This window comes from Bos mutus, chromosome 2 (assembly GCF_027580195.1).
Source record: "Bos mutus isolate GX-2022 chromosome 2, NWIPB_WYAK_1.1, whole genome shotgun sequence".
Classification (NCBI taxonomy): Eukaryota; Metazoa; Chordata; class Mammalia; order Artiodactyla; family Bovidae; genus Bos; species Bos mutus.
Window position 1 is genome coordinate 40724712 of NC_091618.1, and position 114933 is coordinate 40839644.

Here is a 114933-nt window from a genome sequence, read left to right on the forward strand (position 1 = left end):
TACTCAAATTTTACCTCTCCCCTGAGGCTCTTCCTATTATTTCTAGAATGGTCTCTCTTTCTCTGGCTTTTTCTATAATTGTGTCATTTTATTATAGCACTCACCACGGCCTCATACTGTATTGTCCCCTCACTGAGGGACATCATAATTATGCATATTTTAACATTTCTGAAATTGAGATGCCTACTATAATTTATACATATATTTCATGTGCTGCTATTTTTCCTTCTCTCCCTCCTGCTCCCTCCACTCAGCTCTCATTAAATCAGTGGAAGGATTTACAATTGATCAAGCCTGGGAACAGCCTTACAGTCCACTTACCTGGAAGACAAGGAACACATCTGTTGATTCTAGTATTCTGTAAGAACATAACTACAGTGCTTACAGGATAGTTGTTGTTCAGTTGCTCAGTCATATCTGACTCTTTGTGACCCCCTGGACTGCAGCATACCAGACTTCCCTGTCCTTCACCATCTCCAGGAGCTTGTTCAAACTCATGTCCAACAGAAATTAATAACCTCAGGCTCTCCAAGATTAAGAAAAAAGGAAAATTTCAAAGAGGTGGCCACCATCAGTTCAGTTCAGTTCAGTTCAGTTCAGTTGCTCAGTCATGTCCAACTCTGCAACACCATGAACCACAGCACACCAGGCCTCCCTGTCCATCACCAACTCCCAGTGTCCACCCAAACCCACGGCCATTGAGTCGGTGATACCAACCAACCATCTTATCCCCTGTCGTCCCCTTCTCCTCCTGCCCTCAATCTTTCCCAGCATCAGGGTCTTTTCAAATGAACCATGATCTTAGTTTTCTGAATGTTGAGCTTTAAGCCAGAGTTTTCACTCTCCTCTTTCACTTTCATCAAGAACCTCTTTAGTTCTTCTTCACTTTCTGCCATAAGGGTGGTATCATATGCATATCTAGGTTATTATTATTGATCAGGTTATTTCTCCTGGCAGTCATGATTCCAGCTTGTGCTTGTTCCAGGCCAGCATTTCTCATGATGTACTCTGATTATAAGTCAAATAAGCAGGGTGACAATATACAGCCTTGACGTACTCCTTTTCCTATTTGGAACCGCCTGTTGTTCCATGTCCAGTTCTAACTGTTGCTTCCTGACCTGCATACAGGTTTCTCAAGAGGCAGGTCAGATGGTCTGGTATTCCCATTTCTTTCAGAATTTTCCACAGTTTATTGTGATCCACACAGTCAAAGGCTTTGGCATAGTCAATAAAGCAGAAATAGATGTTTTTCTGGAACTCTCTTGCTTTTTCGATGATACAGCAGATGTTAGCAATTTGCTTTCTGGTTCCTCTGACTTTTCTAAAACCAGCTTGAACATCTGGAAAGCAATTATCCTCCAATTAAAAATAAGCAATTTTTTTAAAAGAGTCTATCCAGAGATTACCATTACCCAAGAAACCTGATCAGTGACAGTTGATGTGTTAGGAGTGGTCCAAAAAAGTGAGCCAAAGATTATATTTTGGAGCTGGACAAACCACAAACCAGTTAATAATAATCCTTATTAGTGATAGGAGGTGAAGCATGAATGAAACCTAGCATGTGGCAAAACTTTCACTGTTGGTGAACTGGGATGGCATACTAGCAAAATGGAATGTTAAGCCTGTCTAATAAATGAGGCACTTGCAAAATACAGAGAAGAGAGGAATAATAAGGGTTCATCACCAATTAAAGACTAAGTGCGAAGTCAAAGCCTGCTTTGCAAAATGACTCTCATCTCTTGCCACTGGAAGAGAGACAAGGCTGAGAATTAAGCCCACAACCTGTAAGAACAAGAGTAGCATCAGTTCAGTTCAGTTCAGTCGCTCAGTCATATCCGACTCTTTGCAACCCCATGAATTGCAGCACGCCAGGCCTCCCTGTCCATCACCAACTCCCAGAGTTTACTCAAACTCATGTCCATCGAGTCGGTGATACCATCCAGCCATCTCATCCTCTGTCATCCCCTTCTCCTCCTGCCCCCAATCCCTCCCAGCATCAGGGTCTTTTCCAATGAATCAACACTTAGCATGAGGTGGCCAAAGTATTGGAGTTTCAGCCTCAGCATCAGTCCTTCCAAAGAACATCCAGGACTAATCTCCTTTAGGATGGACTGGTTGGACCTCCTTGCAGTCCAAGGGACTCTCAAGAGTCTTCTCCAACACCACGGTTCAAAACCATCAATTCTTCGGCACTCAGCTTTCTTCACAGTCCAACTCTTACATCCATACATGACCACTGGAAAAACCATAGCCTTGACTAGATGGACCTTTGTTGGCAAAGTAATATCTCTGCTTTTGAATATGCTATCTAGGTTGGTCATAACTTTCCTTCCAAGGAGTAAGCGTCTTTTAATTTCATGGCTGCAATCACCATCTGCAGTGATTTTGGAGCCCCCTAAAATAAAGTCTGACGCTGTTTCCACTGTTTCCCTGTCTATTTGCCATGAAGTGATGGGACCAGATGCCATGATCTTCGTTTTCTGAATGTTGAGCTTTAAGCCAACTGTTTCACTCTCCTCTTTCACTTTCATCTAGAGGCTTTTTAATTCCTCTTCACTTTCTGCCATAAGGGTGGTGTCATCTGCATATCTGAAGTTATTGATATTTCTCCCGGCAACCTCGATTCCAGCTTGTGCTTCTTCCAGCCCAGCATTTCTCATGATGTATTCTGCATATAAATTAAATAAGCAGGGTGACAACACACAGCCTTGAGGTACTCCTTTTCCTATTTGGAACCAGTCTGTTGTTCCATGTCCAGTTCTAACTGTTGCTTCCTGACCTGCATAGAGACTTCTCAAGAGGCAGGTGGTCTGGTATTCCCATTTTTCATAATTTTCCACATTTTATTGTGATCCACACAGTCAAAGGCTTTGGCATACTCAATAAAGCAGAAATAGATGTTTTTCTGGAACTCTCTTGTTTTTTCCATGATTCAGCAGATGTTGGCAATTTGATCTCTGGTTCCTCTGCCTTTTCTAAAACCAGCTTGAACATCTGGAAGTTCATGGTTCACATATTGCTGAAGCCTGGCTTGGAGAATTTTGAGCATTACTTTACTAGTGTGTGAGATGAGTGTAATTGTGTGGTAGTTTGAGCATTCTTTGGCATTGCCTTTCTTTGGGATTGGAATGAAAACTGACCTTTTCCAGTCCTGTGGCCACTGCTGAGTTTTCCAAATTTGCTGGCATACTGAGTGCAGCACTTTCACAGCGTCATCTTTCAGGATTTGAAATAGCTCAACTGGAATTCCATCACCTCCATTAGCTTTGTTTGTAGTGATGCTTTCTAAGGCCCACTTGACTTCACATTCCAGGATGTCTGGCTCTAGGTGAGTGATCACACCATCGTGATCATCTAGGTAGTGAAGCTTTTTTGTACAGTTCTTCTGTGTATTCTTGTCACCTCTTCTTAATATCTTCTGCTTCTGTTAGGTCCATACCATTTCTGTCCTTTATCGAGCCCATCTTTGCATGAAGTGTTCCCTTGGTATCTCTAATTTTCTTGAAGAGATCTCTAGTCTTTCCCATTCTGTTGTTTTCCTCTATTTCTTTGCATTGATTGCTGAGAAAGGCTTTCTTGCCACTCTCTCCTTGCCACTCTTTCCCAATAATTCAACATCCCTGGCAGGTCTGATATGCCAAGGTCAAGACTCTAAGTAGGAAGAAATGGGACCTTGAGATCTGAGATAGGAATATCTGGGTTGGTACAGTCAACAGTCCTGAGACCCCAGATTCCCCTGAACCCTCTGTGGAAGTGACCTGCTTTTCCCTGTTAAAGGCTCATGATGGAAGACAAAGCAGAGGGAATCTACTTTTACAAGATAACATGGACTCTATTCAGCATCTTCCCTGACCTCCATTCTGGGCACTCAAATAACTAGAATTAAATCACAACAAAATTTGGCCTGGGAAGAGTTTGGCATGCTAAGGGAGGAAAGAGGTCATAGGCTGAAGAAGCTATGGGTCCTGGAGAAGTATGTACTAACAGAGACCCGGAGAGTATGTGTGAGACTGATTGCTAGGGATGCAAGAAGGAGAGCAAAAAGCAGATAAGGGAGAATTTATAGGTATGAGAGTAGTATGGAATTTAACACTTGAACAGGACTCAGTTGGACAGATAATATATGTTACTAGGAGGTTTTTCAGGAAGCAAAGTCCTGCACTATGTGATGTAGAAATACTGTGCTGTAAAGTTAAAGGATTAAGAGCATCAGAAAAGTGGGCAATAATGGGTATACCAGATAAAACTAGAAAATCCTCCAGATGACTCTGATCCACAAGAAGGCCTAGAAGGCATACTACTTAACAAGAATGAATTCACGGTGCAAAGGGCAGTAAAATTGTTAAGAAGCTCCATGGTGACCAACCTCTATAGATCTCACCTGACAACAGGAGTATCATTACAAAATTGACCTCCTCAATAGTTATGGGGATCATTGGATACCCAAAAATAAAGAAGAGGGAGCAAGTGGCACTTAGTCATCTGAAGCAAAGTGGGTGCTATTACTGCAATGAGTAACAAGGTCAGAGAGGCAGCCAAGGGGTGGAGGTGGCCCTTCGAAAAGGACAAGGATGCTTAAAAGAACAAGGCCTCCCTAGAAATAATAGATAGAAGTAGGGGCTACAGTTTACTCCAATTAAACTTCTATTTGTAAGCGTCTCCTGCAGGAAGAGGGACATGGAATCTCAAATGAGTGTTCCCAGGACATCCATTAATCAGGTAGACCTGAATGTCCTGAGAGGAAGGTTCTAGCAGACACTGTGTGCTGACCCCAGGTCCTCCTTCCAGGACTGAAGAACTCAGTCCCCCAGATGCTAAGAGAGTTTGCAACTGCCAGCTCATAAGTGAGTCCCTCCCTGGAGACTGTCCTCTACCAAGAGTACCACCACACCCGATATAACACCCCACCCTGACCCCGGGCGTAGCCACATTCCTTTACTCATCAGCAAGGAAATAGGCAAGCCCATCTTCTTTACCCTAATTTGGACAGCTATGCGGGGCTATTCTAGATCCAGAGGTCTCCTTGGAATCATCCGAGATCTTGGTGACTATCTCATAGCTCAAATTTTCTATCTGCTGTATCCTTCCTCCTTCACCTACCTACCACAAATGCTGGTCACAAGAGCATCTCCCAGTATTCTGTAGGCAAACCTTTGCCCCAAGTCTGCTTCATAGAGAGCCTGACATGCCACATCCCCTCCACCCCCCACCACAACTGACATCAGCAGCTTCTAACTATATGTCTTTGGACTTGCTGGAGCAGAAACTCCTTGGAAAAAAAAAGATATATGCATATTTCTCATTTTCCACCCCATACCGATAAAATCACAGTCTTCATGAATGGGCCCCAAGAGTGTGTATTTTTTAAAGCACTCTGGATGAATTCTGTTTTGTAGCTTAATTTAGGAACAACTTCTACATCAAGAAGTCAGCCTCAAATCAGCCTATAACGTAGATCTTATTCCATCTTCCTGTTTCGGCATATTACATAATAGAGAAGCAAAAACGGTCAAAAGTAGGGTACCATCTAAATAAAACATGCAAAACTAGTGTCAGTTCTCAAGAGAAGCTTCTATATTTTTGACTATTGGACACTATGACTATTGCAACTCATCCCATTTCCTCCTTGACTCAAAAAGTCAAAACAGGGTTTGTAGCCAACCTCAGGCTTTCAAGAGAACATTTTCATTTGTGTTTCCAAATGTTAACTTCACCCCTAGCTGTCTCTCCTTTTTGCAATCCAACTTTCCTTCCACCCCAATTTCCTCCTCTATTTCTTGTTATGTTTTATATTTCACAAATTATTGTAGGCAACCTAAAATCCGTTTTTGATTCTTGTGAGGAACAAATGGAAAGTCGATTAAATGGAGAAGGAGAAAGAGAAAAAGGCTCAAGTTTGTGCTACCAGTAGAGGTAAGAGTGGGATATACAGGACTTCAATTATTCAGAGTATAGATGATCACATGCTGCTTTTATCAGACTTTTTTTAGAATGAGAACTTCACTGAGCATTTTCTTAACATTGGACAGTTAAATTTGCAATGTGTATACCAAGGTGAAAGGGTGAGAGGGAACAGGAAGATGTGCTTGGCCTTGGTTGGTGTGTACCCCATGGCTCTAACTGAAGCCATGTTTCAGTTTGTCTTTAGGCAAGACCACTCCCCCCAAACCCCATCTGTCCTTCAGACCCAGAATACCTAACAACATCTGTACCCAGGAAGCTGGTGGGGTGGAGAAGGTGTAGGGGGCAGGGCTGAGGGATATATTTAGAAATCATCCTTACTTTGTCCACTGAGTCATATTCATTGTAATTGTAGATCCCTAAATTCCTGTCTGATTCCATTCTTTTTCTACCCAGTAGCCCTTGTGTGTTTTATATTAAGATTCCGTGTCATGGGAGGGAAAGTAAAAAGCTTTCTCTGGAACAAATTTGAAATAGAATCCTAAAAATGTTTTTTGTCTTTTTTTTTTTTTCAGGCTGAATACATGTCCTAAATGAAAGTGCCAAAAAGTCTGACATTACATTTGTGATTATAAGTTTTTTCTCTCTTTCTGTAGTTGGTAATTACTTGGGAGAATAAAGCTATGTTTTCCCACCGTATCAGAATTTTAGAAAAAATGGCTTGCACACATTAACTTTATTTTTTCCTCTCTGGAAGGTAAATGATCATGATTAATAGCAATTCCACTGGTGGGACTCCTGAGCCACCTGACCCCCTAAGGAAAAATGAGAAAATAAAATCAAGCTAAAATGCATTTGTCTTCATCTCAAGTATGTGTTATTCGCTTCTATTTATTTAATGGTGTGTTCTATCAGTCTTTGGCTGGGGTTACCTATAATATTCTTGCACCTCCTAGAAGATTTGCAATGGCCCAGCTTCATTTCAGAGCTTGCTCTGGGCCAAGCTTATCGTCCAGCCTGGCCTCCCACCCTCAGGCACCCTCTGGTCCCTTCTCAGTCACTCAGTCATACCTGACTCTTTGCAAGCCCATGAACTTTAGCCTGCCAAGCTCTCCTGTCCATGAGATTTTCCAGGCAAGAATACTAGAGTGGATTGCCATTTCTTCCTCCAGGGGAATCTTCCTGACTCAGGGATTGAACCCAGGTCTCCTGTGTCTCCTGCACTGGAGACAGATTCCCACTGCACCGCCTGGGAAGCCCCAAAACCGTCCGGTCCCTGATAGACAGCCTATACAGGGAAGCAAGCACCAGTCCCTTGGTCCATACCAAACTGTGGGGTGAACTTCAAGGGTTCTTGCTAAAGTTCACTCAAGGGCTTGGCGATATGTAAATGCTACACTAGTCAGCTTACAAGAGCTAAGAAATCAGAACCCAGAGGGGTATTAAGGCATAAGATAAACTTCTTCCTGAAGCAGAAGTGATTTTTGAGAAAACTGACCAATATTTACCTGGCTTATCTGGAGAAAAAAATATAACCTTACCTTTGTATGGCATGCTATTATTCATAATGAACTTTCACAAAATCATTCATGGGGTTGAATGCTAAAACTGTGAGAAAGGCAGAACTGTTGCTATCAATTTCTTTACACAACCACCTTCTCTGCCTCAACCCCTGAACACTAAGGTCTCCCTTGCTCTGACATTTATAGATTTATTCAATATATTTAAGATATACAAAATAATTCACTAGTTTTATTGATCACCCTAGTAGATGATGCTGAAACATCATCTTCGCATCTCTTTGGACAGAATGACCACTTCAAGGTCTCAGCTTTCTCATCTTAAAATTGAGGGGTTGGTATATGATATCACTTCTATGTGGAATCTAAAATACGACACAAAAGAACATATCTACGAAACAGATTCATAGACATAGAGAACAGACTTGTGCTTGCCAGGTGCGGGGAGCAGCAGTGGAGGAAAGATGGACTGGGAGTCTGGGATCAGCAGACACAAGCTATTTCATATATGGAATGTATAAACAAGTTCCGACTGTGTAGCTCAGGGGACGATATTCAATATTCTGTGATAAACCATGAGGGAAAGGAATATATAAAAGAATATATATGTATGTATAACTGAATCACTTTGCAGTAAAGCAGAAATTAATACAACATTGTAAATCAACTATACTTGAACAAAATAAATTCTTTAAAAAATAAAGTATATACCCTTAGGAAACTCTCAAACATGGGCACAAAGGAAGGTGAACAAAGATGCCTATGAAAGCATTACCAGTAGTGATGGAAAAGTCAAACAACATGACTGTCCATTAATGGGGTAATTGATAAATAAGTTGTGATTTTTTTTTTAACAGGGGTTGGTATTATAGGATTGCTTAGCATCCATCTAGCTCTAACACTCTATTGACCTATAAAAACTTCTAACCAGAGTACAGACATGAGCAGTCAACAGTGGAAAGCACATGACCATAATGGACATAAGACATAGGAAATTCTCCCATAAACAAAGAACTGTATTAACTTGACAGGTTATAGCCTGTAAAAGAAAATAAAAAATAAGCACCATGAAGCAGAGAGACAGCATGTGGTCAAGGCTGTTAGCGATGACACACAGCCCATCTGGTTTGGGTGATCTCCCCATAAAATTTGTAATAGTGATGGGTTAAATCGGGTATATCAGGATATGTAGGGAAAGCATCAGTGAATCCACTGGGGGGTGACTAAAGCAGATTATGCATTTCAAGAATGAACAGACATCCATACAGGAGAAGATCTGTTACTGATAATGAGATCTGGCTCCTGTGACAATGGTGGAAAATTCCATTTTTCCATTTACCTTGCTGGTCTCCCTTCTCAGACTCCTTTGCTGACTCTTCCTTCTCTATTACAAGCTCTAAGCACAGTTGTGCCCCAAGGCTCAGTCCTAGAGCCTTAATTATGTCATGTATCCATAAATTATCAGATCTAGACCCTTGCCTTTAAATAGCATCTATATGGTAAAGACTCCCATATTTTTTCTCTAGATCTGACTGCTCTATTGAGCTTCAGTTTCATATCCAATGGCTGATTAAGTGTCTCAAACGTATCATGACCAAAATAGACTCACAATCTCCTAACTCCAGACGCTACCAACCCAAATCTCCTTCCTCCCCCAATCTTCAAGTCTCAGCAAATGACATTATCTTCCATTAGCTGCTTAAACCTAAAAATCTGTGTATCATCTATGATTCTTATTCCCTCTACCTTGACAACCAGTTCACGAAACATCAGCCTCTGCATATCAACATATCCTGAATCCATCCATTTTTCTCCCTTTCCACTGCTATCATAATCCAAATTACCATCATCTCCCATCTAGAATACCATAACAACGGTCGTAGTACCTCTAGTTGCCAGACATAGTATCCAATCTCTAGGTGTAGATACTTGACCATAGCCAGGTCAATCAGATTCCTCTCCCAGGAATTTGAATCTTAATTGAGGGAACACACAGAAATCACCCTCTGTCATATTCCTATTTTAAGAAGTTAGCTAAAACAATGCTGACACCACAAGAAACACCACAAGGGTTCCTGACCCTGAGATTCTAGAGCTTTCTTGGCATTGTTCCTCTGAAGCATCATCATTTAGCTTTTGTTTTGGTTTGATAAGTCACCCAGTAGTATCCTTCTCTAGGGAATGATGCAGTGGAATGTTTCCTTTGGAGGCTCCCTGAGGAATTCACAGAGGAACTCTAGTTGTATGCCTGCTGTGACAGATGACCAAAAAATCTGATTAGAACAGCACCAGTCCTGATATCAGTGAGCAAGGAGTTCTCTGTTTTAATTACTATCATATCCTTAAGGCCTAGTACAAAGCCTTACTAATACTATAGAAGCATTAAGAAAATGTGTGTGAAGTGAGTGAGTAAATGTTATCCAAGAAGGAGAACAGGGAGTTCCAGAGGGAAAAAGCATCTCATTGAGATAAGAGAAAGCATATGCTAAAGAAACTAAAAAGAGGTCAGTCTGGATGTGTCCTAGAAACCCAGAGAGGGGGTGGTCAGAGATAAAGCTAGGGAGATAAACAGTCAGGAGTCATATATGGCTATAAGCCTTGTGAAAGTGTGAACTTCATAGAGGAAAGGGCATATATTTTTAAAATTTTAGGCAGGGGAGAAAATGATAAAACTTTGCATTCAGAAAGGACACTCTGGCTGCAGTTTGGAGGCTTGGGTTAGAGAGTTGATCGACTGCAAATACAGAAACCAATTTAGGTACTTCCAGGCAGTTCAGTGGTTAAGACTCTGGGCTTCCACTGCAGGTGGCATGGGTTCGATCCCTGGTTGGGGAACTAAGATCCTGTATGCCATGTGGCATGGCCAAAAAATAAATGTTAATTTTTTGTAAGTATAAAAGAAGTAATATAGGCAAGGGGACTTGGTGGTGAGCCTATGGTAGTAGTAGTATATAGCTGCATTTTGAGAGAGATTTTGAAGAAGTACAATGATGGTGATGGAGAACTAACAGGTAAGGATAATGTCCTGATATTTGACTTATCTGCCAAATGGGTGGAGATGCCACTGACTAAACTAGAGAACATAGGGGGAGGAGCAGGTATCAAGGGGATGGCAATGAGTTGAGTTGTGGATGTTTAGGTTTCTATAGAATGTGAACTATAGAGTCCAGGAAGTATCTGGGGGTACATGGATCTAGAGCTAATGGAAAATACGGGAGCTGAAGATGTGAGTTAGGCAGTCATTAGCATTAAGATATAATGCAGACATAGGAGCAAGTAAGATTAAGCAGCAAGATAGTGTAAGGAATAGAAGCCCCGGGACAAGACCCTGGGGAGAGGTACATCAACATTTAGAAACAGGTAGAAGAAGAGTAACCCCAGGTGGTAAAAGTGGTAAAGAACCTGCTTCCCAATGCAGGAGACATAAGAGAAGCAGTTTCCGTCCCTGGGTTGAGAAGATCCCCTGAAGAAGGAAATAGCAATCCACTCCTGTATTCTTGCTTGAGAATCCCACGGACAGAGGAGCCTGGTGGGCTACTGTCCATGGGGTTATAAGAGTTGGACACAACTGAAGAGACTTAGCAATATTGAAAAGGAGTGGCTAAAAAAAAAATTAGGAGACAAAAAACATTTTAAAATCGATAAAAGGGACTATTTCAAGAAGGAAGGAGCAGTTAAAAGCTACTCTGTAAATAAATGAATAAGGACCTCAAGTCTGCATCACATTTAGCAACAAGGGTATCACTAGGATTCTTCGAGAATGATTCCAAGGAAGGAAATGGAAAGGAGTCATTGGGGGTGGGATAAAAGGGAGGTGCTAGAGAATTGAGGGGAGCACCTCTCCTAGGAGTTCATCCTTGAAGAGGAGGAAGGGAAAGGCAATTGTTAGAGAGGGATTTGAGGCTGTAGGAGGGTTTTATATGCTAAAGGTGCACGCCTGTGAGCGTGTTTAGACAGTGACGGGGAAGAGACAATAGGGGGGAAAGAGGGTCATAAATAGATGGGACTGAAGTGAAAGAGATTCTAAATGCTGACAGGCAACCCCCTCTACTTTCCCATCAGCCGTCTCTCATGTTTTCCAAGTAACCATTTCTCAGTCTCCTAAAACTCTTGACCTCCCTGCCCCCAGCCACTCTCAGCTGAAGACAGATAGCTTCCCACAACTCATAGAGAAGACAGAGCCTTCAGACAGGAACTCCCAGACTTTTTATCCAGGCCAATCTACTCCTCCCTTTACCTGATGTGCTGAGAGAGGTTACAACTCCTGCTTAGGGCTACAGCCCCACTTCTTTCTCCCTCATCCTCACTCTGCCTTTTTAACAGCCCATATTTCTGCTTTATTGCCTATGCCAAAGCCTTTGACTGTGTGGATCACAATAAACTGTGGAAAATTCTGAAAGAGATGGGAATACCAGACCACCTGATCTGCCTCTTGAGAAATTTGTATGCAGGTCAGGAAGCAACAGTTAGAACTGGACATGGAACAACAGACTGGTTCCAAATAGGAAAAGGAGTTCGTCAAGGCTGTATATTGTCACCCTGTTTATTTAACTTATATGCAGAGTACATCATGAGAAACGCTGGACTGGAAGAAACACAAGCTGGAATCAAGATTGCCGGGAGAAATATCAATAACCTCAGATATGCAGATGATACCACCCTTATGGCAGAAAGTAAAGAGGAACTCTAAAAGCTTCTTGATGAAAGTGAAAGAGGAGAGTGAAAAAGTTGGCTTAAAGTTCAACATTCAGAAAACAAAGATCATGGCATCCGGTCCCACCACTTCATGGCAAATAGATGGGGAAACACTGGAAACAGTGTCCGACTTTATTTTTCTGGGCTCCAAAATCACTACAGATGGTGACTGCAGCCATGAAATTAAAAGACACTTACTCCTTGGAAGGAAAGTTATGACCAACCTAGATAGCATATTGAAAAGCAGAGACATTACTTTGCCAACAAAGGTTCATCTAGTCAAGGCTATGGTTTTTCCTGTGGTCATGTATGGATGTGAGAGTTGGACTGTGAAGAAGGCTGAGCGCCGAAGAATTGATGGTTTTGAACTGTGGTGTTGGAGAAGACTCTTGAGAGTCCCTTGAACTGCAAGGAGATCCAACCAGTCCATTCTAAAGGAGATCAGCCCTGGGATTTCTTTGGAAGGAATGATGCTAAAGCTGAAACGCCAGCACTTTGGCCACCTCATGCGAAGAGTTGACTCATTGGAAAAGACTCTGATGCTGGGAGGGATTGGGGGCAGGAGGAGAAGGGGACGACAGAGGATGAGATGGCTGGATGGCATCACTGACTCGATGGACGTGAGTCTGAGTGAACTCTGGGAGTTGGTGATGGACAGGGAGGCCTGGCATGCTGCGATTCATGGGGTCGCAAAGAGTCAGACACGACTGAGTGACTGATCTGATCTGATACACTAAGCTCAGGAGTCACAAAGTTGGAGATGATAAAGTTCTTCCACAAGGAGTTCAGAGTCTATCGGAGGGAAAGATAAGTGATATTACTTATTCCTTAGAGGAAAAGCTATGACAAAACTAGACAGTTTATTAAAAAGCAGAAACTAGGAATAAAACCACCATATAACCCAGCAATCCCACTCCTAGGCACATACCCTGAGGAAACCAAAATTGAAGGAGACACATGTACTCCATTTTTCATTGCAGCACTATTTACAATGGCTGGAAGTAACCTAGATGTCCATTGACAGATAAATGGATAAAGAAGTTCGGGTACATATATACAATGGAATGTTACTCAGCCATAAAAAGGAACACATTTGAGTCAGTTTTAATGAGGTGGATGAAGCTAGAACCTATTACACAGAGTTAAGTAAGTCAGACAGAGAAAGATAAATATCGTATTCGTATTCTAACACATATATACAGAATCTAGAAAAATGGTACTAAAGAATTTATTTACAGGGCAACAGTGGAGAAACAGACATAGAGAACAGACTTATGGACATGGGGAGAGGGGAGGAGAGGGTGAGATGTATGGAAAGAGTAACATGGAAACTTATATTACCATATGTAAAATAGATAGCCAACGGGAATTTGCTGTATGGCTCAGCAAACTCAAACAGGGGCTCTGTATCAACCTAGAGATGTGGGATGGGGAGGGAAACGGGAGGGAGGTTCAAAAGGGAGGAGATATATGTATACCTTATGGCAGAAAGTAAAGAGGAACTAAAGAGCCTCTTGATGAAAGTGAAAGAGGAGAGTGAAAAAGTTGGCTTAAAGCTCAACATTCAGAAAACGAATATCATGGCATCCGGTCCCATCACTTCATGGCAAATAGATGGGGAAACACTGGAAACAGTGTCAGACTATTTTTTTGGGCTCCAAAATCACTGCAGATGGTGATTGCAGCCATGAGGTTAAAAGACACTTACTCCTTGGAAGGAAAGTTATGACCAACCTAGATAGCATATTCAAAAGAAGAGACATTACTTTGCCAACAAAGGTCCATCTAGTCAAGGCTATGGTTTTTCCAGTGATCATGTATGGATGTGAGAGTTGGACTATGAAGAAAGCTGAGCGCTGAAGAATTGATGCTTTTGAACTGTGGAGTTGGAGAAGACTCTTGAGAGTCCCTTGGACTGCAAGGAGATCCAACCAGTCCATTCTAAAGGATATCAGTCATGGGTGTTCATTGGAAGGACTGATGCTGAGGCTGAAACTCCAATACTTTGGCCACCTCATGTGAAGAGTTGACTCATTGGAAAAGACCCTGATGCTGGGAGGGATTGGGGGCAGGAGGAGAAGGGGACGACAGAGGATGAGATGGCTGGATGGCATTACCAACTCGATGGACATGAGTTTGAGTGAACTCTGGGAGTTGGTGATGGACAGGGAGGCCTGGCGTGCTGGGATTCATGGGGTCGCAAAGAGTCAGACATGACTGAGTGACTGAACTGAACTGAACTGATAGCTGATTCATGTTGAGGTTTGACAGAAAACAGCAAACTTCTGTAAAGCAATTATCCTTCAATAAAAAACAAATAAGTTTAAAAAAAATATTCAAAGAAAGAAAAGAAAAAAAAGCAGAGACATCACTTTACTGACAAAGGTCCATATAGTCAAAGCTATGGTTTTTGCACTAGTCACACAAGGATGTGAGATTTGGACCATAAAAGAGGCTGAGCACTGAAGAATTGATGTTTACAAATGGTAGTGCTAGAGAAGACTTGAGAGTCCCTTGGACAGCAAGGAGATCAAACCAGTCCATCTTAAAGGAAATCAATCCTGAATATTCATTGAAGGACTGATGCCCAAACCGAAGTTCCAGTACTTTGACCACCTGATAAAAAGATTCAACTCATTGGAAAAGACCCTGATTCTGGTAATGATTGAGGGCAGGAGGAGAATGGGGTGAGAGAGGATGAGGTGGTTGGATGGCATCATCGACTCAATGAACAAAAGTTTGAGAAAACTCTGGGAGATAGTGAAGGATAGGGAAGCCTGGCATGCTGCAGTCCACGGGATCTCAAAGAGTTGGACATGACTGAGTGACTAACCGACAACTATAAAGCGGATAATAGTGCTATGAGAAAAGTTTGAATGACCCCAAATGGTTATTTTTGGACTCTCAGGTAATCCTCCTAAACTTCCAAAGACTAGGCCCTCTCAATTTACCAGCCCCAACTCATCAAGGATCGTCACAATAGCCCTACAGAAAAATGCCATTTTAACATTGTAGAAGAAAACAAAATTCCAGATTCTCTCAGGTGTATTTCACAGCACAGAAACAGAACTTTCTGTTTTGAGATACAAATGTATTCCTAGTATATTTTCTTTAGGATGTAAATAAACAATGCACAACATTCAGTTTCAAATGTTGTCATTTATTTTTTGGTAGCAAATCTTAATTGCCACATTCCAGCGACAGGTTTATGGAACAAGACAGGAAAATCCTTAACAAATATTCAGGTTTCCCTTGGATTTAGTTTAAGAAAGCATGGTAAATATGATAGACAATGTAATTATCACCATGTTGAGCTTGCTACATTAAGACTGAAGTGTATTCATGTATGAATAACTGAAATGTATGAAATATTCAAATTGTATCAGTTTGAACATGACATTTGAAATATGTAGTTTCCAATGGCTTCTCTCTCAGCAATGAACAGTCACCATATGGGCATCATCAATAAGATGTAAGGGCCCCTGCCCAAACACCCCATAAAATGAAACTGATTCCAGAGAAAGAGCAATCACTAAAGCAGATCCAAAAGACTGTGTGGCAGAGACTACCATATGCCCTCCCCAACATCGCCATTTTCCCCATCTTCCTGTTAGTACTACAAAATCTGAGTTTTAGCTGAGCACTTGACTGCCCAAATAGAGGCTTTATTTTCCAGATTCCCTTGAAGGTAGGTGTGATCACATGATGCTATTCTGACCAATGGGATGAGCAACTTCTGTGTTATACCTTTTCAAAGGGAGCTCAATCCCTCCTTCCCTCTTCCATGGGCTGGAAAGAGGATATGATGCTTATGGCCTGGCTTAGATCAGCCAACTGAAGACATTAGTCCAAGGGAAGGCAAAGCAACAAGTTAGAAGAAAAATTAGACCCTACAGAACTGGTGGAGCAGAATCATCTACCTACCCCAGCCTTATCTTTACCTCTGAACTGTTACGTAAAAGAGAAGTAAACTTCTAGCTTACGTGAGGCATTATATATTGGGGTCTCTCCGAGTGATAATGGAACTTGGTTCTAGATAACCATCTTCAAAATGAGGAAGCCCTGCAGGTGCCTGCTCATAGCCAGTGGAGGATAACCACAAAACCCACTGTAGCCCAGGGACCACCAAGACCCTCTAGAGTCTAGAGGATCACCGGCGCCCAACCTGAAGATCGAAAAAGAACCTGAGACAAGGACAAGTGAGTATGACATCTTCATCTATAGCATACTGGTCTTGTGGGTTTCTGTTACATCCAATACCAGAATATCAGTGAATTTTTTTTTCATCAAGGTGTTTGAGGCAAAAAAAAAGAACCAGGTAGACAAGGTGAAGGTATACTTTTCCCCTTGCTGCCACATTCCAGCAGCCCAGCAATAAAGACAGCAATCTGACAGTGAAGGATTTTATAACCAATAATTTCACAGAACAATTAGAAAAAAATAGTCCTTTGTGTACACTGAATGGTCAGCAATATGGTATTATTTGTTCTAAGAGCTATTAACACTGCATTCCCACACATGGTCACAGTTTGCTATTGTTCTCTCCACATTTTTTTTTCTATTATCCATTGGATGTTATACTAAATACATATTAAAATGTAATTTTTTTCTGGAACAGAAACTTCTATTGCTGAATTGGTACATGAAAACATTTTCATTTTTCATAAGAGTTAGGGTTCACTGTTGATTATAAACCCCATAAACAAACATCCTTTTATTGCCTCATTGACAATTACACAATATCTCTACCCTCTTACCTACTGAGTTTTATGGAAACTATTTCAACAACGCAGACATTTATCATTACAGGAGAAACTCCCATTTAGACATTAACTACCCTAGCTTTATTAGAAACTCATTTTCCACAGATGTCCAGGCATGATTTGCTCCTTTTTATCAGGAAATAAATAATATCAGGTAATAGCTTCCTGTGGCAAGAGGTTACATCTTTATTATACCCAGGGATATAGATATCAACCAGTCAGAGAACAGCCAGATGGCTTACCCTTCTTATCAATAAAATTTAATTTTCACTAAGCCAATTGCAACCAAGCTCATTTTTAAATAGGAAGCAGACATTTAGGATTCTTACAAGAAGCAGCAAATATGCCATCCATGAGATTTGCAGATTTGCTCTAACACAGATCCCAAACCAGAAACCCAGGCACCCTCCTTGGCACTAGGCCAATCATTCATCAGGTCCTGTTGGTTCTAACTCATGTGGTTCCCTGAATCTATCTACTCTCCATATTTCTAATCCCACCCCTCAGTGTAACTATCATCTCTCACTTGGTTCACTGAAACAACCGACTCAAGCCTGCCCCATCCTTTCTTCTCCTTGCCGTCACAACTGTCTTTCAAAAATGGAAGCTCATTCCTTTTAGGATAGAGCAAAATGCCTAAATGTGATTTTAAATGTCCACCTGGTCAGCTCCCTGACCTAGTTTCTGGCCCTGTCTGCTACCTCCCTCCACTCCCTATCCCTTATCTCTGACTCTAGGTTTCATTTATACACTACTTGCAGTTCCCTCAATGACCAAGTTCACTTCTGCCCACTTGCAAATGCTGTTCCTTTTTCCCAGGATGCCTTTCCTTCTGACGTCACCCTCCCTTCCATTTCAACCTCAGTAGCTAGCTGCTGCTTTCCTTGAGTTTTCAGCACACACACCATCTCCTTAATGAAGGCATTCCTGGTTCTTTAAGACTAAACAGGGTGCCCTCCCTATATGCTTTCCCTGCATCTAAGTGAACATGCGATAAGTCTTACTGACAAACAGTAGTATTGTCAACATCAACTGGTTAGTCTTGTGAAATCTTGCATAGACAATCAGCTTAGTGGGGTTGGCGGTGGGTAGGGGGGTGTTACTCAAACATGATTATTACTGTGGTTTCTGATTCTGACATCACCACCCTCAGCCCAATGAACTTCACAATTCCATCAATATTGCTAGGTGTCTCAGTCAGTATCTACAATAAACTGCTCATATCAGAGAACAGACATAACAGAGGCTTAAACGAGGTATGTTACTACACTCAAACAAAAAGGAAAGCCTAAAGCTGGATGGTCCGGGGTTGGTACTGCAACCCCATAGTCATCAGGCACTGCAACTCCTTCTTCAGCTGCTCCACTATCTTTAGCATAATGACTTCCATTATCAAAGCCACAAAATGTCTCTGGGTTTCTAGATACTCAATCTTTATCCCAAACAAGAAAAAGGGAAGAGTAAGTACTAAAGAGGGACTTTTTTTTTTTTTTGCCACACCACATATGGAAATTCCCCAACCGGGGATTGAACCCATGCCCCCTGCATTAGAAGAGTAGAGTCTTAACTACTGGACCACCAGGGAAGTCCAAGATGGACCCTTCTTGATGCCTTACCTATTGCCTTCAGCTTGTATCACATTGGCCACTTGTATCACAATGAAGCTTCTCAGTGATGCACACTGACATCTCAGCATCTTATTAAGAAAGAAGGAAAAAGTGAATAATGGGTAGGCAACTAGCAGTTTAGTTCACATTCAGCCTAGTTCTAGAATCCATTCCCGAAGAAAATAATTACCTGCTTTATAAATTCAAATTTCACGTAATCTAAGAAACAATTGTTTAGTAAGAAGAATCACAGCAGGGACTTGTAAAATTTGTAAAGTAGCACACTTCAAATATGAAGGAGTCTTAAAAATTCAAATCACTTACAGTCTTTTAGGAACACATCTCATGTGTATGGGGAGGGACACCCTCATGCAGAAATCTCACTTATTCACTCCTGTATTATCCACAATGAACTATTCATAACTAACATTGAATGTATTACCTTCTTTGCTCCTTATCTTATGAAGCAGAATTATTATTCCCACTTTGTAGATGAGAACATCGAGACAAAGAGAAGTGACTTGCATAGAATTACGTTGCTGACAATAGCACCAGTATTTGAACCCACTTTGGTCTGGTTCTCTCTACTCTTTTATGAAAGCTCTCCACTAATTCCCCCTGCCCTACCTTCATTTTGACCAACGATTCTGTCACTCCAAGGATGAATTTCCACCATGCTGCTTGCCCCATAAAGACTGAAGTATATTCAAGTATGAATAACTGAAATGTATGAAATCTTCAAATTGTATCAGTTTAAATATGACAAAAATAACTGAGCCCAGGCTGGCCAGTCTTTAATGGAAAATATTGGCCACTTTATTGTGTTTAAATATACAGTGAGTAATTTACTCAGGTTATGGCGGGGGAGGGTTTCTTAAAGCTAAAAATGTCTATACAGATAATCTAGAACACTTTACTCATTTTTGAGATGAGAAAATAGAAACTGGCTAAGTTCATTGGTGAGAGTCACACAACCAATGAATTGAACTGTGAAGGAGAGGATTCAGGCCTCTAGACTCTAATTTTTTCGAGGCTGCCTTCTTCCTGAGCTTTATCTTTCCCAAAATCTTACAGCCACTGATCGAAGCCCTCTGCCACAACTCGATATTCTTTATTTTATAGAAGTATCAAAAAATTTCAAAGTCCAGCTTAAATTCCATGGTATCCTTAAGGCACTCCATGATTTTCCTAATGAGAATTAATTATTACTCATTCTTCACTTAGGCTATACTTTGAACTTCAGTTTGAGCACTTAATTCCTTCTGATTTGTATTAATTTTGTGTACTGGTATCCTGTTTTAGATATTATAGTAAACTCTTTAAAAACCTACTTCTTTATAACCTCCAACCATTTTGCCTACTATTTTGTCTATACTGGGTGTTCAACATGTGTTTATTGAATGAATGAATGAATAATCTAATAGTATTTTAGTATTTACAGTGTCTTCCATTAAAGCAAGAAGTTTGCACTCATAGGCTTATTTATATTTCTCCTTTAAATTCCCCAGTGCCTATCACTATGTCTGATAGAGTCAGCACCCAAATAGCTGATAAATGACAAAGAAGTGAATGAATCTCTTCCTCTGTTTCACAGACATGCACAAAATTTTTAGAATTTCAATCCAAGTCTTTCAGAAGCATGAACTCATTGGAAGCAAATACCTCAAAACAGCTATTGCATTCTTGCAAAAAAATTATTGTGGAATCTGTGAGAACATCCAATTGGCAGATACACGACCAACCGCAACACATCAATGGCATACAACAATAAGTGATTCTTACTCACTCCTCTGAGATGGTTGATTTGGCAACTCTGCTAATCTTGACTGAGCTTGACTGAGTGGTTCTTTTGGTTTCACTTGGATAATTTCACATGTATAGGGAGATCTATTGTTGTGTGGGGTTCTGTTCAGTTTCAGCCAATATAGTATGCTCTTGGCTGGAATGACTGGGCCAATTCATCTTTGTCTCAAATGTCTCTAATCATCCAATGAACTAGTACAGACTTTATTAAAGTGACAAAGAGGGTAAGAATGAAGACAAGCCTGATTGCACAACTGCTTTCAACCTTTGCTTATGTTATGCTTATCAACAACTCATTGGCCAAAGCAAGTCTCATGGCTGGGATCAGAGTCAACATGAAAAGGAACTTTAAAGTAATATAGCTAAGAGGGATGAGTGGGGGAATTGGAACCATTTTTGCAAACCTACCACAAAAGTAAAGCCTAAATATGGCTTACTTAAGTCTTTTGACCCTAGTACATAATAGTAGGCTCAACAAAGACTTGTTGAACAGAAGCACGGATCAATGGATACATAGATGAATAGATGAATTAATGAAGCTAGTTTATGAAGCTCTTAACAAAGATTAGTCATCAATAATTCATATTAACTTGATGGCAGCAAGAAAACATTTGTCCAGAGGTTTCTACAAGATCCAATATAATATCTTACAAAAATAGAAACAAGGACACACTTATTGGATCCATCAAGCAACTCTGGGGATGGGCTCTCAGAATCCTTCTCTAATGAACTTGAAATACTTTCCAAGGCATCTACCCTTCTTTGTTATCTTCCCATGCAATTAAGTTGGGTTTTTTTTTTTTTTTATCAAAGTTGTATTAAAAACATTTTGATATTGCCAATTCTTGTTTTCTTACTAAACAAAGCTAAAGCATCAGAGGTGTATTTTTGATCTTAAATATAAGCATTTTTATTGTAAGAATAGAAACATTAAAAGACTCCTGAACCCATAGCTAGCTACTGACAAGGCCATGCAAAATTTCCTGGAGTTTCTAGGCAGATCTCTACTTGGGAAACTGTAATAGAGGAGAAATTTTTCCACTGGTGATTAAATTACAATAGAACATTCTAAACTGCAACTCATAATTGCTATGCCTTCCTCTATATTCTTTGTATCTAACCCAAGAAGAGTAAGTAGCATTCTAGTGAAATGGGTTTAATAAAAATAAATTAATTCATCCAAGTCAAGGGGTTAGGATGGTGAGACTTCTATATCGTACTTAAAGGAAACAGGGAAAAAAGCACCCTTGTTCCAAGAAATAATAGATCTCTTAGTGAGTTCCATATGATAAGTGAGAAATAGTAATTATTGATAGTATTAAACATTCCACATTTCCTGAGAAACATGAAAAGTTGTATACGTATAGTTAGTTCAGTAACTAACATTTACTGACTTTTAGCATCTAGGTCCTGTGCTAAGCACTCTTTATTCATTGCCTCATTGAATCCTTACAACGTCTTATGTGATGGATGTTTTTCAAATTCTTACATTTTTCCTACACATTTTACAGAGGAAAGAGCTTATACAGCTAACAATAAGATGACCATGAATCCAGGTTTGGCCAAGACTATCCTGATTTACCCTTGTTGCCCTGGCATAATGATTGATGATACTCCCCTTCAACTCTTCAAAGTACACTGGTTTGGATAATTGTTATGATCATCTTGTTTAAGAAATTTTCCCACAAAGTGAATAAATGGCAGAGCTAAGACTAGAAGGTAGGTCAGTCCAACACCAAAGTCAGCAATTTCACACTAAACTCCTCATTGTCTTGCAAGTTCAACCAGAATGATTGCAGTCACAAATCCATTCCTCTACTATCTGCCATCTTAAGTCCAGAAACTGGGAGCATGAAATGCTCAAATGTAATAAGATTAGAAAGTAGAACTTGAGGAAATTCTAGCTGTATTTCAAAAAGACTGGAAAGAACAAATTGCCAGGAAAAGGAGGAAGGAATACAGACTTTCCAAGGCAAAGTCCCTGAAATGACTCCTGTGGATAGAAATTAAAACATTATTTTATGTACTTAAATATCAACATATTTGGGCTTCCCAGTTGGCACTAGTGGTAAAGAACCCATTTGCCAATGCAGAAGACATTAAGAGACGCGGGTTCAATCCTTGGGTTGGGAATATCCCTTGGAGAAGGGCATGGCAGCTCACTCCAATATTCTTGCCTGGAGAAGAGGCATCCTGGTGGACTACAATCCACAGAGTTGCAGAGTCAGACACAACTGAAGCAACTTAGCACAGCACATCAGTGTATTTATTGAACTGCCATTGCTTATTGAATATGCACATTGAAGAGGTCTCTGTCAGCTACTGTCCCTGCTCTCAAGTAGAAGAGAGAGGACAAATTTACAGTTGGGATATTCTTCCCCTTTCTCCTTTATCTTGTTACCAGTAGAGCAGCAAATTTTATCTTCTGTGGTGCAACAGGAGTGACAGTTTGTATTTCCAAAGAGGGTCAGTTTGGTTACAATGTAAATCAACAACATCATTAATTTCTTCTTTCCACCCTCCCTTCCACCAATAGCAGGCATTAGCAACACAGAAATGTAGAGGAACTAAGGAGGAAAACTGTGGGGAAAATGTAAATAAAAACAGTTCTTATATTTACTAATGGGTAGATTTCTTGAGAAAAGAGACAATTATCTGAGTTTTTTGGATCCTGTGGATTGCTTTTTGCTACATGCCTTATGCAAAATTCAAGCAGATTCTCCTTATGCAAATCAAACTGGAAAAATATTAACCTGGAGGGGTTGTTGTTTGCTCTTATAAAAGAATTGTCATTAAATTATTTTGAGAAAATATATTGACTAACTCAAAGGATGAAGAAATAACTAGTCCAGAAAAAAAGATAGTCATAGAAGTCAATTCAAATTATAAGAACAGAAGCCAAAAACAAGTGAGGGGAAATAAAAGCAGTAAGAATGAGCACATGTAGATATGAGAGAAAAGAAGCTGAAATCAGGCCTTCCTTATAAATAATTAGAAAGAGTGCTGGTGACATTAATAAATTGCTTTCCCCAAATACAATATGAAGCTAGAGCATCTCTGGTTCATTGGGGATAAATCCATTTTTGACAGTGATAACAGATGTTATCAGTCGCTTGAGTGCTCTGGAGAGACCTATGGGAACAACAATGCAAACCCCACCTAGGAGATAGACAGAGGAGAGGAAATTCACTGATTCATAAAGGAAGAAAGGAGTTGGGTGGCCACTCAGCCATCTGCCTGTCATCATGCAAAGCCACACCTAAACCATCCCGAGCTGATGAGACCTCCAGAGACGTAGCTGCACAATCTCCTTGGTCACAGTGTTCCAGGGTGGAATGTTGGTCAGAATGCTTTCCTTATTACTGGTCAACACCCAGTACACAGCATTATTCTCTTTCATTCCATTTGCAGTGGAGACAGAGCAGGTGAGCCCCTCACTGCCTTGTTTTCCGATAGGGCCGAAGGGCACTGGCATTATTTGTAGTTGTGGAGATACCATCTTCTGGAAGAGCATTACCAAGAACTCCCTTTGTCATCTCTAGGCACTTTTATCAGGATCATCAAAATCATCTAACATTAAAATAGGGAGACTGGGGACTTTGCTGGCAGTCCAGTGGTTAAGACCACATGTTCCAAGGCAGCAGGTACAGGTCTGATCCCTGTTCGGGGAGCTAAGACCCCACGTGCCTGGTGGCCAAAAATAAAAACATAAAGTAGAAGCAGTATTGTGACAAATTCAATAAAGGCTTTTTAAAGATCCAACCAGTCCATTCTAAAAGAGATCAGCCCTGGGTGTTCTTTGGAAGGAGTGATGCTAAGGCTGAAACTCCAGTACTTTGGCCACCTCATGCCAAGAGTTGACTCATTGGAAAAGACTCTGATGCTGGGAGGGATTGGGGGCAGGAGGAGAAGGGGACGACAGAGGATTAGATGGCTGGATGGCATCACCGACTCGATGGACGTGAGTCTGAGTGAACTCCGGGAGTTGGTGATGGACAGGGAGGCCTGGCATGCTGCAATTCATGGGGTCGCAAAGAGTCGGACATGACTGAGCGACTGAACCGAACTGAACTGAACTGAACTGAAAGATGGTCCACATTAAAAAAAAAAATTTTTTTTTTAAATAGGGAAGTTATCCTGGATTATCTGAGTGGGCACAATGCAATCAAAGATCCTTAAGCAGAAGAGGGAGGTAGAAAAATCAGCATCACCCAGTCATTGCTAGCTTGGAAGATGGAAGAAGAACCTAGGACAAAAGAATGCATGTAGCCTCTAGAGGTAAAAAAAAAAAAAAAAAGCAAAGCAAACAAAAATCCAGATTCTCTTTTAGAGACCCTAGAAAGGAAGGCAGTCCTGTTGACACATTAATGTTATCCTAGTAAGACCTAGTTGAGTTGGACACGAGTTTGCTCAAACTCGTGTGCAACTCAATAGACTCAACAGACATGAGTTTGAAGAAGCTCCAGGAGATGGTGAAGGGGAGGGAAGTCTGGCGTGCTGCCGTCCATGGGATCACAAAGAGTCAGACAGGACTGAACAACGACAAGACTTAGTTTGGACTTCTGTCCTCCGGCACTAAGAAATGCATGTTGTTTTAAACCACGAAGTTTACGGTAGCTTGTTCCAGCAACAAAAGGCAACTAATACACTGTGCAAAATGTATCACAGCCGATTATCTCTAACTCTTACAAACACTCTAAAAGGCATGATCACTGCCTTCATACAAATGAAGAAACTGAGGTTCTAGAGGTTAAGTGACTTGCCTAAGGCCTCAACCAGTAAAATGCTGAGCTAGAGCTTAATCCAGGTGCATTTGACTCCAAAGCCCATTTTTCTTCTCTATTTGAAACTAGCCCATGAGAAAGCAAACCCTAGATGACCTTAGCTTGGTGTCCAGACACGCACTGCTCTGCCTCAGCTGTTAGATGGGCTCCATAGAAGCTGAACAAAGCACACACACACAAAAAGTCAATTACCATTTAAAAATAGCTCCCTCTCCAAAGAGCCAAATGAAAGTATTATTTTGGTCTAATTGGTCTTCATTTATTCACTATGTAGGACTCTTCTGAGAAAAAGGAGAGGAGACAAGGGTGACTTGCGAATGTAACCTAAAAGCTTGGCTGAAAGCACTTTGAATCAATAAGCAAGCCCACGCTTTGGTCTGGGAAATTTACTATAGTCAGATTCAAAATTCTTTCTTGTTTTCACTTTTATAATCACCATAGATAATGCTTTCTGTTAATATTTTTATAATAAATTACCAAATGGTGCTAGTAGCCAGCAACTTTTCATACACTGCTTCAACATACAGAGATAAGAAATCAGAAGCATAACTAGAGTGCACGTTCATGGATTACTAAAATACTCACATAAGAATTACACACTAATTCAACTACAATAAAAAAAATTACACTTGAAAAGCTTATTATATACTATTCCTTCCCCTCTGAGAAACATTTGAGCAGAAGCCTAGCATGGTTACTATGGCAACTATAATGCAAAATTGGCAGTAACTTTATGAATTGCAAATTCCTCTAAGGGTGTTGGGGATTTTTTTTTTTTTCTACTTCCATTTTTAACCATCTCATATGCATTATTCCAGCAATATGTTAAACAAGGTTTTTGGGAACTCATGCATCATTTCGAAACAAGCTATGTTTTAAACCCTCAAATTTCATTATTCTAACAAGTGCAGGCTAAACAGGGAACACTTAATTTAATGACTTTTAAATTGTCCATTGTTTTTAACACGTTTATTACCCTCACCTTTTCTGAAAGAGTTGAATAAAGGGAATCCTGATCCTTTTTAATGTTTTCTAAACCTCTCTGAGAATGGAGAAAAGGGATAATCCCAGTTTCAAAAACAGAACAATATAAAATAAAAATTCACACTCTCACAATGTGTTTTTCCCTCAAGGTAACTTCAACTGCACTGTGCCAAAACTTTAGTCAAATGACTGGTCAACATTCATTGTTTTCCTATCTCAAACCATCTTCTCTTACAGCTGCTTCTCTCTCATTAGACCATGAAAATGACTCAGAGAAGTCCTTTGAGTAGCCAGTTACCAAATATGGATCATTTGCTTTGGAAGATTAAAGACTTACAAAGGTTGCCAAAAATATTGTGCTACAATGTGTGTGCCTTCTCAGTTACGAATGCTCACAATGGGAAGTAGGATTACCCCACAATCATAGCGGGTTTGGGTATTAGCACAGCCACCTTCCAGCTGTGTGACTTTGGATGAGTCATTCATGCTTTCTTAGCTTCAGCTTCTTCATCTATATAACAGGCATTTTCATTTTTACCTGGTCCATTTCACCAGACTGTTGGAGGATCACATTTTTTAAAAATGTATTCAAAATAACCATATCCTATTAAATATCACTATCAAGTCTTTTTAAATTTTATTTCAGATAACCAATGCTAGGAGGCTCCAAAATATAAATATCCTTTATCTTCAGAATCTGATATCAAGAAGACAGGTGCTGATTCATGGTGTCGGTGTCTTGGGATTTAGGAGATGAATCGAAATAAAGGTAAGAACAAAAAGATCAGAATTAAATCATATTTTTACATTTATATGTATGACTTAGTCCATTCACTGTTCACCTGAAACTATCACAACATTGTTAATTGGCTATACCCCAATACAAAATAAAACTTTTTTTTTTTTTAAATTCTATTTTATTAAGGAAGACCTAAATGACTGCCTGGCCAGTTCCTAAGTTGGAACACCTACTGATTTGCCAGACTGTCCACAGGAAGTGACTGCAATCGAGGCACATCTCTAAGACCAATGTCCATCTACTTGCTTCATGAGCTCAGGGAGCAAAAGCATTCTATAAAGACAAGCATGCCTACTGGTTTGTTCCTTTCTGTGCTGTTCTATAGCAACTTCCCAGGGTCAGAAGAGCATTAGCTGTTTCCCTACCCTGGAACAGTAGCCTTCAAAAAGGATGTTAGAGGGCATGAAAACCTGATAGACATAAATTATCATGAACAAGATAACCAAAGAAATATGGGGAAAGTTTCAAAGCTGAAATACTGCTTGATTTCCAAGGACTTTCCATTCCTTTGTTCATTGGTTCACTCAATAAACATTTACTGAGAGTCAGTTATACTCTGGGATTCCTAGATGGCACAAGTGGTAAAGAACCAGCCTGCAGGAGACATAAGAGATGCAGGCTTGATCCCTAGGTCAGGAAGATCCCCTGGAGGAAGGCATGAAAACCCACTCCAGTACTCTTGCCTGGAAAACCCCATGGACAGAGGAGCCTGGCAGGCTACAGTCCATAGGGTCATAAAGAGTCACAATCAGACACAACTGAAGTGACTACACACACACACACACACACACAGAGTTATATAAAGGGAATAGTAAGATATACTCTCACTCACGAAGAGCTCTCCAGTATGGAAGGCAATTATACACCTCTCCTTTCTCACCCCAACTGCATCTAAGGACTATGGAACACAGAAATGGCACAGATGAATCACAAATGGGGAGGCAACGAGTGAGCCGATACATTACACACAGGGTATGTGTTGCTCAAACTGCATCAATCACAAGCTTTCCAGGTGGAGACAGGATGGGAGGGATGCTGCAGAGGAGAAAGCAGGTGGAAAGACTCAGGGAGATGAGACTGGAATGTGGCTAGAACACAGGATGCCAAGGATGGCGAATAATGACCCAGGAATCTGAAAAAGCAAGTCCAGGCTTCACTAGACAGTGTGCATTGCATGCATGAAGCCATGAGTCTGGCATTTTTTGAAAAAGAAAGAGAAATATCCCTGTCAGACCTGGACTTTAGACAAGCCCCTTGAGGAGTGGCAGAGTTGACCAAAACAAGTACAAGTGGTCTAAAGTCGCTGACCTGTCCAACGAGAGAGCTTGCTTTCAACAGGACAGACCTGAACCCTCACAGCCTCAGGGGTACAGGCGCCTGGGAGAGCAGCAGGAAGGAAGCTCTTCTCTGCCTCCTGAGAAGTGAGGACAAGCTTGGAAACCTGTCGGCATGATCTCAGAAGGTGAGCACAGATTACACAGTATTTCTACCTTCCCGAGCTTGGCAACCAGACAAAAACGCAGTTGACTCCCTTCACTCTGAGTAACTCACACCAGATGCTGATGCCCTTGGACTCTTCCAGTTCCAGCTACAGTTTCCCAAATCACTTCTTCCCAGAGGTCAGGCATATGGAGCTCATTAAGTCCCATTCACCAGCATTTCAACTGTGTACAACTTTTTGTTTGCAGTGCAATTTAATGTTGAATTTGATTTAGGAAGCACCGGGCACTCTTAGTCCCAGATGACAGCCTGTTCTTCTTCTAGGAGCTTAAATTGTGGCTGGAGGCAATGGGGAAGACCTTTGACCAAAAGCTAGATTTGGAAATCTGGGCTTATGCTAATGATTTGTAAAGAAGAGAGAGCGGCATGTCCTAGAGACGTTTTCTCTGACTTCCTTGTCATACAGACAAGTACACCAAGCCCCAGAGAAGCTCAATGACAGGGTTGGAGGCTGGCACCCAGGTCTTTTGATCCTCAGTCCAGGGGACTTTCCTCTTACCCCCACTCTTATCCCCACCCTACTCCATGCAGTTAAAAAAAAAAAAAAGGTGGGGAAAGGGTCTTTTTAAATCATGAAGAAATTTATTCAAAAGTGGAAAAAAAAACCCATGATAATGAATTGTTACCTTCAAATTCTAGTATAAAAATGAGAGAAACAGGATGCTATTTGTTTGAAAATGACTTACTGTCATGCAGGTGACCCAGGTTCGACCCCTGGATGGGGAAGATCCCCTCAAGAAGGAAATGGCAACCATTCTAGTCCTCATGTCTGGAGAATCCTGTGGACAGAGTATCCTGGCAGGCCACAATCCATGGGGTAGAAAAAAGTTGGACACAGCTGAGTGACTAACACACACACACTTTGTCTGATTAGTATGAAGTTATGTAATGTGTCCATATGGCTCTGGAATCAAATCTGGAAGATTAAATAACTTGTTCAAAATCACGTGGCTAAGTCTAGGGTCCTTCATCTGTGAAATGGGCATAATAATATATACCTCAAATTTAGAGGCTTTAATTTAATTAACCTTTGAGAAAAATGCGAAGAGACAGTGGCTATTATTACACTTGATATATTATAGTTGTGGGTCTGGGCTTAAAATAGTTTCCCTGGGAGACTTACCCTATATGCATTCCCATGATGCTGACATTCTTCAAAATATCAGCTGCCTTTTCCTTTTGGAACTGCTTCCAGAGCTAGGGTTTACATCTTAGCAGAAAATTCTCTCTTTATGCCTACATTTGACCAAAAAGATTTTAACTCAGTTTATCAACCTCATTCACCAAAGTTAGCTGTGAGGCATGTTTAACCATTTGTGAAAACCACAGCTAAATGCAAAGGATGAAAATGTGAAGATTTGCCATAACTGAAGATATTTGGAAGAATTTGCTTCTTCCAGTGGAGGGGATAGATATCCTGTTTGCCAGACCAGGTCCCCAAACCTTGGGAAAATCATAAACCATGGCATCAAACAGTGTTTCAGAGTCGAGAAAATGGAAAGCAGGGGTGCTGATCCTCAAGGTCAGCCCTGGGGAAGCTAGAATTTTCTGAACTTCTAAGAGAGAAATACTTAAGCTATGGTTTTTCCAGTAGTCATGTATGGATGTGAGAGTTGGACTATAAAGAAAGCTGAGTGCCAAAGAATTGATGCTTTTGAACTGTGGTGTTGGAGAAGACTCTTGAGAGTTCCTTGGACTGTAAGGAGATCCAACCAGTCCATCCTAAAGGAGATCAGTCCTGAGTGTTCATTGGAAGGACTGATGTTGAAGCTGGAACTCCAATTCTTTGGCCACCTGATGCTAGGAACTGACTCTTTGGGAAACACCCTAGTGGTGGGAAAGATTGAAGGTGGGAGGAGAAGGGAATGACAGATAAGGAGATGGTTGAATGGCATCACTGACTTGATGGACATGAGTTTAAGTAAACTCCCGGAGTTAGTGATGGACAGGGAAGCCTGGTTTGCTGCAGTCTATGGGGTTGCAAAGAGTCAGACATGACTGAACGACTGAACTGAACTGAAGAGAGAAATACAGCCTCTCCGAAACAGTTACATGTGGACTTTCACAAGCAGGAAAGATCACTGTAGTTCTGGTAATGATTATTCCTCATTCGGTGTGAGGGACTGAAGGAAGGAAAGGGCTTGTGGGAGCCCTAAGCACTCTTGACCTTGAATGCAAAGCAGCCTTTGGAATAGAGAAGGGGAGCACCCAGGCCACTTCTGCCCCACCCATAGTCACATATGCAGGGTAATCTTATCCCTTTCTTTCTCCTCTTTCCTCAGAGAAACACACACACACGTGCACACACACACACACACACACACACGGAATAGACTCCTTGCCTCTGAGACTTTCAGGTTCTAGGATTAGCACCTTGCCAGCAATTTATACCTCAAACATTTTTACATGTCATGTTGTTATCATTATAACCCTATCCTTACAGTGCTGGTTAATCATGAATAAAACAATAAACATTGCTGTATGGCTGAGGAAACTCAAACAGGGGCTCTGTATCAACCTAGAGGGGTGGGATGGGGAGGGAGATGGAAGGGAGGTTCTAGAGGGAGGGGATATATGTATACCTATGACTGATTCAAGTTGAGGTTTGACAGAAAACAACAAAATTCTGTAAAGCAATTATCCTTCAATAAAAAAATAAATAAAATTTTTAAAAGTCTGAAAAAAAAATAAACAAAAAAAAAAATCCTTTCCCTGGCAAGCACAAATAATTGCAGACGAGTTCCTCTTCTTGGAGCCCCACACCGCATACTGTTGTGGGCTATTATAAGCAGTAGTAGAGGATAATTTATTGCAAGAGATAATTTTTTTCTAATTGTAATGTTGACTCTCTTCAGAGTCTAACCTTACCCCAAGGACCCAACAAAGTCACCTAGAGGGAGTTAGCAGCTCTTGCCTGCGATTTATGGAAAAAGTAGTCTCTTTCCTTGGTAATAAGTTCAAAATGGGAAACCAAGCAGAAGAGAGTGGGGGATGCTTCACCAACCAGAAGTTAAGAGAAGATTCTAGAAGCAGTCTAGCTGCTGGGGGTGAAGGAGCAAGGGAGGGAAAGCCAGTGGTTCCTTTGAAAATATCCTGGAAGGTTTTTCAAAAGTGAAACCAGCCTAATGTGTGGGCTGGATCAGTACTTAGACTGCTGCTGCTCAGTAGTCGTCCTGATGCTCAGTCGTGTCCGACTCTTTGCAACCTCAGGGACTGCAGCCCACCAGTATCTTCGATCCATGGAATTTTCCAGGCAACAATACTGGAATGGGTGGGGTGCCATTTCCTACTCCAGGGGATCTTCCCGACCCATAGATCGAACCTGCCTCTCTTATATCTCCTGCATCGGCGGGCAGATTCCTAACCATTAGCGCCCCCTGGGAAGCCCTTTACTTAGACTAGGAACAGCTCAGTTTTCTCCCATCCCCTGCCTGTCATGCCTGCTCAGCCAGCTTTCCTTCCTCCCCCAGTGAGACCTCAAGCCTATACTAGAACATTTTGAGGCTACACTTGAATATTAGATCAGTCTCACTGTTAGGTATTAAAAAGTCCATCTACTGATTGATTCTCCAAATACTAATCTCTCATCTAATTTAATGTGGAGTCCCATGCTGAGGTCATAGGGCAATATTTCCAGAATTAGCCAAGCTCTATGGCAACCATGGTCATGAGCCATCCTGTTTGTCGTGAGCCAGCCTGGCCCTAATCAGCCAGCTCCTGTCTCCATATTAGGCAAGGTGGGCACCAAAGGCCACTGACCGATGACCTAATGCCACCCTTCCCCATAGGAATTTTGTCTTAAGACTATAGAAGTTGCCCCAAGCCCATGAAAGGGGTCAGCTCTCCCTGGTCTGTCAGGAAGTGGGTCCACTATCTTTGCAGCGACCCTCACTACCTCAGGACTTTGTTCTCAATAAATTCTCTCTTCTAAAATGCTCTGTGTCTGAAAATTCTTCTCCAACCTGAGCTCAGACTGCCTCTACATTTAAGGTTCCCTCCTGCTCAGTTAGGAGCAGCGTCTCTTCTTTCGCTGTTTGTCCACCTTGTTCTTTCTTTCCCTCCTCCTGCCCCCCTCACTGTGATCCCTACGGCTTTCAGAATGGAGAGGAAAGACAAGAGGTATAGCATCAAGGTCTTTATATTTACCTGTGACTTGTGAAGGTGTCTTTTTTGTGTGTTGGATGTGCAAATGCTAGTTCTTCCCCTTTGGGGGCCCTTAAGAGACACTTGACCACCAACACACCCCTTTCCACTGGCTGCAGCCCTTTGACACCACAGGGCCCCTGCCCCGACCCTACAGTGGGCTCAGGCTGACTGTGAAAAGCTCACACAGCCTCCTTTTGCTGGATTTGCTGCACCCTAGCAGGAAGTCCTCTGCTTTTGTTTAGTCGCTGAGTCGTGTCCGACTTTGTGAACCCATGGACTGTAGCCCACCCGGCTCCTCTGTCCATGGGATTTCTCAGGCAAGAATACTGGAGTGGGTTGCTATTTCCTTCTCCAGGGGATCTTCCCGACCCAGGGATTGAACCTGCATTTCCTGTAACACAGGCAGATTCTTTACCATTGAGCCACCAGGGTGATGCTTTTCAGGATGACTCAATCCTGCCATCTTCCTTGGCATCTGTTTAATCGATGGAAAAGATCATGCCTTCCTCCCCTCAGTAAAGCTTGGAAGCCTACAACCCTCTCCCGCTGCCCTCTGCTTTTGCTCTGCCATCTAGCAACTCCAGACCTTTGAGCTGTTTCAGGCAAAAGTCATGATCCTACCTTCAAGCCCCCAAGTGCTCAAAGGACTCATTTCAAGCTTTCAAAGGAATTCTGAGTTGAGGTTTCCAAACATTCCTCTCTGAGTCGTGGCTCTATTTCACTGAGTGAACAATGGGTCCAAGCCAGCAAACATGCCCTTCAGGACAAGGGCCACCCCTCTTCCTCTCTGCACTCTGAGTTCCCTGCATGGCAGATGGCTCTAGCTGGAGTCACGGATCATGTTTTTTTGAGTCTCCATCAGCCTTTGACTTTACTAAAAATTTTAAGCATAACATCCTTCCCTGTGATCATTTTAGGCAATTTATAAACATGATATCATATCTATAGCACATATAGCATGCATTTTTAGACTAATTAGAATATATAATTCCCACATATACAAGCTTATACTCATACACAGTATTTCCACAACAGTCAAGTCAAAGATGGTCCTATTATTATAGTATAGTAGAACACATCTCTGATGAATTAAACTTGGTCTTGAAAACCTTGTCAACCACACATAATACATGGTACCTAATACATTCATAAATTCTTATGAAATGGATGAGTAGGTGAATGGATGGATAAGTGGAAGGGCTTTTCTAAAGCACCAAATCTAGGAAGGCAGCATGAAATTAGAGGTGGGTGTGGTTCCTTTTCTTCAGTAGAGTCATTGAGACCTTGGGAAATGTCATTTAACCTCTTAATGTCTCAATTCCCTCATCTGTAAGTAGATATACCATGAAGACCAGCTGCAAGCAGATGAGATCATTTTGAGAGTGCTAAAGCCATATATGACAGAAAGGTATTGGTGGGGACAGAGGTTTTGAGCTCTGCTGTTGCCTTGAACAATTTCCATGTTTCTGTGACTCATTTTCACCACCTGCAAAATGGACATGACAAGACCTCTCTCCAGCTTTCCTTAGAAGGCAGTGTCTTTACAGCATATCGGAGGCCCTTTGATATCAGGGTCCAGAAGACCTAACTAGCTGCACAACCATAGACTAATCATCAGAATCTTTCTGCTCCAGTTCTCTCAACCGTTTGAAAGAATAATGATGACTACTGCATAGCATGGTTGTAAGAATCAAATGTCTTCAAGTCATACAGTGCCTTGTTCATAGGTAACAATATTCACTCTATACAATTATTAGAATCACCAGTGTCCTGTGAGTTACCAGTAAAAAATACCATGGGGTTACCTCTCCCTTTATTGCCTAGATTCAGTCATTTTTGAATAAGCTTAGTTGCTATGGTTACCTTCCAAAGACACCACATTTGAAAATGTGTTGAGAGATGGGGATTGATGGCAGAAGGCTTTAGTGGGGGACACAAAGCAACTTCGGCAATTGAGACATTTTAATCCATGTGAACTCTTTCCCTTGGAAACCAAAGTCACATTTTGCCAAAATGCAAATGAACTCAGGAAGCAGAGTTTCAGAAGTTCTGCCTCACATTTGGCCAGTCTCCTTCCCCCAATCACTGGGACCTCAAGGACAGGTATACCTGGCCCTGAACCAACTCCTGAGCATCTCAGTTTCCTCCCCCAGGATCTGGCAGTCTGAAAGATGTTGGTTGCCAGACAGAATTCATCAGACTCACTTCCCAGATGCTATCGCTTCTGATGCCGAAAGAAAAATAGGTTGCCCAGAAATTGAGGTTGGAGGGGACGAGTGTAGCTGAGAAATGCACAGTGATACACACAGAACAGTAAAGGGCGATTCTTGTTAGAATTCATTAGCATATTCTATATGGATATTCCAGTGGTCCTCCCGCCCTCACATCCCATACTGAGTCCCCAGAGGGGCAAGCACTAACATCCCAGGCTAAAGTATCCCCCACAGCAGAGTTATAAATGGTTCTCAACCTGTCAAAATCAGGCAGGGCTCCAACAGAGAATGAATAAAAGTTGGCCTGACCCCGCTTCCTGTTTCCAGCTACAGCCAACTCAACACCCGAAGGGGCCTCACCGGCAAGAGTATTGTATACTCAATCCTACTAAAAAGACTCTTTCTTCCTGGTCAGTTTTTCCCAGACATCTCAGGGAGCTGTCCTGCTCTCATTTGAAATTCAAACCAGAAGGAAGTCACCTCTAAAAATACCAAATTTCCCACTTGCACTTTCACGATGATGCAGCGCCACCTAGGGGACATTTGTATTCACTTCCTACTCTTTCCACTGTGACGTGCCTTCCAAAATATTGCGGCCCCCTGCCACTCTCTCCCCCTCCACCAGCTCACCGTATCTACAGGAGATAGGTATAGAAGCTTTTCCGTACACGTTTTTCAAGATTTCAGCTCCAGGCTTAATTCAGCCGGAAACCCTGGATGACTAGCTCATTATATAAGGATCACTGCCAAGGGCTGCAGTTCACACTTACAGTTCAGTTCAATTCAGTTCAGTCACTCAGTCCTATCCGACTCTTTGCGACCCCATGAATCGCAGCACGCCAGGCCTTCCTGTCCATCACCAACTCCCGGCGTTTACCCAAACTCATGTCCATTGAGTCGGTGATGTCGTCCAACCATCTCATCCTCTGTTGTCCCCTTCTCCTCCTGCCCTCAATCTTTCCCAGCATCAGGGTCTTTTCAAATGAGTCAGCTCTTCGCATCAGGTGGCCAAAGTATCGAAGTTTCAGCTTCAACATCAGTCCTTCCAATGAACACCCAGGACTGATCTCCTTTAGGATGGACTGGTTGGATCTCCTTGCAGTCCAAAGGACTGTCAAAGAGTTTTGTCCAACACCACAGTCCAAAAGCATCAATTCTTCGGTGCTCAGCTTTTTTTTATAGTTCAACTCTCACATCTATACATGACCACTGGAAAAACCGTAGCCTTGACTAGATGGACCTTTGTTGACAAAGTAATAATCACTATAGAAATTTTGCTTAATTATAATATTATTATCAATATATTATATTAATATATATTATGTTATATATAATAGATCATAGATTTTATAATATAGAATATTCTACTATACAAATATATATCATATATAATAGAATGTAATACATATAATGTTAAACATTATATAAATATTATATATTCATATAAAATATATGTAATATTGTATAGATAGCTCAGTTGGTAAAGAATCTGGCTGCAATGCAGGAGACCCTGGTTCGATTCCTGGGTCAGGAAGATCCTCTGGAGAAGGGATAGGCTACCTACCCACTCCAGTATTCTTGGGCTTCCCTTGTAGTTCAGCTGGTAAAGAATCCGCTTGCAATGTGGGAGACCTGGGCTCCATCCCTGGGTTGGGAAGATCCCCTAGAGAAGGGAAAGGCTACCCACTCCAGTATTCTGGCCTGGAGAATTCCAGGGATTGAATAGTCCATGGGCTCGCAAGGAGTCCCAAGCAACTGAGTGACTTTCACTTTCAATATATGAAAATGGGCTTGCTTCCCAGGTGGCACTAGCGGTAAAAAACCTGCCTGCCAATGCAGAAATGTAAGAGACTCCAGTTTGATCCCTGGGTTGGGAGGATCCTCTGGAGGAGGGCACAGCAACCCATTTCAGTGTTCTTGCCTGGAGAATCCCATGAATAGATGAGCCTGGCAGGCTACAGTCCATGGGGTCACACAGAGTCAGACACAACAGAAGCAACTTAGCACACACACAAAATATATTAAAATAATATAAATATGTATTATTTATTATTATAAGAATTAGCAATTAAGCATCTGCTACATGACAAGGAATATTTCTAATATGTACGACAGTCCTTCAAATGGGTATTAGCATTGTTGTTTTTACAGATGAAGAAACCAAGGCTCTGAAAGTTAAAAGATTTATCCAGGATCCCAGATCAGGGCTATCTTAGTCTTTCCATTATAAAATGCCATGAGTTGTGCCTACATACCAGTGAGTCTGCTCATCTTAGTGACAATAAAGCAGAACATTCAAATATCACCTTCCAAAGAAGTCATCCTGAAGCCGGTACTATCATTCCAATAACTAATGCTTGTAACATTTCTAGTATGTGTTGTGGAAAGTGCCCCAGAACTGTGAGCCGCATAACACCATCTCTTTATTTTAAATGCATGTCACACGTTTAACAAAAACACAGTGGAGATACCCTGACTTCAAGCAGTGTGATTTTTTTCAGGCCCCTCCTCTATATACTTTGATTGGGTATATCTGGGCTAGAGCCCAGGAATTCGTACTTTCACCAAGTATGCAAGTGATTGTAATCATTAAGAAAGTTTTAGAGATAGTGGTGTAAAGATGCATGAGTTTTGGATCAGAAGGACTCAGGCTACAGATGATCTAGGTCTGTCTTTTTTCTAATTGTACACTCCTGGGAAACCCATTTAAAGCTTAAAGCCCCTGAGCATCAGTTTCCTCATCTATAAAATGAATATTAATGTTTATCAACAGCTGCCAAACAGACTGTGATAAGGATGAATGAGATTATGGGTGTGAAATGCTAGTACAGTGCCCGGCACAGAGTAGGCGCTTAATAAATGCCATTTCTATTGTTACCTAGTCACCCACTCTCAATTTTGTCCTCAAATTTGTCCTCTGTGGTTTTTTGTTATTTCCAAAAATTAAGTCCACAATAAAAGAATATGAGGATACGTAAAAAATAATATGGTAACGTGTACTTAATTTAAAAATAAACAACTAAAGATTTTCTTAGGAAAAATGATAGATGATTGATAAATGATAGAGACAAGGATATATAATCTTTTTTTGGTGATTGTACTTACTTTTAAAATATCATTATTAGAATATAATTACAATGTTGTGTTAGTTTCTGCTGTACAACAAAGTGAAACAGTTATATATATACATATATCCCCTCCCTTTTGAGCTTCTCTCCCACCCCCCACCCCCATCCCACCCCTCTAGGGCATCGGATAACACCAAGCTGAGCTCCCTGTGGTATACAGCAGCTTCCCACTAGCTGTCTAATTTACACATGGTAGTGTATATATCGGGCTTCCCTGGTGGCTCAGAGGGTAAAGTGTCTGCCTGCAATGCAGGAGACCCAGGTTCGATCCCTGGGTTGGGAAGATCCCGTGGAGAAGGAAATGGCAACCCACTCCAGTACTCTTGCCTGGAAAATCCCATGGACGGAGAAGCCTGGTGGGCTACAGTCCATGGGGTCTCAAAGAGTCGGACACGACTGAGCGACTGAGCGAGCGAGTGTATATATGTCAGTGCTCCGTGATATATAATCTTTAGGATAAGAAAATGCTCTAGAAATATGAAACCAAGATTTAAAACAGTTTGACACTCAAGAGAATAACAAGTTTCTGGGGGCGGGGTGGGGAACACCACCTTCTACAAAAGATAGAAGCAACCCAAGTGTTCAAGGATGGAAGGGTAAACAAAATGCAGTGTATATATACAATATACAATATTGTGTATATATACAAGAGGATATCATTTATTCTTAAAAAGGAAGGATATTCTGATACATACTGCAGTGAGGATGCACACGGTGGATATTACGCTAAATGAAATAAGCCACCACACAAAAGGACAAATATTGTATAATTCCATTCATATGAGGTATATGTCAGATTCATAGAGACAGAAAGTGGTGATTGCTGGGAGTCACAGTTGAATAGTTGCAGTTTCAGTTTTACAAGCTGAATGGCGTTCTAGAGATGGATGGTGGTGACGGCTGCACAATAAAGTAAGAAGACTTACTGACTGCCCTTGTGCTGTACACTGTAAAATGGCCAAGAAAGATGGCATATTTTGTATATTTTACACAATTTCTTAAAAACTTAAAAACCCAGATTGATACCAAAATCACAGTGGAGGTGAAATTGAGAAAAGTCTTGTTTTCTGTTTGTTGTTGCTCCATCACGTCCCATTCTTCGTGATCCTTTGGACTGTAGCCCACCAGGCTTCCCCGTCCATGGGATTTTTCAGGCAAGAATACTGGAGTGGATTGCCATTTCCTCCTCCACATCTCCTGCCTCTCTTGCATTGCAGGTAGATTCTTTACTGCTGAGCCACTGGGGAAGTGTCTTGCTTGGTTTGTTTTTCTAGGACAAAGAGTGCCATGTGAGATTCTGTGGCTTAGAAAAGCATTTGGTGCAAACTTTTTAAAAGGATCAAGTAAGTTCTCAAAAGGGTGACCTTCTTTGGTTGCCTCTGTTTTTCTTTTTAAAGCTTTGTGTTTACCCAAGATATATTGTTGGGCAAGATAGGAGGTTAAGACTAGAATACTTGTTCTGATTTTACTACCTCAGCCCAGGAGAGTGCTTTGAGAAGAATGGCTGTGGATCAGAGCACACCCTAAGGAAAACTTGGAGCAAGTGGCATCTGCAATCTTAAAATGCAGGGATCTGTGCAGAGTTCAGCATGGCAGGGATGGGGGAGGGTGTCCCTGCAGCTAAATACAGGGCAGGTGCATCAGGGGCACAGGCTGTGGATTGCTCTGCGTGGGACCCTGTTTTCACCATGGCCTACAGCAGCAGTGGAGGCTACTTCATGTGAACCTCAAGCTGGAGAACAGGGCATTGCCCCTCCCTTTCAATTATCTTCAGCTGATTTTCTTCAAGACTAGCATTTAACATGGTAGATGAAATATGTTTTGATGAGTGTGACATTGAAGCAATTCAAAGATCCCAAAGTATGATAGCATTGGCTTATTGCCTAACTTATGAGCTGTGACAAGATGAAAGTCTCCCTTCACTGCGTTTTTTTTTTTTTTTAGTAAAAACATGAACAAATTTCCCAAGACAATTAGGCAAAAGTTTGAGGCTATTCTTCTTTCTCTCTTTCTACACAAAGATTGTGGGTTCTAGTGTAAAGAAACTGCCCGAGATGGAACTGGCAGGGTTGCAAAATGGGGAAGTACGGGGAAAATTGGGTAGAAGGAGAAAAAAGTAGAAAACAAAGTCAAGTTGGCTGATTTTGCCATTCACCTGCCAGTGAAATTTTACTGCTTCCTGGAAGAACCTCCTGAGGGTGACATACATGTAAAACCAGTTGACAGTATATGTGGATATTCCTAGTGGGTCTTAGTTACATGATATATGTCTGTTACCTTGAGTGAAACTCTTTTGGGCAAAATTCAGAAAATGTTAAAAAATGGTATCCCATTATGTGTGTGTACATACACCAAATGCATTATATATAGTACATGAATACTATATGTGTATGTATATAAAATATACATATATACTATAATATATATTACAGTCTCTTTATCAGTGTTCAGTTGCTGATAATAGAAACCACCAGTTCAAACACAACATACTTGGATGTCAACTTCTGGGCTTTCACAGAAGCCTCTTCGGCTTATGAGATGTTTGGACGAGCTGAAGAAGCAGCCTTTAATCTGACTTCCAGGCAAGCCTCTCAGAATGCCACCATAGAACGGGCTGTCCAGAGAGCTGCTCTCTCTGCTTACAGCCCCAAAAATAGGAAAGCATGAAGATGCTGCCTTGCTGGGGGTTCCAGATCCACATTACCTGAGCCACTGTGCCCCCAGCAAAATGGAAGTCCCACACCCTGCTGCTCCACAGCCTGGGATCTCTGCTATTATTATTCCAGAAAAACCCAACGTCACTGACTGATGGCAGAAATACAGCCTCCCTCTCATCTGGCCTTCTTAATCTCAGGCAGGCACATATGTTTGGGAGGTTAGGTCACATCTGGAATTCAAGCTGTAAGGCAGGGGTTGGAAAATGTATAGATTTCAGTGTTTCGGGCCCACCAGTAAGCCTCACACACACATGTGGCACAAATGAGTCATAAGTGTATCAAGAAATAGCTATTTCCTCAGCCTTCTGGGTAGCCACAAAAGGCTGGGTAGCCAAAGGCCAATTGGCCAGTAACCTCCTCACCTAGTGCTCTCTAGAAGGTAGCCTGAACAAAGTGGGGACAGGAGACTGATGGTTCTCTTCTCAGTTCCTATGGATAAATACAAGAAGCATCTGGCCCATGATGCTCTGCTGTGATATGTGAAGCCAAGCATGTGTCCAGTCACCTAGGCTTCTTAAGAAGCCTACTGCTGAGTGAGACACTGACCCTCGTGGACAAAAAACACTCTAGCTGGTGAGTAATTTCATGGTAAGGCGCAATCAGGGGCTGAGAAAGGCCAGCTTCTCATAAGTACAGCTCTGGGTAGATGTTCCCAATCTCTGTCTTATGTTTACTTATATTTGTTCGCTTAGAGATGTCTGAACTAGTTGCAGAGTGACTGCTCTGTCAACACACACACACTGTGCAAATTAGAACTCCATTATTATTTGTAAATATTTGATATGAAGAAATTTAACTGCATTTATCTATTTGTATTATCACAAAAAATATTGTCACATTTGTCAATGACAGAACAAGAAAGCGGTTAGGCTCTAAATACAATTTTTAATTTTTGAATGCTTTCAAAAAATTTAAAATTATTTCATCAGTTATTTATGTAAAGTGTCCTGTCAACAGTGATAACCAAGAATTGATAAAATATCTTGATCAAAAAATTGCATATAGCCATTTCAAACATACAACTTGATATTTAATAGTTATGTCTAGAAAGCAAGATCAAGCTTCTCATTAAGGAACTTGGAAAAATTAGTGTGTTTGGGAATTTTATACAAAGTCAATACTTAAAGTCTTCCTTAATAATTCTTGGAATTTTACTGATTTTAGTTCTTGTTATATCATACATAATTTTGTTCTACAAGGCTCCAAATAAACACCAAAATACTCTCCCACTTGGTGCTATAAGAACTGCCATTTCCTGTGTGCACCATGACCTAAAAAAGATAAACCATGGGATAGGGTAGAATGAACCAATGTGCAAAATAGGCTGCACTGTCACAGACACAAGGTTTCACAGGAAACATAAGAAAATTATTTACTTGCAACATTAACATTCTAAGGATACTGCTCCTGGCTCCTCTCCCTTTTAAAATTCAGATGTCAGAATTAACACATGTACCACCATCAATATTGTTCCATCTCAAAAACCCTGGGAGAAATAATTTTCAGATCATATATGGTCTCCCTTTGCTGCCAAATCTTGTTGACCCTCCTCTGTTTAGCTGAGTACAGCTCTGAAAACCCAACCCAGTGACCCCTTCCTGCCCCGCCCCCAACTTCCTCTTATCTTCTGCTTCGGACCTTGTCATACATCAGTTTATCTTTCAACATATAATAATGGCATCTTATGAGCAACTTGAGAGGCTCTCTATTTTCATTTCTTTCTATCCCCCACAGTTTTGGGTATATATTAAGCTCTTAGTGGTTACCACTAATTGCCAAAATGCTGTTTGGGAAATCAAATATTAGAAATGGATTAAGATCAGCTAGTATGTGGCTCAGATGGTAAAGAATCTGTGGGAGACCCGAGTTATATCCCTAGGTTGGGAAGATCCCCTGGAGAAGGGAATGCTACCCATTTCCGTATTCTTACCTGGAGAATTCCATGGACAGAGGACCCTGGCAGGCTACAGTCCATGGGGCTGCAAAGAGTTGGACACAACTGAGAAATTAACACTTTCACTTTCTTTTCACTTTTAATCATTTTTCTTTCTATTTTAAGTATAATACATATTCATTCTTGAAATATGAAAAATAAAACATAAAGAATTAAAATTACTCAATTCTACTATTGAGAAATACCACTTTCTACATTTTAATCCCTTTTCTTCTTTTTATACACCTCTTGCCATTATTTAAAACATAATTTGGAAAAAAACATGAAAACAAAATTTGGAAAAAAAAGCAGGAGAATAAAATTTGAATCCTCTACATATAGTCAAGTGTTTGTTTTTCCATTTAATAGAAGTGTTAAAGTTTTTCCCACATCAAGTAAATTATGGTATATCTAGATATTTTACAAATATTAAAATGATGTCTTAGAACAGCGCTTCCCACATTTCCATGAGCACACAAATCACTTGGGATATTGTAAAAATACAGGTTCCGGTTCAGTAGTTCTGAGATGGGTTCCAAGAGTCTGCATTCCTAACAACCTCCCAGAAGATGCTGATCCTGCTAGTCTGTGGACCACATTCTGAGTAGCAAGGGCTTAGAAGATATATATTCCATTAACGAGGAACACTTAAGTACTTCCCGGTGTTAGGCTATATGCAGTAAAATATGAAATCAATGGAGTGATAAGAATCCTTACATACAGTGTGGGAATAATACAAATATTTATCATGTGCATACTAAGGGTGCATACAGACACAAAGATAATTAAAAATCTAACTCCTAGTCCACGTCAATAGGTATCAATGTTTTCAAGACACTAGAGCATTCTATAGCGGTAGAAAGCCCATCACTGGTTTCCAGGGAACCAAAGGAAAGGCAAAAAGGAAGGAAACTTTCAGGGGTGGTGAATGTTCATAACCTTGATTGTGGTGGCATTTTCATGGATATTTTACATATATGTGAAATCTGTTAAAACAACAGATTGTGCACTTTAAATATATGCAGTTTGCTGTTCGTCAATTATACTTCCATAAAGCTATTTTTTAAAGTATAGGGGAAGTCACAAAATGTATTCCAGAAAGGTTGTATTAATTTACATCCTACCAGCAGCATACACAAGTGCCTGCCTCATTACCTGTCGGCACTATGATTCCTAAAGGAAAAAAAACACAGTGCTAATTTAGAAAGGCAAAACCTCTCATTTGTTTGAATGTGTATGTCTCTGATTACTAACAGACTGAAATATTTTTATGTTGATCAGCTCATCACTCATTTTTATTTTGTAATGTGCTCTTTACTTAGATATGTCATAAATATATTACCCATTTTTTTTCTCTTGACTAAATGTTTACATTTGTGTGACATAACACAAATGGACATATTAAAAAGGTTTAAGAATCAAAAAATAAAAACAAAAGCCAATCCTAACACTGCTCAAAACACAACCAAAAAAAGGTCAGTCAAGACTCAAAATTAAACATAAAAAAAAAAAATCAGTCTTTTACATCTATTTCTTTCACAAGGTGGCTGACTTATTAGCATAAGACTGCATCAGAAGCAAGCCATATACATAAATGTATCCAACTTTATATCTTTCATATTCACTCTTTCAGTTGGTTAATAAAGTAGGTTATTTTATCCCCTTTAGAGTTTGGTACTGAAATATTAACATATTTTGTGATTTAATCAAGAAGAGTCAGAATTTAGATTTATAAACTCCATCTTTTATTTATTGATCCTAATTGTGTGAAAAATGGGTCCATGAAATCAAACTGGAGTTAAGTGGTTTTTGTTTTGAATCAACTGAATAAATACCAGAAAAGGAAAATATTTATATATTTTCCTGGAGTGGAAAGTAAATCTGAATCCTGAGAAGACTTATATATTATTAAATTGTTTTCCTTCCCTCTATACCTTCAGTCTCACAAGATTTTCTATACAGCAATGAAGAATGCTAATACTAGTAATACCAGTGAAAGAGGAATGCTAGTTCCTCCAAAGAATCCATAAATTTGTCCAATCCTTTGAAAATGAGTCATAATTAGCCATTAGAAAAAACTTACGTATGTATTTACTATTTAAAGAATGAAAATTTTAGTTCCCTAATATTTTCAACTCTTGTTCTGAAGCTTGTAAGATTAAATCATTTGGTCAAGTACATAAAACTAGATGATGTCCAATCTGGAATAAAAGTTCAGATTTCTTGATACACAAGCTGCAAAGCAGCAGAAAAGGAAATAATGTGGAAATCAATGATGTGGCTTAAACTCCAGAAAAATCAAATTCTTGAACCTTTACTTCCTCATCCATAAAATGAGGGAGGTGGATTAAATGATTGATGCATTTCCTTTCAGCTCTAACCTTTTCTAAATGCAGGGAGGATAAGCTGATAAAACCTGTGACAGATGCAGTCATATTGCTAGAGATTTTTTATTGCCAACTTGGGGTTTCTCAACTACTTTTCTTGTAAGTCCGTATGAGCTCAGGTTCAAATTCCAGCCCTATCCTATTTATATAGCCTTTATAAATAATTTATCCTCTTATTAGATAAGAGGAAATAAGGGTCCCAAGAGATTAATAGCAGCTATATGTCAAACAGTTAAGATAATGGAGAATATACCCAAATACTTAGCAGTGCCCAGCACAGAGTAAGATGTTCAGTGCATGTCTGTGTATCTGGGGTATTTCAGTCCATCCCAGCTGACATTAACAGAATGCCATAGACTGAGTAGCTTATAAACAACAGAAATTTATTTCTCACAAATAACTGTGGGAGAGGTTTGGAAGTCCAAGATCAAGGCTTTGGCAGGTTCTGTGGTGAGCGCCCCTCTCCTGGTTCACAGATGGTCATCTTCTCATTGACTTCACAGGGAGAAGTGATAGGGAGCTCTCTGAGGCCTCTTTCATAAGAACTAATCCAACTCATGAGACCTCCACCCTCATGATCTAGTCATCTCCCAAAGCTCTACCTCCAAATACAATCACAGTGGGGGTTAGGTTTCAATAAATGAATTTCAGGGATGGTGAGGGGGTGAGGCACAAACATTCAGACTTTTGGATGGGGGTAAAATAATACCAACATACACATGGTAAAACCTGCTATATCCCCAGCAATTCAAATATTAGACAGACAGGCATATGACAAACGTGAACAACTATTTCCACAAAAGAATTACACACATAACTGAAAAATAGCCCCCAGGTCTGGCTCACAAGAGTTCAGCTATATATATTTAGTTTAAAAGACTTTGTGAAATGGTGAACGCAGAGGGGAAGAGGGAGAAAGGAAGAAAGGGAGAAAGAAATGACCTCAACAAAGAGGCAACCCACAGCCTATAAATCTTAAGGAATTTGGACTCCTTGCTATCTCTGTTATCTCGTCTCTGTTTCTCTTAGTTTGATCCACAAACCACTTCCATCTAGAATGCTTGTTACAACTGCAGATGCCCGATACTCACTCATTTTTAACATGCTACCTCCTTAATTTTTATACATTTTTAACTTGCCTTTGACTGTGTGGATCACAATAAACTGGAAAATTCTGAAAGAGATGGGAATACCAGACCACCTGACCTACCTCTTGAGAAACCTATATGCAGGTCAGGAAGCAACAGTTAGAACTGGATATGGAACAAACTGGTTCCAAATAGAAGGAGTACTCAAGGCTGTATATTGTCACCCTGCTTATTTAACTTATATACAGAGTACATAATGAGAAACACTGGGCTGGAAGAAGCACAAGCGGGAAAAAAGATTGCCAGGAAAAATATCAATAACCTTAGATATGCAGATGACACCACCTTTATGGCAGAAAGTGAAGAGGAACTAAAAAGCCTCTTGATGAAAGTGAAAGAGGAGAGTGAAAAACTTAGTTTAAAGCTCAACATTCAGAAAATTAAGATCATGACATCTGGTCCCATCACTTCATGGAAAATAGATGGGGAAACAGTGGCTGACTTTATTTTTGGGGGGCTCCAAAATCACTGCAGATGGTGATTGCAGCCATGAAATTAAAAGATGCTTACTCCTTGGAAGGAAAGTTATGACCAACCTAGATAGCATATTGAAAAGCAGAGACATTACTTTGCCAACAAAAGTCCGTCTAGTAAAGGCTATGGTTTTTCCAATGGTCATGTATAGATGTGAGAGTTGGACTGTGAAGAAAGCTGAGCGTCAAAGAATTGATGGTTTTGAACTGTGGTGTTGGAGAAGACTCTTGAGAGTCCCTTGGACTGCAAGGAGATCCAACCAGTCCATTCTGAAGGAGATCAGCCCTGGGTGTTCTTTGGAAGGACTGATGCTAAAGCTGAAACTCCAGTACTTTGGCCACCTCATGCCAAGAGTTGACTCATTGGAAAAGACCCTGATGCTGGGAGGGATTGGGGGCAGAGGGAGAAGGGGACGACAGAGGATGAGATGGCTGGATGGCATCACCGACTCGATGGACGTGAGTCTGAGTGAACTCCGGGAGTTGGTGATGGACAGGGAGGCCTGGCGTGCTGCGATTCATGGGGTCGCAAGGAGTCGGACACGACTGAGCGACTGAACTGAACTGAACTGAATTTGAGAACCTAGTCCAACTGCTTTGTGGCCAGTGCTTGAAAATGTTGTCCATAACTGAGTCCTAAAATAGCTTAGATTCCAAGCCAAGGACTGCCCACACCAAATTACCTGCAAACCATCACAACTAAGAAACCCGTTTTTAATGCATCAAAGCTAATGAGAAACAGTAAAATCTACAGCTCATGAATTTGTCAGGTATCTGGGTACCGGAAGGAATAGGTACTACTGCAAAGATGAGCTTTCTGGAATTTTCTCAGCATATTCTAAAGTGCCAGTAACAACATTTCTTTCATTCTTAACACTAATTTTTAACAGTGAACTGAAATAACACTTTGTATTATAGTGAGCGGTCAGGTAAATTACATCGACAACTGAATTATAGTATTTATTAAAGTTATTTTTACAAATTCAGGTCTCCAAACATTAAAAGGTTGTTTTTCACTTTAACATGTGCTTTGCAAATGTATATCAGCAGAAGACAGTGCTTTGGGTGAATAGATTTTAGTCTTCAAAAATGCGACTGCATCCTTCATCTCTAGTTTTTCCACCTCCCAATTATTGACCTTACCAAAGAAAGAAGAAAATAATCAGTTTGCAAGAAGATGATGACATATAAAAGCTAGTTTTGACACCCAAGGATATTGAAATAACATCAAGCCAACCACTTACAATTTATGCACATTTTAAAAAGTTTAGTTATGACTATATATACTAGGGTTGAAGAAAGCTCTCACAGTGAAAATTACAAAAACTTTAAAGGTCCTCTAAAGGGTGCAAACATTTCTTTTTTGGGATAATCTTCCTTAGAATATACATAATAGCCAATATGAAAAAAAAAGTGTTACAGATTAGCTCATTAGAGAAATGGGCCATCTTAGCCTTGATAATCCAGGCATGATCCAGTTTTAGATACTGAAGTATCATAACAAAGATTCAAATGTTTACAGTTCATATTATATGCAGGACCAAATGACTGGCATTTAGATCGATCCTAACATTAATATAAACTTCTTTGTATGGTCCTCACTCCATATAGATACCTTGAGGTTGCTCAAGTTGTAGTGTTCAGAATCAAATGAAGTACAGAGAGGGAAGAACTATCCTCTTAAAACCCTCCAGCATTTTCTAGTGAGAAATATCCTTAATGGCCTCACAATGACCCATGAAAACAAAGCTTTAATCAACATCTTTTCTTCTCCTGTTTAAGATAACCTAGAAACTGAATATGGTTTCATGTTCTTAAATAGGAAAATATATTATTTACATTTTTCCACTTAACAAAAAAGATTAAATTATAAAACCCTGAGTAAATGACTAGTAATCAACTGAGCAGGAACAAAATCATATACCAGAAATGTTCTTTTTCAAAGAAAACAATAAGCAAAACAATTATTCCAATACTGCTGGCAGTTTTTCTAGTCCTAGTAACCAACTTCAACCATAACATTCCTGGCAAAATGAACATCAGTAATTGAAGATGATTTCATTTGCAATTTTTCTTACCAAGATTACATGAAAACCCATTATTTTCAAATGCCGCATTTTCATAGCAAGGTATCCTTTGGGGTGGGTTGAATCCAAACAGTAAGCAGATTTAGGAACACAGAGTACAGCTACTCTGAAAACAAAAATACAGACTAGTTACTAATGAGATGACTGTGTACAACCTTGCTGTATTCTTGTTCTTTGGAGATTTCAAAGCTGAGCCCTCCACTGACCACATTCCTCACCGTTCCCTCCTGTTCTAGCCCTTCACTTCCTCATTATCTGGCCTGTGCAGACATTCCAGTATGTGAAGGCCACTTAGGAACAAAAAGCTTATAAAGATGTTTTATACAAACAGTATCTCTTAACCATCTTTAAGAATGGCTACATTCTTCATGAGGAAAATTTTCAGATATGAAAGACCCATTTTAGGGCTTTCTTATAGAGGTAATCGCTGATCTAAATATAATTATTTATGCCATAAGAAGTACTGGTGTAGATAACACTAAATGGAAAATGCTCTGTTTGCACATATTGTCTCCCCAAGAGAGAAGCATTTAAAAACCAGGATGGGGAGACCAAAAACAAAGAAGAGATAGACAAGACTGTTGAAAAGATAATATCTGTATGTGTAAAAAAAACTGAAGGTGTAATTTTTTTTTCATTGTTCACGGCCTTTTGGAAAGATGAAGTTCATTGGGGGGAAAAAGACATTTGTATCCTTACTGTCTCCTGAGATAAAGAGAAAGAAATTTTATATCTTTAAAGGAACACTGATTTCTCATTTCTTCTCAGTACTTTAGGCTGAGAGCTATTACATTAATTATGCCAGAACAGTTGAATTCCAGAAAAAAGAAAAACGATCTTTCAATGCGGCCAGAGAGAAAGGCTTTCCTTAAGGGGAGACAGGCGCTACGTATAGGGAAGATAGTGGCTGAAAAAGATGGCCAGGGAGCAATCTAGATGGATTTGGAAAGGAGCAAAAGTTACAGAGCTGTGAGTGGGAAGTGATGGGCAGATAAAGAATCTGAATCCCCACAGACTTTTTTCTGTACCTCTCTCTACGTATTCATGTCCTACAAAGCAGTAGGGGATGTAAGTCGCCTGGGGTCAGGATCCATGTCTGACTCAGCTCTGTGTGCCCTGCAGGCCCTAGCAAAGCCGTGAACACGGGGTGTGAACACAGGGTATGTGCAACACGACCTGATCCAGCTGCTTACAAGGCAGAGCGTGCTCTTGAGGAGCAGCATCAATTTATCCCAGAGACACCTTCTGTACTGTCTGAGTCAAGGCAACTACTTCTAATTAACCTCACTATGGCTCAATCCATATACAATATACCTTAATTAAAAAACTAAAGTTTTTCTACCTTTTGAAAGGTTTGACTGGTAGAACAAAATATTTATACTGGGTATTTTATTTGGGTAGAAGTCTTAATTCTTTAGGATCGCTATTTCATTATCTTGTCAAAAATTCACACTGTGCTGATGGTTTCAATTATGTCAATTGTTGTTTGATCACACTGTTTAGCTTTAAATCCTAATTTTTAAAACTGCCTGATTCATTAAATGGCCAACTCCAACCCCACGGTCTTCAACCGCAGTGCCTACATGTATACCTAAGGAGTAGACTAATGGATGAGACGTCCCTAGGTGCATACCAAGCTCCATACAAATACAAAGTCTGTGTATTGTTACTGCTATTTAATATGAAGTCTTTGAGAATTAAGATTTAAATACAGGGCTTCCCTTGTGGCTTAGCTGGTAAAGAAGCTGCCTGCAATGTGGGAGACCTGGGTTTGATCCCTGGGTTGGGAAGATCCCCTGGAGAAGGGAAAGGCTACCCACTCCAGTATTCTGGCCTGGAAAATTCCACGGACTATCCATGGGGTCCCAAAGAGCTGGAGACGACTGAGTGACTTTCACTTTCCAAAAAAAATAAAAAATAAAAATAAATACAGACAGCTCAGCAAATGAGTATGTGTAAACAAACCTCTGAATATCTGTAGAAGTTACCACGTCCACATCAGAAAATGGAAGCACTTGGCTCCGGTTAGCATCCATTCTGATTTCAAAATCTGGAAGAAAAAAAAAAGTTGATACTAATTTTTCAAACAGTGCTCAGTGATTTTTTTGTTTAAAAATTACTACTACTATTACTACCAATAATGACAATGGCAACAGCTAAGGTATACCGAGCTTACTTACTTGTGTCAGATACTAGTCTGGATTTTACATGTACTGTCTCATTTGTAGGTCACAGGAACCCTATGAGGTGGGTACTATTATTACTGCCATTTTACACATAAGGAAAGAGGCTGGCGAGTGCTGAAAGCATGGCACTAGTAGGCCGGGGAGTGAAAATCCATACCCAGGTAGTCCACTCCAGGGCCCATGCTGCACCACACTAAGCTGCCGCAGTAAACTCCTAATCTTTTGTCAGAAAAAAAGAAATATAAAGTAAAACAGAAGAAACTCGTATAAAGTCCCATACCAATAAAATAATTATGTGGCAACTGTACACTTTGTGAGAAGCACCCTTCCCCCAGAAGGTCACTCAGCACTGCGGCGACCTTTGGCTGTGGACAGAAGGTCATGGGGGGCAACTGAGGCAGCACCAAGTCCAGGTCCTTGTGACAAGGAGCATCATCGAGTTTCAGACAAGTAGCCACAACATGAAGCCTGTGAACATTCCTCTCCACGTCACCTAAAAAAAAAAAAAAAAATGTAGTTAAGAAAGATATTAACGTCACATTAAAGAAATTGTATTAATGTACCTATAATTCTGATTATTTGCTTCTTATCAGGAGGGATTTTTATGGGTCCCCCAAGTTCCCACAGTGTGTAGATCAGTGCCTGTACCTGATAAGGTTTTAAGGTTTAAAATACCTTTCAAGGTGCTTTAGCCTCACTCTTCACTGAACTGATGGGGAAGCCCTCAAGGATGCTAAAACGCATCCTGGTTAACTAAGGGCAAAGTTGGAGCTAGAATTCAAGTCTCCTGGGTTCACAGCTGCTTCCCCTATATTAGACTGCTTGAAAAATCAGCACATAGTATTCCTCTTCCACACTTCAACTCTGAAATTTCATTCCACTGTTTTTAAAAGGATTTCAAATAACTCTATTTCCCAGATATGGGCTTCCCAGGTGGCACAATGGTAAAGAAGCCACCTGCCAATGTAGGAGATCCAAGACATTTGGGTTCAATCCCTGAGTCGGGAAGATCTCCCGGAGCAGGAAATAGCAACCCACTCCAGTATTCTTGCCTGGAGAATCCCATGGACAGAGGAGCCTCGCAGGCTACACTCCATGGGGTTGCAAAGGAGTCAGACACGATGAAGCAAATGAACATGGGCATAAGCCTGATACTGCTTTTCCCTTTTAAAAAAAAAAAATGATAATATTTATTTATTTGGCTGTTCAGTTCAGTTCAGTTCAGTGGCTCAGTCGTGTCCGACTCTTTGCGACCCCATGAATCGCAGCATGCCAGGCCTCCCTGTCCATCACCAACTCCCGGAGTTCACTCAGACTCATGTCCATCGAGTCAGTGATGCAATCCAGCCATCTCATCCTCTGTCGTCCCCTTCTCCTCCTGCCCCCAATCCCTCCCAGCATCAGAGTCTTTTCCAATGAGTCAACTCTTCACATGAGGTGGCCAAAGTACTGGAGTTTCAGCTTTAGCATCATTCCTTCCAAAGAAATCCCAGGGCTGATCTCCTTCACAATGGACTGGTTGGATCTCCTTGCAGGCCAAGGGACTCTCAAGAGTCTTCTCCAACACCACAGTTCAAAAGCATCAATTCTTCGGTGCTCAGCCTTCTTCACAGTCCAACTCTCACATCCATACATGACCACAGGAAAAACCATAGCCTTGACTACACAGACCTTTGTTGGCAAAGTAATGTCTCTGCTTTTGAATATGCTGTCTAGGTTGGTCATAACTTTCCTTCCAAGGAGTAAGCGTCTTTGAATTTCATGGCTGCAGTCACCATCTGCAGTGATTTTGGAGCCCAAAAAAATAAAGTCTGACACTGTTTCCACTGTTTCCCCATCTATTTCCCATGAAGTGATGGGACCATATGCCATGATCTTCGTTTTCTGAATGTTGAGCTTTAAGCCAACGTTTTCACTTTCCACTTTCACCTTCATCGAGAGGCTTTTGAGTTCCTCTTCACTTTCTGCCATAAGGGTGGTGTCATCTGCATATCTGAGGTTATTGATATTTCTCCCGGCAATCTTGATTCCAGCTTGTGCTTCTTCCAGTCCAGCGTTTCCCATGATGTACTCTGCATATGAGTCAAATAAACAGGGTGACAAGATACAGCCTTGACGTACTCATTTTCCTATTTGGAACCAGTCTGTTGTTCCATGTCCAGTTCTAACTGTTGCTTCCTGACCGGCATACAAATTTCTCAAGAGGCAGATCAGGTGGTCTGGTATTTCCATCTCTTTCAGAATTTTCCACAGTTTATTGTGATCCACACAGTCAAAGGCTTTGGCATACTCAATAAAGCAGAAATAGATGCATTTCTGGAACTCTCCTGCTTTTTCCATGATCCAGCGGATGTTGGCAATTTGATCTCTTGTTCCTCTGCCTTTTCTAAAACCAGCTTGAACATCAGGAAGTTCACGGTTCACATATTGCTGAAGCCTGGCTTGGAGAATTTTGACCATTACTTTACTAGTGTGTGAGATGCATGCAATTGTGCGGTAGTTTGAGCATTCTTTGGCATTGCCTTTCTTTGGGATGGAATGAAAACTGACCTTTTCCAGTCCTGTGGCCACTGCTGAGTTTTCCAAATTTGCTGGCATATTGAGTGCGGCACTTTCACAGCATCATCTTTCAGGAATTGAAATAGCTCAACTGGAATTCTATCACCTCCACTAGCTTTGTTCGTAGTGATGCTTTCTAAGGCCCACTTGACTTCACATTCCAGGATGTCTGGCTCTAGGTCAGTGATCACACCATCATGATTATCTGGGTCGTGAAGATCTTTTTTGTACAGTTCTTCTGTGTATTCTTACCATCTCTTCTTAATATCTTCTGTTTCTCTTAGGTCCATACCATTTCTGTCCTTTATCGAGCCCATCTTTGCATGAAATGTTCCCTTGGTATCTCTAATTTTCTTGAAGAGATCTCTAGTCTTTCCCATTCTGTTGTTTTCCTCTATTTCTTTGCATTGATCGCTGAAGAAGGCTTTCTTATCTCTTCTTGCTATTCTTTGGAACTCTGCATTCAGATGTTTATATCTTTCCTTTTCTCCTTTGCTTTTCTCCTTTTCCTTTTCTCCTTTTTTATTTGGCTGTACCGGGTCTCAATTGCACATGCAGGATCTAGTTACCTGACCAGGGATCAAACCCAGGCCCCCTGCATTGGGGGCGTGGAGTCTTAGCCACTGAACCACCAGGGAAGTCCCTGATTTTCCTTCTTTAATAGTAAAAACCAAAAGTAAACAATTAATTTTGGTTTCAAGAGTAAATAAATTCACTACTTTGCTAACTATTTGGTTTCTTAATCTAACAGCTGTGCCCTCATTACAGACCATGCGTGGCAAAGCTTTACAGCTGCAAAAGTTGACTTAACTTGGCTTCAAATGTGACATGTAAAGATTAGAAGTATAAACACCTCTGATAGGGATAGGGGCATAAAGAGCAACTTGAGAATTTAGTCTTTGTATAGGTGCATAAAGTGTAAACAAAAAAAACAATGACGATGTGTTTCTTACTCCTGCTGTCTATGTGCAGGGTTTGTCATTAAAGGAGGCTCCACAGGGACTTCCCTCATAGCTCAATTGGTAAAGAATCTGCCTGCAATGCAGGAGACCTGGTTCAATTTCTGGGTTGGGAAGATCCGCTGGAGAAGGGATAGGCTACACACTCCAGTATTCTTGGGCTTCCCTTGTGGCTCAGCTGGTAAAGCTGCAATGCAGGAGACCTGGGTTCGATCCCTGGGTTGGGAAGATCCCCTGGAGAAGAGAAAGGCTACCCACTCCAGTATTCTGGCCTGGAGAATTCCATGGACTGTGGAGTCCATGGGTCGCAAAGAGTAGGACACGACTGAGTGACCTGACTTACAGGTTTGCTGGCTTAACGCATGGCCCTTTGACTTCACCATCTTTGGTCCTTTCATTAGGAGCACCTGCTCCAGAAGGTCTAACTGACACCGCTGCAACTGAGCCCCTATTCAGAATCACCAGGTAGCCTGGCACTACTGCCTTATTTCAGTCACACTGCGTGCTGACATCCTACCTGACGTCAGCAGATCATCAATGATGTCCTTTTGAAGAAGCTGATTAATGAGGGCCAGGGGAAAATAGTTCATCCAGCAAAATGAACACACTGCATTTAACAGGTTTTCAGAAGATATATGGTGAAGACTACCAGTTAGAGCACTGGCCATAACTTCTAGGAACCTAGAGGGGCAGAAAGGAAACTTGGCTTACAAATATGAAGAGAAGACAAGATCATGACAGAGCTAGTGAGGTGTCACAGAACCAACGGCTTTCAGTGGATAAAACCATCAGGCTTGCATTTGCACTAGGTCTTCACACATCTTTCAGGTCAGCTGACTCTCGTAACAAATATATACATTCAATAAATGTGAGCTGCCATGGTATGTCTCACATAGGGCAAATATTTATAGGCTTTAACTCATTTAATTCCCATTCAAACTCTATGAGATAGGTGTCATTATCATCCTCATAATAAAAATGAGTAAATAGGCTCAGTGAGGTCGAGTAACTCGTCCAAGGGCACACAGCCAAGAAGCAGCAGGGACAGCCCTGAAATCCCAGCTGTCAGGGTCCAGAGCCTTTTAACCACTGTGCTAGGCTTTTATCTAGAGAACGCAATGGCACCCCACTCCAGTACTCCTGCCTGGAAAATCCCATGGACGGAGGAGCCTGGAAGGCTGCGGTCCATGGGGTCACTGAAGGTCGGACACAACTGAGCGACTTCCCTTTCACTTTTCACTTTTATGTATGGGAGAAGGAAATGGCAACCCACTCCAGTGTTCTTGCCTGGAGAATCCCAGGAACGGGGGAGCCTGGTGGGCTGCTGTCTATGGGGTCACACAGAGTCAGACACGACTGAAGTGACTTAGCAGCAGCAGTAGCAGGCTTTTATTCTGAGTAAATCTACAAGGCCTGGAATGCCACTACAGGTTTATAAGCTATTAAAATTCTGTTGCTATTAATGCTGTGAGCTGAAAGAACCACAAGCCTAATTGTACCACCTCAGCTAAGGTTACATAGGATAACTTAGCACAGATGAAGAGAAGGGAAATCAAGGTTAGTTGAGGGTTTATTAGCAGTGTCAATAAACTAGCAGGCCGAGACACACTTTGAACCCAGGTCAGTTTGACTCTTAAGGCATAAGTTATATTTCATTATATCAGAAAAAAAAAGTAGTGCATGCAAAGTACTGTGATAGTGTACCGGAAAGAACGTAGATGGGGTAGCTTTGGGGATAAGGAGAATTTCAGTAAGTAGAAAAGATGGCAAAAGCAAAGACCACTTGAAACTAAGCACAGAAATGGGAGCCCTGAAAGTGTATCCTGTTCCGCTGTGGTAAGTGAGGAACAGGCAGGGACACTCACAGCAGGGCACGTGTGCCCTGAAGGATGAGCCACAAAGGGAAATGTCTGAGATCGACTGGGAGATCCCATGGCGGGAGGAGACGGATGACGAGAAAGACTGTGATAGGTCCTAGAGACAACAGTGAGGCAAAGGGAAAGCCGACGGGAGTCTGGAGGAGGCAGCCAGAAGGGCTGATCTGGAGCCCGAGGGGTAATCACCTCTCCCACTCCTCATGCCCTACTTCATCTTCCACAACACTACAATCTGTGTCATTCCCTATATGTAGTCCGCTGTTTCTTTCCCTCCTGACTTGAATATAGAGTCCTTTCTACACCTGATGCTCCTTCCATGGCTAACTCCTTTGTATCCATCTTTTAAGATCTGCTCAGGTACCATCTCCTCCAGGGAGGACGCTTGACATCTACCCTGACCTTCTACTCCACCAGGCTAGAATCCTGGCACATTCCTCCTCTATCTCTAGGTAACCTGTATAGAACTCTGCCACTTCCATGTTCATGCTCTATTTAACTGCCAACTTATGTCTACATTACCCATTACATAGAATCATCTGGCAAAAAAGGATTATGTCTTACTCACTTTTGTCTTAAGTACCTGAGCACTTGGTACAAGTTTTCTGACTAAATGAACAAATACAATTAGAGGACAAAGAGGATAATGTTATTGGAAAAGAAAGAGTCAAAAATGATGAGCTAAAAATTCACCAAGTTGTAAACATTGAATATGCACAGCTCTTTGCAGGCTGTTACTCATACCTCAATAAAGTGGAGCAGGAAATGGCAACCCACTCCAGTACTCTTGCCTGGAGAATCCCATAGACAGAGGAGTCCATGTGTTGTAAAGGGTCAGACACGAATGAGTGACCAAGCACAGAAAGTGGTTTAAAAGAAAAAACACTTGACATGGTACTTGATAAACAGTAAACAAAACAAACAAACAAAAAACCAAGAATGAGCTGACTTCCAGAATTATTGATCTTGAGACCCCTGTGGGATCTCCGGTGACCATATACAACCTGGAGTTCAGGAGCACACTGATGACCAGACATGCAATCCGGGATTATCTACAGGGTGGCAAGTACATATCAAAAAGTGAAGAAACTAAAGGACTGGAATGACAGAGTTGAAATGTTAAATGTTTTCTTCCTAGGGCTTCAAACCCAGGAAGATATTCTAGATTTAACACCTTCTCTTTACCAGAGGCCATAACATAAATAAAATGATTAAGGAACAGAATGTGGATATACAAAGTGCTAAGTCAAATTTTCTACAACTCTCCTACCTAATCCATCTCTTCCAGTCAACTCACTTCCCAAATGCTTCGAGTTACTGCTCCTAAAACCTTTGCCTTTCCACCCTAGGAGGCCATCTTCCTTTCTCCTTCCTCCATAAAGCATTCATTTGGTACGTATCATATTGCCTTCCTCTCAATATACATGACTTGCCTCCTAAGAAGGATGGAGAACACAAACTTCTTTATTTATAGTCCTCAAAATACCAACTTCAGGGAACTGCACATTCATGGACATTCAGGAATTTCTTATTGATTAATCTCAATCTATTAGCGACTCTTATCACTCCTACTTCTCCAAAGGAGAAATGCTGAGGTAGGAGGGTAGGGTTAGATCACACTTCCTCAGTCTCAGCACTGCTGACAATCTGGCCTGGATAATTCGTTACTGCAGTGCTGACTTGTGCACAGTAGGACGCTGGCGGCATCCCCAGCCTCCACCCACTAGAGAGTGTACAACAACCCTCTCCCCCCACCTCCCCCACCACAGGAAACCTAACGTCCCCAGATACTGCCAAATGTCCCCAGGAGGCAAAATCACGGCCAATTGAGAACCAGTGAGTTAGACGAAAGCAGAGCAGACAGACAAGTACAACATTCATGACTCCCCCTCAGTATGGCCTGTTCCTAGTCATGTTTTGTCGAATTTCCTAACCTGTGTGTAGCTACTTAGGGTTACCTTGGTTATCCATCCTCTATTTCCAACATAACAATTTTACTGGACCAAATTATCTCCTGGGACACCTACAGTCAACTGAAAAACTCCCTAACTACTCAGTGTTTGTTCTCTGAATTCTACGGAATCCATGGGGCTGTTTCTGGAGTTTTAATTACTACTCAGCTTAACAATGCTACTTACTCCAGTATTCTTGCCTAGAGAATCCCATGGACAGAGGAGCCTGGCGGGCTATAGTCCATGGGGTCGCAAAGAGTCAGGCACGACTGAGCGACTAACAATTTCACACTTTTCACTTTCACATCTTAACAGTATTTGTCAAGAAGGGGCAGGAGGAACACAGGAGCCAGCTTCATAATAAAACCAAGAGTGGGTAGTAGAGGAAGGCTGAATTTGGGGAGAATCTTTTCAACCTTTATTTTCTGTCTATTCTGTGCCAGGCTCTGTGCTACGTTTAGAAACACAGGCACCTGGGTCTGACACTAGAAAGCTCTGCAATTGTGGAGAGAGGTTTATTGACAAAAAACTGCAGCTGTGTGCCAAGGTTCCACCAGAGATTCAGACAAGACACGGCAAGCACAGGAGCTCTGATGGAGATATAAGGGAAAGCACAGGACACATACAGGAAATAAGTCTTTTTGGAACACTGGAGGGTACAGTGAGCAGCTGCTTTTCATGGCCCAGCATTTCTTTCATCACCAGAGCCAAAGAAATGGGCATGTGACCCAAACTCGGTCAATCAGATTCTCTCTTCTGGAAATCTAGATCTTGAGAAAAAACCACAGGGACAAAAAGCTGATGGAGCCAAGCTGGGCATGCATGCTCAGTTGCTCAGCCATGTGCAACTCTTTGCAACCTCATGGACTGTAGCTCTCCAGGCTTCTCTGTCCATGGGATACTCCAGGCAAGAATACTAAAGCGGGTTGCCATTTCCTACTCCAGGGGATCTTCCCAACCCAGGAATTGAACCCGTGTCTCTTGCGTCTCCTGCATTGGCAGGTGGATTCTTAACCACTGCATAACCTGGGAGCCAAGCCACTTGGTGGCCAAGAAATGGCCTGTGAACCCTGCCACTGAGACCCTCAGAAGTGCCACAGTTTATTCCTCCAAGGCCTTAATCTAATAATTACTGTGTATCCGGCACTGCCTTAAGATTCTGACACAGGTTAACTCACTTAATCCTCATAACAACAATTATTAAATTGTCCAGTATGATTAGAAATAAGTCATTATTCATGCCCATTTTAACAGATGAAGAAACTGAGGTACGGGTAAGTTACAGGTAAGGTAAAGTTAAGTAGGTAACGAATGGCAGGACTAAGATTCAAACCTAAGCAAGGTGTCTCCTGGGTCTGCACTTTTAGTCACTCTTCTAACAAATGACATGTTATATACATTTCTGGTTTTTAACAAACCCTTAACTGATCTAGAGAAGGAAAGACGTTCTGGGTGGAAAGAAGAGGTCTGAAAGAGCCCGGCACATCTGAGGAATTGCTGTGTTTATTAGTAGAAATGTAGGATTGCAATTAAAATTAAAAGAACAGAAAGTGGTAGTTTGGGACCAGATAGAGAGCTAGGGTCAAAATTGAGCTATAAACTAGGGTGCTAAGGGAGTAAGTTGGGCAAAAGTTTGAAACGAAGTCTCCTACACTGAATTATCAAATGCACTGCAAAGAACAACAACAAAAGAGCAAAAGCAAAGCGTGTATCTAAGATAAAACTGTTTACCTTCATAAATAAAGAATAGTATGTTTTATTTCTGGCCATGGATGGGTTTGCTTGTGAGAATTCATTGAGCTTTGTAATCTTTTCTATAAATATGATATGTGGCAATAAAAAAAGTAAAAAGGAACAAGTACATACTCGGGGGTCTGGCATTTGTAGAAGTGATTGAGAGAAGAATAAACATTAAGAATACCGACAAGGCTTTTCACATTTAGGAAGCCAGGTTCATCTGCTGCTTTCTTTATAAATAAGTCCATCAAACCAACAGGTCGAAAGCCAAAGTTTTCAAATAAAATGAGGAGAAAAAGAACCTAAAAAAAAAAAAAAAGAATTGAGGGAAAACGTCTTAAGAATTACAGTATGTTATCAGCAATCTTTCCAATTTCAAACAGTTTAAATAAGCAACAGAATTGTCCTGATTGAAAAATATTCCCTTAAAAGGAGTAATTATCTTTCCCTTGTAAAATATCAAGTTAATAAGCAACCTCTTTTTATCAGCCAAGAAGCAGAGCACACAATGGTTCTCATTTCCAATGTCATTTAAAATACATCCTTTCCTACATGCTTTTCATACAAAATCTCTGCAAATTACCTTTAAATATACCTCTTCTGAAGTTTTTCAAAATGACCAAGTCAATTTCAAACTGCTCTCCTTTCCAAACCTAGACACTTCCTATATTCTAATAGATAAAAGATAACTCAAAAATTTCTATGTTCAATATTAAATACTAGAAGTGAGGATAGAGCTGAAATACAATGATTAAAATAAATGTTCCACTTCACCTCTCATTTCCCTCTTTGTCATTCTTACAGTAAGGACTTTTCTTTCCAAAATCAATTTCCATAGTAAACACAATATTCACCTCAACCTCCAAAGTGAACTAAGCCAGTAATCTAACATGGTTACCTCGGCTTCACTATAAAAATAAGTTTTTACCAGTTGCTTCATTCAGACGTTTTATTATTAACACAGGCCCTGAACTTAAAGGCTCTTACCCTTGAAGAACCAAGCAAACTTTCCATACATAGAAGACAGTAATGACATTTTACTCTTCAAAACGTTTAAGCCCGTCATATTACCTATCTTTATTATTCTAAATCTAACAAAGGAAACATAGAAAGGCACAAATAATCCTTAGTACCCAACCAAAGTATCATATAATATGAAAAACAGACTTTGGCAATACAGTTTTTGTTTTGGATAGAAAGATGATCAAGATATTGAACAGTATATAATAGGTAACACTCAGACAGAAATTGTAAGGAGCTAATTTTTCAAACCAATTTAGCATTGGAATATTTTGGAATCTAAACCACTTTAAAATGATAGAGAATTATATCCACAAATAAATAAATAGATTTCTTGAAAGTTTCTGAGACTTATTCTAAACTTTAACATACTTACTTTTTTCAACTTCCAGATGTCAAAAGTTGTAGCCACATAATCTGCTATTCCTTTAAAAAGATCTATATTAATATATTGGAGGTCCCTGCAAGACTGCAATATGTCGATCAATATTTTAAAAGGACACCCATGGATGTTACCTTTAAGAATGAGTTAGAAAACAAAAATTACCAGATGATTTTGACTGTAAGATTCAAGATACTATATACCCAGCACTTTTCTTTAGAAAAACAGCACTGCATTTTGTAAAAACAAAAAATAATTATAGGTAAAAATAAACTTTAGATCTAACCATATCATCAGATATTTTTTCATATAACAGCAAACCAACAAAACAAATATAGCTCAGAACACATCAGATGCTATAAACCATGTAAGAAAAATTCCCCTTACTTGTGACTCTCTTACTGCACTCATTCAGAAGGATAATGGAACGGTGATTCATGGCGGCCAGTACCGCAAACATGTGCTGGCAATTCAAAACAGAAAACTGGTCTAATTCTTTCAAGGCTTTCATCTAAAGAAAAATAAATTTTAATTTATCATTTGTGGTAAAATAAATTAAAATCTTATATTTAAATAAAAAAGGATAAAGTTTGAGTAAAATGACTCAGACATATACAGATAAATGTATGTAAATACATACACACATAAATATCTCTATTATTCCACTTAAGCAAAGTTATACCCAAAAGCACAACAATGTCCTCCTAATAAACTGACTTTAGGAGATGATAGCAAATCACAGGAAATATCTTTTTCAAATTTTACCCAATAGAGAAAATTCAGAAAGTATTTACCTCCAATTTCCTTTTAAGACCAATCGGAGCATCTTTTCCAATACTTCTCATTACAGTTTGTAATGTGAAGACATGTTTTATTTTGCAAACTTGCTCATCAACTAGCATCCTGTCATCACACACAACAAATACCACAGTCTTAGGATCTTAAAACCAGAAGAGAAATCTTAAAAGTCATTTGGTCCAGTTCCTACTTATAGGCAAGGAATATGAAGCCCAAAGAAATGAAATATCTGCCCACGAGAGTGTAAACAGTGAAAGCTCCAGGACCCGACTGGTATTCTTTTCTCTCACATCATTTTGCTATCTTTTTGCATAAACAAACATCAGGAGACTATATTAAGACATCCCAATGCATAGTCAATGAAAATGGGAATTAAAAATTATTATAAGATTAGGTGCATCAATTTTATAAAAACTTAACCTCCTTTGCAAGCTGGGCTACTGTCATGTGACTCCACACAGTGCCCAAATAACATTATGAACTGAGCATGTATCAGTTCTCCCCCAGCCCATGTCAATACTATGTTTTAAGATAATTTTAATGTTACCCACACTTTTTTTTATAGTGAATCCTGAAAGAAGCATTATTTTTAGCTTCACCTGTTCCAAAGTCAGGATTTTAAGTTTAATAAGCTATTAAAGACCAGCTTCCCTTGTAGGTGAGTTGGTGAAGGATCTGCCTACAGTGCAGGAGACCTGGGTCTGATTCCCAGGTCAGGAAGATCCCCTGGAGAAGGAAATGGCAACCCACTCCAGTATTCTTGCCTGGAGAATCCCATGGACGGAGCATGGGGTCGAAAGAGTCCAACACAACTTAGCAACCAAACAGCCACCGCCACCAACAAAGTCTTTCATCTTTGCTTTTGATTTGAGGTAAGAGAAAAAGAGAAAGCCACTTGAAGAAAGTGTAAGAGAGTTCTCACCGCAATCCTGCCAGAAGAACATCCACATTCTTGCATGGCTCCATTGTGTTTAAGATAGTTGACAAAACTGAAAGACATTTCTCATCACACTCATTGATACGTTCCTATTGAAATGTAATCACAAAAACACTATAGGTAATGAGTTCATAGTAGATGACCTCACCCAAGCAAAACCACTGAACTGATGCTTTCAACTAAAGGATTAAGTATCAAACCAATTATTCAGAGTCAGTCCACAATAAACAGCAACTTTGGAAAACCAGACATTATATGTAAGTGAACTTTTCAAATAATTGATACACATTCTTTTTGTATCAACAATTTCTTTACACTTTCAATTACCACTGAAAATGATTTGACATTGATTATATTCCTCCACTTCTGAAATAACTTTCATCAAGCATTATTTTTACCCCTTTTTGAAACCGAAGGCCATCATGGTGACAAGTGCAGTAACAAGCTATAGGGCAGTTTTCCCTCCCCTAATTAATCTTACATTGCTGTGCTTACAATTTCCCTATATTCTTTCCCGAGTATCAAACTGCAACCTCAGTTGTGAACTTTCTAATTCACATCTGCTGTCACATTTTACCACCACTATCTGGATCTCAAGAGGAACCCAGGCTCCCTGGATCCTTCTTTCAAACCCTTTGAATCAGGGTTATTAATTTAGTTCCAGAAATGGCCTAATTTAGAAAGTGAACAGTAATAGCACAGCTCACCTAGTGCTCTACAATTTAATCACAACTAGTCTATACACCTCACAAGAGTACTTGTAATCACACCTGAAAGATGTATGCTCTTTTGCTAAAATTACATGACCAACAAGCCACAAAGCCTCAAGTCTGAAGCAGATATTGATAAGAAATGGATACTGCTGGAAGGAAAAAAGGTCTCATTCCCATGAGAGGGTTTCCATTATAGCATTCCATCAATATCTCCTATAAAAGAAAAGACCACCTGGATAGGTGTTTGAAGGGCAAGCTTCACTGATGATATATTTCATACGTAGCTAAAACGTCTTTGCAACATTCCCACGTTAGTGAGATACAATTATATGTATAGATAATCTGACCCCAAATACCCATTGGTCATATTTCACCAATGCAGATACTATAATGATGGGAATACTGTCCAAAATTCATTTAGAGAATCACTGACCAGGTAAAGTGACTTACTGCAATTACTTTGAAGTAACTATATAGAGAACAGAGTCTACCAAAAAACACAGATATTCTGCAGTTTAAACAAACATACACAATACAAATTAGTTACTGGTTGAAAACATATAGAAATCACAGTAATGTTAAAAGTTAAAAACACTCAAGTATCTATAAACTCAATCCTTGAATTCTATAGTAAGATAGGATACATGTCAGATCATCCTTGGGAAATTTCTATCTTAAAAAAAAATTATTTAATTATGATCATTGAGTTTTGAAATCTGAAGAGCCCACTCTTAAGAGGTAAACAATTACTTAAAGGAACTATTCTTTTCCTTGGCCAACCTTGGTGTCATTTCAGTGACATCGAAGAGGACACTGACTCCTTTGTTTGAAACTAAAAGTGATCCCCCCCATCCAATTTCATTTTTCCAATAAATTTTCCACTCACAGAGTGATCTAAATACTAACTGGAGCAGCTTGACCTTTGCTTAAAATACTCCAGTGGATCCCCACTGCCTATAGCATAAAGGCAAACCCCTTAGCCAGGCATAAAAGGCTGTTTATGATTCAGCCTTTTTCCTCCCCCCAACCTCATGCCTTGTCATGACACCAACCCCTCTCCCTTGACAACCATAGGCACAATTTCCTACCAATTCCCTCAAACTCATAACCCCAATAATCTGTACTTCTAGCCACAGTGAACTACTTTCAGTTCCCCAAACTTTTCTCCAGGATTTGAACAGTCTTCTCTACTTGAAACACCATCTCATTGGCTATCAACCTTCTCACTGACTGCTGGCCATCCCTTGCACTCAGCTTAGACATCATCTCCTACTGGGCTTGAATTTTAGCTCTACTATGACAAGGTGTTTGTTCATTAAACCAGCAAGTATTTTATCAAATACCTACAAATGGTGACATTAACAAATATGTGGCCTTGGGCAAGCTATTTAACCTCTCTAAGCTAAATTTCCTCATCAAGAAGAAGAAAGTAACAATGACTACTTTTAAAAGCTACATTGAGAATTATATGAGACAATCCTCCTTTCAAACCCTGTACATATCACTGCTTCAAACAGTAATCTTGTATCCTTCCCCCCCCCATCACCTCTTCCCATCATGAAGGCATTCTCCCAACTAGGTTTGAAGCCCCTGGTTACACACTGTGTGTATTTTTCTTTCATCGCACTAAAAGCTCTATGTGGCCCTTATTTTGTAATTGTATTCCCAATGATCAGTGCTACAGTATCATAGCGCCTACAATGTCGTAAATGTATGAATGGATATTGGTTATTTTTGTAATTGCCTACAAAGCATCTGTTGTCCCCTCTACAAGGGCAGGAATTATGTTTTCCATATCTTTACATCCCTAGTAACAAGTGTAATAACTAATCCACAGTTGACAGCCAATGAACATTTACTGCGTGAATAAATAAATTCAGTAGTTGTGACTTTAGCCAAGTTGCTTAACATAACAAAATCTCTTTCTTCATCTGCTAGAGTAACACCAACCTCACACAGCTATTGTGAAGATTAAACAGGACAACACAAGTAAAAGGTATACAGGTAGTCAATAAATACTAGCTCCCTTCCCTTCCCTTCTCTCCTTTCAACTACCCAAACTGTTCTGGTATATTTTGTATCTCTTCCCACTTCAGCTTATTCACTATTACTCAACTCCTGAGAAGAAAAATGGGGCAAGTGTTCATAAACTTCTAAAGCAAAAGAAAGATCTTGCTAACTTAAGGTATCTAAACCATAGAATATTAGTATCTATGCAGAAACAAATGTAAACTATCATTCCAATGATAAGTTTCATTCAAGGAGGCTATAGGTCTACTTCCTATCATTCTTTCAAGATTTGCTAAACCGAGTATGTTTATACCTCCTTTTGATTTTACCTGGACCACCCTCAGCAAAGTCTGTACAAGCAGCGTGTTCTGAGGAATCCCAAGCTTCACTATAGCATGAAGACTAAACAGCAGGTCTCCGAAATACATGATCTTGGCTTCTCTCATAACATGTTCACACAGCTGGTTAAACGCAGGGTGGTTAAACATCAATTGTTTTTCAAAGCGCTTCTGATCTTCCGACATCCGTTTGGCAATTGTCCACATGGCTGAGAAATAGTTACTACTAGGAAATGTAGGTGCTTTTGAAAATATATCTAACACATCACTCAGAGAATTACACTCCTGAGACAGTTTTGTACTGCTGATCAGGGCTGGTTTTCTTCTCTTGGTGAGAACATCTTCATCAGAGGCCTCCTGATGAAAGCTTTTCTTCAGTTCATTAACAGAGACAAGAAAGTGCTTTGAATCAAAGGACAGTCTTCTAGGACAAAGTAGTTTGTCAACTGTAAAGACTGTTGCCGTGCATATGCCCTTTGTTTGACAGCCATCACCTTCTGATTTAAAAATTAAAGCATCCTGAAAGAGATATCTAGTAGATGAATGCATTTTATTACCAAAGGTATTTAAGAGGTTTCTTCGGTTCCAGTTTGAATAAGCAATATTTGGTCTGCAAAATGCCAAAGGATATAGCCTCACAGTTCTGCCTGTTGGAACTAAAGTACTGAGTTGTCTGAGGTTCCATAAAAAGGAACCCGCTCTGTTACTCATTTTCTAGTTACTGAAGTACTTTCAAAAGACTTTAAAGTTATCAAGATGACACACACGTCGCTTCTACAAATGAAAAAAAACTCATGTCCGCCGTCATTTTCCTGCAGGGGAAGGGGTTATAACAGAAATAAAAATTAAGAATAAAATTTCTACTTAAAAATACAAAATCCATTTAACAGAGACTAAAGTGGGGACCTAGGGAGACATTAACATTTACCTTAAAAGGGTAAAACCATTTTATCACATAAGGGCTTCTTCCACTTCTACTACAATGTGTATGCTGCTGCTGTTGCTAAGTCGCTTCAGTCGTGTCAGACTTTTAGCGACCCCATGGACTGCAGCCTACCAGGCTCCTCCATCCCTGGGATTTTCCAGGCAAGAGTACTGGAGTGGGGTGCCATTGCCTTCTCTGTGCATACACAATCTTAAAGGAGCAAGGTTAGTTTGGAAGTAGTGGATACATAAATAAGTCTTAAAAAAAAATAATAATTAGTGGGTTTCTGACGGGAAAGTTTTAGTATAAAGCTTTCTTTGCAGTAAGATTTTACGGAGATGTCGGCAATAAAAATTAAGGGCTTAACCTTGATGGATAATTTTTATCATGAGGATTTAACAACAGCTAAACACGAACTGTTAAAATAAGGCCTTGGACAAGCACAACGGTTCAGGGGAGGAGGCAGCAAACTAAAGTGATGCTTGCACGTGGCCTGCGTTTGGGAGGGAGACGCAACCAGTCTCACCAGGTCTCAGAACCGGTGAGAGGAGTCCGTGCTTCCCGAGCCGGGCCTCTTAGTATGAACCCACCTTCCTCAACTTACTTCCCGGGCAACTTCTGAGACCTTTCTCCGAAAGGCAAGAAGTCTAAAGCGTAGTACAACCAACTGTTCCGCTTAAGTTCGTCCTCCACTCACCTTAGAGTAGAAGCCTGTGATTGTAGACAGGCGCGGCCATGACAGTTTCCCCGCGAACTGAGAGACTCGCGAGATTTTACGGATCCCTCATAGGTCAAAAAGTGTTTGTTCGCGGGCGGACGGTTGGAAATATTTAGAGTGAAGAAAGCCTACCGAAAAGAATGACTACTTTTTCTTAGCTGCAGGGAACAGGCACGAGGGAGACCACAGAGCTTTTAATAGCAATGTATAACTGTGCATTCCAACATCTTTCCAGCTGGGCGCCAGAGTCCGCGCTCAGCTTGCGAGTGCGCCTGCGCCAAGTCCTGGTGTGGTTACCTGGAAACGGTGGCGCCGCGGTCCTAAGCTCTGGGTCCCGGCTACGCCATGGCCAAATTCGTGCTCGCGGGTGAGTGATACCCCCGTACGCCCGCAGATCGCTCAAAACACCGACGACTGCCCACCTCCTGTGGCCGCTCCAGCTTTTATATGGGGCACCCAGGGTTTATTATGCTTTCATTCAAAAAGGTAAATTGAGCAGTGTGTACAAACACTGCCGGAAGCAGGATACAGTGAAGGGAAAGACATCCTTGCCTTCGAGGTGCTTTTGGTCTCACGGGATCCAGTAGCACGTAAACAAATAATTTTGATGGTGCTGTTAATGCAATGAGGGAAATGTGCACAGGACTCTGAGAAATGTGACACGAGCTGATTTATGAAAGTTTGGAGTAGGGAGGATATTCCAGATAAAGGGACAGAGGCTAGAAGTCCCTGGATATGGAGGAAGTGACTGGACCTGGGTCAAGAATGGGAGCAGGAGGGCATGAATAGAAACACGAACATAGAGTACTGACTTGTGGACACACCGAGGGAAGAGAGAGTGGGACAAATTGAGAGGGTACCATTGAGGTATACACACTACCAATTGTGAAATAGATAGCTAGTGATTCTTTGTGAGGACCTCAGGTGGGGATGGGTGGGGATGGGGGGAGGCTCAAGAGGGAGGGGATACAGCTGATTCATGTTGTACAGCAGTAACCAACACAACATTGCAAAGGAATTATCCTCCAATTAAAAATAAAGAATAATTTTTTTTAAAGGCTTAAAAAAAAAAAAAAAAGAATGGGAGAAAGAGTCAGATCTTTGCCCTTCAGGGACACCAAGCGAAGGTGTTTGAGCTGTATCTTGAAAACAATGAGGAGTCATTTAAAATTTGTAAGCAGCCTGGTATCTTAATGAGTTTGCGTTTTAGCAAACTCCTTGTCAGCAATGGAGGAGAAGGATTGGAGATGTGGACTGATATCCAGAAAACCACCAAAGAGGGTCTTACTGCAACAGGCTGTTGTACCTGTCTCCTTTCCTTCTCAGCAAGTTTCTCAAGAGTAGACTACTCTTCTATCTCCAGGTCTTAAATCTGGTTTCTACATCTGCTTCCTTTCCAAAATGGCCCTCACCAAAATCACCAGTGACTTTTACAGGAGCTGCCTGTCATTGTCTTATTTGACCTCTTGGAAGCGTCCACACAATTGACATCTCCCATCTGCCTGAAACCTGTTTCCTTTGTTTCTTTTTTCATTCAGAATAATATTTTTGAGCAATGACTGACTGTATCCTGGGAAGACAGTGGTGAACAAATGTGCAAAGAAGCATTTGTGGCAATGGCCAGGCTGGGTCCTATCGGACCAGTAGCAGTGGCAGCGGATCTTATTTAGGCCGAGACTTCCTGGAGAAAGGGATTTTTTAATCAGAGTCCTAAAAGATGAGCGTAACCTGTCAGAAAGTGAAAGTGAAGTCGCTCAGTCGTGTGCGACTCTTTGCGACCCCATGGACACCAGGCTTCTCCGTCCATGGGATTCTCTAGGCAAGAGTACTGGAGTGGTTTGCCATTTCCTTCTCCAGAGAACTTCCCGACCCAGGGATCGAACCCAGGTCTCCCACATTATAGACAGACGCTTTACCGTCTGAGCCACTGGGTGCTTAACCTGTCAGAGAGGAAGTTATAAGGAGGAGAGTAAATTAGGCATGGGTAGCCAGGAGTCCGGAGAAGGCCCTGGCAACCCACTCCAGTACTCTTGCCTGGAAACTCCCATGGACCGAGGAGCCTGGTAGGCTGCAGTCCATGGGGTCGCTAAGAGTCGGACATGACAGAGTGACTTCACTTTCACTTTTCACTTTCATGCATTGGAGAAGGAAATGGCAACCCACTCCAGTGTTCTTGCTTGGAGAATCCCAGGGACAGAGGAGCCTGATGGGCTGCCGTCTATGGGGTCACACAGAGTCAGACACGACTGAAGCGACTTAGCAGCAGCAACAGCAGCAGCCGGGAGTAGGGCTGGAATGAGGAGCACGAGTTGGGTAATGATGGAGAATATAAGCAGAAAATTAAAAGAGATTTAATAGGGTTGAAGCATAGAGTACAAGGAAGGGACTATTATCAGTTGAGGCCAGAGTTAGATAATATATCAAAAGATTCTTGTGAGCCATGTTCAGTATTTTAAACTTTATCCAAAGTACATGGAAGGCTTTTGAAAGGAGGTACATAATCAGTGCAAAATACATTGATTCTGTATTTTGTAAATACAGAATCAATGCAAAATACAAAAATACAAATACATAATTTGCATTTTATCTGAGTGTTATCACTACAATGTGAGAAGAAAAAGACTGGTTATCCAGAGCCCATTAGATACTGTAGTCCAGGAAGGAGATACTGGTGGCCTGGCCTGGAATGGTGGGCAATGGAGTTGGAAAGAACTGAATGGATTGGGGTGATGTTAAGGAGACAGAATCTATAGAACTAGACATTTAATTGGATGGAGGAAGGAAGAGTTAAAATTCTTTTCTAGCAGTAGTTTGCATAACTGGGTAGATGGGAAGTCATTGATAAAAAAGCAGAAGAGCAGGCTTCATACTGTAGTACTCCTAATACCCTTAAATAACTGGGTGCATGCTTGTTAAGTCACTTCAGTCATGTCCGACTCCGTGTGACCCTATGAACTATAACCAGGCTCCTCTGTCCGTGGGATTCTCCAGGCAAAAATACTGGAGGGGGTTGCCATGCTCTCCTCCAGGGGATCTTCCCAACCCAAAGATTTAACCCATGTCTCCAGCATTGGCAGGTGGGTTCTTTACTACTAGTGCCACCTAGGAAGCCCAAATAACTGGGTAGATGGATGTAACGTAAAAGAAGGAGCATATATAGTGGGGGAGTAGTGGCAAAACTCTCATAAACATGCTGAGTTTTCTGAGACATTCAGAAGGAGTTGGAAAAAATACAAGAGCATATAAAGATAGACAAGGAAATAGTTCTGAACTGGAAATACAGATTTCTACTTGAAACCAAGAGAATGGAGGAGATTATACAAGAAGAATCATAGAGAATGAAGATAAGATGCCTTGCAGAATGCTAATCTTTTAATGAATTGATAAATGAACCTAAAAGTGTAATGAGGAGGGGCCAGAGAAGCAGGAAAACAAACAAACAAACAAACCTGAAGAATGCCCCCACCATAGTGGGTATTTCGAGTAGAAGGGAGACAAATGCTACCAAGGGTCAATAAGAAAAGCATCAGAAAGTATCCATCGGGTTTAGTGACATGAAGGTCCTTCAGATCAGATCAGTCGCTCAGTCGTGTCCGACTCTTTGCAACCCCATGAATCACAGCACACCAGGCCTCCCTGTCCATCACCAACTCCCGGAGTTCACTCAGACTCACGTCCATTGAGTCAGTGATGCCATCCAGCCATCTCATCCTCTGTCGTCCCCTTCTCCTCCTGCCCCCAATCCCTCCCAGCATCAGAGTCTTTTCCAGTGAGTCACCTCTTCGCATGAGGTGGCCAAAGTACTGGAGTTTCAGCTTTAGCCTCATTCCTTCCAAAGAAATCCCAGGGCTGATCTCCTTCACAATGGACTGGTTGGATCTCCTTGCAGTCCAAGGGACTCTCAAGAGTCTTCTCCAACACCACAGTTCAAAAGCATCAATTCTTCAGCGCTCAGCCTTCTTCACAGTCCAACTCTCACATCCATACATGACCACAGGAAAAACCATAGCCTTGACTAGACAGACCTTTGTTGGCAAAGTAATGTCTCTGCTTTTGAATATGCTGTCTAGGTTGGTCATAACTTTCCTTCCAAGGAGTAAGCGTCTTTGAATTTCATGGCTGCAGTCACCATCTGCAGTGATTTTGGAGCCCAGAAAAATAAAGTCTGACACTGTTTCCACTGTTTCCCCATCTATTTCCCATGAAGTGGTGGGACCGGATGCCATGATCTTCGTTTTCTGAATGTTGAGCTTTAAGCCAACTTTTTCACTCTCCCCTTTCACTTTCAGCAAGAGGCTTTTTAGTTCCTCTTCACTTTCTGCCGTAAGGGTGGTATCATCTGCATATCTGAGGTTCTTGATATTTCTCCCGGCAATCTTGATTCCAGCTTGTGTTTCTTCCAGTCCAGTGTTTCTCATGATGTACTCTGCATAGAAGTTAAATAAACAGGGTGACAGTATACAGCCTTGATGAACTCCTTTTCCTATTTGGAACCAGTCTGTTGTTCCATGTCCAGTTCTAACTGTTGCTTCCTGACCTGCATACAAATTTCTCAAGAGGCAGATCAGGTGTTCTGGTATTCCCATCTCTTTCAGTGACCTTCTAAAGAATTATAGGAAAAGCCAGATTTCAGTGGAATGAGAAACAGAAGTGAGGAACTGGGGGTGGCAAGTGTAAAGAACTGCTTCAAAAAGCTTTAATAGAAAAGGGCAGGTAGGAGGCAATAGCTAAGGGGAGTCACTGGCTTTTTATTTCTTAGGACAGGAGAAACTTAAATAGAATGAGTATATTTAAATATGATGGAAACAGGCCATTAGAAGCAGAACTAAGATGTTAGAGAGATAACCAATAGAAATGGAAAGGGGTGGTGTTCAGATCATAAGTGGTGAGTTTAGACCTGGACGGAAGGTAGAACCCCTCTTCCATCAAATAGAAGAAGGTAAGAATGAATCTAAACACAGACAGGCTGATAGGTTTGATGGCAGGAGGTTGAGGGATTTCCCAACTGATGCCTTTTTGTATGATTTGGTTTAGTTTGTGTAAAGTAGAAAGCAGAATTTTCTATTGTCTTCTGATATCGCAGAAAAATACTGGAGAGAAGGAAGTAGGCCAAGTTTGTAATAGTAATTGTAGAGAACAGAAGAGAGTGCTGCTAAGGGAAACAGAGGGATCTCCAGAAAGAGTTGGGAGCCAACTGAGACTCAGTTCAGTTCAGTCGCTCAGTCGTGTGCGACTCTTTGTGACCTCATGGGCTGCAGCATGCCAGGCTTCCCTGTCCATCACCAACTCTTGGAGCTTGCTCAAACTCATGTCCATGAGTTGGTGATGCCAATTGAGACTGGTGACCATGAATTTATAATGACTCCTCTGCTTTGTTCTACCATGTTTATCCAGGGGTGCCAAGTACATGGAACTCAGGCACAGAAAAGGCAGGTTACTGGGCTCATCCAGGGTGAGGGCTAATTTGCCCGAAGCACAGTGAGGCAAGAGAATTTAAGACAAGAGCCAGAGAGTGGTCTGAATTAGTGAGCTTTGGATTTGAACTAGACAGGGAAGCTAATGGGGGAGTTTGGGAGGAATTGACGACTTAGAAGTCACCAGAAGGTTGAAGAACTGGTGACTGGGAGTAACCGGGGAAGAATGCCATAGAGAGAGTGCTGCCCTTGACCCCTGCCCCAGACATCCATTCAATCCCAGCCACTTTAGTGGCTGTCACTTTCTCTATGTTGATGACTGCAAAATCTATATCCTAAGCCATTACATGAGGCCTTCTCTTCAGATTTGAATATGCAGCTGCCTGATGGTCATATCCACTCAGATATTCCACAGACATTTCCAACTGCACTTGGCTATAATTGAACCTTAACACCCACAATTTCTCTAGTAAGGTCAGGATCACCTACCCATGCCAAAAACTTATCCCAGACTCTAGACTCTTCTCTCTCCCTCCACTTCCACTTTCCACAGCATTCCTGCCACACATATCAGATCCTCCAGTGATTTTACCACTCCTCCTTTTACACTTTGCCTTTTTATTGCTGCTAATGAGTCATTCATTATTAGCAGTTCATGCGTAATTAGTAACCTGGCAGTCTCTTAGAGGATCTGAGGTCTAAAATAGAACTGGAGGAGAATAAATATTCTTTAGTCTTTTTTTGCTTTCTACATTTTATTACTTATGATTCTGCTCTCCTATGAAATTCATTTTATTTTGCCAATATAAGAAAAATCAAAAGTTTATGTGGTGACAGTTTAAGCTATAACTCTATATAAATTATATTGTAACTGTGTGATTAATTCTGTAATTATATGACAAATGCTTGGGACTACATGATAATTTCCATGTAATGAAAGAAAATGTTGCTAATTTGAACTCTTTTAGGTAGAGCTGATTGCCCATATTATGCGAAAGCAGAACTTCTGGCAGATTATTTACAAAAGAATCTTCCTGATTTCCGGATACATAAAATTACACAACATCCTGATATTTGGGAGGTAAGAGGCCTTTATAGTTTGTTAAACTCAGGTACACATAAAAGTGTGCTCTGGTTTTATTAAATATTAGCTAGTGTATCAGATAGCTTTCCAGTATTGAATGTTCAGGTACTATTGATATTTTGATACTAATAAATCCCTACTTCTCGGGGTGAAAACATTATTCATATTTCTTCCTAATGCCTAGTAGAACAAATGAGGCCCTAATCAGTAAGTAGAATAAATTTGGCTGTTCTTTTTCCTATAAGAATCCATGTAGCCTATATGCACTCTTTAACTTTCAGTTCTCCTTCATATTGATTTCTAATGGCATGAGGGACTTGTTTACTTGACATGACCTTCATTTGAATTGAGATGGAAATTTAGGTGAAGGAGTTTCCTTTACTGGGGCGTACTCTTGGGAACAGCATCCTGAGAAAGAACGAAGGTGGCAGGATTGTGCAGTGGGAGAAGTTAAACTGCCCTACAGCACTAGGGCTTCCCAGGTCACACTAGTGGTAAAGAACCTGCCTGCAAATTCTGGAGGCAAAAGACATGCAAGTTTGATCCCTGGGTTAGGAAGATCCCCTGGAAGAAGGCAGGGCAACCCATGCCAGTATTCTTGCCTGGAGGATCCCATGGACAGAGGAGCCTGGTGGACTATAGTCCATGGAGTCGAAAAGAGTCGAACAGGATGGAAGCGACTTAGCAGGCACACACAGCACTGACAGGGAGCTCAGCTGGCCCTACAGGGAACTCTAGAGCTGGTATGACCCTTCAGAGATACCCCCCAGAATCAGCAAGGGGGCCAGGTTTCTATTCTCCAACAGCTAACACTCATAGGATGTGGGCTGCCCTGGGGAAGAGACTTAACCTTAGGCAAAGGAACATCCTTTGGTTGAGGTCAATTTCCAGAGAGATACTCAGCACTGAAACATCAGTAGTCAATATACCGGGTGGCAGAGGGCATGAGTGCCTTGGTCATGAAGGAGGAATAGGGACAACACGTGACAGTATTTGCTAGTTCAACAGTTGTACCTTTTTGGATCCACATGCTCCATATAGTAAGTTTCACACTATCTGGGAACAGCTCTTCCAGAATTCTGGTTAACTTTATAAGGAATTATTGTTGTTCAGTCGCTAAGTCATTTCTGACTCATTGCAACCCCAGGAAGTGCAACACAGCATGCTCCCCTGTCCTTCACTGTCTCCCTGAGTTTGCTCAGACTTTTGTCCACTGAGTCGGTGATACCGTCCAACCATCTCCTCCTCTGTCGAAGTTTAGTTAAATGACAGTAGCCTCCACTGCACATCGTTTCAGCACCATAACTGACGCTCCTCTCATTTCTCCTCTTCTGTCCTTTGTGGAGCCCCCGCACCCTCTGCAGATCCACGTGACTTAGTAGGTGTGGTGACTCAGACCTGTATCCTTAGCGGCCCAAGCCCTCGTGTCAATCCCTTTTTCAGGATGTGACTGCTGTGCTTGTCCATTTGCCGAAAAAACTGAGCAAGCCACTACCAAGGTGTGCAGGTATCAGTCTCTCAGCTGGTGCCTGCACCTTCGGTGGGTTGTTCCATCCCCTAATCGCACTGCTAGATGGTACCATACATGACAGGGCCAGTGGAGCCCCTGGTTACGTGCCCAAAGCCATACATCCTTTCCTCTGCAGTGGGCTTCTTGGTTCAAAGTGATGTTATGCAGGAACCATGTGGTAGGTTCAATTCAGTCACTCAGTCATGTCTGACTCTTTGTGACCCCATGGACTGCAGCACGCCAGGCTTCCCTGTCTATCACCAACTACCGGAGCTTACCCAGACTCAGGTTAAACATTTTCAAAGGTGTTGAACAGGGTGCTGGCCAAAGTCTTATAAGCAATAAAGGCAATTCTCTACCCAGAATATATGTTGATTAAAATCGAGATGAATCCCTTCTCTTTCCAGGGAAGAGGGATCCAATGTAATCAGACTACAACCACCAAGAGGTGGTTGTAGTCTTCAAGGGATAGTGCCATTAACAGGAAGTCAGCATTAATGGCAGTAGCAATGGCTGCATTAGCTCTGTTGAGTGATAACTTGTTTTCTTGGGCCGTTGCATAACTTTTTCATGTCTCCATTATGCCTTCAGCTGTCTAAGTTTTCTTACTGCTGGGGTTGCTTAGTGCTTCTTTGACAGTAGACGTTCTCTGGTGGGCACTGTCCCGTCTTCTTTTATTTCAGAATTCTATCATCCCAGTTTCTAGGGGGTCCAGCTCTTCTATAACAGCGTGACCTTTAACAACCATGGCCCAGAAATGACAGCCACACGGGGTTTTCTCAGTGATGCTGAGACGCTTCTCATGGGTGCATTCCTTGTCACTCTGGTGAATGTAGTGTCCTCCAGGCCCTTCCAGAGGACACAGTGGGCTAGTGAGTTTCCAGCCCTCCATTGTAACATATCCACTGTAACGAGCCCATTTTTTTTCTAAGCTTTTTCATCCCTTCTTCCATGATCTTTCCTGACAGTTCTGGCATTTCCGTTTTGTCTCATCCCTTCCTCAAAGCTTTGAAGAACCGTCCTAGCAACGTGTTAGCACACTCTTCTGAGTGTATCTTTGTCAGGGTGCACTCTTGCATAGAAGAGTGACTCGCTTCGGCAAACTCTCTCATCCAGGTTTATGTTCCACTCCTGATTCAGCTCCCTCAGGGGCCAGTGCTATACATACTCTCCCAGCTCTTGCCAGGACATCCCCATACCCCACCTGCTGCTGAAGGCCTTTGAGGTAGAGTCCCTTTCTTCCAGATTCCCAGTACTTCACTGCTGAGCCTAGGTTGCAGCTGGAGGGACCATGGGGGACTCATCATGGTGAAAACGTCAACAAGGGAAATTCATTTCTAAGATGTTATTTGTAAGGTAGCCTCATTACACACACCTCCAAAGGCAAGAATATTGCCACATAGTTTATACCCGTAGCAATGTTGCGCTCTTTCTCTCTGCAGGTACTGTCATTGGAAGGCCTGGTGTGTGCAAACCAGATAATGATGATTTAAACTTTTTCTCAGTAAATATCAGAAATCCCCAGATAATTTTAGCTCATTAATTCAGTCTAAAAAATATAAACTATACTCACATATTTCAAAAGCAATATCAAATTTATGTGGCCCTAAGACCAGAGACAGCTCATACAAAAGACCATTTGAGTCAGAAAATTTAGCTTCTATTTTAAGCTAAACACTTGCACTTCAGGTCTGCTCAACTTTCAATACCCTTATTTGGTCAATGAATTTGAAGAACGTTCTTTCTTACTTGATTAATTTGTTACTCAACTCATCACTATTTCTATATTTGTATTTTACAGTTTAAAGATATCTAAATTTTATTATGTATACACAGAGGTGGTAAAAAAAAAAAATAGAACTTTACTGTGTGAACTCCTGAATTGAATTCTAAGACAGATGCAATGTGTGACTTCTCATGGACAATATCATTCCATAGGAGTGGCTGAAAGATTTGTGCAAAAAGAATAGGTGGAGTCACAACAAGTCCCCTATCATCTGGAGAGAGCTGTTGGATCGTGGAGGAAAGGGTTTGCTTTTGGGAGGATATAACGAGTTCCTAGAACATGCCCAGGTATAAAAATTAAGTTGACTTATCTGTCTAAAACATTATTGATTTATTATTGTATTTTTCAAACGTCTTTCTTTATAAGGTATCCTCTCACCTCTCTTTTTACTCTATTTGGGCTTGAAACAAGAACTTTCCATTATAGCCATTTTCAGCTATCCTGGTGTTGATTTTTTTCTTTCCCAATATTTAGCTTTACTATGGTGTCACCTCTAGCATGACAACTGAGCTGATGAAGAGAGTTGCTCAAGAAAACCTGGGGACACATATAGAAAAAGAGCTGGAAAAGGAATCCCTGAAAGGTCTTGTTAACCCCTTGCAGGTCTGGATCACCAGGTGGGACCGTCAAATCCCAGGATTTGTGAGACTGGCTTTTTATGTTAGAAAGGAAAAATGATGTGGAATTAATTATATGATGGAAGAATATCTGAATGTCAAGTTTGAGATTTGTATGTAGGTATAGCACTATTACAGATACACAGTATATGTATATGCATGCTGCTGCTGCTAAGTCGCTTCAGTCGTGTCCGACTCTGTGCAACCCCATAGACGGCAGCCCAACAGGCTCTGCCGTCCCTGGAATTCTCCAGGCAAGAACACTGGAGTGGGTTGCCATTTCCTTCTCCAATGCATGAAAGTGAAAAGTGAAAGTGAAGTCGCTCAGTCCTGTCCGACTCTTCGCGGCCCCATGGACTGCAGCCCACCAGGCTCCTCCAGGCAAGAGTGTATATGCATACATATCACCTAATGTAGCCCCATATATGAGTTCTAGAGCTTCCCTGGTGGCTCAGTCAGTAAAGAATCCGCCTGCAATGCAGGAGACCTGGGTTTGATCCCTGAGTTGGGAAGATCCCTTGGAGGAGGAAATGGCTACCGACTCCAGTATTCTTGCCTAGAGAATCCCGTGGACAGAGAAGCCTGGTGGGCTGCAGTCCATGGGGTTACACAGAGTCAGACATAATTCAGTGACTAAATCACCACCATGAGTTCTAGACTACATATAGTTTTAACGTGTATGTAATATGCATGTAATGCATATACATACCGAATCTAAAAGCAGCTTTATAGCAAAGATATTTACTTTGCGTAACTGTCTCCAGCCCTCCTGCCCTCTCTCTGTGTGTCTCTTGCTGTCTGTCCCCATACCATCCTTCCCTTCCCCTTCCTTTCTCCCCTCTCCCCCATCTTCCTGACTGCTGCCTTCTTCCTCTCCCACACGTGCTAGCACCGTCCTCATCCTTGGGTCTTCCCGATGCACTCATTCTCTGTAACCTCCCCTCCTCTCGCTCCTGCCCCTTCTTTCTTTTTCTCTTTCTCACTTTCATCACTCTTGCTGTCAGTGCTGGGTGGACACATTCAATGTTTGTCATTGCTTTTTCTCTCTTTCTCTGCACTCTGTCTCTCTCTGTTTCTTTTGCTGTCCATCTTACGATATCTCTCCCTGTCCTTTCCTCACTGCTTAATCTGTCTCTCACACTGCCCTTCTTACTGCTTATGTGTGTATCCTAATATACATACTCAGCTGAAAAATTATTTATTATGAAATATTCAAAATGCTAAAAGAACTGAAAATGATGTAATAACCATACATGAACCAAACACCCAGATTTAATATTTCATCTACTTTAGATATTTTTAAAGGATTAAAATGGTACAGACGCTCTTGAAAACCCCATTGCAGCTCTCTCCAAATCCAGAATGAAAACCAAAAGTGCCCACATGTATTCCTGAAGTCCCCTAATGATAATGAGGTCGTTAGGGCTCTCATTATCAGCCGAGCTATAGAGTACTCAAATACTGGCTGAATTGTGGGTACAGATACATGATACCTCGCCTGTGTTCAACTGAATGACTAATACTTTCACACTTTCAAACATGAAATTACAGTAACATGACAGTTCTTTTAAATTTTGCTTGCTGCCTATTCTGTTTAATTGGAAAAGCCTTATAAACAAGTACACTTCTTACCTTGGGATTGTTTTCCGATAACCAAAACAAGAAGTTAGCAGTGAGAAAGTTTTTGTTTTACTTTTGATTCCTGGCCTTAAAAAAATCTGTGCAGCTGTGTATGTCAATTTAAGATACTAATCAAGTATTAATACACATGTAGAAAAATACCTATTAAGAATAGAGCCTGAAAAGGAGCCCAAGATTTACCCATTCATAATCTGGTTTTCCATTTTTGTTAGTGCATCATCTCTTGCCTGCTACCATCTAATTCCCATCTTGACAAGTGGTGAAGTGTTTGGACCACAAATGGAAATCAGCATAAACCTATTTGACAATAAACACACAGAAGAAAAACTCATAAGCCACAAACAAGAGGCTGAGGACCTGGCGTCACCCTGCCTCCAGAGTGTGTCCATCTGCACCCAAGCAGAAGAGGCCTTCCATGGGGCCCACGTGATCATCATCCTGGATGACCACGTGGACAAGGAGATAAACAGTCTGGAAGACTGCATTCGCAGCAGAGCTCCTCTGTGTCAGCTCTACGGATCCTTGATTGAGAAAAATGCTCACAATTTTGCCAAAATTATTGTGGGAGGGAAAACCTTTGTGAATCTCAAAACAGCTTTGCTTATGAAATATGCCCCAACCTTTGCCCGCAATATTATCGCAGTGGCCTTGGGTGTGGAAGGCCAAGCGAAGGCAGCACTGGCCAGGAAACTGAAAATTACTCCCTCATGTGAGTGAGCTCAAGTTTCCGTGTCTGGTTTTTAACAGATATCCCAGCAGCAGATTCCAGGAAGAACCTGTCCCCTTCTAAAATCAGTCAGGATATCAAAGTATGGAGCAGATGCCAAGAATTTCTGATTGTGTGATTTCAGCACTGTGCAAACATTTTAATTTTTGTTGTTGTTCCGTCACTCAGCTGTGTCCAGCTCTGTTGTGACCCCATGAAATGCACGCTTTTCTGTCCATCACTATCTCCTTGAGTTTTCTCAAACTCATGTCCATTGAGTCAGTGATGCCATCCAACCATCTCATCTTCTGTCACACCCTTCTCCTCTTGTCCTCAATCTTTCCCAGGGGGAAAGATCAGGGGCTTTTCCAATGAGTCACCTCTTTGCATCAGGTGGCCAAAGTATTGAAACTTCAGCTTCAGCATCAGTCCTTCCAGTGAATATTCAGGGTTGATTTCCTTTAGGATTGACTGGTTTGATCTCTTTAGCTTTTATGACTAGCTGATCTTTTAACATCATTATAAAAGTTAAGAAACAAATATTTAATAAGATTCCTATTTTTCAAGTAGTAATTTGAAACTTAATATTCAATTTTTCCCCCATGAGAATAGTTATCTAAGGTCATCAGTGTTTTTTAAAACATATTCAGGGCTCTGTTAAAATGGTCCCACCCCACTTCCTAGCTGTGTGACTTAGGGCAATCACTTAACCTTACTGTACTTTATTTCCTCACCCATAAAATCAGGATGTGAGTACCACCTACCTCCTAGAATTGATGCCAAGACTCAAAGAGATAGCATTTTAGAAGGGCTTGGAGGAGTGTGTGGCACATGGTAATGGTTTGTAAGGATCAGTTCAGTTCAGTTCAGTCGCTCAGTCGTGTCCGACTCTTTGCGACCCCATGAATCGCAGCACGCCAGGCCTCCCGCCCATCACCAACTCCCGGAGTTCACTGAGACACATCCAGCGAGTCAGTGATGCCGTCCAGCCATCTCATCCTCTGTCGTCCCCTTCTCCTCCTGCCCCCAATCCCTCCCAGCATCAGAGTCTTTTCCAATGAGTCAACTCTTGGCATGAGGTGGCCAAAGTACTGGAGTTTCAGCTTTAGCATCATTCCTTCCAAAGAAATCCCAGGGCTGATCTCCTTCAGAATGGACTGGTTGGATCTCCTTGCAGTCCAAGGGACTCTCAAGAGTCTTCTCCAACACCACAGTTCAAAAGCATCAATTCTTCGGTGCTCAGCCTTCTTCACAGTCCAACTCTCACATCCATACATGACCACAGGAAAAACCATAGCCTTGACTAGACGAACTTTTGTTGGCAAAGTAATGTCTTTGCTTTTGAATATGCTATCTAGGTTGATCATAACTTTCCTTCCAAGGAGTAAGTGTCTTTTAATTTCATGACTGCAGTCACCATCTGCAGTGACATTGGAGCCCAAAAAATGAAAGTCTGACACTGTTTGCACTGTCTCCCATCTATTTCCTATGAAGTGATGGGACCAGATGCCATGATCTTCGTTTTCTGAATGTTGAGCTGTAAGCCAACTTTTTCACTCTCCTCTTTCACTTTTATCAAGAGGCTTTTTAGTTCCTCCTCACTTTCTGCCATAAGGGTGGTGTCATCTGCGTATCTGAGGTTCTTGATATTTCTCCCGGCAATCTTGATTCCAGCTTGTGTTTCTTCCAGTCCAGTGTTTCTCATGATGTACTCTGCATATAAGTTAAATAAACAGGGTGACAATATACAGCCTTGACGTACTCCTTTTCCTATTTGGAACCAGTCTGTTGTTCCATGTCCAGTTCTAACTGTTGCTTCCTGACCTGCATACAAATTTCTCAAGAGGCAGATCAGATCTTTTTTTTTTTTTTTCTTTTCTGCTTCTCCTGTGCTCCCTTTAAATACAATTCATCTTCTGACTCTGTCTCATCCTCTTATGCTTCTTGAGTCTACCAGCCCAAACAGTACTAGGAACAGAATCTGTTCCTCAGCTTGTGTTTCTTCCAGTCCAGCGTTTCTCATGATGTACTCTGCATATAAGTTAAATAAGCAGGGTGACAATATACAGCCTTGACGGACTCCTTTTCCTATTTGGAACCAGTCTGTTGTTCCATGCCCAGTTCTAACTGTTGCTTCCTGACCTGCATACAGGTTTCTTAAGAAGCAGGTCAGGTGGTGTGGTATTCCCATCTCTTTCAGAATTTTCCACAGTTTGTTGTGATCCACACAGTCAAAGGCTTCGGCATAGTCAATAAAGCAGAAATAGATGTTTTTCTGGAACTCTCTTGCTTTTTCCATGATCCACTGGATGTTGGCAATTTGATCTCTGGTTCCTCTGTCTTTTCTAAAACCAGCTTGAACATCTGGAAGTTCACAGTTCACGTAATGTTGAAGCCTGACTTGGAGAGTTTTGAATATTACTTTACTAGTGTGTGAGATGAGTGCAATTGTGCAGTAGTTTGAACATTCTTTGGCATTGCCTTTCTTTAGGATTGGAATGAAAATTGACCTTTTCCAGTCCTGTGGTCACTGCTGTGTTTTCCAAATTTGCTGGCATATTGAGTGCAGCACTTTGACAGCATTATCTTTTAAGATTTGAAATAGCTCCACTGGAATTCTATCACCTCCACTAGCTTTGTTCATAGTGATGCTTCCTAAGGCCTACTTGACTTTGCATTCCAGGATATCTGGCTCTAGGTGAGTGGTCACACCATCATGATTATCTGTGTCATGAGATCTTTTTTGTATAATTCTTTGTATTCTTGCCACCTCTTCTTAATATCTTCTTCTTCTATTAGGTCCATACCATTTCTGTCCTTTATTGTGCCCATCTTTGCATGAAATATTCCCTTGGTATCTCTAATGTTCTTGAGGAGATCTCTAGTCTTTCCCATTCTATTGTTTTCCTCTATTGCTTTGCACTGATCACTGAGGAAGGCTTTCTTATCTCTCCTTGTTATTCTCTGAAACTCTATATTCAAATGGGTATATCTTTCCTTTTCTCCTTTGCCTTTCGCTTCGTACAAGTGACAGAAAGTCCACTCAAAGAGACAGAAGTCAGACAGAGGGTATTTTCCCACATAACAGTGCAGGGGTAGTTCTTAATTTAGGCATAGCCAGATGCTGGAATTCAAATGATGATGTCAAGCCTGGGTGTGCTCTCACTTGGCTCATCACTCAGCTCGGCTTTCCATAGCTTTGGTCTGATTCTCAGACTGACTTTCTCTAAAAAGTGGCAAAATGGCCCCTGGCATCATCTTTCAATAACCACATGGGGGGAAAAAATACTCTCTTAATTCTTTGTATAAAATCTAGCAGAATATTTTCTCATTGGCTGCGCTTGGACCATGTGTTGTTGTTCAGTCGCTAAGTTGTGTCTGAGTCTTTGCAACCCCATGGACTATAGCACACCAGGCTTCCCTGTCCCTTACCATCTCCCAGAGTTTGCCCAAGTTCATGTCCATTGAATCCGTGATGCTATCTAACCATCTCATCCTCTGCCACCCTCTTCTCCTTTTGCCTTCAATCTTGGACCATGTGCCCGTCTCCTGATTGGAGATCAGGAGATCTGTTCAACTCTTGTGATCAGAATAGGAGATTGGATCAACTGCTGTGATCCGAAATCTGGAATCTAGGTCTCGTACCCATTGATAGACTTGAGGTATGAGAACAGCTTTACCCAAACCAAATGGGCTGAAACTGGGGAGGGGTACCTTAAAGAAAAACTTGTATGCAGTTAAAGAAAAAAAAAAAAAAAATGTTAGGGGAAAAAAAAGCAGATGTTCACTGTAACTTTCTCTAGCGTAACCTAAGGCATTTAGAACCATAAAGGGCCTTAAAGCTTACAAGAAAGATTCTTTTTCCTACTGCCTGCCTTTGAACACAACTCTCAGAGTGTGGTAACTGAAACTGCTGGAGCCGTTTTTGGGCCATGAGGGGAGGGCCAAGACAATAACATCTTTGAGCTGCTGAACAAATACCAGTGTCACTGCCTACCTCGACTTATTAATTGAGATAAGTGAAATTCCAGTTAAACTAAGTCAGAAGGACATTCTGTTACTTGAAGCCAACAGCAAACTTAGCTCATACATATGGGAAGAATTCTATCGCCATATTAGCAAGTGGTATGAAATGATAAGAAATTAAGTTTTTAAGCAAATAAGTTGATAAGTAAATGCCTTCTTTCCCCTTGGATACATTTGTAAAAAATCCACAATTATTAGAATCGTATTAAATGCCAATCCCCATTTCTCTCTAACTGCATCCTCTTCTTTTTCTTCGAAGTACGTATCATGTTTTTAGTAGTTATTTTCTCACTCACTCCCCTCCACCCCCAGAATATTGCAGGAATTTGGGCTGATTTGTTTTCTTCTGAGCCTCCCATCTAAAAGTACCTCCTACATACAAGCTGATTCAGTAACTCTGTGGATTAAGGTGTTCCTCGGGGGTCCTCTTAGTTCAACACCCCCATATTGCAGGAAATGAACGCCATGCAGGGAGTCAAGTGACTTGCCCAAATTTTCATTCCAGTCTAGAATCAAGGACTCATTGTCAGAATCAAAGCAGATAAAAAAAAATCCTCTTCATGGCAAGCAGAGCGTGATGTTAGGATCACAGCAGGGGTTTCATTTTCAGTAGCAGTTTCACTCAGGGAACATTTCAGTATCTCCTGAATACAGTCATGTGCCCACACCACCCACAACCATTATTAAGAATGGCCAAACCCTGGCGATTAAGGAGATGATCCACATCATTTGCAGAGTTTTAGGGAGCATGAATCTGTCTGTTTTAAAAGGACCAATTGTAAAACAAGCACACAAACAAAGGCTGCAGGCCATTTTTTATGTTATATTATTTTTAAAATTTCTTCACAGGCATCAAAGATGTGATCATTTGGGGTAATATTAGTGGAAATAACTACGTTGATCTGAGAAAAGCCAAGGTTTACAGATATGAGAGTGCTATTTGGGGACCTCCGCACTATTCACGCCCTGTTTTAAGCCTGCTTTTTGACAGGTATGGTATCTCTTTAAGTGAAGTATTCTAACAAGATTGAATAAACATATAATAATTGTTATAATCTTTTAAAAATCATCTTAGAAATCTGTGTACAAAAATAACCTGATTATTCATACTCAGCCTCATTTATGCTTTCTATTGAAGAAGCAAAGAAAATTCCACAGAATTTCAACCAGTCAGACCCCACCTCCAATTTATTTGATTTTGGAATTATGAATTTTTATATTTCAGATTATCCTTAAAGTGGTTCACATATTCCATTAATGTTATTGCTAAAGCAAACCTATATAAAGTGCTTAACGCAAAGACAGAGATATGTGTTCAAGTCAAAACTAGTTGAAACAAGCTTCGAGAATTAGGAATTCCGGTGAGCAGGTCCAGGCCAAGCTGGGTGCTCAGTCTCAGGAGAGACAGAATCGAGACGCACTAAGAAGCATTGTCTCTGGAGCCAAGCCACCTTGGTTGGAATTCTCATTCAGTCACTTATTAGCTGTGTGACTTTAGAGAAGTTACTTAGTGTCTCTGTGCCCTGATTTTTCTGTGTGCCAACTGGAAACAGTAACAGAGTATGGGCCTTACAGAGTTCCCGGAAAGACGAAATGGATTAAGACAGGCAAGGCCCTCAGAACTGTGCCTGTCACAATCAGCACCACCATCGCAAAAAGAGAATGGGAAGAAGCAGAGGGAGGGACGCATTTGGAACTTTTTTCTAAACTTTGCAGTACTTTCCCAGGGGTAGCACATGCATCTCTTCACCCCTTTCTTCCCTTCCCTTCCTTCACCTGTGCCTAGAATTTGTGTCCTTGGGCTCACCTTCTTGGAGTACAGTTTCTGCGATTCTACTGAATGGCTCCCCGGCAGGGCCAGCATCTCCTGGAGCTGTTGTGCTGGCTCAGCAAGGACGGCCTGTTCATGCTTGTTCTAGTCCAGCTGGACTATTCCCTGAGTTTTTAAACTTCAGATTATAAAAACTTAAGAATTCCTTACTTCCCAATATGAGGAAGTCAGCATTTCATGATATTTTATTTAAAATGAAAGATACCCCTGACTCTAAGATAGCCTCTACATAGAATACATTCTTTAGATGAAATTGCTCTTGCAGCCTTTGGCCACTCTTCTGTGTTCATATTTATTTTATCATGGTTTTAGCTTGAAACTTTAGGATTCCTTTCTGCCCTGTTTAATTACTTGACTCTTTATGGGATTGAAGAAGTTTGAAGAGGGATTCAGGAAGTCATATTTCTGTTTTGTGGAGGTGATTTCTTGTATTTAGACGCACTGACCCAGGGAACATTCTTTTTCATTCCTAGTCCTTTCTCCATTGTAAAATCGTTTCCTTCTCTCCTCACAGGGAGTGGGTAAACAGAGAGTTTGTGGTAAGTCTTAAAACACTGACTGCCACAGGAAGACAATTCGGAGGCATGTTAGCTGCGCACAGTATAGCCACTACGCTGAAATACTGGTGCCATGGCTCACCCCCGGGGGAGATTGTGTCTCTAGGGGTACTGAGTGAAGGTAAATCTGGTTTTTTTTTGTATCTTATGATGATTAAAAACCTCAATGTATGCCTTGTGCTCCTACTTTTGTGTCCTCACCTGTCTACCTCTTTACAGGTTCTGTGAGCTATCTGGATTTTCACGATTCCATAATCTTGCATGCATGCGTGCATTCCTTCACTCATCCATTCAGCAATGCCGCAGTAGTTTGTGTGTATGTGTTGGGAACACACACAGGGAGAAGGCCTGGCTTCTGCCTTTTAGGAGACTCACAGCAGAGAAAAGGAGAGTCACATATGTCAATGAAATCATTCCATTGAGTTTTTCTCACTGTTTCCCAGCTGAGGAAGGGAAAGCAAGTTCAGTTTTCAGTAGGCAGCAGAAAGAATCAAGACAGGCATCATAAAGGAGGGGACACTTCAGAAGTGTCATCTGCAAGTTTGAGTCATGTTTCCCTGACAGACAAGTATGGGAAAAACACCTGGGTGCAGGAGCCACAGGAGCAAAGACACAGATGCAAGATACAAAGGGCACAGGAATGTGGAAAGCTTGCTCTCCATCCGCAAAAGATGTGTATATATTTTTATATCCTTACTATTTTAATCTGCTAGAAACTATACAGAGCACTTCTGTGTTTAAAATATAGGAAAGAAAGAATAGCTGATGCTCTACCTAGAGCGTAGGCTCTACCTAGAGTATCTCTTACCTTACAGCTTTCCATTCTTCCTGAGCAAAGCCCATTCATTCCCAAAGCTCCAGGCCTGGGTCTCACTGCTGAGCCCTGCCCTATGAACCATTGCCACCTGGATGTCATGTTGTCACTTCAAACTGACATACTCCAAATTAAACCTATTGTCTTGCTCCCCGATGTGATCCACCTCTTGTATCCTTTATGTAACTAATGGAACCATGATTCTTCCCAGTGTTTCAGTGACTATGGTGCAGCTCAAGGAAGTCTCCCCAAATCCTGCAAGTCAGAATTCATGTCTGTCTCTCTTCTGTACTCACATAGCATGTGTTCCTCTATTGGAGAAGATATCACAGCCTGCCTTTATGGATGGGCTGTTAGCCTCATATGTCCTCTCCATTAGAGTTCATCCCCTCTGAGGGCAGGGCCTTGGCTGGGTCTTCTTGTTGCTCCTTCATGGGTAGACGCTCAAAGAGTCTTGTTCAATTAAAGTGAAAATGCACGAACATCCCATCATGTGAATTCAAATCACTGTGTTACCTTTTTAGTGAATTAGGCATTTAAAACCTCACCTTTTTTTGGTAAAAAGTTTAATTAGAAGTCCCTGGTATAATTAGGGAAGTGGTTAGTACTCCATGCTTCCATTGCAGGGGGCATGGGTTTGAACCCTGGTCAGAGAACTAAGATTCCACATGGCCAAAAGTTTAATCTCTATAGGAATTCATCAATAAGTGCTCAATGCTGAGGGCAAGTGAGGTGAGAAGCAAGTGATCATTGTGTCCCTGAGACGGTTCCACGTATATAAGCTCCCACTGCAGTATTCTTGGGCTTCCCTGGTGGCTCAGACAGTAAAGAATCCACCTGCAATGCGGGAGCCCTAGATTCGATCCCTGGATGGGGAAGATCCCCTGGAGGAGGGTATGGCAACCCACTGCAGTATTCTTGCCTGGAGAATCCCCATGGACAGAGGAGCCTGGCGGGCTACAGTCCATGGGGTCGCAAAGAGTTGGACATGACTAAGCGCAGCATAGCACAGTGTGTTTATATCAATCCCATCCTTCTAATTTATCCCTCCCCTCTTTCTCTTTGGTAACCATGAGTTGTTTTCTATGTATGTGGGTCTACTTCTGTCTTGTAAATAAGTTCATTTGTATCCATTTTTTTTATATTTCACATATAAGTGATATCATATGGTATTTATCTTTGTCGTACTTAGTATGATGATCTCTAGGTCCATCCATATTACTGCAAATGGAATTATTTCACTCTTTTTTATGGGTGAGTAGTATTTCGTTATAATACGTTAACACATCTTCTTTATCCAGTCATCTATCAATGGATGTCTAGGTTACTTTTACATCTTGGCTATTGTAAATAGTACTATGAATTTTGGAATGCATATATCTTTTCAAATTAGAGTTTTCTCCACAAACATGCCCAGGAGTGGGATTACAGGATCATATGGTAACTTTAGTTTTTTTAAGGAACCTCCACACTGTTCTCCATAGTGACAACATTTTTGATGACTAGAATGGTGTGAATAATTTTCCTACTTGATTGAGGCATGAAAACAGGAGGCATTTTATCTGAAGGTTGCTCAGTTAGTAATAAACATTATCAATCTTTTTATTTGGAGCACATTTAAACTGGGAACTGGAATTGTGAGAAAATCACCAGCTCTCCTTCCCAGTGCTCGCTCCTTGGCTCTGTGATTGCAGTCATAGGTTGAAAGAGCAAAGGCCAGATTAGACAAGTGTCTAGGGCTCAGGGGCTACCTAGAGGCCCAAGGAAAAACTAAGGAAGCAGACAAAAGGAATCCAAACAAGGTGGGAGAGAAGGACTGCATTAGTCCTCGAGGCAGGGGCAGGCCATGTGAACCCAGCAGGGATGAAAGGGATAAAGAAGGAACAGCGAAAGTTTAGGTCCACTATTATCATTAAAAACCATGTCATTTAAAACTATGTCTGTCCTTCTCTACAGTGTCACCAGGAAGCTTTATTTATCCGAGTGCTTTTGTCTTGCTTTGCTTTGTGTTTATTCCCTGCAGGCCAGTTTGGTATTCCTAAAGGGATTGTCTTTTCTATGCCTGTGAAATTTGAGAATGGAACTTGGGTGGTTCTTACAGATCTCAAAAATACAGAAATAAGTCAACAAGCAATGACCAGAATGGCAAATGATCTAATTCAGGTAATGTCAGAATAGCCACAAGGAAACTGACTTTAATAATGGCCTTAAATGGATTCCCCTAGATCAAGGCATACACTGTTTTACTGTAGTTTCAATTTGCATCTTATTCCTAGGAACAATAGAAGGCCATAAAAGTTTTGAGAAATCAGCAGAAGATCGCTACTCATTTGATTGTGTAATTTCTAGTATGTTAAAGATAGTAGTTGGTTACTTAAATATCCAGAATCAAAGTACATTTCTAGTAAAGAATGATTAGGTTACTAATGTGGTCATTTAATTCTCTGATTACAAAACTTTTTTGCAAAATTTTTCCACAGGAGCAACTTGTTGCACTTGGAGAGTTGGCAAATTTTCAGCCATATCAATCAGGTAATCTATTAGATATGAAATTTTATAGGGCTGCTATTAAAATAGTATTAAAGTATGTGTTAAAATCACTATTTAAATAAATCTAATCCATATTTCATCACTTTTCAGGTAAATTATTGACAAAATAAACTATAGGTATAGTGTATCCTTTGAAATAAAGTATCTGATAAGAATGCTAAAGAAATCACACCTTTAAAACTTTTCTTCTTTTGCTTGTTTATTTTTGGCTATGCTGGGTCTTTGTGCTGTGTGTGGGCCACTCTCTAGATGCGGTCTGTAGGCTTCTCACTGCAGTGGCTTCTCTTGTTGCGGAGCACAGGCTCTAGGCTTGCAGGCTTCAGTGGTTGTGGCACATAAGCTCAGCAGTTATGATGCATGGGCTCAGTTGCCCACGGCATGTGCAATCTTCCTGGACCAGGGATCAAACCCATGTCCCCTGCATTGGCAGGCAGCTTCTTATCCACTGTGCCACCAAGGAAGTCCAAGAAATCACATCTTAATGCCACTACTCCCTATTCTCTTATAAACTTCGTGTATCATTGTTGTTCTTCAGTCACTAAGTCATGTGCATGTGACCCCATGGACTATAGCCCACCAGGCCCCTCTGTCCCTGGAATCTTACAGGCAAGAATACCAGAGTGGGTTGCCATTTCCTTCTCCAGGGGGTCTTCCCAACCCAGGGACCAAACCCAAGTCTCCTACGTTGGCAGGCGGATTCTAACCATATGTATTAGTTTCCTAGAGCTGCCGTAACAAAGTACCACACATGGGTGGCTTAAAACAACAGAACTTTATTCTCTCACAGTCCTAGAGACCAGGAGACCTAAATCAAGGTGTCAGCAAAGCCACACTCTCTCTCTGAAGGCTCTAGGAAAGAATTCTTCCATGCCTCTTTTACCTTCTGGTGGTGATGATTGGCATTCTTGGCTTGTAGCTGCTTCATACCAGTCTCATCCATTGTCTTCACAAGTCTGTCTTCCCTCTGTGTGTACCTGTTTCCAGATCTCTCTCGGCAAGAACACCAGTCATTGCCTTGGTTGTTGTTCAGTCCGTCAGTTGTGTTAGACTCTGAAATCCCATGAACTGCAGCATGCCAGGCTTCCCTGTCCTTCACCATCTCTAGGAGTTTGCTCAAATTCATGTCCATTGAGTCAGTGATGCCATCCAACCATCTCTTCCTCTGTCACTCCCTTCTCCTCCTGCCTTCCTCCCAGCATTGCCTTGGGAGCCCACCTTAATCCAATTTGACCCCATCTTAACTTGATTATATCTGCTAAAACTGTATTTCCAAGGAAGGTCACATTTACTGATACCAGGGATCAGGAATTCAACATATCTTTTTGTATATTTGTGAAACTCACAATACTTACAATTACCTTTAGGTAACTTTAAAAAATAACTTTCAATAAGCTTAGTTTTCTTATTGATATTTTCTCTAATTGTGAACTCACAAGGAAGTGTTCTCATCTTTCTTTCCTTACAGAAAACCTCATCTGAAATATGCAAATACAAAAATAAATAAATAAATTCACTCAAAGAAAGAGCTTTCATCAAGTGTCTTTTGAGAGCTCAACATCCGTTCCTTCTATCATTGTTGATGCAATGTCGACCATCAGCCAGTGCTAGGAGTTAGAAATATGGGGGTGGATAAGATAGACCCATTCTTGCCTTTTGAAACCTACAGTTCATCAGGGATCATAAATTATACCAAGGGCTATAGCTGTAGTGAATCTCAGAATGAGAAGTACAGTGTGCTGTGAAGGCATTTGCCTGGGGATGTGATCAAAGAAGCTGACACAGGAAAGCATACATCATCGTGTTGGAAAAACTGCAAAAAATACCTTGTGTGGCCAAAGCCTAATGAGATGAAGCTGAGAGAGCGAGTGGAGAAGGGTAGATGAGAGTTGCACAGGCTTCTGGATGAAGAATGACCCAATCAGGTTGTGATCAGTTTGGAAAACAGATTGGAACCAAGGCGAGACTGTTTGCAGAAGACTGGTATCAGGAGGGTAGCAGAGTGACACAAGGAAGAGACGATTACAGCTAAGGCTGAAGGCTGTAGAATTTTGAAAGACATTTAGGAGGTAGAATTATCAAGACTTGACTATGGATTGGCTCTGGGGAATCTCAGAAGACTCTGACTTCTTTTGGTTAAGTAACTGGGTGGGTTTATCAATATGGGGGAAAAAATGGTAGAGGAACATTATTTGAGAAAGAGAGAGTGTGTGTGTGCCTGTGTATATTTGTGTGTGTGTGTGTTAGGTGGGAGAGGATGTGTGGTGCCAGGGTACAGGAGGAATAAGTTTAGTTGCTTAATTTTGTTTTTTATTTTAATTTTTGTATTAGTTGCTTACATTTTGATTCTGAAATACCTGTGGGGGTATCTCAAATAGATACAAGAGATAAGAGAACCACATACTCTCTGGAGCTCATCAGGATCTGCTGCTACTGCTAAGTTGCTTCAGTCATGTCCGACTCTGTACGACCCCATAGACAGCAGCCCACCAGGCTCCCCTGTCCCTGGGATTCTCCAGGCAAGAATACTGGAGTGGGTTGCCATTTCCTTCTCCAACACATGAAAGTGAAAGTGAAGTTGCTGAGTCGTATCCGACTCTTAGCGACCTCATGGACTGTAGCCTACCAGGCTCCTCCATCCATGGGATTTTCCGGGCAACAGTATTGGAGTGGAGTGCCATTGCCTTCTCCCATCAGGATCTGAACTACATTTATCAAACTGGGAGTTGCTGACTTTGTATATATTGGGTTGGCCAGAAAGTTCAGTCGAGTTTTTATAAGACTTTAAACTCGAACCAACTTTTTGGCCAATTCAATAGAAGTGAGGCCATAAGCATGATGGAGATTGGAGAGAGAGAGAAGGCCTGGAGGAACTTAGCCTTTAATGATTCAGTAGAACAGCTGACAGAGGACTGACTCTAAATGGGGTGATCAGAGAGCGGAACACACCCTGGAATCTGATGCCATGGAAGACCAAAAGGCATTGTTTTGGGAATGAAGGCTGGTCTGCACTGTGGGATGCTACCAGGGGATCAAATAAAATGAGACCTGTAAAGTTCCCAATTGAAGTAGGACACCGACGACATTCGTGACTTTGATGAGAGCCCAACAGTTTTGTGGAACAGAGAGGCAAAATTGAAACCAGTGTCGGCGGGGAGGACCGAGCCCCAGAAACTACAGACTTGCTGTGGAGCCAGGGTACTGAGTGCTGTGGGCCTGAGGACGTGTGTGCTGAGAACAGAAAAGGGCCACCGTGAGGACAGGATGGAAGGTCTTCCTGGACAAGGTGGCATCTAAACGAAGTCATGAGAAAAAAGAAGGTGTTAGCTAAGATGGGGGTAAATGGAAGGGTTGGTCCATTCAGAGAGAGCAACAGGCATATACAAAGGCAGAAATATAAGGCAAAAATTTCTGAGAACTGTCAATTCATTTTATCTGTAAAATAAAATTTGAGGTGAAAAGTGTTAGAAAGTGGAAAGGTTACCTAATCTTGTTAAAACCAGTGAAGGACTTTAGGTAGGGGAGGCACAGGAGCAAATTTAAATTTTGAAATGATCACTGTGTTCATAATAGGAAGAATGTATTGGATGGGAGAGAGCGGAAGTAGTAGTAAGACCAGTTTTGGGGCTTTTTTGGCAGGTAGAGTAATTATGAGGGCCCTAACCAAGAACTGGCCATGAAATGTAGAGAAGGGGCTAGATTTGAAGATATAAAGTTAACAGAACTTGATCATCTGAGATATAGGCTAAGAGAGAGCTTGGGATGGGATGAAGAATGCCTCAACGTGTTTGGCATCTCGACATATGGTGGAGACATTCCTTAAGACAGAACTTCCCAAACCATCAGCCACACATGGGTTGGGACATGGAGCTAGTGATCTCCTTAGCTCCAGAGACTGAATCTGGAGCAACTGGAGTCCCCAGGCTGTTTACCTCTATTGTCTTGGTCATTTTTTATGTGTGCTAAATAATGAAAATTATTGGGAAGCTGTGGTCAAGGTAAGGGCTATAGAAGAAGAAGCAGGTTTTCCAGAGGCATCTGTGTCCAGTGGGTAAGGGACCCATGGTCTCTGGAGGCCAGGAGAGAGATCTGGGCTGGAGATGAGGCTACAGAGTCATCAGTAACTAACTGGTAGTCTTTTAGAAGTTGATAACCATGGTGACCCTGTGGGGAAGGACCTGACTGTTTGAGGAAGGGAGACTTCTTCACTGCTTGGTCTCTCGTGCCTTTTAAATTTCATTCTGCGGGTATGTTTGACACATTCAAAAATATGTGTCAGAGAGATATCTGGATGGATGGGTGTTAACATTCAACTACCATTGGAGAAGGAGGAATGTGAGGAGAAAGATCCTCAAGATAGCAATAGAAAACAAGCTTCAGAGCACAGGGATCAGATACCAACAGGAAGCATCTCTTCTGCCGAGACCTCAGAGAAGGGAGAGGTGATGGATAGGATGCAGGGAATTTTGTGGAGGCGGGGGAGGGATTCAGAACAAAAATGGCAGTAAGGCTAGGTACCAGTGATCAAAGTCTAGGGGGAAGCTAGGGTTGTAAGGAAAGAGGTGAAGATTTGAAATAATTTGTTAAGAGGAAAGGAAAGAAGGACAATGGAAAAAGTCATAATTTTCTTTCAGATCTAAGGTCTCAGTGGAATTTAAAGACAGTAACATTTGTAATAACTCCAGTGTACATTTGTGTGATTGCTTGTAATGGTGCTCAGCTGCCTGGATGCAGGAAAGGAATTCCAGATGTATGATTTGCAGTAAGTTCTGAAATATCAGAGAGTGCTGCCACCCCTCCACTTAGAATACAAATAACATTTGGAATAAAGATAACACTATACAGTATTCCAACAAAATTCTGAGTATTTCCATGATGACTTTATGTGGAATATCAAATTATCTTCCCAAAGTTTTTATGTTTCTCCTATTTTTTTTTCTTGTATGTGTGTGTCTTGTTTGACTGGCACCCTAAATGGGTGCTCAGGTGATTTGGTCATTGGTATTAACATGGGAACAGAAAAATGAGTGCACTTTTGTTACTCTGCTTGGCATTTGGGTTGGAAGCAAGTGAGGCAGTGGAGAGAGGGTAATTGAAAGAAAGCTGATGAAGTAATGGACTACAGGGGGTCTCTACTGGATAAAGAAGGGAGGATAAGTAGAAATAACATTTAGAAAATCTAGGCAGGGGTAGGATAATATTGAAAACATTGAACAATCAGTATGATACAGATTTCAACCAATTTAAGAAGTTGCTGCCCCTCAGAATTGATTAACTAGTAAAGAGAAGCTGGCAGGGTACCAAAGAGTGCCCTTGGTCATACCCAAGAAGGTTTAATGAGGTCAAAGTACCAGCAGTGCAGGAAGTGCAGAGAGACCACAAGGAAACGAGGTTATGCGCAGAGGGTAGCTTTTGAGACTTGAGACCCAGTTCTGGCTGGTGGTCAAGTTGCCAGGAGTGGGCCAGACCAAACAAAGCCTCAAGACAGCATGCAGGTGGGAGTGGGTACAGAAGTCCAATGAGGAGTTGCATTTACCTTGAACTTTTGTATGCTCAGAATGTAAGGCCTTCTTTTCTGGCCTGGCAGGCAAGAGTTGCAAACTCTTCTTATGATATTGACTGATAAGGCAGTCATTCTAAACTTGACTCCATTGACTGATTGTTAGTCCTAAATTTCTCATAACCCTTGCATTGTAGAAGGTTTTCTGAAAGAAAATGACCTGATTTTATGCTATGTTTTTATTAACAAGAGTTGTCATATACATACATGTATTAGTCATTCAGTCACGTCTGACTCTTTGCAACCCCATGAACTGTAGCCCGCTAGACTTCTCTGGCAAGAATGGAATTCTCCAGGCAAGAATGCTGGAGTGGGTAACCATTCCCTTTCTCCAGGGGATCTTCTAACCTGGGTCCCTGGGTCTCCTGCATTGTAGGCAGATTCTTTACCGTCTGAGCCAACAGGGAAGCCCCACACACACACACACACACACGTATGTGTGTTCACTCATTTGATCATGACTCTCTCACCATTGGACCCTTGTACCTTGCCCAAAACACTGTTCCAAAGATTCCAAGATTAGCGCATTGAAAATAATCAGAACTTGGCAGATTGTGGAAATTTCTGCTTATTATCATATCAATGAGATAATTCATGTATGAGATTTGTTTAATCTTTTCAATTAATTTAATACTTAATTTCCCTACTTTTAGAAACTGACTTAAACCAAGAAGATGTAAAGACCACCTTACCCACCAAAAATGACCATCAGGAACGTCGAAAAGTGTCAGATGGTAGGTATATCATTTGGAAAAAAGAAATGCGCTTTTATCCAAAGCTTAACATGAAATTTCAGAGAAAGGATCATCTGTTAGCTATAAAATGGAAGTTAAATCTTTCATCTCCCTCATCCTATACCCAAAAATATCATTGTTAAAAATCTATTGAAATCTTTGAAGGAAAGTACCAGATATTCACTAAGTACCTTCTAGATACTGGTCACTGTGAAAGACACTGGGGCCCATAGTAAGGCAGCTGTGGCCACACAAACACAGGGAAAGGAGCCCTGGAGAATACAAAAAAGTGAACACCAAGATACACAGTGAATTAAAAAACGCAACGAAACAGGGCAAGATAGGACACAAAGGAACGAAGCAAGTAATCTAGAAACTCACAAGGAAAGAAAAGATCCTTGTAATGTGTGAAGGAGGAAATTTAATGATATTTTGAAATCTAGCTGAGACTTAAGATGGTAAAAATAATCAAATAGGCACTTATTTATTTATTCAGAAACTGTGCTGGTTTAGTCACACAGGATGAAAAAATTCTAGCAGACGGCCATACCATGAGGTACATATGTTTAACGGTTCTGTACTATAGATTTAAAATTTTGTGAAAAGGGTAAATTCCATGTTATATATTTTTATCACACACTCACATACACATTTTGAGAGGTGCTAGGAATGTCAACATAGATCAGATTTCTTCCTTGCCCTCAAAGTGCTCACCGTCTAGCATGGGAGACAGCAAAGCAGAGCAAAAACTACCCTGTTGAGAGATAAGTGTTATGACAGAGAGAGGCCCAGGGTATAGGGAAACCACATAAAGAGTGCTAGGAAAGGGGCTTTCAAGAAGAGATAAAATGGGAACTGAGCCTCAAAGGAGGAGTAAGAATCACTCCTGTAACTTGGTGAAAGGAGGTGTGCTAATGGAGGGGCAGGTAGGGAAGAGATTGTGAAAGGTGTCCCACCAGAAGGAAAAACAGGAGCAAAGCAGGCATGTCAGGGAGTCCAGGCAGGGCCAGAAGCGTGAAACTGTTCAGTTCAGTTCAGTCATTCAGTCAGTCGTGTCCAACTCTTTGCAATCTCATGGACTGCAGCACACCAGGCCTCCCTGTCTATCACCAACTCCCGGAGTTTACTGAAACTCATGTCCATTGAGTCAGTGATGCCATCCAACCATCTCATCCTCTGTCATCCCATTCTCCTCTCACCTTCAATCTTTCCCAGCATCAGGGTCTTTTCAAATGAGTCAGCTCTTCCCATCAGATAGCCAAAGTATTGCAGCTTCAGTTTCAGCATCAGTCCTTCCAATGAACATTCAGGACTGATCTCCTTTAGGATAGACTGATTGGATCTCCTTGCAGTCCAAGGGACTCTCAAGAGTCTTCACCAACACCACAGTCCGAAAGCATCAGTTCTTCAGCGCTCAGCTTTCTTTATAGTCCAACTCTCACATCCATACATGACTACTGGAAAAACCATAGCCTTGACTAGATGGACCTTTGTTGGCAAAGTAATGTCTGCTTTTGATATGCTGTCTAGGTTGGTCATATCTTTTCTTCCAAGGAGTAAGCATCTTTTAATTTCATGGCTGCAGTCACCATCTGCAGTGATTTTGGAATCCAAAAAATAAAATTTGCCACTGTTTCTCCATCTATTTGCCATGAAGTGATGGGATCAGGTGCCATGATCTTAGTTTTCTGAATGCTGAGCTTTAAGCCAACATTTTCACTCTCCTCTTTCACTTTCATCAAAAGGCTTTTCCATTCCTCTTCACTTTATGCCATAAGGGTGGTGTCATCTGCATATCTAAGGTTATTGATATTTCTCCCGGCAATCCTGATTCCAGCTTGTGCTTCATCCAGCCCAGTGTTTTCTCATGATGTACTCTACATATAAGTTAAATAAGCACGGTGACAATATACAGCCTTCACGTACTCCTTTTCCTATTTGAAACCAGTCTGATGTTCCATGTCCAGTTCTAACTGTTGCTTCTTGACTTGCATACAGATTTCTCAAGAGGCAGGTCAGGTGGTCTGGTATTCCCATCTCTTTCAGAATTTTCCACAGTTTATTGTGATCCACACAGTCAAAGCATCAAGTTGGTTCTTTGGCAGCATCAAATTGTATTCAGATGATAATCAGGGTAGCAGGGACAGAGCAGGGAATCCAGAAAGGATGGAGAGAGCCGAAAGAGATAGGTATAGGCCATCAGCTATTCAGCTGAATGGTTTATGGTGGGCTCCACAACATGCCTGGTGGGTGGCTGGACAAAGCATGAAATGGATGGGGGCAGACTTGATGAATGAATCTAGCTCCCTGTAGAAGTTGGTCAAGCTGACCAAATCACTGTCCAGAGGAGCATGGCAAATTCAGTTCCGCTCAGAATACGTGTCTTAAGAGGTTCAGTCAGACAGTGTCTCTACGTATCTGGGTAACACCCAGCTGGTGATAAGCAATGCCCATGGAAAGCGGGAGTCCACTGGGGCCCCTGTGGGAGGACTGAGCAAACACTATAAGGTCTGTCATGAAGGGGATGACTGGCAGCTTCCCAGGACAGAGGAGGAAAAGCCAAATTGTGGAGTCTTTGCACCAGAACCGTATAAGTTGTTCATTAAAATTTTAAACTCTTAGGCTTAACTAATTCATAAAAAATGTTAGTAGTGGTTAAGTGGGGAAAATGGGGTTGAATTTGGGTTGTTGTGGGGCTATTTGCTTAATGAGCACTGGAATCAGTTATAACAGTATGGTGCTTTCCGTATTGAAAGGTGAACTGTGAAAAAATTTAGTAGGTATAAAGTGGATGTAATAACTAGCATTTTTTTTGAGCTAGAATAAAATAGATAATAAAAGGAAAGTAAGAAGAGCTGAAACTAAATATTCTATTTAGTTCATTTTTCCAGTAAACTAAATAGAATATTAATAGCAAGTAAAAGGTATGTAGAAAAGAGAAGGGTAAGAATAAATTAGAAAAGGGTATTTTCTCATGTAGCTTTTTGTTTCATTACATGCACACAAGTGCAGGTATTGATCTGGAATGTAAAAAAACAAAAATTTATAGTGGGTAATGGTCAACAAAGTTTGAAAAGCACTCACATAGAACATCTCGTGGGCTGTTAGTTACGTTCTAAACCCACCATGTTTTACCTAATTTTTTTTCAGACTATAAAGACTTGTTTACTCATCTAATGCCAGATGATGAAAAAGATCTAATTTTGTCAGATGGTGAGTCTGTCGAGTGATAAACAATCTCCGCAGTGCTGATGATCATGACAGAAATCATCCAGTCTCAGAGAATGACCTTGTGGTCAGAAAACACAGTCCAGCAACTAAAGTAACTTTGAAAGGACTCTTTCTCATACTCATAGATGCTTTGAAGGAGAGATAAAAAAGATGGAAGGAAATTTTATTTTAAAACCAAAATTGCTTCCGTGTCATAATCACGTCATCTCTCCTCAGATACTCTAATTTCAGCTCCAGCTCCCATGGCTCATTCTTCTCACCTTTTCTTCTCAATTCCTCATTACAAAACTCAAAATAGCTGTCATGCCAAGTCAGGATCCTTCTCAGAATGTGGGTGAAAGGAAGACCCTGACAAGCCCAAGTTAGAAATCTCTTTATCAAGGGAAATCTGGAAAATTTTATACATACTTACATATATGTATCTTGTATATATTTGTATAGAGGCTTATATTTTTTAAAATCTGCCTAAGGAGTTGTATATCCAGAAGATAATAATAACCTATTCTGTTTCCATCTTGACTACTTCTTTATTAAAACTGTCTGTACAGGAGGGAGCCAGCAAATGCTGAAACATTGCCAGTGACCAAAGTTTCACAGGGAGGTTGGTAGACACTTCCCTGAGATGTTTGGCTAGAAACCCATTTGCCCCTGACAGTGGCTTATCCATGACACCATATAAAAGTGATCTGTAATCCCATGTGTAAAACAGATAGCTAGTGGGAAGCTGCTGTATAGCACAGGGAGGTGAGTTCAGTGTTATGAGATGACCTAGGGGGATGAGATGGGGAGGCTGGCTCGAGACGGAGGGGATATGTGTATATATATAGCTGATCTAACACAGCAGAAACTGACACAACATTGCTAAGCAATTACATTCCAATAATAAACAAGCAACCTGACATCTTGCAGCTTTCAAAGAAGGCAAGGCATTCTGAGAACCTTGGAGTAGGAGGGAAAAGATAGGGGAAAATGAGAATAATAGCAAAAATGAATATACTTTAAATACTAAAAGTGCCATTCTTCTAATTGTCTACTGCATTGGATTTTTTAGATCTGGTTCCTCAAACTGGCTCTGAAAAGCCACAAAGTCAAGAAGGCACAAATAGTAGGTGGTAGACAGACATTCACATTAAAAAGTGATCTTTTCTGTTATAAATAAACTGGGTAGAAGAGCTCAAGTGTCCCTGTGATACATGATCCCACATCCCTAGGACTCAGCCTTGTTTGCTGACTCTCTGGAGCCTAGCTTCCTACTTTAAAACCAGGGTTATGACAACAGAACCCTTCCCTCGGAATGCAGAAGTAAGGAAGCAGACACAAATACACCTGCAGATCCAGATTCTCAAAGTTCGTAACTGAGTTGTTAACAATATTTTACGCAAACAAGGCAGACATAGATTTCTTTGTGGTTAGCCAACTCAGGATATTCACTTATGGCCTCACATGCATGCTTGCGTACTCAGTCGTGTCCGACTCTTTGTGACCCCATGGCCCCGCCAGGCTCCTCTGTCCATGGAATTTTCCAGGCAAGAATACTGGAGTGGATTTCCATTTCCTTCTCCAGGGGATCTTCCTGACCCAGGGATTGAACCCACGTCTCTTGTGCCTCCCGCATTGGCAGGTAGGTTCTTTTCTAGCTGAAAATGTTAGAATGGGGAAATGTTAGCACTTCTATTTCTATACCCAATAAGATGAACAGATCCATTGCGACTTCCATTCTGAAAACGTGCAGTGTGGTAGGCTTTGGAGTGGCCATGGGGAATTAGAACTGATGCATAGAGGAAAAGCAGGGCCAAAAGGGGAAATGAAACTGACAATTTATCTGCAAACAAAATTCAGAATGAGAAACAAAGGCGCCAAGAGGGACTGCACATAGAAATAGATTAAAGTCAGGAAAAGTGGCCAGAATTTAGTTTTGCTACGTGAAAATATCTAATGATGATCATTGGTTTGATTTCCTTCATAGGGTCCCTCTCACACATGCAGTTCCTCAGCTATTGAATCAGCTTGAGTATCGGAATCCAGTAAAGGAAAGGAACAGGGTAGCCAAAGAAAAGCCAATGAAAACATGTCGACCAATGTATTTTTAAGACAGTTACATCCTTTCAGGGATCCCCTGGTCAGTCAGTAAAGAGTCTGCCTGCAATGCAGGAGACCTGGATTCAATCCCTGGGTCAGGAAGATCCCCCGGAGGAGGAAATGGCAACCCACTCCAGTATTCTTGCCTGAAGAATTCCATGGACAGAGGAGCTTGGTGAGCTACAGTACACGGGATCACAAAGAGTCGGACACAACTGAGCGACTAACACTTTGACTTTCATATCTTTTCATTACCTTCCTTTCACAGGTTCTGAAGGCAAGGCTACAGAACAGTAACAGATCAAATCAGGCCAATTACAAGATTATTTGGTAGTATAATAAATATGGAAAGACCATCAATATCTACATTTTGTTGTTGTGTAGTCGCCAAGTCCTGTCCAACTCTTTCCGACCCCGTGGACTGTAGCCCACCAGGCTCCTCTGTCCATGGCATTTCCCAGGCAAGAATTCTGGAGTGAGTTGCCATTTCCTTCTCCAGGGAATCTTCCTGGCTGAGGGATCAAATCCATGTCTCCTGCATTGGCAGGCAGGTTCTTTACCACTGAAGCACCAGGGAAGCCTGAATATCTATATTCAGGGAAGAATAATTTGAAAGATTTGCTTCAGTCTTTAGCTAATATTATGCTAGACAGTTCAATAACAGTGACAGCACACACACAAAGTCAGTTCAATCATTCTGTATTACCTGCATTCATTGATGTTTGCTTATTGCTGTCTCTGCTCTGCTCAGTCACTTCAATTATGTCTGACTCTTTATGACCCCACGGACTGTAGCCCACCAAGCTCCTCTGTCTGTGGGATTTTCATAGAAGAACACTGGAGTGGGTTGCCATTTCTGTACTTTCTCCAAGTAATTTGGTACCAACTGCTGTTTTTTGAACTACGCTAAAATAGAATTGTCAGTCATTGCATCCTTGCTTATACATCCTTCTGAAAGAACCTATTCCTCCCACAGACCAACCCTAAGACATGGGCCTAGGTGGCCACATTTGCTCAAATGTCCTTACCACATCAGCCTCGACTAATTGGGCCCAAATGGACACACCTGACTCAAGGAGAAACAATCAGAGCTTTCTCTTGCTCTCTCAAGAAATTTGAACTCAGCAAAATGGATGAGTGAGTTGGTGTCTGAGTGATAGCAATGGTGGTGAGCAAAAGGAGGCCACAAGGTTCTGTCTGTGAGGTCTTTAGATCTGCTCAGGGTCACGACCTTCATAAGACCCAGCTGTGCATTGTTTCTCCTTAGTATAAGTGTCATTATAACAAACCACACTTTTAGTCTAAATTGAATGGATTCTGTTTCTTGACGCCGCATGTACCCCGGGTAAACTATATTTTGAAAGAAAAGCACAGTCTTACACCTGGGCTTCCCAGGTGACACAAGTGGTAAAGAACCCGCCTGTCAATCAGGAGACCTAAGACATACGGGTTCAAACCCTGAATCAGGAAGATCCCCTGGAGGAGGGCATGGTGACCCACTCCAGTATTCTTGCCTGGAGAATCCCATGGACAGAGGAACATGGTGGGCTACAGTCCATAGAGTCGCAAAGAGTGGGACACGACGGAAGCGATTTAGCACACTTGCATACCTTATAATTCTATGGTTTAAGAAAAATTATAGTCTTTTATTAAAGTAGTAGTAGTCACACCAGTCTGCTCATATATTTCAAGCTTTTGTTGTTGTTTAGCTGCTAAGTGTCTGACTCTTTTGCGATTCCGTGGAGTGTGGCCTGCAAGGCTTCTCTGTCCATGAGATTTCCCAGGCAAGAAGGCTGGAGTGGGTTGCCATTTCCTCCTCCAGGGGATCTTTCCAACCCATTGATTTAACTTGCATCTCCTGTGTCTCCTTCATTGACAGGAGGATTCTTTAAGTTTTGAAAGACCAAGAGTCATGTTAAAAACTGCTGGTACTTGTGCTTTCTCTATAGTTTTCAATGGTGCTTACGGTACAAATTACTTTCTGAAAATTCAGGGAGATTTCAGACGCTTCTACATTGCTTCTGTACTGTCATAATAAAATGTATGATTTTAAAGCCATGGCTAACTTTGGCTTTTTTTTTTTTTTTTAAGTCAGCGCCTTATTTATAGTGAAGAAAACTTAATGTTAAGGACTTCAAGTGAGGTCTCGTGCCCTAATCCTACCACTCCACCTGCCTCTTCTCATGGGGTTCTCAACCAAAGCAGTGAGACCACCAAGGACAGTAGCTGGAGGAGGACTTGCCTGTCCTCAACACACAGCAGGGCATGTGACAGTTGCCCCCCAACATGCAGGGTTTCTTCATGGTGAAACTGAACTAGACTGGAACGTGTAACTCAGAAACTGCAGCAAAGCGTCCTGTTCTATTCACCTGGAGGCAGTTTTGCCCATCAGTTATCAGCCAGAACTAGGAGGGAAAGTCAGTGAATACAACCATGGACGCAACACCACCTTTCAAGCCAGCGGCCCTGCCCTTCAGTGAGACTCTTCCCAGTGGGTGTCAAGCGCTGACTGGTCAGATGATCAGCTGCTTCTCCAATAGGTGGACATCTAGGAAGGGGTTAGAGAGAGCCCTGGGCAGAGCTTCTCCTCTCCGGGGACACTCTAGGAAACATTCAGCCCCATCTCCAGCAGGCTGTATTTCCCAGTATGAATCAGAACTCTCACTTGTTCGAACCACTATGGGGTGACAGGATGCTCTACGATAGACTCCCATAGGTGAAGAGAACGAAGTGATTTTAACCACTATACCTAGCACCACACATCTGTTGAAAATTAATATAAGATACAGAATGATGGGAGGAGGAAAGTATCTGTGTTTGCTATTGGTTTAAAAGTAATGATTGTGCCATTTCAAAACTAATATCTTTCAGAGAATTACTATTTTGTTGTGTTTGTTTTTCAACTGCTGCACTGGTTCTCACAGTAGCTTATTACATGTAATGAACCAGCCTGGAAAATTTTCAAGTCTGGTCTTCCCATTAGGAGTAACTTTAATATGAGATTATTAAAAGATAATTTCTCCATGTTATTAAAACTGTCCAATAAAGGCATGAGGGAAGAATATTCAGTCGGAATTTTAGAATATGACTCAGATAAAGTCATTATATATATAAAGTGGTTACTTTATTGGTAACTGAAGTATAGATTAAGTACATCCTTGTAACTATAGCAGGCACTCTTAGTTGCCCTCTCTACAGCCTTGCTCCCTTTCTCCTGATTCACTGAACTCTGATTTTGTTGGGATGGTCAATGGGCCCAACCTTAAGGCATGAATCTTGATAGATCTAATATAGTCTCATTTACCAGTGATTGGTCTAGGGGCAGGCATGTGACCCAGTTTTGTACAGTAATACATGAGGAGAAATCGTCTTCCAGAGGGGCTGTATGTGTGAAAGAGGGGTGAGGTGGGGTGGGGCGTGGAGATGGGGAGGGCAGAGAGCAAAAGAATGAATGAATGATATGCAAGAAGAAAGCACTTTGACTTCCACCTACTTCCTTCCTGTTTAAAATGTTCTGCTGCTGCTGCTGCTGCTAAGTCGCTTCAGTCGTGTCCGACTCTGTGGGACCCCATAGACAGCAGCCTACCAGGCTTCTCCGTCCATGGGATTCTCCAGGCAGGAACACTGGAGTGGGTTGCCATTTCCTTCTCCAATGCATGAAAGTGGAAAGTGAAAGGGAAGTCGCTCAGTCATGTCCAACTCTTAGCGACCCCATGGACTACAGCCCACCAGGCTCCTCCATCTATGGGATTTTTCCGGGCAACAGTACTGGAGTGGGGTGCCATTGCCTTCTCCCAAAATGTTCTTCTACCAGAATGTAATGTTTGCAGCTTGAAGGATCATTTTGTGGCAATAAGGACTGACGTCACTGGTAGGATACCACCAGGAGAGTAGAAGTATATCAAGAGAAAAAACCTGATGCATGAACCCAAGGCCTCAATGACTTCAAAAGGCCTCAGAGCCAACCTTGGATCAACTTCAGAGTTTCTGTCAAACAAATGACAACATAGTTTAAGCTCCTGTTGTGGTTTCTGTTACTTAAACAGCCAAAAGCTATATAACTTAATGGAGAAATAGCTTTTATTTTGTTATTGTTATTGGGAATAAATAGGAAATATATTTAGATAATTTAGACAATTCTCCCACTCAGGTTCCAAAGCTGTATTGACTTTCATATTTTTAGTGTTCTCAGTTCCAGTTGGTAAATGTTACCAGCCTAGTTCAGTCCTAGACGAATAGTTTTCAGTATTAGCATGAATCAGAATAATATGTCAAAAACACATTGCTGGGCCCCATCTGCAGAGTCTCAGATTCAGCAGGTCTTATGTGGGGCCTGAGAAGCTGCATTCTTCACAAATTCCCAGGCGGTGCTGATGTTGCTGATCTGGGGACCACACTTGGATAACCACTGTCCCAGCTAATGGGCAGTCACCTCCTAAGTCAACCGCCTCCCCAATTCCCTTTATCCACACCTATAGTCCTGAAGCTGTGGTTTTTCAAGTAGTCATGTATGGATGTAAGAGTTGGACTATACAGAAAGCTGAGTGCCCAAGAATTGATGCTTTTGAACCGTGGTGCTGGAGAAGACTCCTGAGAGTCCCTTGGCGGGCAAGGAGATCCAACCAGTCCATTCTAAAGGAATCAGTCCTGAATATTCATTGGAAGGACTGATGTTGAAGCTGAAACTCCAATACTTTGGCACTTGATGTGAAGAACTGACTCATTGGAAAAGACCTTGATGCTGGGAAAGATTGAAGGCAGGAGGAGAAGGGGACGACAGAGGATGAGATGGTTGGATGGCATCACCAATGCAATGGACATGGGTTTGAGTAGGCTCCGGGAGTTGGTGATGGACAGGGAAGCCTGGTGTGCTGCAGCCCATGGGGTCACAAAGAGTCAGACATGACTGAGTGACTGAACTATAATCCTGACACTCACTTTCTGGCCACAGGATTCCACTTACCAGCCCAGTGTTTTAGGACTTTTTCATGCCACCCAGATTGGTCTGCACAATCCTCTGAGCTTTAGTTTTGCTGCTTCCCCATGCTCTCACAGACCACTGGCCCTACCTAGAGTCTTATCTCGCTGAAGCCTCCTTGGGTCTGACACAGTGGGGTGACCTTCCTTCTCGTGGACAAATCACTTCTTTTTATCTCAGAAAGAGGGAAATTATGGAATTCCAACAGACAGAAATAGATTAAACAGCCTTTTCCTCCCTCTACTCCCCGCCAGGTGGGAAATAATGTTGTATATAACCTTCATTTGCTCCTTTCCTGGCCTTAACATGAGCATCTTTACCTCTAAAATGGTCCTTGCCCAGAGCTGAATGCTTACTCATTCTGCAGAGGACACAGAAATGTTATCCACGCTGACAGCTGAGCTGCTGGAAGCAAAGCCCATAACCCTCCCAAGCCTGAGCAGCTGCTCTGTGCCTTTGATTAATTTCTTCTGGGCAGAAATTATAAGCCCTCAGAGATCTCTGATCACAAGCTTCTCACTTCATTGGTCCAAGGAAGCATGATTTCTATACAAAGGGCCGTAAGCAGGGTTTTGCAGAGGCATGGTTTCCTTCTTTCCTTTAGGTACAATACCTGTCTCAGGGAAAGTGGCCTCAGGCCCTAGTGTCTCTTGCCCAAGAACAGCAGGCAATAGTCACTCAAGTAATGCCACCAAGTCAGCTTTTCATCCACAGCCCCCAGAAATCATTGCGATGATTGAAAAATCTCGTGATGCATCCTCAGTCCTCACACGGATTTGACCCATCAGCAGTGTTTGACATGGTGGATCATTTCCCTCTCTTCGTTCACTTGCCTTCCAGTGCAGGGCACTCCCATGGCTTTCTTCCTACTTCATCCCAGGAGGTGCCCCACTTTTTCTCTGTATCCTTTGCTAATTCCCCCTCTTCTCTTGTAAGGTTGGAGTGCTCCAAGAGTCTATCCTTGGTTATCTTCTCTATCTACACTCATCTGTCAATAATTCCATTTAGTTGCACGGCTTTACATTCTGTCTGTGTGTAGGGAACTCTCCAACTAATATCTGCAGACTTTCAGCTCTTCCAAAGTTTACACTTCTCTGTTTTTCTTCAAATTCCCAGTTAAATGGCAAATAGGCAAATAAATTGACAAGTCCCAAATTTCTCTTTTATTCCAACATTTCGCACCTCAGACTTGTTCCTCCCACAGAATCTCAGTGAAGGAGAACTTATCCTTCCAATTGCTCAAACCAAAATCACTGGAATCATCCTTTACTTCTCGTTCCCTCACGTTCTACATCCAATCTCTTAGGAAAGTCTATTGGCTCTAACTCCAAAATATTCTCCTGTAAATCAGATAGTATTGAAAGGGAGCAGGACTGTATGGTCCTTGCCACCCCAGCATGTCTTCTTCCTGGCTTTTGTGAAAGAATAAGTTTAATCAGAGAAGTGAGAAATGCTGAGACAAAGGAAAACAGTCAAAGGAGACTAAATGACAATAACATAGTCATTAAGCATAGTCAGGGGTGGCTACAATCTGTGGGGTTACAAAGAGTCAGACATGACTGAGCAAGTAATACACACACAAATATATATACCAAGTGCAATTCAAACATACTTAAGGCTTCCCTGTAGCTCAGCTGGTAAAGAATCTGCCTGCAGTGCAGGAGACCCAGGTTCGATTCCTGGGTTGGAAAGATCCCCTGGAGAAGGATATGGCCACCCACTCCAGTATTCTTGCCTGGAGAATCCCATGGACAGAGGAGCCTGGCAGGCTATAGTCCATGGGGTCGCAAGAGTTGGACACGACTTAGCGACCAAACCACCACCACTACCAGGGACCTTTAGTTCTTTCTCAAGCGCTATAGATAATATTCTGGGCCATATCTTGTGAGCTGTCTTATAGATGCCAAAACACTATGTGGAGAAGTTAATTACACGGTGACCAGACTGTACCCAGGACATGAGTGCCACAATTCTGAGAACTGACCACAAAGAAATGGGAACAAATGGACCCTGGAACTAAGGATTAACTGTACCTAAAACAATCAAGATGATGCTGGTCAGACCTCCGATGATCAATTTGAAGATGACTGTTAGAGATGATGGTGCTGTTTCTGCATGTAACCCCTCACCCCTGTCTATAAAAGCTCTCACTCCCTGCTTGTCGGGCGGAGGGAGGTTGGCCTTTGGACAGATGTCTGCCACCCTCCACCCTCCGCTTTCCACCACCCTGTCCTGATTATTGGCTTTTGAGTGCCAAGCAGTCAGACCCAGAAATTCCTTTTGGTAATAGTATCTCATCTATGTTTAAAAGTCTGTAGAGGCTCTCAATTTACTTCAGGGTAAAGGTCAGAGGATGAGATGGTTGGATGGCATCGCTGGCCCAATGAACATGCACCATTGAGTTCATGTCCGGGAAATGGTCAAGGACAGGGAAGCCTGGCATGCTGCCGTCCATGGGGTCGCAAAGAGTTGGACATGACAGAGTGACTGAACAAAAACAGAAAGTCAGATCTTTGCAATGGCCTCTCCCCACCCCCACCCTCACCTTTGCATCTCTCATCTCTCCTTGGAGAAGGAAATGGCAACCCATTCCAGTATTCTTGCCTGGAAAATTCCACGGACAGAGGAGCCTGGCAGATCACGGTCCGTGGGGGTCACAAAAAACAGACACGACTGAACGACGAACATCTCTCCTATTCCTCTCTTCCATGCTCTTCCCACTCGGCTCTGGCCACCCTGGCCTCTTAACTACAACTTACATCTGCCAAGTACTCTCCCTCCTCAGAGACTCTACCTGGCACACTCTTTCTCTAAATGGTGCTTAGCCAACGCCTTCACTTCCTTCAAGTCTTTGCTCAACTTAATAGAGCCTATACACGCCGCCCTATTTAATACTGTCATACTCAGCAGTCTCAAATCTCTTTATTCTGCTCTACTTTTTATTTTATTCTATGGCACTTACAATAATCAGTATTATTATTTGTTCATGTATTATAACTAATTACAATGTCCATCTCCCATCTAGGACGGCAGCGTCATCATCTGTTCTCTGATCTTTTCTAAGCACCTTGAATAATGCCTGAGACATAATGGTGATCAGTATATGTTTTTGTCCCTCTCTTCTAAATTCTAATGGCAATCATTACTATTTTTTGAAGTATATGTAAGTCTCCGAGGAAGTGAGCTAGTTTTCTTCTAGGGTGATATTACCTAGGTAGAATCCAGCACCAAAGTCTCTCTTCAGTCTTGCACAATAAGAAGGATAGTTCTCAGGCACTATTAATCTCCTCAAAAAACCAACCAAGACTAATGACAGAACTCGAGTGCCAATTTATAAGTCTTAGGTTTAAAATAGAACCATCAAGGATACCAGATGTCCACAGTCCTGACAGTGAGTTTACTTCCTATGCAAGCTACATGGGGACACCGAATATAATCAGAAGACTTGGAGTCAGAACAAGGAAAAGTTTTTAGATGAATTGGAAATCTGAAAACTTCAGACTCTAATTAACTTTATCTCCACAGTAGAGCCATATGCCATATGGAGTGTTTGAGACCACGGGCAGAGTACTCTCTTCCTACACAGTGCTAACTAGTCTCTCCTGACTGACTTATCCAACACATTTCTTGGGTGCTTATGATGGCTCATACAACATGGCAAACAAGTACTCAGGATACAGAGAATAATTCTGCTCCCAATTCTGATGTGTGAGGGTCTTTCCCACCACTAAGGTAGTCTCTGAGATCAGCTGCATGTCCTATGATTCAGCTCAGTTCTTACGCTGTCTACCTGGAGATAGGCTCAGATCCCACAGGCTGAGAGCTCAGTCCCAACACACACACACACCACTTCAGACACCAGTCAAAAGGTCAGACTGTCACCAGTGCTTCTGACCAATGGCTGTATATCAGCAGTTTCAGTGACTCCCTCCTTGGGTGAGATTAATCTCCTAGAGCATCTCACAGAACTCAGGGAAAGAATTAACTTAATAGATTACTAGTTTGTTTAAAAAAAAAAAAAAAAGATATAACTCAGGAGCCAGATGGAAGAGATACACAAGGCAACATATGGGGAAAGGTTATGAAACTTCCATGCCCTCCCCAGTATGCTACTTTCCCCAAATCTCCACGGGCTCATCAACTGGGAAGCTCTCTGAGCCCCGTCCCTTGAGGGTTTTATGAAAACTTCATTGTAGGAGTGATTGATTAAATCATTGTTGCTGTTCAATTGCTCAGTCATGTCTGACTTTGCAACCCCAGGGACTGTAGCACCATCTCTCAGAGCTTGCTCAAACTCATGTCCATTGAGTCAGTGATGCCATCCAGCCGTCTCATCCTCCATCATCCCCTTCTCCTCCTGCCTTCAATCTTTCCCAGCATCAGGGTCTTTTCCAGTGAGTCAGGTCTTCGCATCAGGTGGCCAAAGCATTGGAGCTTCAGCTTCAGCATCAGTTCTTCCAATGAATATTCAGGACTGATTTCCTTTAGGATGGACTGGTTGGATCTCCCTGCCGTCCAAGGGACTCTCAATAGTCTTCTCCAACACCACAGTTAGTAAGGTTCAATTCCTCAATTCTCAGCCTTCTTTATGGTCCAATTTTCACATCTGTACATGACTACTAGAAAAACTATAGCTTTGACAATACGGAACTTTGTCAGCAATTCAATAGCTCTACTTTTTAATATGCTGTCTAGGTTGGGCATAGCTTTCCTTCCAAGATACAGGTGTCTTCTAATTTCATGGCTGCAGTCACCATCCACAGTTATTTTGGAGCCTAAGAAAATAAAGTCTGTCACTGTTTCCTTTGTTTCCTCATCTGTTTGCCATGAAGTGATGGGACTGGATGCCATGATCTCAATTTTTTGAATGTTTAATTTTAAGCCAGCTTTACACTCTCCTCTTTCACCTTCATCAAGAGGCTCTTGAGTTCTTCTTTGCTTTCTGCCATAAGGGTGGTGTCATCTGCATATCTGAGGTTATTGATATTTCTCCCGGCAATCTTGATTCCAGCTTGTGCTTCTTCCAGCCCAGCGTTTCTCATGATGTACTTTGCATATAAGTTAAATAAGCAGGGTGACAATATACAGCCTTGACGTACTCCTTTTCCTATTTGGAACCAGTCTGTTGTTCCATGTCCAGTTCTAACTGTTGCTTCCTGACCTGCATATAGGTTTCTCAAGAGGCAGGTGGTCTGGTATTCCCATCTCTTGAAGAATTTTCCACAATTTATTGTGATCCACACAGTCAAAGGCTTTGGCATAGTCAATAAAGCAGAAATAGATGTTTTTCTGGAACTCTCTTGCTTTTTTGATGATCCAACAGATGTTGGCAAGTTGATCTCTGGTTCCTCTGTCATTTCTAAATCCAGCTTGTGTATCTGGAAGTTTTCAGTTCAAGTACTATTGAAGCCAGGTTTTGACAGTTTTGAGCATTACCTTGCTAGCATGTGAAAAGAGTGCAGTTGTGAGGTAGCTTGAACATTCTTTGACATTGATTTTCTTTGGGAAACTGACCTTTTCCAGTCCGGTAGCCACTGCTGAGTTTTCCAAATTTGCTGGCATATTGAGTGCAGCACTTTCACAGCATCATTTTTTAGGATTTGAAATAGCTCACCTGAAATTCCATCACCTCCACTAGCTTCGTTAGCAGCGATGCTTCCTAAGGCCCTTTGACTTTGCACTCCAAGATGTCTGGCTCTAGGTGAGTGATCTAGGGTAACCATTATGGTTACCTGGGTCATTAAGATCTTTTTTGTACAGTTCTGTGTATTTTTGCCATCTCTTCTTAATATCTTCTGCTTCTGTTAGGTCCAATTTTCTTGAAGAGCTCTCTGTGCTGCATGCTGTGCTTAGTCACTCAGCATGTCTGACTCTTTGCTACCCTTTGGACCATAGCCCACCAGGCTCCTCTGTCCATGGAGATTCTCCAGGCAAGAATACCGGAGAGGGTTGCTATGTCCTCTTCCAAGGGATTTTCCCAACCCAGGTCTCCCTCATTGCAGGTGGATTCTTCACCCTCTGAGCCACCGTCTTTCCCATTCTATTGTTTTCCTCTATTTCTTTGCATTGTTCACTAAGGAAAGCTTTCTTATTTCTCCTTGCTATTCTTTGGAACTGCATTCAGGTGGGTATATCTTTCCTTTTTCCTTTGCCTTTAACTTCTCTTCTTTTCTTAGCTATTTGTGAAGCCTCTTCAGACAACCATTTTGCCTTTTTGCATTTCTTTTTCTTGGAAATAGTTTTGATCATTACCTCTTATACAATGTTGCGAATCTCCACCCATAGTCCTTCAGGCACTCTGTCTATCAGATCTAACCCTTTGAATCTATTTGTCACTTCCACTGTATAATCATACAGGATTTGATTTAGGTCATATCTGAATGGCCTAGTGGTTTTCCCTCCTTATTGGCTATTGGTAATTGATTCGGCCTTCAGCCCTTCTCCTCTCCCTTGAGGTCAACGGAGTAGGACTCAAAGTTCCAACCTGCTAAAAGGGTGGTTGGTTTCTCTGGCAACCAGTCCCCTATCCTTAAGTGCTTTGAAAAGTCACCTCATTAACATAACCAAAGACAATTCCACACTTTCATCCCTTAGGAAATTCCAAGAGTTTGAGGAGCTCACTGCCAGAAGATCATCTGGAGGAGAAAATGTCAAGGCAGGCTGCAGTCCATAGCATCACAAAGAGTCTGATACAACTAAGCAACTGAGCACTGAGCATGCCAGAAAGGGAACAAAGGGACAAAATCCAAATATACATATTTCTTATTATGAATCACAGTTATCTCACAGAGATAAACAAAAGATCTCTTATTCCTGCCTCTGAGGAGTTTGTTTTCTAGTAGAAGCCAATATAGTAAGTTAACAAATAAAGAACCAAGATGACCACAGGTTGTGCTAATAGTTATGAATAAAATGGAGTTATGGGTTGAAGCCACTTCAGATCGGGTGTTCCTGGAAGACCTCAGGGTTTCCCTCATAGCTCCACTGGTAAGGAATCCATCTGCAATGCAGGAGACCCAGTTCAATTCCTGGCTCGGGAAGATCTCCACTGGAGAAGGGACAGGCTACCCACTCCAGCATGGCTCAGTCAGTAAAGAATCTGCCTGCAATGTGGGAGACTTGGGGTCAATCCCTTGGTTGGGAAGATCCCCTAGAGGAGGGCATGGTAACCCACTCCAATATTCTTGCCTGGAGAATCCCCATGGACAGAGGAGCCTGGTGGGCTGCAGTTCATGGAGTCACAAAGAGTCAGACGTGACTGAGTGACTAAGCACAGCATGGAAGACCCCAGAGAAGCCTGAAGAAAGAGTTTGTACCCTTAGATCAATATCTCCCTTTCCCTGCACATGTCCTCCCAACCCCACCGTCAGCCCCCAGCCTCTGTAACCACCACTCTACTTTCTGTTACAATGAGGTTGACTTTTTTCTTTTCTTTTTAAATTCCACAGGTGAGATCATGTGACATTTGTCTTTCTGTGTCTGTCATTTCAAATTCACATAATATCCTCCAGGTTCATTCATATTTTTGCAAATAGCAGGATTTCCTTCTTTTTTAAGGCTAAGTAATATTCTGTTGTATATATACACATCCCATCTTCTTTATCTATTCATCCATGGTGGAACATTTATGTTGTTTCTGTATCTTGCCTGCTGGGAATAATGCTACAATTTACATGGAAGTTCAGATATCTCTTTGCGATAGTGATTGCATTTCCTTTGAATATATACCAGAAGTAGGATTGCTGGGTAACAAGGTAGTTCTATTTTTAAACATACTGTTTTCTATAATGGCAGTACAGATTTATATTTCCACCAACAATGCCCAAAGGTTCTCTTTTCTCTATTTTTTCTTGAGTCAACTTTGGTAACTTTATTTATTAAAAGAGTTCATCATGTATGTAAATATGTATATAAAATTATCCTGTAATTTATGTAAGGGACTACCTACACATTTTAGGGTGTGATGTGTCAAGGATCTTCTTGTCTCTTGGGAGTTAGAGTCTTCAGATGTATGTATAAAGAGCTATCAGATATCAAACAGAATACTGGCTGCTTCAAAAAATTGTTTCCATCACAATAAGGAACAGTCACCTGATTAGTATGGAGTCTGTCCAAATCAGGG

At 41.5% G+C, this 114933-nt stretch overlaps 2 protein-coding genes and 1 non-coding gene across 6 annotated transcripts; 2 read left to right on the top strand and 1 right to left on the bottom strand.

The window, feature by feature from the left end:
* The first annotated feature begins 38054 nt into the window (after window positions 1-38054).
* Window positions 38055-38126, top strand: TRNAC-GCA (transfer RNA cysteine (anticodon GCA)). The gene has a single exon. It is a non-coding gene; the product is annotated as a tRNA-Cys (tRNA).
* A 7116-nt stretch (window positions 38127-45242) lies between these two features.
* On the bottom strand, window positions 45243-67820 carry FASTKD2 (FAST kinase domains 2). Its single transcript, XM_005904749.3, has 12 exons — window positions 67676-67820; window positions 66045-66865; window positions 62978-63081; window positions 62052-62160; window positions 61645-61768; window positions 61252-61391; window positions 59985-60157; window positions 54810-54973; window positions 51055-51267; window positions 50554-50638; window positions 48580-48694; window positions 45243-47639 (listed from the first exon to the last, which is right to left on the bottom strand). Exons 2-12 carry the CDS (start codon window positions 66762-66764, stop codon window positions 47520-47522), a joined length of 2067 nt encoding a protein of 688 aa, XP_005904811.2. The 5' UTR covers window positions 66765-66865; window positions 67676-67820; the 3' UTR covers window positions 45243-47519.
* Window positions 67821-67922: 102 nt separating this feature from the next.
* MDH1B (malate dehydrogenase 1B) lies at window positions 67923-103831 on the top strand. 4 transcript variants are annotated; one of them, XM_070387664.1, is made up of 13 exons: window positions 67923-68063; window positions 74079-74191; window positions 77643-77777; window positions 77965-78107; window positions 79961-80457; window positions 85330-85471; window positions 86826-86989; window positions 89706-89845; window positions 90163-90214; window positions 96443-96523; window positions 99674-99736; window positions 101319-101375; window positions 102102-103831. In XM_070387664.1, the coding sequence occupies exons 1-13, from the start codon at window positions 68042-68044 to the stop codon at window positions 102128-102130; spliced, it is 1638 nt and encodes a 545-aa protein (XP_070243765.1). In that variant the 5' UTR covers window positions 67923-68041; the 3' UTR covers window positions 102131-103831. The 4 variants fall into 4 exon arrangements, with proteins under 4 accessions (XP_070243765.1, XP_070243769.1, XP_070243766.1 ...); XM_070387668.1 differs by having other exon boundaries at window positions 102810-103831; XM_070387671.1 differs by lacking the exon at window positions 67923-68063 and adding an exon at window positions 68163-68182.
* Window positions 103832-114933: the final 11102 nt, after the last annotated feature.

What these genes read in the sequence shown, in the direction of transcription:
- FASTKD2 (XM_005904749.3), bottom strand. Translation starts at nt 66,764, where the DNA reads ATGAGTAACAGAGCGGGTTCCTTTTTATGGAACCTCAGACAACTCAGT. An exon ending in GTTCTTCTGGCAGGATTGCG is followed by an intron (nt 62,161 to 62,977) that starts GTGAGAACTCTC and finishes GTGTGATGACAG; the next exon opens with GATGCTAGTTGATGAGCAAG. An exon ending in GTGCAGTAAGAGAGTCACAA is followed by an intron (nt 61,392 to 61,644) that starts GTAAGGGGAATT and finishes TCATTCTTAAAG; the next exon opens with GTAACATCCATGGGTGTCCT.
- MDH1B (XM_070387664.1), top strand. Translation starts at nt 68,042, where the DNA reads ATGGCCAAATTCGTGCTCGCGG. An exon ending in AGTTCCTAGAACATGCCCAG is followed by an intron (nt 77,778 to 77,964) that starts GTATAAAAATTA and finishes CCCAATATTTAG; the next exon opens with CTTTACTATGGTGTCACCTC. An exon ending in TTGCAGGTCTGGATCACCAG is followed by an intron (nt 78,108 to 79,960) that starts GTGGGACCGTCA and finishes CATTTTTGTTAG; the next exon opens with TGCATCATCTCTTGCCTGCT.